Source organism: Schistocerca nitens, chromosome 5, assembly GCF_023898315.1.
Source record: "Schistocerca nitens isolate TAMUIC-IGC-003100 chromosome 5, iqSchNite1.1, whole genome shotgun sequence".
Classification (NCBI taxonomy): domain Eukaryota; kingdom Metazoa; phylum Arthropoda; class Insecta; order Orthoptera; family Acrididae; genus Schistocerca; species Schistocerca nitens.
The window spans coordinates 93,187,452-93,331,630 of NC_064618.1; the positions used below are offsets into that span (position 1 = coordinate 93,187,452).

The window sequence follows — 144,179 nt, forward strand, 5'->3', positions numbered from 1 at the left end:
TTCCAAGTCCTTTGCTGTCTCTGACAGAATTACAATGTCATCGGCGAACCTCAAAGTTTTTATTTCTTCTCCATGGATTTTAATACCTACTCCGAATTTTTCTTTTGTTTCCTTTACTGCTTGCTCAATATACAGATTGAATAACATCGGGGAGAGGCTACAACCCTGTCTTACTCCCTTCCCAACCACTGCTTCCCTTTCATGTCCCTCGACTCTTATAACTGCCATCTGGTTTCTGTACAAATTGTAAATAGCCTTTCGCTCCCTGTATTTTACCCCTGCCACCTTTAGAATTTGAAAGAGAGTATTCCAGTCCACACTGTCAAAAGCTTTCTCTAAATCTACAAATGCTAGAAACGTAGGTTTGCCTTTCCTTAATCTTTCTTCTAAGATAAGTCGTAAGGTCAGTATTGCCTCACGTGTTCCAGTGTTTCTACGGAATCCAAACTGATCTTCCCCGAGGTTGGCTTCTATTAGTTTTTCCATTCGTCTGTAAAGAATTCGTGTTAGTATTTTGCAGCTGTGACTTATTAAAGTGATGGTTCGGTAATTTTCACATCTGTCAACACCTGCTTTCTTTGGGATTGGAATTATAATATTCTTCTTGAAGTCTGAGGGTATTCCGCCTGTTTCATATGAACGATAAGAAATCAAATAATTATTCATCTCGAAATTTCTGTGATTATGATGAAATCGGCCGTGCCTCGTGGGTTATACTACTAGTGACACAAATGTGCCTCCTGGAGAGCTAGTGCTACTCGGACAGATGTATTTACCCGTCAAAAGGTGACGACTGCGGCCCGTTACATCAGAGCAGGACTGTGGGAGGTTTACGACCCTAATTCGCGCCGCTTCGCCACGGACAGAGAAAGCGTGGACGCGAAGCGGTACCCCTGCACAACCGGCGTGATGTGTCCACAGTAAAGACAGTGTAAACGGGAGGCCGGGCGCGGGCGCGGGCGCCCCGAGAGGCAGTGAGAGCAACAAGTGCGCCGCCGTAACGAGGCGCGTCGCCTTGGCGACGGCCTGAGGGAGCCGTCGTTACCCTGGCTGCTAACGAGGCGGTGGCCGCCCCCCACCCTCTGTCCAGGTGCGCTGCGCTGCCGCCGCGCTCACATCCCGCTGCCCCTGTCCGGGTGCACCTCATCCCTAGCGCTCGTACTGCACGATAAAAGGTAACGCACGCCCATAAAGATAAGACGTTATTACGGTCATTTAACTTCTCAGTAAAATATATACTGCACTTAAAGTCAGCGAGTCAGAAGGAAACATGTAATTTGACGGAAAAGAAAATGTAAGCTACTCACTCAGGGGATTATATACCGTGGTGGCAAAAGTCATGGGACACCTCCTAATATCGTGTCGGACCTCCTTTTGATCGGCATCGTTCAGCAGCTAAACGTGGCATGGACTCAACAAATCGTTGGAAGTCCCTTGGAGAAATATTGAGCCATGCAGCCGTCCATAATTGCGAAAGAGTTGGTGGTGGAGAATTTATGTCCCATAAATGTTGCCGGCCGCGGTGGCCGAGCGATTCTAGGCGCTTCAGTCCGGAACCGCGCGGCTGCTACGGTCGCAGGTTCAAACCTGCCTAGGGCACGGATGTGTGTGATGTCCTTATGTTAGTTAGGTTTAAGTAGTTCTAAGTTCTAGGGGACTGATGACCTCAGATGTTAAGTACCATAGTGCTCAGAACCATTATGTTCGATGAGATTCATAGTCGAGCGATCTGGGTGGCTCAATAATTCGCTCTAATTGTCCAGAATGTTCTCCAAATCTGTTGAAAACAATTGTGGCCCGGGGAAAAAAATGGTTCAAATGGCTCTGAGCACTATGGGACTCAACATCTTAGAAGTCCCCTAGAACTTAGAACTACTTAAACCTAACTAACCTAAGGACATCACACACACCCATGCCCGAGGCAGGATTCGAACCTGCGACCGTAGCAGTCCCGCGGCTCCGGACTGCAGCGCCAGAACCGATGGCCCGGGGACATGTCATCGTTATTTAGGAAGATGAAATCCATGAATGGCTACGAATAGTCTGCTTGTAGCGGAACACAACCATTTCCAGTCAATGATCGGGTCAGTTAGACCAGGGCACAGTCCATTCCATGTAAATACATCCCACACCCTTGTGGGACCACTACCAGCTTGCACAGTTGACAACTTGGATCCACGGCTTCGTGGGGCATCCAGACTAGAACCCTGCTATCAGCTCTTACCCAACGAAATCGGGATTCATCTGACCAGGCCACATTTTCCAGCCGTTTAGCGTCCAACCGACATGGTCACGAGCCCGGGAGACGCGCTGAAGGCGATGTTGTGCTGTTGGCACTCGCGTTGGTCGTCTGCTGGAATAGGACCATCAACGCCAAATTTCATCTCATTGCCTTAACGGATACGTTCACTATACTTCCCATACTGATTTCTGCGGTTGTTTCTCGCAGTGTTGCTTGTCTCTTAGCACTGACAACTCTACGCAAACGCCTCTGCTCTCGGTCGTTAAATGAAGGCAGCCAGCCACTGAGCTGTCCATGGTGAGAAATAAGGCCTGAAATTTGGTATTCTAGCCACACACCTGACACTTTGTATCTCAGAATATTGAATTCCGTAGCGATTTTCGAAATGGAATGTCCTATCTGTCTAGCTTCAATTACCATTCCGTGTTCAAAGTTTGTTAATTCCCGTCATACTGCCTTAATCACTTTGGAAACATTTGAACATGAATTACCTGAGTACAAACTAGAGCTCCGGCAATGCACTGCTCGTACATGATACAACTGGCATCTGTATGTTTGCATATGCTATCCCGCGACTTTTTTCATCTCTAACTAACAAACTCCGCCTTTGCACGGGTAGCCATAAGTTTTCTACGGCCAAACAACTTGTCCGGCATAACCGTAAGTTTGTTTACGGGTAGGTGTGTAGAATTACGATTAAAATTCAGAGGGTAGCCAAAGGTCCTAGGCGCCTTGCCACGGTTCGTGCGGCTCCCACCTTTCGCAGGTTCGAGAACCCTCTCGGGCATGGGTGTGTGTATTGTCCTTGGCGTTTAAGTTAAATTAAGTAGTGTGTAAGCCTAGGGAATGATGACCTCAGCAGTTTGGTCTCATAGGAACTTACCACAAATTTCGAGTTTTGCAAAGTTCAGAGAACAACGTTAAGTAACGGAACAGTAACTGCGTGTGCCAGTATAACTTAAATAATTCAAGCCAGCGCACACCAGGAAAGTTCTCAGGAGACGCGATATAATCGCCAAACATCATCATAGTTTAGTTAGTTTGCAGGAAATATTTATTTTAGTATACAAACAAATCGTCGTCGTGAATCGGTCTATATATTAGTGAAAACCGTATTAAAATCTCTACAGTAATTCCTGAGATTTGCTTTCAGATACAGACAGAAAGACGTAGCAAATCACTTTAATGTAGTAAGTAATATGTGTAAAAGTAATACCAGGGATGACGAGGAACAGAGGTTACAAGGTCCACATTTCTGGTGATTCGTCTGTTATAGAGAAATTTGTCGCGTGCGGTACATCTGATACATATAGTCGGCAAGTGTGCAGGGTTTCAGCTACCTAGCACCTACAGTACTAGTTGTACAAATGATCACTCGTTTGGAAAACTGAACTCGCAAAGAAATCCGCTCAGCTATACGATTTCTGTACACGTTTTACAACCACGATTTCTCTCCGAGGGCGTCATCTTCCGTCACGAAAACGCACGACCTTGTACTACCCAGAAGACGACCACACTAGTGAAGCTGTTTCGCTAGGACATCATCGACCACCCTCCCTGCAGACTGGACATCGTTCCAGCCTATTTTCACCTTTTTCCTCACCTGAAGGAGCACATAGGACGCCAACTATTCACTTCAGACGAGGAGGTGAGAAACTTCAGGACAACGTAGCTGAACAAGTAAAAACAAGATTTCTACCAGGAGCGTATATTCAAACTCGTTCCACGAAGCAACAAGTCACTAAATCGATATGGTGACTACGTCGAAAAATAACCTAACCTGTGTACTACGAACACAGCCACGTACTTTTTGTTTGAAATAAAATGTACAAGTTTCATTGCAGGATTTGCAACCTTAATTTGTGATCACAACTTGTAGTACAGAAAAGTGAAGATGAACTCCAGTTAACGCTACATTACCTTAACCAAATAAGTACAAAATACAATCTGAACATTTTTATCTGAAAATTTTGTTACATAAGACGAATGTTATGGTCTTTCAGTATAAATGACCAATACTGTCGAAAATAGTAATTAACAGCAAAGCAATTGAACAGGCATCACAGTGAAATATTTGGGCTACAATAATAGTAAATATTATCACAATGGTTGCAAAAGAAGAAATTTAACAAAAAATGACCATCCAAATGAGTTGAATTAACATGAGGAAGAAGCTGAATATAGAGATACATGAAAGCAACATGTGAATAGAATGAAAGACTGCCCAACAAAACCCTGAACTATAACCCGAAAGAAAGGAGATGTAAGTGGACAACAGAAAAAAGAAACTTTGTGAATGTGGAACTAGAAGATGGCTAACTCGTGCATGTAAGACAGCGAAGAACTCACACAGTTCATAGATTTTTGACTAAAGCGGTCATAAGGTACATCCCTTGGTTGAAACCTAAATCAATTTATTTAGTTTCACTAGTTACAGTAGCGTTCGAATTTTTCATCTTACGATGTATTGGAATCTCGGGTAAGTAATCAGAATCGGCGGCGTGGTATCGAAACTGGTCACACATCATAAATGTACATGGTATGATATCACTTACAATTATAACTTTCGCAGATAGGTTTAGAGCATTCTATAATATATGTGACACAACACATAGCACTCTCTTATGGTACTCTAGAACAACGATGCTTAAACTGATTAAAATAATCACCGTTATACGGAAGTGAGACATGGGGAGTGCGGGCTTTCCAAAAAATTAATAAATGATATGGTGTGATGTGTGGTGCGGCCCTCAGCTACTTACCCTCAGTGTTGAAGTATTAAAAGTTTTGGCTGGTTTCGTTGTCTGTGGGCTGGGATACGTAGTTGCCGCATTACAAGCCAAATAATGCTGAGTGTACATTACACAATATGAATACACACATGAATCGAATGGTCGAAGGTTCCTATCACTCGGCAGGTGCGAATTTTTAAACCAACATAGTAATTTTATAAATGACAGATCTTAAAGACATTAAATGATGAGTATGATAGTAGAAGTACTTTTGAGAATGCAGTATGTTTCTGCAAAAAACTTATTGGTGTCGATGGCCCTGCAATTAAATAATATGTACGTTGAATAACAGGGAAAAAATAGATTCCTACTGCACATAATTAGTTATGAACAACGACATAGCTCGCGAGATATTCACTTATAAACACATACTACGTCTTCACTGTAGAAGCCATGGAAATCTCACAACAACACAAGTCGGCACTCCGAAGTATTTCTATTCGCCGTGACCATGCACAAAGCGCTCCACACTCTCCAAGTCTCTCCTGCGGCCGTATGTCGCGCCTTCACACCAAGCACTCCCCAGGTCCTGTGCGACTGTCCTCTCTCCGAACGACGCTCCTCCCCCACTTTGGTAGTCGCCTCCCTTAGTAACGAGCACTGTCACTGGTGATAGTGCTCCCGTCATGTCTCCAAGCCAACACACACTCACAAACATTTTGAAACGTGAAACACTTTCGAAAAACTGGATTTACATTTAAATAACTTGAAATTAAATAAATATTCCTACAGATGGACCATAAACACACTCTGACACACATTATTAAATACATAAACAAGTTAAATAGATATATATCAAAGGAATAGCAAGCAAAAGTAGGCCATTAGCGTAATGTCTCCGTACTTTCTAAAACACAGTAAATATTTAACCAATTTCTTCATGAATAGTACATATCGGATATAAACAAAGATATAGATGAATAAATATATCTATAAGCATGCTGCTATCGTTTTTTCGTGTAACTGTGGAGTACTTATGGCCTGACGCGATCGATAGTAATTGGACACTTTGACCTCCAATAAGTCATCTACTATTCAAGTTACATGCCTGTAATTTATATCAATTTAGGGTTACACTAATAGCTTTATAAAGACATGTCTACCGAAAAAATCTGATGAACCGTTCATATTTTGGAAATTCGTTGCTGGGTGTTACTTGTACACAGTCAGATAGTAAACTTTAAACTAATAAAGATATTGAAAATCTGATTACACCATAAGAATAGTCATGCAAATAATGGTAAAGTACATGTTTCTTTTTGAGGTAACATAATTCATCTGGATATCATTAATGTCTATATGAACTGTGAAATGTCTGCCATTATGGTCTCACAAAGCCTGCCATCTCTGGCACTCCCGGAGTGTCTCCTTCATCGACACAGCGTCACCATGGAATTTCCAGCCACACGGCTGGACACCGGCTAACGTACGGCACCACGTGTCCGCCGACGAGCCGCAGCCCACAGCAGCCACACCAACACCGAACATAGAATATTTCCAGGGTGCCTCAACTCGCCCGTTACAAGCGTTACAACATATAAATAGACCCCTGACACAGGCGGAGTTAATGAGATTCCCACGTGCAGTTAAGAACAGTTTCAATACTCAAAATATCCACGGGTGTACTGCCGGTCTACAGTGTCCAACGGGCACAATATTTCGGCGATCATACATGTCGCCATCATCAGGTGAACTGACGGACTGAGCTCCTGTGAACGTGCCGGCACGGAGATCCGTACACTATGGCTGCTCAGGGGGAACTGGGTTCGGTCGCGGCGGCGGCCGATTTAAATACCCTCCGCCCGCGGCGCGCTCACTCCGCCGTCGGCGCCCCGCGCCACGGTCGCGCGGTGGAACAGATTGCGACGGCGTCTGAGATGACGTCGGTGTGATGGCACTGTCCGCCGTGGACGTCACAACTATACATTTGCTCGATTTACTCTTGATTAACCCAATCGCTGGTTCGCAAGCCTTGCTAAGATTATAGCCACAGTCACGGTTTATGAGGTCGTCATTGGTGCGAATTTCGATTGCCTCTCTAACAACGCTGTCCCAGTATCTCGACGTCTGTACCAGAATCCTCGTGCGCTCATACTCCATAGCGTGATTTTCCGACAAACAATGTTCAGCGACCGCCGACTTGCTCGGATACATCAGTCGAGTGTGCCTCTGGTGTTCACGGCATCGATCCTCGACGGTACGCATCGTCTGACCAATATACGACTTGCCACATTGACACGGAATGTGGTACACGCCGGCCTTCCTCAAACCGAGGTCATCTTCGGCGCTCCCCACCAGTGCACGAGTTTTATTCGGAGGACAAAACACAGTTCCGACCCGGTGTTTCTTCAAAATGCGGGCGATTTTCCCCGAGAGTGAGCCTGTATGTGGGATAAAAGCAGTGCCTACCTCCTCCCTCGTGATTTCATCCATCTCCACAGGTTGTGCTGTAGTGGGTGGGCGGAGAGCACGTTGAATCTGCCACTCTGAGTACCCATTTTTTTCGAAATACAGTTCTCAGATGTTCCAATTCCTGGGGTAGACTCTCTGCGTCAGAGATAGTGCGCGCCCTATGTACTAGAGTTTTAAGCACCCCATTCCTCTGTGAAGGGTGGTGGCAGCTGTCTGCGTACAAATACAGATCAGTGTGCGTTGTCTTCCGATACATCCCATGGCCTAGGGTGCCGTCCGGCCTTCTCTTGACCAAGACGTCAAGGAAAGGTAGTTTACCCTCCGTTTCAGTCTCCATAGTGAATTTGATGTTGGGGTGTATGGAGTTTAGATGTGTAAGGAAGTCAAGGATTTTATCCATACCATGTGGCCAGATGACGAACGTGTCGTCCACGTAACGAAAAAAGCAAGTAGGTTTCCATTCGGATGACGACAGGGCTTCCTCCTTGAAGTTCTCCATGTACAAATTCGCTACCACCGGTGAGAGTGGGCTACCCATGGCGACTCCCTCCGTTTGTTCGTAGTATTCTCCATTAAAAAGAAAATACGTGGAAGTCAAGACATGCCTAAAAAGTTCAGTGGTCTTCTCGTCAAACTTCTGACTAATCAATTCTAGTGACTCTCGCAGGGGTACCCTAGTGAACAAGGAAACGACGTCAAAACTCACCATGATATCTGACTCACCCAACGTGAAGCTATCAAGGCGTTTAACAAAATCCACGGAATTACGGATGTGATGAGGGCATTTACCCACATAAGAACTTAATATTCCCGTCAGGTATTTGGCCAACAAATATGTAGGTGCCCTGATGTTGCTGACAATGGGGCGTAATGGTACCCCCTCTTTGTGAACCTTCGGGAGTCCATATAGTCTAGGCGGTACCGGACCTTGGGGTAACAATTTCTTAGCGTCACCCTCCGGTAAATCTGCGTCCTTGAGAAGCGACCTCGTCTTGTTGTCCACCTTCTTTGTAGGGTCAACGCTGATCTTCCGGTAGGAATCGTCATTTAGCAGGCTGTGCATCTTATCAGTGTAGTCCTTATGCCTTTGTCAGCCGGTAAGAAACAATTTCAGAGCGCTCCCTCAGATCACGAATGGCCGCCCTCTCTTTACTAGTGATATTTGACTTCATCGGCTTGGATTTCGTCAACGCACGACAAGTTTCACGACGTATTTCCTCAGCTGATTCAGGCGGAAGTCGAGCTGCAACCTGTTCAACAGCACTAACAATTTCTGCGACCGGAGTGAACTTGGGGATGGGAGCGAAGTTGAGACCTTTCTGCAAAACCGAGACTGCATCATCACTTAACACCATGCCACTCAAATTGATGACAGTCTTGCCCGGAACCTACAGAGATGGTTTGTCAAGGAGACGTGAGAACTTAGCTGTTTGACGTCCCGTTGCCTTCTTATGGGCGGAATCAGCTGCAACTCAGGTGACACCATCAATCCAATCCCAGGAAAAAGAAGTGAAATTACTAGCCAGTTGCAAATGTAGTTTGAGTAATTCCTGTGAGATAAACTCAAGGCTCCGGCGGGTGAATTGCACTCTCTCACGTACCAATGCGAGGCTGGCTCGTTTCTTGATTCTCTTAGCTGCTGCAGAATCGATGTGATGCATAACCTTAGCAAAATTTGGAACAACATTCTCGGAACGACATCTCTTTGGAAAGGCCAGAGTACTTAGCAAACGACATCTACGGTGGCGCAACTTTTCAAATTTCTTCATGCTGCGGTACATCTCCTCCCCGTAAAGGTGTATGATGTGATTCTTGAGTTTCTCCCGGCGTATTTGATAATCAGAATATCCACAGGTGTACTGCCGGTCTACAGTGTCCAACGGGCACAATATTTCGGCGATCATACATGTCGCCATCATCAGGTGAACTGACGGACTGAGCTCCTGTGAACGTGCCGGCACGGAGATCCGTACACTATGGCTGCTCAGGGGGAACTGGGTTCGGTCGCGGCGGCGGCCGATTTAAATACCCTCCGCCCACGGCACGCTCACTCCGCCGTCGGCGCCCCGCACCACGGTCGCGCGGTGGAACAGATTGCGACGGCGTCTGAGATGACGTCGGTGTGATGGCTCTGTCCGCCGTGGACGTCACAACTATACATTTGCTCGATTTACTCTTGATTAACCCAATCGCTGGTTCCCAAGCCTTGCTAAGATGGTTCAAATGGCTCTGAGCACTATGGGACTTAACATCTATGGTCATCAGTCCCCTAGAACTTAGAACTACTTAAACCTAACTAACCTAAGGACATCACACAACACTCAGCCATCACGAGGCAGAGAACCTTGCTAAGATTATAGCCACAGTCACGGTTTATGAGGTCGTCATTGGTGCGAATTTCGATGGCCTCGAGTGTGCCTCTGGTGTTCACGGCATCGATTCTCAACGGTACGCATCGTCTGACCAATATACGACTTGCCACATTGACACGGAATCTGGTACACGCCGGCCTTCCTCAAACCGAAGTCATCTTTGGCGCTCCCCACCAGTGCACGAGTTTTATTCGGAGGACAAAACACAGTTCCGACCCGTTGTTAGAGAGGCCATCGAAATTCGCACCAATGACGACCTCATAAACCGTGACTGTGGCTATAATCTTAGCAAGGCTTGGGAACCAGCGATTAACTTCGTAGCAGCTGAGGAGCTCCGCCTACCAGCCTAAGGGAGCCACGGGTCTGATGATGGTTATGTAAAAATAACCGAAACCAGTTACCTATATCATTGAAACATAAATGGTGTGATCAAGACTGAACTTTAGTCAAAATATAATAATCCAGTAAGTATCTGTCGTCAGGGTATAGAGAGAGCTGTAGAAAAGTGAGAACACTGACGTCAATGGCCACATGACGTAGCAGGCGGAATTTCGGACCTCAAGCAACGACTACGTCATTAAGGGATGGTGGACCTGATTTGTGTGAATAACCATCAAACACTATTCCCCATTTGGTGGTCCCCTGTCCTTCTTGTTTGACGAACTGATGAGACAAATAAAATGTATTCTCAGATTCTTCTGTAGGAGAAACCTCTACCTGGTCGTTGTTAGTGCATTCTAACAGTACGTAGTCGTAAGCGCATCTTAGTTCATCATTTCTGCATAGTCTTTCATATAAGGCAGTATAACACCTCTCGGCATTGTGAAAGTTGTTGGGTAGGACAGCGGATTTTCGGTGGAGGCTAACTGCTTACCACTGGTTTGCAAGCACGTCCGTTGCGTGAAATTCTCCCCTGACTCTTTCTCTCCCGTTAATCTTTCTTGATCGGCGCTGATTCCGTTTGAGTCTCAGTCCCAATAGCTACGTATAGTGTCATCATTCGGTTCTTCAACAGCTAAATTAATGAGATTAGCGGTTGCGTGATTTTATCTCACAAGGGGAGGACACGACGTTGGGATCTCAGATTTACTTCAAATTCTGCACACCTTTAGTAGGCCATTAAAATAACACAATGTGCAAGTTGTAAGCTGCATTACTCTGGCAGTTCCGATAAAATCGCAAGAGAAGTTTTACACATCTATTATGTGCCTTATATATCTGTGAAACGGTGCCGGACGTTAGAGTTCATAGTGGTCACGTGATTAGCGTTCGAGTTTCGTAACGTGGAGGAGGCGGTGGTTCGACTCTCGCTCAAACTTTATCATTAATCTGTTTTCTCATCACGGGTGATATCATTTAATTTATTTGCCATTTGAGAGGTAATATAATGAAATACACCACTTGTATTTGTATGAAGTTTCAATTTGTTTCCCATGTCTGTATGACAAGTACCATCCTGCAACGTGTGATGGCAACAACACATTACTGTTGTGGTCCGGCACATCCTAACTTACGACATTACTGATTGTGAATAACGTCATGCGCTTCATTATTTATCGGGGTTTGACTTCGCTTTCCAAGCCTTTTCCTCGTCCTTGAAAATTTATTTACAAATAGTAAGTTGTCAAAGAACGTATGAAATTCACTAAGACTTCTTGACATCAGGTTTTTTTCACTGTATTACCTCTTAAATATAATATAAATTAAATAATGTGACCAGCGATTAAAAAAATAAAGATTGAAAAATTAGGGTCGCCTCGTCCACGACCCTCTTGCGAAGCGCGAACGCTATTTGACCACAATGACTTTCTACGTCCGGCAACTTCGCACAGACACATCAGTTACATACTACCCGGGTATAACTTCTCTTCCGATTTTCGCGGAATTGCCGGAGTTTGTGTATCTTAATACTTGCTCATTACGTTGTTTTAATGGCCTACTAAAGGTGTACAAACTTTGAAGTAAATCTGTGATCCTAGTGTCGTGGACACTCCTAGTAAAACACCTGGGAAATACCCACTGAGAATCCACTCGAGTTTGGAGGACAGTATTTCCAGAGTCGGAGAAATGTGTAATGGCGCAGAGTCGCCCACAAATTCACAGCACTGATCGTCTCCAATAAGTAATTATTTAGGAACATCACACCCTTCAGTGGGATCCCCCATATGAAAATGTTTGATTTTTGGTTTATCTTCAGTAGAAGAAGAGTGGGTAGCTATGAGGGATGAAGTAGTGAAGGCAGCAGAGGATCAAGTAGGTAAAAAGACGAGGGCTAATAGAAATCCTTGGGTAACAGAAGAAATATTGAATATAATTGATGAAAGGAGAAAATATAAAAATGCAGTAAATGAAGCAGGCAAGAGGGAATACAAACGTCTCAAAAATGAGATCGACAGAAAGTGCAAAATGGCTAAGCAGGGATGGCTAGAGGACAAATGTAAGGATGTAGAGGCTTGTCTCACTAGGGGTAAGATAGATACTGCCTACAGAAAAATTAAAGAGACCTTTGGAGAGAAGAGAACCACTTGTATGAATATCAAGAGCTCAGATGGAAACCCAGTTGTAAGCAAAGAAGGGAAGGCAGAAAGGTGGAAGGAGTATATAGAGGGTTTATACAAGGGCGATGTACTTGAGGACAGTATTATGGAAATGGAAGAGGATGTAGATGAAGATGAAATGGGAGATAAGATACTGCGTGAAGAGTTTGACAGAGCACTGAAAGACCTGAGTCGAAAGAAGGCCCCGGGAGTAGACAACATTCCATTAGAACTACTGATGGCCTTGGGAGAGCCAGTCATGACAAAACTCTACCATCTGGTGAGCAAGATGTATGAGACAGATGAAATACCCACAGACTTCAAGAAGAATATAATAATTCCAATACCAAAGAAAGCAGGTGTTGACAGATGTGAAAATTACCGAACTATCAGTGTAATAAGTCACAGCTGCAAAATACTAACGCGAATTCTTTACAGACGAATGGAAAAACTGGTAGAAGCGGACCTCGGGGAAGATCAGTTTGGATTCCGTAGAAATGTTGGAACACGTGAGGCAATACTAACCTGACGACTTATATTAGAAGAAAGATTAAGAAAAGGCAAACCTACGTTTCTAGCATTTGTAGACTTAGAGAAAGCTTTTGACAACGTTAACTGGAATACTCTCTTTCAAATTCTGAAGGTGGCAGGGGTAAAATACAGGGAGCGAAAGGCTATTTACAATTTGTACAGAAACCAGATGGCAGTTATAAGAGTCGAGGGGCATGAAAGGGAAGCAGTAGTTGGGAAAGGAGTGAGACAGGGTTGTAGCCTCTCCCCGATGTTATTCAATCTGTATATTGAGCAAGCAGTAAAGGAAACAAAAGAAAAATTCGGAGTAGGTATTAAAATTCATGGAGAAGAAGTAAAAACTTTGAGGTTCGCCGATGACATTGTAATTCTGTCAGAGACAGCAAAGGACTTGGAAGAGCAGTTGAACGGAATGGACAGTGTCTTGAAAGGAGGATATAAGATGAACATCAACAAAAGCAAAACGAGGATAATGGAATGTAGTCAAATTAAATCGGGTGATGCAGAGGGGATTAGATTAGGAAATGAGACACTTAAAGTAGTAAATAGTTTTGCTATTTAGGGAGTAAAATAACTGATGATGGTCGAAGTAGAGAGGATATAAAATGTAGACTGGCAATGGCAAGGAAAGCGTTTCTGAAGAAGAGAAATTTGTTAACATCGAGTATAGATTTATGTGTCAGGAAGTCGTTTCTGAAAGTATTTGTATGGAGTGTAGCCATGTATGGAAGTGAAACATGGACGATAACCAGTTTGGACAAGAAGAGAATAGAAGCTTTCGAAATGTGATGCTACAGAAGAATGCTGAAGATAAGGTGGGTAGATCACGTAACTAATGAGGAGGTACTGAATAGGATTGGGGAGAAGAGAAGTTTGTGGCACAACTTGACTAGAAGAAGAGATCGGTTGGTAGGACATGTTTTGAGGCATCAAGGGATCACAAATTTAGCACTGGAGGGCAGCGTGGAGGGTAAAAATCGTAGAGGGAGACCAATACACTAAGCAGATTCAGAAGGATGTAGGTTGCAGTAGGTACTGGGAGATGAAGAAGCTTGCACAGGATAGAGTAGCATGGAGAGCTGCATCAAACCAGTCTCAGGACTGAAGACCACAACAACAACATTGACATCTTTGGGGACAACCGGGTGTTTCGTGAAACTGTGTAAACTCTCGAAAGCACTGAGCCTAAGATCAGCTTTCTTGTACGCGTTGCTTAGCTTGGAACTAGCAAATCTGAGAGGCATAGACTTCAAAGAAAATTCGAATGTATCTACTGACAGAGGCCGAGTATCGATAGCTTGTATGTTTAGATTATCTATCACACTTCGGCAGATGAACACGGATTGGCTGTCTGCATCCAAAATACAACGTGTCTGTCTGCTTTCGCCTGTGGACCCTATTACAAACACACGTACCGTCTGTAGGTGTGCGACACTTGAGCGTCCCGTGACCATAATGCCCGCTGAACTATTAACGGGGAGGCATGGATGACCAGATTTTTTGCACGATGGCTTAGGTCGGTTCGAATCATCGAAAATTACCCTAGAATGACTCCCTTATCAATAAGAGCGGGTGGCTCTTCATTTCTTCGAACAGTCTTTCACAATGTGGCCTCGATTGAGAAAAAGACAACACTGATTTTTCGATCTTAGTACGTTAAGGCGACCTGGAATATCTTTTACTGTCTCGCTATGACCGAGTAAAATGCAGTAAGGCTTCACGGTGCGTGTGGTGTTGTCTCTCCAACGACGTTGCTTGGGGTTAACGTTGAGAGAGGCTGCGGCAGGATTTAATGAGCCGGAAGGACCATACGTGCTCAAGAATGGCGCGTCCTTTTGTGAAGTGAGAGCACCACCGACTTCTTCCCCTAAAACTTCCATTAATCGCAGTACGTCTTCTTCGGATAATTTCTCCCTCTTGACGCGGATTATCCAACGTCGGCAAATGTTTTCGGGGAAAGTGCGCAAAATTTTTGCGATGAGAACCTTGTTGTGTCACCGCAGACACCACACTTGCTAGGTGGTAGCTTAAATCGGCCGCGGTCCATTAGTACATGTCGGACCCGCGTGTCGCCACTGTCAGGATCGCAGACCGAGCGCCACCACACGGCAGGTCTCGAGAGACGGACTAGCACTCGCCCCGGTTGTACGACGACTTTGCTAGCGACTACACTGACGAAGCCTTTCTCTCATTTGCCGAGAGACAGAATAGCCTTCAGCTAAGTCCATGGCTACGACCTAGCAAGGCGCCATTTGTAACATTGCATGTATCTAAAGAGTCTCACTTGTATCGCCACAATCTCCAGATGTCTCATCAAGAACGATGTATACAAAGGATGGATTAAAGTTAAGTATTCAAGAAGCTACGTACGTTTCTTTATAACATTCATTACGTATCCTGTTTCAGACCTCACTCCATCCTTCGTGAGTTAGCGCGTGCATCTTGGCCGCCTCTTTCAATTAGTGTGTGTAGTGTTGGCAAGTCTGCCGACACTACACTTGTCATAGCCATTTATATCCTGACCCAAGGACTTCAGAACCCGGGTGCATTTATTATTGCATTCTGTGAGTGTTGCATTAACCGTTTCAGGAAGTTCAACTGGGATGGGTCGTAGTTCTTCAAACTAGTCTAAGTATTATGCGGTTGGTTGCGATCTCCGTACATTGCCTGAAGAATTCGCTTAGTGTCTTCGTAAGTAGTTGTTTGGGCTGACGTCAATATACTTCGTAGGAACATGTTTATTACTAGTGGACACCAAAGCATTTCTATCGATACAGCTTTCAGACTATTTCCAAAATCTGGGCTACAGAATGACTCGAGTTTAATTGACGGCAAGTTAACTGACGTGGGGATTTGAATCGCAGACGAAATAGTCACACACGGCGCCATGGTAGAAGTGACAGATTCTTCTCACCGAGCGAGGTGGCGCAGTGGTTAGCACACTGGACTCGCATTCGGGAGGAGGACGGTTCAATCCCGTCTCCAACCATCCTGATTTAGGTTTTCCGTGATTTCCCTAAATCGTTTTAGGCAAATGCCGGGATGGTTCCTTTGAAAGGGCACGGCCGATTTCCTTCCCAATCCTTCCCTAACCCGAGCTTGCGCTCCGTCTCTAATGACGTCGTTGTCGACGGGACGTTAAACACTAACCACCACCACCACAGTTTCTTCTCGATACCCCCTCGGGCCTTGAAAATTACGTGTTTCCTCTTGTCGAGATATTCGTCGCAAAGAACTGAGTCTGGATTCTCGTTCGAGAGGTGATCGTATAAAGTATCTTCAAACTGTGAGAAGTGACAACTCTTTTTCCAAGCCTTCTCTGCGATTTTTAATATCCTCTAACGGTGTGTCATCTGATAACTCTTCCATCGCGGATACTAGACTTGTGATAAGACTTCTCTGACGGGATAATTTTCAAACCTCATAACTCTTTCAGAGGTATTGTTGTTCTTAGCTTCCAAATAACTCGCTAAGCATGCTCTCAAAATATTCGCCTGTTTCGGGTGGGGTCCAAATGGCTCTGAGCACTATGGGACTTATTTTCTGAGGACATCAGTCCCCTAGAACTTATAATTACTTAAACCTAAGGACATCACACACATCCATGCCCGAGGCAGGAGTCAAACCTGCGACCGTAGCGGTCGCGCAGTTCCAGATTGTAGAGCCTAGAAGCGCTCGGCCACCCGGCCGGCTTTCAGATAAGAAAACATCCTAAACATACATTACTAGACTGGCAAATGCACACCCTTTACTCAAGCCTGACCTCGGTTGAGGTAAGGTCATGAAGTTTGTGTATGGTATATTACGATTTTCTGATACGAAACGACGTTGTGAGCTTCACGAGGTGGTCGAAACTAGTTCTGCAGCTGAGTTAATATATGCGTACTATCTGAGTTTAACACATACACTGAGGAATCGTGTTATACCAGCACTGGGCTACATCCGTTAACAGTAGGTTTAATAAACCTCTTAAAATATTCACAATTATTTAAACATTATTACACTATTTAAACGCTATTAAACACTGCCGGTATTTCATATAAGACAAACTGCAATGTAATTAGTTAGGCATACATAAAGTACAACAGCAAAAATACGTTTCTAGTTATGCTTGTGTTGAGACATGTTCCTTTCCTTGTATCTTCCGTCTGTTCTACGAAAAATTACAGAAAATACAAGGCATGTTTTGACTATCGTGTCAAAACTCTAAAGGTAAAGTACTTATATCACTTTCTCCTCATTTATTACGACTCTGTTATCAGTAAATAAACAGCTGATTACACGTCCGCTGCGCTCACCGCTATATTGCAATTCTAAAATGCTGACTTCAGGACACCAGTGATAATGTATACGTTATTTATAGTCGAGAAATGAATATCTGCGGCAAAGACTGACTATGTGAAGCAACTCGCTGCTGTCCAGAGATGTTGGCGCCTACGGCGTGCAACAATTGAGCAGTTTGAAATTAAATACGCACAACCATACGATTTTCTTTTTAACGACAGCACGCTCGCTAGTGTTCTTCTAACGTGAACAGCAGGTTCCGCGGGCCATTCCGTTTGCCCACTCCACAGCGCACAATCGCGTCGTACCCTTTTAATGTTGTAGCAGCTCCGTCCTCCGTCAGTGGCAAGACCGCGGCAGAGTATCGTCCAGTGACAGCCCATGGACTCCCAGTCCCCGGGTTTCCGCACCAGGAGATGTCGTCGACGAGTTCAGAAAATAAGAAAATAGAAGCCGATCGGTTAACAGAGTGTTCATTTACGTAACTTTAACAGCAATACAGCCAATGATATTACACAAACACAGGATAAAGTCACGAAGGTAAAGAAAGAACGGAAGCTGATTTCCGTCATCTTCAATACCCCAAAACTTTACGTTCACCGAATTCATACCCCCATCGTTCACCTCGGTGAAACTTCCCAGTGACGTCACTCTGACGTGCCTGTGTCCAGTTTTGATCGTGCTGGGTGCTTTGATTGTGTGGAGACGTAGTTGTTTCATCAAAAATACCAGCTTGTGTTGTTTACGGGTGTACTAATCGATCCGATCGTAATCTAAAGTTTAAAGGAATCACGTTTCACTCGTAAGTGGGACAATTCAAGCGATATTTTCTTTTGTATACATGAATTATGGTTGCACTGTTTACTTTTACTGTAATGTGTAAATAGTGATGGGTAGGAATTACTGTCTAACATCTGTCTTTAATTAAAAAAGATAAAAATCAATAAATCAACCGCGTCTGCATCTGGATGGATACTTTGCAAATCACACTTAAGTCCCTGACAAAGAGTTCATCAGCATGGAGGCATATTTCCCAAAAGCAAAAAAGAAAGTTGGCGTCAATAAATAATGACTCGTTCCATATCATTCCGATTTATCGTGCGAATGATAAATGGTTCAAATGGCTCTAAGAACTATGGGACTTAACATCTGAGGTCATCAGTCCCCTAGACTTAGAACTACTTAAACCTAATGTCATCACACACATCAACTGCCGAGGCAGGATTCCAAACTGCGACCGTAGCAGCCGCATGGTTCCGGACTTCAGCGCCTAGAACCGCTCGGTCACCGCGACCGGCTGCGAATGATATGTGGAACATGAAACTAAGTAACTAATCATTGGTATATCACAATGTATGGTATGGACGTACATACTCTGAAAACTTCAAAGTGAAATTCAAAAGTAAAATCAAGCAGATGATCAAAGTAGACGCACATTCCAATTGTACTATGTTTGGTTATTCCTGAAAAACTGACAGAGCTACTGGCAAGAAATATTCGGGGTAAAGAAGCAAAGAGGCTACTGTTGGAAAGATAGACCTACGTGTTACATAGGTTTGGCTATCGTTACCAAAAACTTATTGACATACACATTAAACCGAAATATCCATTTTAAGGGGTCTTAAGCGTTTGAGACCATTACCTTAATCACATTTATAGCACTCCACAATGTTGGAGAAGATGCTTAATTTTTTATTTACCCTGTAAGTTGCCGATATTGGGCACACACTGAATGACGCGTCATAGGTAAAATTTCAGAGTGAGAAGAAGGGTAAAATATAGAGAGACCAATGCACTGACAATCTAGTAAAACAAGAGAATTCTATTCTGCATGGAGGTATACTTCTATGCACTTCTGTTTCTTTGACATTCCAATAATCATTCACTTTGCTGACACGCGCAAGATACGATAGTATGCCTTGCTTCTTTCCTCATTGCACTTTCCTCACTGCACACGTTTATTGGCCAGGATAAAAAGCGTCGGTAAGTTGCCTGCAAACGCGAACACTAAAAACGTCGTGCATACGAGTTGAAAGCTGAAACTGTAACGAACAAGAAGCAGTACCGACAACAGTAAGCAAACGAGCATTGGTTTCTGTGTTCCAGTTTCATCTACTATCGATGCAAATGCAGTAGAAGTGGAATTAAATGGTTTGCGAAATCGTGCTTTTCACATCACTTCCTTCTATTTCTGCAGCAAAAAAACAAATTATGTTCACGACGCCAAATGTGTCGTATTACTAGTGCATATACACATTCAATAACAGAAAAACATTAGAAATTGTCTTCCTTACACTATGATATTCATGTAAGCTCTATAATTTTTAGTATTTAAAACAGCTGCTGTGCACACGCAACAGAGATAATGAACAAGAATAAATCGTAAACAGTAGTCTGCTAATGTTTCGTGCTTCTTAAAATGGTGGCAGGCCCCGCCCACTCTGGCTTCGAAACAACGTACAGCGTACGTCTGTGTAGTGCTGCCTCCCTTCTTTTTTTACCTCCATGGATAAAGTGCTCAGGACAACGATACACGACGTTGCTGTTCTTGCACATAATCTACCTCCGTACTCATTATGATTTCCACACCTGTTACGTAACTCATTACGTTATTCTAATTACCCAATAATAATCTGACCAGGACTCTCCTTACTCCGATCAAATCTAGTAAAAATCGTCTAATGTCTCATGCGTTTTACAACGTGATGATAGTGTATATGCTAGTCATCTATTTCTTAATAAGTAACTTTTAAGTTAATTTATTCGGTATAGAAAGGCCTACAAATTCACAGCAGGGGCCTCGTGAACTTTTCTCTCTTCATTTTATATTTGGCCTCTACATTAGCTTGTTTCATTTTCAAATCAAACTCTTCGTCAGTACATCATACTCAACTTCACTCACTTCTAGCAGACGTGCAGCAACTATCTCTTCAGAAAGCTGCCGCTAAACAAATTCCGGCGCGTCCATTTGACAGTTTGAGCAAACCCGTAGTAAGCATCACACTTCCCTACAGCCAAGTCGTCTCGCAAAAATTATGCAGTACTGAATCAGAAATTCCGCCCATTTATCCTCCAAACTTCATGCTACGTCTATCCTCCCTTCCCTACAAACCACTCAATTGATATCAGCGACAAGAGTGAATCGCTCGATAGCAGAACAACCCGGCTTGCACGGAAGTTCTGCGAGTTTTCTTTTAGTGAGGTATCGTCTGAGGATCGGCGAGGTTCTACGCTCCAGTCCAGATCACATTGACAGCAGTGAATTTTATAAGCACTCAGTTTGTATTGCTCTTTCTAAGCGTGTAGGCCGTAAACAGTCATCTCTCTAATGTGAAATGTGTCAATTGTTTATTCCCTTTGCAACATTCGAAATCAGCGAAGTTCTAGATCTTGCGGTTTAAATGCATTTATTGAAACGTTCATGCTTCATAAATCTATTTCGCAATCTCTTAATAAAATTACGTCTCACTAGTCTTTTAGAGGGTAGTCCAAACACTTAAGATGGTAGAGCCCTTCTCGTCAGTTCACCGAAGTTAAGCGCTGTCGAGCTGGGACAGCACTTGGATGGGTCACCATCCGGTCTGCCGATACTGTTTGATAGCGGGGTGCACTCAGCCCCTCTGAGGCAAACAGAGGAACTACTAGCCTAAGAAATAACGGCTCCGATCTCGTAAACTGACTTAACGCTGGGAGAGCGGTGTGCTGACCACATGCCTCTCCACGTATCCGCCTCCAGTAACGCCTTTGGGCTGAGGATGAGACGGCGGTCGGTCAGTACCGCTGGGCCATCTTGGCCTGTTCGGGTGGGGATCTAAGATGGTAGAGGATACTAAATTAAGCAACTTTAATCAACTAACTAATAGTCGGAGAGGTATATTTAATTTTTTATTGATGTAAACAACCAACGTACTAGTACACCATGTGGTGGACAAGGATCCGGATGTCTAGTAGAAGACATTAATATGGGGCGTGTCCACCCACAGCAATTTACGACGGCTTGAACTCTGTCGGAGACACTTCGAATGAGTTCTCTGACTGTCTGTCTCGTTTAGCTTGGTTCATCACTCCAAAATATCTCACATTTTCATCCACTGCCCAGTGGCGTCGGCGTCGCCCTTCACACCTCCTCAGGTATCAGCATTGACTGCAGAAATGTACGGCTTATGGGAAGCTGCCCGACCACTCTTCCCGTTATTTTTAACTCTCTACGCACAGCCATAGTGATAGACGGACTGCTGGTAGCACTTTGGAACTGATGAGAGATTCCTTCGGTGATTAGTTCGATTTTTTACAACCACCCTCCGCAACGCAAAATGTTCCCGCGTACATGAGGTCTGCCCGGTCTCTCTTTATCTGTGGTTTTTTCTCTGCATTACCACTGCAGAAGCAGATCAGAAACTCGGGCAATTTAAGAAGGGTTGAAATGTCCCTGATGGATTTGTTACTCAGGTGACATCCAGTGATTCGTCCACGTTCGGAGCCATTTCTAATGTTACTACTTATGTTCTGACAACACACTTCTCTCCGCTGTCTTTTGCAATTGCTAGTCACCTCTCGTTACATCCAGTGATCAATTTTGCATTGCGTGTGGGAGTTCGGATTTTTTTTTTTTTTTTTTTTTTTTTTTATGAGGTAGATGAAGATAACTTAGACTCATGTCCGCTGTTCACAGTGATTGCTTCCCGAGTCTGAGCATGCATTACCGCGGAACGTAAGTTTTCCCCCACTTTAGCAAGTATTCCTGACGTGTGCGGCACGATGAGACGCTCAACTGGAACACTATAAAGCTGTTCCTTTTTTTATTTCTTCATTTGTGTGGCCACATTGTCCGTAGTTGCTTTACAATTTTTGGGGGGTATTTTTGTTCATCTACATCTACATTTATACTCCGCAAGCCACCCTACGGTGTGTGGCGGAGGGCACTTTACGTGCCACTGTCATTACCTCCCTTTCCTGTTCCAGTCGCGTATGGTTCGCGGGAAGAACGACTGCCGGAAAGCCTCCGTGCGCGCTCGAATCTCTCTAATTTTACATTCGTGATCTCCTCGGGAGGTGTAAGTAGGGGGAAGCAATATATTCGATACCTCATCCAGTAACGCACCCTCTCGAAACCTGTCGAGCAAGCTACACCGCGATGCAGAGCGCCTCTCTTGCAGAGTCTGCCACTTGAGTTTGCTAAACATCTCCGTAACGCTATCACGCTTACCAAATAACCCTGTGACGAAACGCGCCGCTCTTCTTTGGATCTTCTCTATCTCTTCTGTCAACCCGACCTGGTATGGATCCCACACTGATGAGTGGTCGCTCGGTTCCAGACTGTAGCACCTAGAACCGCACGGCCACTCCGGCCGGCAATGAATCTCAACCTGGCACGCGCCTTACCAACAATTAATTTTATATGATCATTCTGTCGTTCAAACTAAAGAAATGAGTGTTTCTCTTTTCTCTCATCAGACACGTTTCACTTTATTGAAGTAAACCATGCGGAAATTTTCTTGGAAAGGGAGAAGATGTCTGTCTTTACCGATACTCATATATATTTTTCAATACTGCTTGGTCTATAGTGTTTTTGTTTTAGATGATCTGCAAATGTTGAATAATTTGTACCGTATTTAAATGCTCTAGTGTGTTCTTTATATCTTGTGTCGAATGTCCCTCTGGTCATTCCAATCACAATATCTGCAACTGAGCTGATAGGTACCAGATTGTTCGTATCCATCTGGCTTGGATTTCAGTTTTGGGATGTGCTTTTGTACTGAATTGTTTGTTTTGTAATCTAAGCCTTGTTTCTTTGAATACATTACCTACTTTATGTGTCAAGTCGTTGTGGTATGTCATTGTACGCCCTTTTTTGTAGTCGTGCAGGTTGTAGGTGTTTGTGTGGTTTGGTTAGTTTTTTCATTATTTGTCTCTTTACTTTTCTGTTTAGTTTGTCTACTCTACCATTGCCGGCCGGAGTGGCCATGCGGTTCTAGGCGCTGCAGTCTGGAACCGAGCGACCGCTCCGGTCGCAGGTTCGAATCCTGCATCAGGCATGGATGTGTGTGATATTCTTAGGTTAGTTAGGTTTAATTAGTTCCAAGTTCTAGGCGACTGATGACCTTAGAAGTTAAGTCGCGTAGTGCTCACAAGGGAACCTCCCCATCGCACCCCCCTCAGATTTAGTTATAAGTTGGCACAGTGGATAGGCCTTGAAAAACTGAACACAGATCAATCGAGAAAACAGGAATAAGTTGTGTGGAACTACGAAAAAATTAGTAAAATATACAAACTGAGTAGTCCATTCGAAGATAAGCAACGTCAAGGACAATGGGAGTCAAGGAGAGCCGTGGTCCCGTGGTTAGCGTGAGCAGCTACGGAACGAGAGGTCCTAGGTTCAAGTCTTCCCTCGAGTGAAAAGTTTAATTTTTTATTTTCAGTTTATGTGACGAACTCTTATGTTTTCATCACTTTTTTGGGAGTGATTATCACATCCACAAGAAAATCTAAATCGGGCAAGGTAGAAGAAGCTTTTTACCCATTCGCTAAGTGTACAAGTTAGGTGGGCCGACAACATATTCCTGTCATGTGCCGTCACCAGTGTCGTATAGAATATATCAGACGTGTTTTCCCGTGGAGGAATCGGTTGACCTATGACCTTGCGATCAAATGTTTTCGGTTCCCATTGGAGAGGCACGTCCTTTCGTCTACTAATCGCACGATTTTGCGGTGCGGTCGTAAAACTCAGACACTAAACTTATTACAGTGAATAGAGTCGTCAATGAACGAACGACAGATCATAACTTTGCGAAAATAAACACAGTAAAATTTACACTCGAGGGGAGATTTGAACCCAGGACCTCTCGTTCCGCAGTTGTCGCGCTAACCACGGGACGACGGTGTTCCTCAGTTCATAATATCCTTGATGTTACCTATCTTGCACATGGACTACTCAGTTCGTATACTTTGCTTATTTTTTTTCATAGTTCCACACAACTTTTTCCTGTTTTCTCGATTGATGCGTGTTCAGTTTTTCAAGGCCTATCCACTGTGCCAACTTATAACTAAATCTGATGGGGGTGCAATGGGGAGGTTCCCTTGTCAGAGCCATTTGAACCATTTGTCTACCATTGTTTCTTTGTGTCCATTTTTTAATGCTATCTGTTTTATAAAGGCTAGCTCTTTCTGGTAAACAAAAGTGTCTGTTTAACATGTATCTAATTGCTACCTGTTTGTGATTCTGCAGGAGGTTTGAGGTTCCATTTAAGATAGCGTCACTTCTTGTGTGTTTTCTGTGTACGTCAAGTGTCTATTTGTTATTGTCTTTTCGTGTGGTTATCTCTAGAAAGCCGAGTTAGTTTTCTAGTTCTTCTTCTATTGTGAACTTTTAAGTTTTTGTGTACAGTATTTATGTCTTTGTATTCCTTTTTTCGGGGTTCCCGGGTTCGATTCCCTACGGGGTCAGGGATTTTCTCTGCCTCGTGATGACTGGGTGTTGTGTGCTGTCCTTAGGTTAGTTAGGTTTAAGTAGTTCTAAATTCTAGGGGACTGATGACCATAGATGTTAAGTCCCATAGTGGTCAGAGCCATTTGAACCATTTTTTTATTCCTTTTTTCTGTTGTGAAGGCACCGTAAAACTGTATCACAAGTCAGTACTCAGAATATTCCGCATCCGTTGTTGAAATGTGTGATTCATTTACCACATTACTTTTCGAGTCTACATTATCACATTATCAATTCATTATATTAACTTTAAGAACCTGATAATGGGATGACGTAGTCCCGAAACATCTTGCGGTAATTCAATCACACATTTTGACAACGCGTGCTGTATATATTCTTAGTACTAGTTCCTGTTCAGTTTCCATCGCGTTTTGATGCAACCCCAGCAGATAGCCCTTATAATGATGAAATACAGCAACCAGCCACTTTTTTGTACAGTTGTATTTGTGACAGAACTTGTTTGCGACATTAGGTACCTACAATTGGCGCAATACTTCTCTATCTTCATTCATACAGCCTTTTTGTGCACTTCATTCTGAACGTTGAAGGTGCCTGTTGAAAGTAATATACCCCCAAATAAAGAATGTGATACGCCGGTCGGAGGTAGGGGAATATCCTAAAGTGTCTTGATATAAACAATGCTGTAGAAAAAGTGGCTGCCTGTTGCATTTCTTCAAGGAACTCTGTCCGAAGACAGGAAGCTCAAACACTTTAAAACTGGATTAATTAATGCCAGCAGGAAATACGAATGTCCACTGGAGTGCGGCCTGCTTTGCACTGGCGTTGGGTCAGGACGTACCCTAGCAGTCGAGCGATGACTCTGTTACGCACCACTGTTCCGTTACCTCAAAATACTCAGTTTAGGGTTCTCTGAGACTGTATACTTTGACCGTAAAAATTTTGGAGAACGGAGAAATTACAGAAGAGAAAAGTCTCATCCAATCCGCAAACCGAACACTGAAGTGATGGTAAATATGCAAAAAACACCAAACAAACAATTGTAAACAAACGTACCATACAAGGATGTCCTGTATGACGGGCACCATTTAACTTTCATACTGATGCCATCATCCAATGCGCATGACTTATAATAAAGAACTGCCAATGATAAACTTAAGATCTGCAGAAGATCAAGTAATTATAAAGAAATGAAAAAGTAATTTACAAAAGTCAGTCCACAAACTTAACTAGTAGCAAAAACTAATGATTTTGAGATTTCCGTAAAACAAACTGAGATACAAGCATTCTCTGCGACATAGTTGATAACAGCAAAAATCTTAGAAGGAGAGAAACCTACCTAAATCATTAATGTTTTTCAATACTCGTTTATAGTTTACGGAAAGACAAAATTAAGTTACTCTGTATTTTATGTGGCACAGTGAAAAGAAGTTTAGATGCAATGCCGGCTGTGAAGTTAAGATATATTTTACGAAACCTCAGTCTCCAAGGAAATAAGACTTAAATTTGGTGTAAAGAGTATACTGGAACAAAATGAAGTACATCAGGTAAAATGCATATATCATATTGAAGTAATGGGCAGTAGTAGATATCCCAAAATAAGATAAAATTACAAAGCTATAAGCAGTCTCACTAGGGGTAAGATAGATACTGCCTACAGGAAAATTAAAGAGACCTTTGGAGATAAGAGAACCACTTGTATGAACATCAAGAGCTCAGATGGAAACCCAGTTCTAAGCAAAGAAGGGAAAGCAGAAAGGTGGAAGGAGTATACAGAGGGTCTATACAAGGGCGATGTACTTGAGGACAATATTATGGAAATGGAAGAGGATGTAGATGAAGATGAAATGGGAGATACGATACTGCGTGAAGAGTTTGACAGAGCACTGAAAGACCTGAGTCGAAACAAGGCCCCCGGGAGTAGACAACATTCCATTGGAACTACTGACGGCCTTGGGAGAGCCAGTCCTGACAAAACTCTACCATCTGGTGAGCAAGATGTATGAAACAGGTGAAATACCCTCAGACTTCAAAAAGAATATAATAATTCCAATCCCAAAGAAAGCAGGTGTTGACAGATGTGAGAATTACCGAACAATCAGTTTAATAAGCCACAGCTGCAAAATACTAACACGAATTCTTTACAGACGAATGGAAAAACTAGTAGAAGCCGACCTCGGGGAAGATCAGTTTGGATTCCGTAGAAATACTGGAACACGTGAGGCAATACTGACCTTACGACTTATCTTAGAAGAAAGATTAAGGAAAGGCAAACCTACGTTTCTAGCATTTGTAGATTTAGAGAAAGCTTTTGACAATGTTGACTGGAATACTCTCTTTCAAATTCTAAAGGTGGCAGGGGTATAATACAGGGAGCGAAAGGCTATTTATAATCTGTACAGAAACCAGATGGCAGTTATAAGAGTCGAGGGACATGAAAGGGAAGCAGTGGTTGGGAAGGGAGTAAGACAGGGTTATAGCCTCTCCCCGATGTTATTCAATCTGTATATTGAGCAAGCAGTAAAGGAAACAAAAGAAAAATTCGGAATAGGTATTAAAATCCAGGGAGAAGAAATAAAAACCTTGAGGTTCGCCGATGACATTGTAATTCTGTCAGAGACAGCAAAGGACTTGGAAGAGCAGTTGAACGGAATGGATGGTGTCTTGAAGGGAGGATATAAGATGAACATCAACAAAAGCAAAACGAGGATAATGGAATGTAGTCGAATTAAGTCGGGTGATGTTGAGGGTATTAGATTAGGAAATGAGACACTTAAAGTAGTAAAGGAGTTTTGCTATTTGGGGAGCAAAATAACTGATGATGGTAGAAGTAGAGAGGCTATAAAATGTAGACTGGCAATGGCAAGGAAAGCGTGCGTTTCTGAAGAAGAGAAATTTGTTAACATCGAGTATAGATTTAAGTGTCAGGAAGTCGTTTCTGAAAGTATTTGTATGGACTGTAGCCATGTATGGAAGTGAAACATGGATGATAACCAGTTTGGACAAGAAGAGAATAGAAGCTTTCGAAATGTGGTGCTACAGAAGAATGCTGAAGATTAGATGGGTAGATCACATAACTAATGAGGAGGTAGTGAATAGGATTGGGGAGAGGAGTAGTTTGTGGCACAACTTGACCAGAAGAATGGATCGGTTGGTAGAACATGTTCTGAGGCATCAAGGGATCACCAATTTAGTATTGGAGGGCAGCGTGGAGGGTAAAAATCGTAGCGGGAGACCAAGAGATGAATACACTAAGCAGATTCAGAAGGATGTAGGTTGCAGTAGGTACTGGGAGATGAAGAAGCTTGCACGGGATAGAGTAGCATGGAGAGCTGCATCAAACCAGTCTCAGGACTGAAGACCACAACAACAACAACAAGCAGATAGGTTAGGAATTCTTCCAGACGGTATAGAGGTAGCGCAATACCGGATAAAAATACTGTACTGAAACAGACATCAGGAAAATCATGATTACCAATACCCTTCGAAGAAACAGATGTTGTGACAAACAACAAAACTAAACGATCAGAGTTAAACACGAAATATGGAAATGTCATAACGGCCTGTGACGACGCAGTTAACGCTTAGTGAGTTCTTGAGGAGCACGGTCTTTCCTGAAGCGACGTATAATAATCCTCATCTGAGAACACTTGTAAAAAAATTGGCCGCACTATACGTGTCAATAGGGTGCACAGATATGTTTAACTCTATCACACTGTTAAAGTAATTTAATTCACCTGGTCTAGCTAGTACAACAAAATTACAAAAAGTCCTTCAGTCAAAACATGTGTTCTGCACTTTCTCTTTGTGTACACGTTCTTGCTAAAATTGCCGTCCTAGTATACGGTTCCAGAAATAAACAAACGAAAATAAGTACAGGTTTTACTAATCTTTTCCCACTTACAGCTGTCTCTCTCTCTCTCTCTCTCTCTCTCTCTCTCTCTCTCTCTCTCTCTGATAGCCAGTTTTAAAGGTTTCAACTCAGTCTAAAAGATCAGCTTTTTCCATCATTTCATAAACAGTTTTTAAAAAGACACGGTACATAATAGCTTTTAATGCTCGTTCAGGTCCTATGCAGGTCATCACTTTGAAAGTTCGCTCTTATGACTGCTCAGCACTGCACATGGAATTTATACCCTTCAAAAGAGAGACTGTTTTCAATAAAAAATCAAAAGTTCCCTAGATGTCATCCATGAACGACCACAAACTTTTACCGATGAGACATCTTCTCCAACAAAAACTGTTACTACCCAGTCATAATGAGGCTGCGAAAACCTCGGTGCTACGCAACCTTCTGTAACAAGGGCAGCGCATCCCGACCCAAGCACAGAGTTCCTCTCCCAGTACCAAAACGTGGGAAATATCTCTCCCCTGACTGGGCGAAAACCACAGCAGATAATCGGCTTCATATTTCGTTTCGCATGACCCGATACTCTTTCTCTCTGAACCAATCCCTTTTCGGAAGTTATTTTAAATAAAGTCTCATAATAACCCATTCCAGAAAAGGAAAAAAATAATACTACGGTTAATCATCTTAAGGAAAATACCAAAAACAAATACTATTTTTTCCTATCTTTTTGGCTCACACAATGGCAGTACAATCAGATTCCCACAATGATACAGCCTTAGTATGTAATTCATAATCACAACGACTCCTACTTCCCATCCGTGTCGCCCCTTATTCGCTCAAAGAGGATGACAGACGAAAATAATAATATCAAACACTCTGAAAAGATAATGACTTTTTGGAAGTCATTACATTCGTAATTTACAGTGTTAAACAAAATATTGTTTAGTCAGCTATTTTGGTCACTAATTACTGGGTTTAAGTCATCATCTGATTTACTTACGAAAACATCTTAAAGTGCGTGTTGAATGTAATGAAAAGTTATAAATTTTGGCTCTTAGGTAATTTTTAATATTTCCAAAATTACTTCAAATTTGAAACAGACTCGTAATATAGTTAATATTGTCGTTTTGAAAGGGACGGTGAATGACTTCGTTAATTCCCAGGATGGTGTGTATTTTAGACGATGTGCAAAGCATATGAGCGAGGCTAGGAGCACATACAGCAGATGGCAGGCTCCCCAACGTGGGAAAACTTTCGGCAGAGCATCACAGTCACTGAGACAAATCCAGCCTAATAGAGAGGAAAAAGCAGCAGTTATAGCGAGATAACGAAAGCTGAACTTTTCGCTTAACAAAAGCTGTTTACTATAAAAAATCGTTTGCTGTACATGCAAACATTCATCACTACAAGGCAGGAATTCGGCCAGAATGTACGTATGCAACCGAAACAGTGATTCTATGATAAGTGAAAGAACGGGAAGAAATTAGGAAACAGGGAAGGGAGATTGTGAGGCAGTTATTAGGAAAAAGCAGACACATTTGAATTAAGAAGTAACACAGTAGCATACAGTCACGTAGAAAAAATTAGAGTTGGAGCTAGGAAAAAAATTAGTTTTGTATGTTCACATACAAAAAATGAGTACTAGCAGACGGACAAGAAACATTTTACAGCGCGTTTCAAAATTTAAATAGCAAAGCTGACTGGCTTTAGAAGGAGCATGAAGCCCCAGAACAAATTAACATAATTAAGCAAGAATTTGAACATAGCGCAAGATAGGGAAAGCAAATAAGGAGTTGGGAGAAAAGTTCCTAATAGACAAACAAGAAAATGCACAGCAAAAGAGAGAAAAAAACTGAGTAGATGAAGGAGTATTTGGAGAAAGCGTATAGCTAACCTGGTGACATGAACGTGACTCTTAGCTGGCCTTTACGAAAGAAGGAGAAGATAGCCACCGTGAAGCATGCTAGAACAAGACCACAGAAAAGATGGAAAAACCAATTCTGAGATGAAGGCGCAACAGCCTTAACTAGACAAATCGTTGATATTCATGTTGATGATGATGATGAAGCTCTTAGACGAAGAAGGAATACTCCGTGGCGAAAGGCAACAGTTGCCGAATATACCGATATCAGTTTTTTGTGGAGTTACAGTCTTTTCGTTAGCATGAAGTCAGAAGTTGCTTCCACGTGGTGGGAGACAGTTTGGACAGTAGTGAACGACTGACGGTATTACCCTGGAGACGAACCGCTCGCTGGAGTACGAGTTGGTCCTCCGCTGTGAACGCCGTTTGAGTGCGGGCGCCGCAGGGACGCAGGAAGTTGGCTCACTTTGCCGGCAAGCCGTCCCTGTCTGTCTGGAGCCGCGGCCCGTAATTAAGAAGACGGGGCGCGCTTTGAAGAAGCATTCCTTTGTGCGGCGTGCCCTCCCGTGGAACCTCCGACCTGCCGCAGCCCTCTGCTGTTTTCTGCAGAGTTGGCACAGAGCAGATGGCCAGTTTCACCTCCACTTCGTCACTTCCGTAATTACGCACGCTACGCTTCCTATTTAAAGCAGTGCACCGCCTGCAAAACTGGCAATACACGACGGAAGAAAGTCAACATTTGTTGATGAACTTCCGTTTGTCGTTACGTGGTGAGATACAATTACTTCGCAATGTTTTCCTGTGGCATTCAGGAGGTGCCACGGGCAAAATAAAACTGCCCTGCAAAATATTTCGTGCACTTTAATCCTTTGACTACCAACTTGTCGTACGTGTCCCACGATAGGCTTTCAACGAACCAATTGGAATTCTTCTCATTGCTGCGTTTCAGTGTCTGGTAAAGAGTACCCTACTAATTGTCTGCAGAATTATTACAGTTACAAATTGCATCTGTATGTTGTGCTGTCCTCATTCGTATTTAACCCTCGTCACCGTATCGTCACATCGAATTAGTTCGCACCTGCAAATAGGCAAACCAACTGCCAGATCCGCAAAGCATGCTGCCTTCGCACCTTCCCGAACACATCGCATGTGTGACTCGGGTCGACGAATTGACGCTGCCACATCACAAACGAAGCTCTTATTGAGCACCTGCAGTGTGAGTTGCAAACTTGAAGAGATGCTTTGTCCACTGATGTGTGTCTGTTTTCAGTATGTCTTGCAGTATCTGTGCAGTCGTCGTCTGACACACTGCAGATATTATCCCCAACCACTTTGGAAAACGAAACGACGGGGGGAAGTATTCTTTTCATATTGTTACTTCTGACATTAATTAAAATAACCATACATTAATGTTTTTGAAACAAAAATTGGTAGTCAAAGAGTTCTGGTAGGCAACAAGTCTTACACTATCCCCACCGCGGGCAGCTTACACTATCCGCACTGCGGGCAGATGATGTAAGTTAGGTTACCTATCTTAAGGTGCATGAAGTATTTTGCAGGGCAGTTTTCTTCTGTCCACCCTGCACTACCGTAGCGATAACTTCACATACGGAAGCAGTGTATATCGTAGCATAATAGAAATTATTCTGATTACGGAGACTCAGTCGTATTTATGTAGTTCTGCTGAGTATGCTCCAGTGAAACAAATTTACTCTGGGAACCAAACTAAAGTAAAGCAAACACGAGTCACAGGCTAGATCCTTGGCGTCGCTGCTGCCTATAAGACAGTACAAGGAGCGATGTGGAATCGTGGGACATTCGATGAGCATGTGACCAGTCTCTAGAGCAGATGACTGGTGACAATGCTGATGCTTTTTTATTCAAACAGCTGTTCATTTGGCTTCATAAGGGCTCAGTGGAACCCGTTCCAGAACCCAACCTTGAAAACTGCCAGGAACTACAGGGAGCTAGCGAGGCGGTGAAGTGGTCAGCACACTGGACTGGCATTCGGGAGGAAGGCGATTCAAACCCCCATCCGGCCATACTGATTTTGGTTTTCCGTGATTTCCATAAATCGCTTCCGGCAAATTCCGGGACTTTTCCTTTGATAGGGCACGGTCGACTTCCTTCCTCATCCTTCACTAATCCGATGGCAACGATGACCTCGCTGTTTGGTCCCCTCAGATCAACCAACCTATCCTGTCCTGTGCCAACCTCTTAATACCAGAGTAGAGAGAATACGTACCGGGAATTCAACCCTGGTCCATTTGTATCAAAGGCGGGGACGCTAAACACTCGGTTACATTTTTTTTATATATTTTCGAGTACTTTATTAATGATTCATATTTTCCAAATTCATAGCACTTAATCTTCTCCTTGATCTGATACTCCAAGAAACTGAACCAGTCTTCCTCAGCATCTTCCTCTTCAAAAAGTATGAATGACCACTTGCAAAGTGAGACTCCAGTGAGAAATCTGTGTCTTTCGGAGAGTCCATTCCAACAGTCAAGCTCAGAATATTGACAGCCTGCTTGCGAACACGTATATGTCACCGCTGATGAGAACTTTTGCGTGATGTATTGATTTAGCAACAACTAGTTCGAAAACCTGCATCCGTAAACTTCTCTCTAAGAAGTCTTCAACGCTCTAACCCAAAACATAAGCTTCATACGATCTTCATCCAGTACTCCAATTTGTAGCAACGTTCTCCAGCGTCAGAAATTCTCTAGCAGCCTTCCGAATTTGGCCAATGTGTACTTCATACACCTAACTTCGTAGGTCATATTCACCAACGATCTTTAATTCTTGGTCACGACGAGCCTATTCATATGTATGCCTCGCTATGACACAGGTCTTCCTAAAGACCAACGACATGCGCCCGTTAATTAAGCAGGCACTAGCCTACATCAGCTTCAGACATACAAACGATTACACCTTCGGACGATCACCTGTCTCCTCACTTGAACGCTACAGAGGCGGTCCACTAATATTCAGCAGTGAGCGTTGATTCGTTAACAGAGATCCAAATGTGACACATTTTCCTATCCCTTGATACTCCATTCGCATCAACATAATCATTACTCCTGGTATCATGTACAGTTTTTTTTCCACATTCTGCTCATGGACAGCCCCTATCATTTTTCGCCTCTACTACTCCTTCCTGAACTAAGTGAACTGTTCCTGGTACGATGTGTTAGAGTCTGCATCTTCATCTACATTCATACTCTCCAAGCCAGTCCGAAGAGCATGACGGAGTATTAGTTATTAGGGCTTCTTCCCTTTCCATTCTCATATGGTGCCTGGAAAGAATGATTGCTTAAACACCTCTGTGCGCTCTGTAGTAAGTCCAACCTTCTTATGAGAGCGATACGTAGACGCATGTAAATTCCAAAAACGTTGGTCCTTTAAATTTTCCAAGAGGCTGTTGACCGGATAGTTTGCGTTCAGTTTAGTTTGACATTTCATATTTAAATTAAAGTTCAGTCTTGATCACGTTATGTCTGTTTTAATGAGTAACCGGTTTCGGTTTTTTCTATAAAACCATCATCAGACCTGTGAATAAATTTTAAGAAATACTAGATACCAATCTTTAAATGAATGAAAAAGTCTAATGATGTCAAAATTTTTAACAAAATAAAATAAAATTAGTTATACCCATTGGCTCCCTTGGGTTGGTAGGTGGAGCTGTCCTTGCTGCTGTGCACTCAACTGATGGTTATGAGTGCTGAGCACGAGCTTAAATATGCAGAGGCTCCACCTACTTCCTGTCACACTACTTCATAACTGCCAATCAGCGTTCATAATATGATGCCATCGTCAAAGTATAAAAGTAGGAAATACACTAATAACATAAAATTGATTCATTTAAATATCTGATTAACAGATAGTAGTTGTGTCTACAACTTATTTATATTTTGGATAAAAACAGTGAATTACGATGTGTGATAGCTGTGCCGTCTATGGACAACCTTAATACTATTACAGTGCCAGTTACATCAAAGATGTAAAATCCTTGGCGTTGTGGTATATATCGATTATACCAAGTCGCCTACATCACAATTGCATCTTTGTTGGATGCTGCAGAATCGTCTTGTTTTAACTGTAGTTTTTATGGCAATGTTCTTTATAGCATTAAGTTAGCAGCCAATAGTACGTTACACATTATGTATATCTGAATAACTGATGAGACTGCTGATGCAGCATATTTTACATACATTGCTTTTGCCATGGGTATAACTAATATTATATTTTTATAAAACATCTTTGATGTAACTGGCACTGTAATAGTATTAAGGTTGTCCATAGAGGGCACAGCTATCACACATCGTAATTCACTGTTTTTATCCAAAATATAAATAAGTTGTAGACACAACTACTATCTGTTAATCAGATATTTAAATGAATCAATTTTATGTTATTAGTGTATTTCCTACTTTTATACTTTGACGATGGCGTCATATTATGAACGCTGATTGGCAGTTATGAAGTAGTGTGACAGGAAGTAGGTGGAGCCTCTGCATATTTAAGCTCGTGCTCAGCACTCATAACCATCAGTTGACTGCACAGCAGCAAGGAGAGCTCCACCTACCAACCCAAGGGAGCCAATGGGTATAACTAATTTTATTTTATTTTGTTAAAAATTTTGACATCATTAGACTTTTTCATTCATTTAAAGATTGGTATCTAGTATTTCTTAAAATTTATTCACAGGTCTGATGATGGTTTTATAGAAAAAACCGAAACCGGTTACTCATTAAAACAGACATAACGTGATCAAGACTGAACTTTAATTTAAATATAACAATTAATTGATCACTGTATTCCAAAAATGTTTACCAAAATTGTGCAAAGTTTGTCTAGTCAGGCAATTGGAAATTACAAAAGGTTTAGAAATATTAGAACCAAAATTATGAAACTTCGTATGAAAATTAAATTTAATAAAACTTGCCTCATGGAACATATCATACCAAAATATGCTAAAATCAATATTCAATCCAAATCTAGTAATGTAACATATGTACAACAAAAGAGTAGTATTTTATGGATTAAATTTGAAATTAGAGAAGCTTTTAAGATAAAAGATTTTTTAAATGTCGAAATGTATAGTCTGCATTTATTGCTAAGTAATGAACTCTCACCTTTGATTTTTTTCTATTTTACTAAGCAGCATTGATGAGAAAATAGACTTTTTACGGAAAGCGATTACCCAAAGACATCAGAGAAAAATTGATCTACTCATAGCTAAACAACAAAATAAGCTTTCAGAAAAGGTCAACCATACACATCAATTTTATCCAAGGACAATGAATCTTACAGATATTCAGTTCACAAAGTCCGAAATGTCACTACTTGACAAAGGCTTAAAATATAACTTAACTCCCCCACTAAATAATACCAACGTTAAACACATAATTGCTGATATTATAGCAACAAGCAAAATATCGAAAATAAATAAACCTGAAGCATGTAAGATAGCCCTAAAAACGAAGGACTTAATTTTAAAAGAGAAAAATAAACTACATAGAAAAACTGAAGATAAAACACTTAAAAATATCAATAATAAACTACTAGCAGAGAAAGCAATTGTGGTAAAGGCTGATAAAGGAAATACCCTTGTAATTATTAAAGAAGACGATTATATATTTAAAACACTCTCATTGTTTAATGAAAATGGGATCGTTGAAGTAACTAAAGACCCCACTCCAAAGTTCCAATTAAAGATTAAGAAACTAGTCGATGAAAATAATCACCTCTTGACCCCTGAGGAAAAAAATATGATGAAAAATATGAATCCCCAAATACCTAAATTAAGATCACAGATTAACTGCATAAAGATGAGAAATCTATACGACCTATTGTCAACTACAGAAGTAGTCCTTCATATAAACTAAATATGAAACTTAATAAAATTTAGAAAGCATTCTATACATATGACAGCAACTTCAGTATCAAAAACAGTTATGAACTAACACAACAAATCCACAATATAGACATTCCAACTAGTGCAAATTTCGCCTCATTAGATATTAAAAATTTATATACAAATATACCAATTATTGAGACGATTAATATAATTAGGGATAACTTAATACAATACAAAAATATGACTAAAGACGAAATAATCGAACTTATAGAACTACATGAATGCACTTTAGATTACAATTATTTCTCGTTTAATACTAAAATATATTGTCAGAAAGATGGCTTAGCAATGGGAAATTCTTTGGCTGGGACAGTAGCAGACATTTTCGTAAACCACATTGAGACGCAATTCCTGAAAAATAACCCTGATATCGCAAATAAAATCATATATTACAAGCGATATGTAGACGATACATTATTACTTTATAATAGTTCAAAAGACGAAATTGAGAAACTTGCTATAAAATTAAACTCTATGCATCCGAAGTTACAATTTACAGTTGAGCATGAAAATCGAAAATCTATTAACTACCTAGATCTCACTATAACTAATAACAACAGGAAACATTTATTCACCATATACAGGAAACCTACAACCACTGATGTTATTATTAATGCTACATCATGTCATCCTGACAAGTATAAAAAAACATTTTTTAAGTCTATGATACACCGAATACTAAAATTACCACTAGAAGCTAATGAGATCAAAAAGGAAATGACCATCTTAAAACAAATTGCAAAAACCAACTCTTTCGACACACGACAGGTAGATATCATTTTTAATAAAGTACAACAATCACAAAGTACTCCACTAATAAGTAATCCAAAATATATGAAGATGACATATATGGGAAACATATCAGATAGAATCACTAACTTATTCAAAAATTCTGGAATAACAATAGCATTTACAACTGACAATACTTTACAACAAAAATTAAGACATACCGTAGATAAAGATAGTGGAAAATCTACCAGATCAGGAGTGTACAAGATCCAATGTAGAGACTGTGAGAAAATATATATCGGCCAAACAGGTCGAAATTTTGCAGTAAGGTACAAAGAACATACGTCAGGTACCTCACGAACAAAGTCTGTTTTTGGTCATCATATAACATGCAATAATCATGCTGAGGGGACAGTACAACAGAATTTACAAGTTCTTCATTATGCAAATAAAGGCTTACTTATGAATATCCTAGAAGAAATCGAGATATATGCTAATTTGAAAACCAAATCATCAATGCTGCTCAATGAACAATTAGATTTTCGCGAAAAATATTATTACGACCTTTTTGACGAAATTTTATAATAAAAGCATCTACTCTTTTGTGTTTTAAAAATATAAGATTAGTTATACCCATGGCAAAAGCAATGTATGTAAAATATGCTGCATCAGCAGTCTCATCAGTTATTCAGATATACATAATGTGTAACGTACTATTGGCTGCTAACTTAATGCTATAAAGAACATTGCCATAAAAACTACAGTTAAAACAAGACGATTCTGCAGCATCCAACAAAGATGCAATTGTGATGTAGGCGACTTGGTATAATCGATATATACCACAACGCCAAGGATTTTACATCTTTGATGTAATTGGCACTGTAATAGTATTAAGGTTGTCCATAGACGGCACAGCTATCACACATCGTAATTCACTGTTTTTATCCAAAATATAAATAAGTTGTAGACACAACTACTATCTGTTAATCAGATATTTAAATGAATCAATTTTATGTTATTAGCGTATTTCCTACTTTTATACTTTGACGATGGCATCATATTATGAACGCTGATTGGCAGTTATGAAGTAGTGTGACAGGAAGTAGGTGGAGCCTCTGCATATTTAAGCTCGTGCTCAGCACTCATAACCATCAGTTGACTGCACAGCAGCAAGGAGAGCTCCACCTACCAACCCAAGGGAGCCAATGGGTATAACTAATTTTATTTTATTTTGTTAAAAATTTTGACATCATTAGACTTTTTCATTAATTTAAAGATTGGTATCTAGTATTTCTTAAAATTTATTCACAGGTCTGATGATGGTTTTATAGAAAAAACCGAAACCGGTTACTCATTAAAACAGACATAACGTGATCAAGACTGAACTTTAATTTAAATATAACAATTAATTGATCACTGTATTCCAAAAATGTTTACCAAAATTTGACATTTCAGTTTCTCCAGTATCTCCGTCACGCTCTCCCATGGATCCTGCTGTCCTCCTTCATACATGTTCAATATCTCCTTTCGTCCTGTGTGGTACAGGACGCACACGCTTCCACATTATTCTACGACGGGTCGCACAAGTACCCTTCTTTGTAAACCGACTGCTTTCTTCCGGTATCCTACCGATGAACCAAATTCTGCCACATGCTTTAGCTATGACGGAGCCTATCTGTTCGCCCATTTCCCATTCCTACAAACTGTTACATCCAGGCGCTTGTATGAGTTAACCGATTCCAGCTGTGAGTCATTGATACGTACCTCACCTAGGTATTAAAATGTTTACTTTTCCTTTCGTGCATTTGTTCGCGTTAGAAGGGAACCTCCATCTAGTACAGTAAAATAAATACAGTATTATATAACTAGTCCCATATTTCATGCTTTTATCCATCCCACGAATTCTCAACGAACAAACATCACCTTCATTCAAGAAAATACTGATTCTACTCGACAAATAGTTGACATTTACTGTGACACTTTGGGTCAGAACCGAAGATATTTTCTCTTCTAACGAACTTAACAGCGTGCATTGTAGCGTACCGAATTCTACCACTAGAACAACCTTCGATCTAATCAGACACTTAGAGGAATACTCCATATTGTTGTTTTTTATTGTTTAGGCGATGTTGTGGTACAATGTCGATTATCTTTCTGAAATCCAAGAACACAGACTTTCTCTACGCCCTTGCCTCTGAAGTTAGCCATACCGTGAGGAAAACAATGCAAGCTGAGTTTCACAAGAAAGTATTATCCTGAAAATATTTGTGTGGAGAACAGTTCTCTATGGAAGTATAATGTGCACGATAGAAAGTAGTGACAAGAAGAAAATACAAGCTTTTGAAATACGGTGCTGCAGGCGAATACTTTGAAGAATATCTGTAAGTAAAGCAACTTACGAAGAGATGATCAGTCGAATCGGAGAGAAAACAGCTTTATGGTACGACTTGACTAAATCAAGGGATACGTCGATAGACCATAGCCCGTAATGTCAAAGAGTAGTTAATTCTGTAACGTAAGGAAGGGTGGGGGAGCGAGAGTGTAGATAGTGATCAAGGTTTGAATACAGTAGGAAAGTTCAAATGCACATAGGTTACAATAGTTACGCAGAGATGAAGAAAACTACTCAGGCTGTACTTTTGTGTAGAGCTTATTCAGACTGCGGACCATCGCCACCACCACAACAACAACAGCAACAACATGTTAACATTTTTTTGTGACCGACTGTTCGGCGAGTTACTTGTAGGTTATTTGCTGAAGGTCTCCCATGAGTCAGTGGCCCACAATATTAACGGAATTCCTAAAAAACTGAGATACTCAAAATTTTCTAGAATCTTCAACATATCTATAGATGCATGAAATATATGCCATTGCTACGAAAATTCTGATTGTCGTCCTCATAGTAGATGCGCATATACTAATGTTAACAGACGGCAAAAATATTTTACTCTGATGCTTGAAACCTACAGGCTTTGACAATAACATTTTTTTCCCTCTACAATTAATATCGTTTTCCGGAACCAGTTAAAATTATTATATCATTCCGAATAATGATGAAAACAAAGACAAGTTATCCGTTTACGTTTTCGTAGAAAATACAATAGCTTTACTCGTAAGTAAGTAATGCCCCCAAATTTCTTACATGAAAGCTTTTTTAGCTAAACAAACTTTATTAACATTCTATATCTTTATTCTTCACGTCTACGTTTTTATTTCTCAGTTTAGTCACCCTCGCGACGAACACATTTGTCACAACAAGAGATCAGTTTGTTGATATCGTCGATGTCCAATGTTTGACGTTTTTGACGTAGCCACAAAAAAAAAACTACGTTCAAATGGCTCTGGGCACTATGGGACTTAACATCTGTGGTCATCAGTCCCCTAGAACTTAGAACTACTTAAACTTGTTAGTTAGGTTTAACTAACCTAAGGACATCACACACATCCATGCCCGAGGCAGGATTCGAACCTGCGACCGTAGCGGTCACGCGGTTCCAGGCTGAAGCGCCTAGAACCGCACGGCCACACCGGCAGGCCACGTAGGCACAACCCCACCTCTGCTTCGACAGTTTCATCAGGACCTAAGTAAAGTCCTCGATGGTGCTCTTTACGTTTTGGGCAGAGATGAAAATCGGTTGGAAGCAAGTCGGGACTGATGGAGGATGGTCGATGACAGGCGTCGAACTCTTACAAATGTCGCAGCGCTCGTGTGTGGTCTGGCATTCTGATGCTGAAAGAGACGGTGTTCAATGTGTGGTCAAGCTCTTCGAATTCGAAACTCGATGACAGGGTGCTGTTCTTCACGTTTTCACATAGTTAAGTTACAAACCACCATTTTACACTCAACAATTCGGAGCCATCTACCGGAAGAGGGGCCGGCCGGTGTGGCAGAGCGGTTCTAGGTGCTTCAGTCTGTAACTGCACGACCGCTACGGTCGCAGTTTCGAATCCTGCCTCGGGCATGGATGTGTGTGATGTCCTTAGGTTAGTTAGGTTTAAGTAGTTCTAAGTTGTAGGGGACTGATGACCTCAGATGTTAAGTCCCATAGTGCTCAGAGCCATTTGAACCATTTTTGAACCGGAAAAGGGTTGAAACTTTCATCAGCAGAGTGGGAAGGTCAGCCGAGTAATACGCATGACATTCGGAGGCATTAGTTTTGTGTACGTTCCCGTATTAAATTACATGTGAATATTTCATTGTATTTTATTTATTAATCTGCTTCTGTTGTAGACTCAGGTTGGCATAAATACAAAGTGAACCATAACTCTAACTAAAAGTATGGACAAAATGTCCTGTGTTGTTGACTGACTCTAATCTAGAATAATTTTAATTCACTTACACCCTGAATTCCTAATACAATAACATTCGCGGACATAAATTTTGATTTACAAGCTTCTGGATTGGTCAATGGCTTTATGGTACAGTGTTTTCTAATTTGTCAGTAGATGACCTTAGCAGCACCATGCCTAAGTCCCGCGGCGTGTCCTAATTTCCACACGCGTCAGCAGCTGCAGATATTCAGAATACCTGTGGCCTTAACTGCAAAAATTATTCTCCACAGTGAGTACCAGTGGTACATTAAAGCTGATGTAGTTTACGTAGATTCATGCAGTGATCTCATACGGGAAAATGTGTTAGAACAAATGACGTCAGGCACATGACACTCTTTTAGAACAAATGTCTCATCAGGACCGTACAGGGCCTTAATTCATGAGAATGGATGTTCTTACAATACATCACAGAACGTCTACTGACGTACAAGATTCGGGGTTGACAATGAAATCTGCGCCATCCATTCAGTGGAACTCACCAATGATATGATCTTTACTATGTTGCATCCGCACCGTGAGGTACTGCACAAAAATGGCGCTGCATTCCTCACTATACACGTTAAATTGGTTTCTACAAGAGTTGCGATTTGTTAATGTTAAAAGCACGGCCTAAAAATCAGATCGAAGGCTTTTTACTGGACAAAAGATCTTTCTGTTGCATAAAGGGAGACAATCACCCTGCTCAATTACGATCGTTGTCACTAAAATGTCTTCAGAAGCGTAAGAATTAGACACAAGTTTTTAACTGTCATCTCGACTAAACACAGCTACGTCACTAATTTATTGTTTATTTGCGGGCACATGTCTTCTTCAGTCTTGATGCGCATGTCGCTTCACCAAAGTGCCATAGTACGCTTCTACGGGAACCAAAAAATGGCAGAACTCAGTGTCAAAATGGGATGTCGTGCAGTAAGTTGTTTTCTGAAGCGGAGGAAAACAATTTATTTGTCCGTCTTTATCCCTTTTTTCTATTTTGAAACAATTGTTCTACATATAATCCATGGACAAGTCCATATAATAATTTACAAGATACAGTGTAGCGGAATTTTAAATGTGATGCTGAAGATGGTTGTGGTTTAAATGTGTTAAGAGGTGTAATCTTTTTAAAAAAATAATAATAGCAGTCAAGGAGGACACAATTATATCCATTAATGCCAGTGCTTACGGACGCTTAAAATAATTTTATGTAATTTATAGACAGCAGCGGAACCGTTTCAGCTGTGACAGACTAACCAGGACGGCTAAATAAGTCACCACGGTTGGCTGAAAAAAGCAGCAATATTTCCGCTGCCGGCGAAAATGAAGTACCGAGCTATACTCTGTTGTTATCAATGGACAGCGATTTTTTTTTTTTTCCTGGTCTGTTGGGGTGCTACGGTATTGTGGCGCCGCGATTTCGTCCTGTAACAGAGCTTACTTTTCTGGAGGTGATGATTGTAAACGTAAGGGGCATTCAAATAAAAACCAGACAGATTCAAAGGAAGTAAGTAAACTGTTCCCCCCTCCCCCCCCCCCCCCTTGGTTCCACTCGCGGATCGCGCGAGGGAAAAACGCCTCAGAACGAGCTCTAATTTCCCTTATACTTGAATGGTGATCATTACACGATTGGAAGGTTGGTGTTAATAATGTATGCTCTTATGCTCTACATCCTCGGCGAAGATCGGATTTAGGAATTTAGTGAGCAGCCCCTTCCGTTTAGCGCGACGTCTATCTGCAAGTGTGTCCCACTTCAAACTTTCTATGAGAGTTTGTAACGCTCTCGCGATGGCTACATGTACCAATCACGAACCTTGCCGCTCTCAATCTCATGAATCAGACCCAACTGGTAAGGATCCTTTACAGACGAACCATGATCGTACTGAAGCATGCACCTCTTCGTCCTGAGGGAATCAAAGACCACGGATACCCTTTTTCTGGATTCCAAAAGCATTTGGGCGAACCCACTAGTTGCCAAGGTTGTTCCGACGACCCTGCAAAAGTTCCGTTGGGAAGTCCTTTCACACACGCCATAGAGTCCCGACCTCTCCCCAAACGATATATATATTTTTTTTCACCTGTCTCGTTTTTATTTGACTGCCCCTTACATATGACTACTCCTCCTAGTTGAAAGTGATAAAATGTGTTGGATTTATACTTTTTCAGTTGATGAAGCTATCTTCATTTAAGTTTTCCACGATCTTCTCAAATTCTTCCAGGTGAATATTCGAAGCTTTCCTTCTGCGAGAGTTTGTCTGCCAGTTTCCCACATTCTCGACCATTATTAACAGCTGCAAAATTAATTCACATCTTGTGTTCTATGGGTATTACTATCACTAGTTGACCCGTGAAAATAATTCAAACTCTGTCCTGATCAGTCACCGACAGTGTTGTAGTAATGGAAAAATAATAGGGAAATGCAAGTAATAAAAGTTGTTATATTTTGGACAGAAGTTACACATAATAGTTTCACTGTGAAAACCAATATTAGGTACATTATGATCTAATGTTTTATGAATTTGATCAACTGTGGATAAGATTTGTGTGACCAGCATAAATTGGCGCAACTCCTGCAGGATGTTGCAGACTTCCTACACATGATACAGCCACCCATGTTTTTTTTAAAAAAAGACGGACTACTACCAGGAACATCAACCGAGTTAAACTTAACAGAAGCAAATGCCGAATGATTGTTAAATCGTCTAGTTAGTTCTTCGTGCAGCCATTATTCTGTTATGTGAGGTATTGAAGCTGTTCACCAACTCTTATCAAAGTTAACCTTTCGCTCGTGGCAACAAATGAGAACTGAATTTTCACTGAACTCCCCTGCAGACAACCTTGCACAGCAACATACGCATACGAGGTCCTTATTACCAATACTGTGTGTTTGCACTTCATTATCTTTAGGGAAGAGATAGAAAAATAATATGGTTTTTGAAGTTTATATAGTCTTCTTGCACTGATGTTTTGATGGAGGTGACATAGATGCGTTGTCTTCCACTGATTGTTCCCGTTGGCCATCGAATTGGTTTAGTCTGCGATTGCACTGAAGTCGAAATTGGTTTTATTCCTCACTTTGTCATTTCCCCTTCTGCGGTCTGTGAAACCTCCCAATGGTGTGGAACGCCCTCTAGTTAGAGGTCTCACTCTCGGTCTGTATGGGAAACTGAAGTACAGAAGAAATTAGCACTACACAAAGCTTTCTAAAAGAATGTAAACAACTCCAACCGCTGTTGTACAAAGTAATTAAATGTCATTGTCAATAGATGGCGCCTTCTGAATACTGTACATCGACACGTATGACAGTAATCGCGATAGATTACTCTTGGCATTACTAGTGAAAGAAATCTAGAAAATGAAGTCTCAATCATTAATTTTTGTTAAGCAATACGGGAGATATGCGTACCGACAAAAAAACACCCGTGATAAATACAATGTTATTGTAACTATTATTATTATTATTATTATTATAGTTCATCTCTTATTCTTTTTTTCTGTTGTGTGGTGTCATGTTATCGTTGATACATAGGTCCACGGAAATTCGGTATCAGGCTTTTCATTCCACATTAACATCTCTCTTCGAATTTCAGTTACTTGCTTGTTACAACTGCCGGTATGAGCTATAAACTCACTTGATGGTACCGGAACATACTGCGACCATCGTCTCTGGAAGAGATAACAATTAATTCCACTGCGGTTAGAGTCGCTGCATTCCTGTGGAGCGTCCGGCGTCCGATAGCAATCGGAGTGTTTGCTCAGCTGTCCGGGCCTACTTTAAAGGTCATCGTCAGTATTGATCTCTTGTCTGCGCAACATCAACGGCCTTCTTCGTAACGTGCTAACCACTCCAGCATAATTATTGAAATACACATTTCTTACTTAACCAAAGGCGAGTCGCTTTTTCAGTTTCAACTATCGACCCGAAACTATTAAATTACACCAATACTTCACTAGACAGTTACGGTAGCAGCTCACTGTGACGTCACATTTCAAGGAACTCCTAAGGCAGATGCTCAGATCCGCAACATATGGTGGCAGTATAAGTGGCAGGGGTTACAGTTCTCTTACTCGGAATGCATTGGTGTCCCTAGATCAACAGCCACATTGTTTTCTCATGGCGAACCTCATTTTTGACTTGTAGGAGAGCATATGTCAATTCAGTTTTAAGCTGCCTGTTTCTGAACTTAATCTGAGTTAACACAGCAATGCCTGCTGAAATTCGTCCTGATTAAAATCCCATTTTTAAATCTATGAATATTGACCCGTGAAAGTACTAGTGCAACACAACCTGATCATACTTTTGGCATAATTGAACACAGGCAAGCTTAATTCACTTTAATTATTAAATTTGCTAGCCAAACAATTACCATTTGACCTTGCAGAAGTTTAATATGTCCCATCTTGTAGGCAAAACATGCTCAGTGAACATAATTGGGCCATAAATATGATTCTAAACATCTTTCTGTGAGAACCTGAAAATACAGGACTTTCGAAGGACATTGTTTGGAATGCAGTACAGCATCTGCTGCTTCGAATCTGTCAGCGAAAACTTACCTTCTGGAACCTGTAAGGGTATTACTAAAAACACTGCAAGTAAGCTTACGCTGACTGAATGAATGCTCCACATGAAAGTAATTCGTATTGAGCTAATGATCACACTGAAGGCAAATGATCACCGAAGGAAGTCCTTTCACACACGCCATAGAGTCCCGACCTCTGCCCAAACGATATATATATATTTTTTTTCACCTGTCTCGATTTTATTTGACTGTCCCTTATATATGACTACGCCTCCTAGTTGAAAGTGATAAAAAGTGTTGGATTTATTTATTTAATTTATAAGATCATGGCCTCATTCGTTCTTGAAAAGAACTCGTATACAAAGAGGGTGAACCTCCACTGACAAGTTTTCAGAGGTGGTATTATGGACGATAATAAGAAAAACATGGGCTCTAAAACGCCTATCTTAACAGCTATGAGCACTTGTTCATCTTCACTTCTACATAAAGCTCTTGGTTTCTCACATATTGGGAGGCTGTATTTAGAACAAAACAAGAATTTCCAGTAACCATGGGCTCTAAACTGGATAGTTCAAGAACTATTTGTCTCCTCTTGCCTGCTCTCCCTATACACTTCCTCCTGTAGCCCCTCTCACTTAACATCTCTTCCTGCCCACCTCTCGCTGTCCATCTTCTCCTCACTCCTCTTTATACAGCTCTTCCTCCCCATCTCTCTTCCCTCCCCTCATTCTCCCCTCTCTCTGTCCAACCCTTCCCAGTCCCTCTCTCTGTCCATCCTGATACCATTCCCACAACATGTCTGCCATGCATGGCAACCTAAGTATCAATGGCTTAAAATTTAAAAAAAATTAAAAAATCGTTTTCTTCTTACGTTCAGGCAGCCATGCAAAGAAGGCATGTCCTGCATTACAGTCTACACGAGAGGACTGCTGCCGCGTAGCGAAGCCGCGTGAATAGCACTCGTCTACATCACTCGCTGTGCACGCACACACGGAAGTATGTGATTGGCAGTTCACTCACTCGGAATCAAATGGTTCAAATGGCTCTGAGCACTATGGGACTCAACTGCTGAGGTCATTAGTCCCCTAGAACTTAGAACTAGTTAAACCTAACTAACCTAAGGACATCACAAACATCCATGCCCGAGGCAGGATTCGAACCTGCGACCGTAGCGGTCTTGCGGTTCCAGACTGCAGTGCCTTTAACCGCACGGCCACTTCGGCCGGCTCACTCGGAATCACGTGGCACTTACTCGCAGAGTGATGGGCAACAGCTGCATGGCCTTGCCATGCGTGTAAGGAAACATACAAGGGATAGGAAAAATAATGTGGACACCTGCACTTACTTGGGAATTGTTTATTAATAACGGGCTGGACCCCCATTTGCCCGTAACACAGCTGCGATTCTTGTTGGAATACTGGCATATAATGACAGTGTATCTCCAGTGGAATGTTAGGCGACTCTTCGATCAGAACCTCTTCTAACTCCAGTAGTGACGAGAGAAGCGGAAATCTGCTCCGGAGTCTGTGCTCTAATACCACCCACAAGGGTTCGATAATGTTCAAGTTGTGGGACTGTTCTGGCCAGGGAAGACGCTGCAGTTCAGCTGCATGCTTCTCATACCACGATTGTACTGTCCTGGATGTGTGGATGGGTGCATTATCTTTCTGAAATATGGCATCACTGTTGGGCACAACATTTGAATCGTGAGGTGCACCTGATCACCTAAAATTTTCACATAATCATTGGCTGTAACACGGCCTTCGAGAGTAATGATGGGACCCGCAGAATACCATGATATGGCTGCCCACACAATCACACGTCCACATCCTTGTTTAACCGTTGGAATCAAGCAATCACTATTGTAGGCTTCGTTTGTCATTCTCCAGACGTAAACCTGGCCCTATGTTGGAAATAACGAAAACGTTGACTCATCGGACCATGTGTTTACACTGATCAGCAGTCCAGGATTTATCCTCCTGACACCATGTCTTGCGCTTCTTTGCGTTGGTACTCGTCACTGATGATTTCGGTACAGAAGGTCGTCCATGAACATTCGCTTTATGGAGCTGTCGGCGGACAGCGTCGATAGATACAGGTCTCGAAGTTGGCTATTGAGCTCTGCAGTCACTTTACCCGCCGTAGTTTTGTGCTGTTTTGACACAATTCGTGTTAGCGTACGACCTCTGTCATTTAGTTTTGATTTGCGCCCAATATTAAGTATAAATGATGATGTCGTTCCATGTTTTGCGTGGGCTGTCATGACTGTTGAAACAGTTGCTCTTGAAACATTCAATAAGTTGGCTGTCTTGGTTACTGATGCTCCAGCTAGTCGGACCTCCACAATCTGCCCTCTTTGGAATTATTTTAGGTCTTTTATTGCGCGTCACCCTCGGCCTCTGAATGTAAATACGAAGTGTGCACTATTCATAAACAACCTACACCGATTTCTAGACCATGCTGAGCATGCAGTCCAGCGCGACACGTGCATTTACCTGCCTTGTTGAGGGCAAAAACAAAAAAACAAAAAAAATGGTTCTAATGGCTCTGAGCCTTATGCGACTTAACATCTGTGGTCATCATCCCTTAGAACTTAGAACTACTTAAACCTAGCTAACCTAAGGACATCACACACATCAATGCCCGAGGCAGGATTCGAACCTGCGACCGCAGCGGTCACACGGTTCCAGACTGAAGCGCCTAGAACCGCACGGCCACACAAGCCGGCGAGTGTCAACCACATCCACCCCATTACTAACACAGTTCACATTATTTTGCCTATCGTCTGTAGATTCTGTCTATACAGCATAGACACAACGTACCGGCACTAATGGGTCCAGCGAGCATTCAAATGCACTTAAAACTAGAATTTTCTTTTAGCTGTCTGTTTTCCTTTAACAACGGAGAAACTGTGCGATGTACACCAGAGATTCACAAGTGCTACCACGGTGTAACAAAAATTAAAGTGATAAGCGAATGTAAAATGTTATTGATCATTATTTCAGTTGTGCAACTTTATATTTACGTGAAATAATGGCCGGTAGATTAATGCTAAAATCGCACTGGCATTTACATGTATTTTCAACAGAAAAAATTAAAAAGACTTACATTTAGAGTGTGACAACAGACTACATTTCTCTCCTTTGTTTGTAATTAACTAGAAAACATCAATACAGCTACATAGTAGGCTTTCAGGAGTAAATCAAACAAGTGAACCAATACGACTCGTACATTTGACAATATGAACAGAGAGAGAAAGGGAATATATGGTGTAATGGTGAAAGGACTGTCATTTGAATAGATCTCTGCCTGGATAATTACTCGAATAAGTAGGTTATTCAAACAAATTTATTTGCCAATGAATTATCTTTAAATTAAACAACGAATAACGTATAATTCCACTGTATTTTCTTTGTTTACGTCTTGTACAAAATACTAGTTCCCTTGTTTTGGCGCATTTCTGTTTCATAAATAACTTATTAATGATTTGTTCAGAAATGCTCCTTTGTGGTTCAGTTCCAGACTACAAAACGTAAGCTTAGGCTTCGATCCCCAGTTAGTCATACGATTTTCTCTGTTCTTATCGCTTCTTTCGCCTATAATAATGATAATACTTCGAAGTCAAGTTGCACCATATTTCGGAGTACGTGTTGAAATGTGGATCCCCTTCTAGATTGCTGTATCCCTCCAGAGGTGAGAGGAAAAGGGAATACCACCATGTCTAGTAAAGCACTGCAGTGCCGAAACCGTCCTTCAAGTTGAGCACAGCGTTTCTTGGTTTACAGCTTAACAAACGGAATATAAAAATGCTGGAAAGCGGACGTCCTCAGCAGTTTGTACTATAAAGTACTAGGCACATGCTTTGTTAAGTAGCCAATTTAGTCAGCCAGCTGACGGTCAGTAGGGCCGATCAGCCGAGCGAGAGTGACGTGGCATATGTGATGCCTTTTCTCTCAAAACTAACTTATTTAAGTACAATCATGACAATTATTTTTCTGAAGTATTACTTATCAGCAACTTTCCTTCTCTCTCGATGTATTTCAGAGTGGCCACATTCCTTCCTCAAAACCGCATCAATGTAGAGACAAGAAAGTAGGAGTATTTCCCAGAACTTTTCTTCGTTATCCAAAAACATGGGCTAAGCTTTTCTCAATGGTCGCTTTACATTATTATTTCCCGAGCCTCTGCACACATCAAACAGCTTCTTTAAAATGAACCGCCACTGCTGAGCTACGAATGGTCGCTCCACGGATGTGGACTACTGGGGGCAGATTATCGTAGAAAAACCTGCTCGCGAGTTCACAGATCAGTAAAACATGAGAAATTGCAAGCCGACAATTTTAACGGACAACTTTTAATTTTTACAATTATTTCTGGTTATACGAGTAATAAGAATTAGATTTTCTGTTGTGTAAGTGATTTTCTGAATTACGTGTCACGGTAAAAGGCCTCTTCGAGAAATGATGCCTGGTCCAGTTGCCCTTCAGGGCAGTTTAATGAACTACAGCGCAGTAAATGTCTCGGTTACTAATCTGTAATGCGCGTCGAGTCGAGTATCGCATGGGGCAGTTTTTCGCAAAACATTTACACTGCCAATCACGTGATTAATTCGGAGATTTGGTATAATGTTTAACGTTAAATACACGTCTTACGCCATTTTAACTTATTAAAAGAAATCGATACCTTGCTTGCAGAACATTACCATCGAATGCAGAATGGTGTAAGGGTACGTTCTGAGCAACCATTCCTATTTTATGTGAGATAGCAGACAAATTCCCCAGATAATAGCTGTTTGGAGAAACTCTAATTTCTCTGCGTTTTTAATGTAGAACAGATCACGGGGTTCTTATACATCCGCCGTTACGGAGGCTATCATAGCGGAAAAAACCTTCGTCGGTTGATAGCGTGGCCGCCTGCGCTTGAAGTCATCCTGTACGTTATTGTGCGAATTCTGTTTACGCGGTGGCACGGTCGTAAGTTCTGCTAAGCAGAAGAATAAAACAGAAGCACTACTTCAGTGTGTCGTTAAAGATCGACCCCTCGTCACTTATCCCGGATATTTCGTAAAACTGTGTGAGTTCCTATGGCAAAACTAGGGCAAATATTAGCATCGAATGTTGTAGGTGTTCGCAGATACTGTAAAAAGACACAGATAGATTAAAAGACCTGTGATAAGAAAACCTATCCAAAAGTTTTTAATGTAACAGTGGCATGAGCAGCGTAAACTTGATGCCAATATAAAGTGTAACGAGGCTGTAGGCAGTTCGGGAGCATTAGACAGAAACAACTTGTGCCCTACATTCAACACAGTTGGGACATTACTCGTGCGTGGAGACTGATGAGGAATGCTTCTGACGTCACAATATGGGAAGTCACGATATTTGTGCGTGAAGTCCTTGGGCAGAACAGATCATGACGCTACAGAATTCTTATATAAATGGTAGAAAAACGTTTCACATTTAACAAGCTGCGTCATCAACGGTGCACTAATTTATTGTCACCAGCCTGAAAAAGGCAGAAACGATTCATTGTTTACTGGGTGTTCGACGCATCTTAGTAAAGTTCTACCTATGAACATGTGTAGCAAAATGGTCCATTTCAATGTTGCAGAGAAAGTAATATCAACGATCACTGGTTAAAACTGTGGTAGTTTTGATTTTTATTAAATAGTTTCTCAGCATGGTGAGCTATCCATGACGAATACTTAAATTATACAATCCCGGACAAGTTAAATCGATGGAGATTTGATTAGACTATGAATTGTTTGTCTTCCCATCACCGATGAGAGGTAAATGAGCTTTATGTGAGAACTATAGTCTTAGTTTTTGTACACGCTGGGCAAAACAAAACTGACCCAGAAAATATTTTATGCGGAGTAAGAAAGGAAACCATATTTAGAATATCTGCTCAAGACGGGGATAATGTAAGTTTGGGTGCCTGTCTTACGGTGCATGAAATGTTTTATGAGCCAGTTCTATTTCGTACACTCTGTAGTATAACCCACAGAACACCTGTAGGAAATAAGGTGTCAAACACGATTGTGTTTCAGCACGGTTTGCTGTGCTAGTCTTGGACCTTGTGGTTGCATCATTCGGCCTATAGATTTTTCCTGGTACGGCAATCGTACCTGTTTTTTTTTCTTCATCAGTCATCAGTTTGATCTACTGAACCACAATATAATCTCTTATTCCATATCTTCATCTCAGAGAAACACGTACAACTCCGTCAATTACACAGTCTAATATCTGTTCTGCCGACAATTTATGTCTTATTAACTACAGTCGAAATTGTTCCTTGATGATGTCCCATCATTCTATCTCTTGTTACAGTTAGTGCTTTTCATACAGATTTTTCTTATCGCTTCTGCTGAGACCCTCAAAATTTTTTTGTTAATCTTATCACTTCGTCTCCTCTTTTTTCCGCTATCCCTAAGCTCAAAATTTACTTCCGACTAACGCTGCACTTCCGCAATTTCTTGTATTAAGACCTATAATTCATACTAGCAGACTCTCCTTTGGTGAGGAATGGTCTCTTTGCTTGCAGTCTATTAGTCTACTTCTCATTTATTTACTGCGTGTGCCATGCGTTAATTTGCTTGCCAGGTATCAGAATTTCTTTCATTCTTGTATGGTGCTACATTAGGAAACCATTCGGTCGGACGAGTATTATTGCACATTGTTTCAAACTTCTAGTCGACTGTACGTTCCACGAGTGAAAGCTAGAGGAGATTCGGTGACGATATGCACGATCATGAGGCGGTATTCCATGGGTCCCATGGCTACTCTACAAGGTGGCGTTACTGCCGACAGTTACGGACCATTTTGGATGCTCAGGTCCATTGCATGGTACAGTGATTTCAAAAAGACGAGAGGGCCCCTGTTCACACAGCAGTCCAACACTGGTTTTGTGGGCTCGAAAATGAATTGACGCGTTTCCCCTGGCCGCCACATTCAGCGGATGTCAACAACGTTATCGAGCTTTTAGTCCAGTCAACGAACGAAAATTAGGGGAAAATCATGTAGTCGCACGTTTTTCACAGTGCTTGGATGGACTGTCGTAGGATGGGAGCGTTGGGGAGGGGGCCGGTTTAAAGGTCAGTCTTTTAGGTTTTCTCTCGAATAACTCGAAAACCACGGTATCTAGCAAAAATGAAATCAATTCTCTTACAGAATTAAACTGCATTAAAGTTCCTACAAGAAAGATCGTAGTCATTTTTTCTCTAGGGGTAGTAGTTTCGGCGTTGCAGAGGATGGGAAAATCGCACATTATGAAAAATATTGTTCCACCACTATAAAATTAATGTTTATCTCTAAAAGGAGTGGATTAAAAACGAATACCAAATATGTGTAGTATATCGAAGTGCAGTAGAGCCGTATTATGGAATAAATAGTGTTCTGGGGGTGTAACAGTGTGGAGGGGGGAGATGTGTGAGGTACAAGGAGATCGTGTTCATGCCCTTACCTTCTAAATACACTACTGGCCATTAAAATCGCTACACCAAGAAGAAATGCAGATGATAAACGGGCATTCATTGGACAAATATATTATACTAGAACTGACATGTGATTACATTTTCACACAATTTGGCTGCATAGATCCTGAGAAATCAGTACCCAGAACAACCACCTCTGGCCGTAATAACGGCCTTGAGACGCCTGGGCATTGAGTCATACAGAGATTGGATGGTGTGTACAGGTACAGATGTCCTTCCAAACACGATACCACAGTTCATCAAGAGTAGTGACCGGCGTATTGTGACGAGCCAGTTGCTCGGCCACCATTGACCAGACGTTTTCAATTGGTGAGACTTCAGGAGAATGTGCTGGCCAGGGCAGCAGTCGAACATTTTCTGTATCCAGAATGGCCAGTGCAGGACCTGCAACATGCGGTCGTCCAATATCCTGCTGAAATGTAGAGTTTCGGAGGGATCGAATGAAGGGTAAAGCCACGGGTCGCAACACATCTGAAATGTAAGCCCAATGTTCAAAGTGCCGTCAATGCGAACAAGAGGTGACCGAGACGTGTAACCAATGGCACCCCATACCATCACACCGGGTGATACGCCAGTATGGCGATGACGAATAAACGCTTCCAATGTGCGTTCACCGCGATGTCGCCAAACATGGATGCGACCATCATGATGCTGTAAACAAAACCTGGATTCATCCGAAAAAATGACAGTTTGCCATTCGTGCACCCAAGTTCGTCGTTTACACCATCTCAGGCGCTCCTGTCTGTGATGCAGCGTCAAGGGTAACCGCAGCCATGGTCTCCGAGGTGATACTCCATGCTGCTGCAAACGTTACGACGTTCTACGAAACTATTCGTGCAGATGGTTGTTGTCTTACAAACTTCCCCATCTCTTGACTCAGGGATCGAGACGTGGCTGCACGATCCGTTACAGCCATGCGGATAACATGCCTGTCATCTCGACTGCTAGTGATATGAGGCCGTTGGGGTCGAGCACGGCGTTCCGTATTACCTTCCTGAACCCACAGATTCCCTATTCTGCTAACAGTCATTGGATCTCGACCAACGTAAGCAGCAATGTCGTGATACGATAAACCGCAATCGCGATAGGCTACAATCCAACCATTATCAAAGTCGGAAACGTGATGGTACGCATTTCTCCTCCTCACACGAGGCATCACAACAACGTTTCACCAGGCAACGCCGGTCAACTGCTGTTTGTGTATGAGAAATCGGTTGGAAACTTTCATCGTGTCAGCACGTTGTAGGTGTCGCCACCGGCGCCAACCTTGCGTGAATGCTCTGAAAAGCTTATCATTTACATATCACAGCATCTTCTTCCTGTCGGTTAAATTTCGCGTCTGTAGCACGTCATCTTCGTGGTGTAGCAATTTTAATGCCCAGTAGTGTAGGTCTGCTCACTGAATGTCGAGCAGACATTCCCCTCTTAATCTACACCACATCGTCAGAAGAAGCAGCTACAGGTAGGTCACAAAGTTACACGGGTCCTCCACAGTGCGCCTCTTGAATCACTGGTGACGCAGTGTGCAGACGTTCGTGGGAAAGGTTTAGTTCGCATAACATGAGTTAGCACTAAACGCAATGCAGATATGAGTTACTAATAACACTAACACAGATAATGCATACGGGCAGAATGTAAATTTCTGCACCCAGTGTTCTACGCTGCTAGAGGAAGAATTGAATCTCAGTCATCCTATACGCTAGTTGTAGTGTTCTTCCGGGAAAGGCAACTTCTCCCACCACGTACGCTGCTCGCTTTACAGTTTACAGTGCTTATACCGCGGAGCTATTTTCAGCGTACTGAATTTGCAGTTGTTAAGCGAGTTATTCCTCCCCCCATGAACCATGGACCTTGCCGTAAGTGGGGAGGCTTGCGTGCCTCAACGATACAGATAGCCGTACCGTAGGTGCAACCACAACGGAGGGGTATCTGTTGAGAGGCCAGACAAACGTGTGTTCCCTGAAGAGGGGCAGCAGCCTTTTCAGTAGTTGCAGGGGCAACAGTCTGGATAATTGACTGATCTGGCCTTGTAACATTAACCAAAACGGCCTTGCTGTTGTGGTACTGCGAACGGCTGAAAGCAAGAGGAAACTACAGCCGTAATTCTTCCCGAGGGCATGCAGCTTTACTGTATGGTTAAATGATGATGGCGTCCTCTTGGGTAAAATATTCCGTAGGTAAAATAGTCCCCTATTCGGATCTCCGGGCGGGGACTACTCAGGAGGACGTCGTTATCAGGAGAAAGAAACCTGGCATTCTACGGATCGGAGCGTAGAATGTCAGATCCCTTAATCGGGCAGGTAGGTTAGAAAATTTAAAAAGGGAAATGGATAGGTTAAAGTTAGATATAGTGGGAATTAGTGAAGTTCGGTGGCAGGAGGAACAAGACTTCTGGTCAGGTGAATACAGGGCTATAAATACAAAATCAAATAGGGGTAATGCAGGAGTAGGTTTAATAATGAATAAAGAAATAGGCGTGCGAGTAAGCTACTACAAACAGCGTAGTGAACGTATTATAGTGGCCAAGATACACACGAAGCCCATGCCTACTACAGTAGTACAAGTTTACATGCCAACTAGCTCTGCAGATGACGAAGAAACTGAAGAAATGTATGATGAGATAAAAGAAATTATTCAGGTAGTGAAGGGAGACGAAAATTTAATAGTCATGGGTGACTGGAATTCGACAGTAGGAAAAGGGAGAGAAGGAAACTTAGTAGGTGAATATAGATTGGGGCTAAGAAATGAAAGAGGAAGCCGTGTGGTAGAATTTTGCACAGAGCATAACTTAATCATAGCTAACACTTGGTTCAAGAATCATAAAAGAAGGTTGTATACATGGAAGAATCCCTGAGATACTAAAAGGTATCAGATAGATTTTATAATGGTAAGACAGAGATTTAGGAACCAGGTTTTAAATTGTAGGACATTTGCAGGGGCAGATGTGGACTCTGACCACAATCTATTGGTTATGAACTGTAGATTAAAACTGAAGAAATTGCAAAAAGGTGGGAATTTAAGGAGATGGGACCTGGATAAACTGACTAAACCAGAGGTTGTACATAGTTTCAGGGACAGCATAAGGGAACAATTGACAGGAATGGGGGAAAGAAATACAGTAGAAGAAGAATGGGTAGCTTTGAGGGATGAAGTAGTGAAGGCAGCAGAGGATCAAATAGGTAAAAAGACGAGGGCTAATAGAAATCCTTGGGTGACAGAAGAAATATTGAATTTAATTGACGAAAGGAGAAAATATAAAAATGCAGTAAATGAAGCAGGCAAAAAGGAATACAAACGTCTCAAAAATTAGATTTACAGAAAGTTCAAAACGGCTAAGCAGGCATGGCTAGAGGACAAATGTAAGGATGTAGAGGCTTATCTCACTAGGGGTAAGATAGATACAGCCTACAGGAAAATTAAAGTGACCTTTGGAGAAAAGACAGCCACTTATATGAATATCAAGAGCTCAGATGGAAACCCAGTTCTAAACAAAGAGGGGAAAGCAGAAATGTGGAAGGAGTATATAGAGGCTCTATACAAAGGCGATGTACTTGAGGACAATATTATGGAAATGGAAGAGGATGTAGATGAAGATGAAATGGGAGATACGATACTGCGTGAAGAGTTTGATAGAGCACTGAAAGACCTGAGTCGAAACAAGGCCCCGGGAGTAGACAACATTCCGTTAGAACTACAGACAGCCTTGGGAGAGCCAGTCCTGACAAAACTCTACCATCTGGTGAGCAAGATGTACGAGACAGGCGAAATACCCTCAGACTTCAAGAAGAATATAATAATTCCAATCCCAAAGAAAGCAGGTGTTGACAGATTTGAAACTTACCAAACTATCAGTTTAATAAGTCACAGCTGCAAAATACTAACGCGAATTATTTACAGACGAATGGAAAAACTGGTAGAAGCCGACCTCGGGGAAGATCAGTTTGGATTCCGTAGAAATGTTGGAAGACGTGAGGCAATACTGACCTTACGACATATCTTAGAAGAAAGATTAAGGACAGGCAAACCTACGTTTCTAGCATTTGTACACTTAGAGAAAGCTTTTGACAATGTTAACTGGAATACTCTCTTTCAAATTCTAAAGGTGGCAGGGGTAAAATACAGGGAGTGAAAGGCTATTTATAATCTGTACAAAAACCAGATGGCAGTTATAAGAGTCGAGGGGCATGAAAGGGAAGCAGTGGTTGGAAAGGGAGTGAGACAGGGTTGTAGCCTCTCCCCGATGTTATTCAATCTGTATATTGAGCAAGCAGTAAAGGAAAGAAGAGAAAAATTTGGACTAGGTATTAAAATCCAGGGAGCAGAATTAAAAACTTTAAGGTTCGCCGATGACATTATAATTCTGTCAGAGACAGCAAAGGACTTGGAAGAGCAGTTGAACGGAGTGGACAGTGTCTTGAAAGGAGGGTATAAGACGAACATCAACAAAAGCAAAACGAGGATAATGGAATGTAGTCGAATTAAGTCGGGTGATGCTGAGGGAATTAGATCAGGAAATGAGACACTTAAAGTAGTAAAGGAGTTTTGCTATTTGGGGAGCAAAATAACTGATGGTGGTCGAAATAGAGAGGATATAAAATGTAGACTGGCAATGGCAAGGAAAGCGTTTCTGAGGAAGAGAAATTTGTTAACATCGAGTATAGATTTAAGTGTCAGGAAGTCGTTTCTGAAAGTATTTGTATGGAGTGTAGCCATGTATGGAAGTGAAACATGGACAATAAATAGTTTGGACAAGAAGAGAATAGAAGCTTTCGAAATGTGGTGCTACAGAAGAATGTTGAAGATTAGGTGGGTAGATCACGTAACTAATGAGGAGGTATTGAATAGGATTGGGGAGAAGAGAAGTTTGTGGCACAACTTGACTAGAAGAAGGGATCGGTTGTCAGGACATGTCCTGAGGCATGAAGGTTCAAATGGTTCAAATGGCTCTGAGCACTATGGGACTTAACATCTGTGGTCATCAGTCCCCTAGAACATAGAGCTACTTAAACCTAACTAACCTAAGGACATCACAAACATCCATACCCTAGGCAGGATTCGAACCTGCGACCGTAGCAGTCGCGCTGTTCCTGACTGAGCGCCTAGAACCGCTAGACCACCGCGGCCGGCAGGCATCAAGGGATCACAAATTTAGCATTGAAGGGCAGCGTGGAAGGTGAAAATCGTAGAGGGAGACCAATAGATGAATACACGAAGCAGATTCAGAAGGATGTAGGTTGCAGTAGGTACTGGGAGATGAAGGAGCTTGCACAGGATAGATTAGCATGGAGAGCTGCATCAAACCAGTCTCAGGACTGAAGACCACAACAACAACAACAAGTGAGTTATTGTGTAAAAAATCTCAACTGCTGGAGCTGTCAACTGTGTACCACACCGACAGGCTTTTTCCAAGATGCTGTCAATATGTATTCGACGATGTCGGTTTCATTTTCTCCACGATCATTGTCTGGAATACCTATGACAGCATGGGGGGTATCAAGTCAATTACCCTACATGACCTCTCGCAAGATCCGAAGAAGCCCAGACGTCTGCCTATGCAATGGAAGTACGGCGCCTAGGTGTTATAGGACATCGGATATTTCAACGTGATTTTAAAAAATTCATTACAGCAGATTGCTGTTCTAGGCCGAACATGATCAGTCCCATTACATAAGACGTTTTCACACCCATCTCCAAAGATATATTGTAGATGTGTAGTGAGTGGTTGCACTCAGTGCAGACCAGCAATTCCCAAATGGAAAAGATTTGTGCAGTCTACCAGTAGCACAGGTAATAGTGAGAGAAGTGCAGTAAGTTTCAGGTCAAACATTAATTCGACAACAACTGACTTAAAAGCAATTACTTTGCCTTACAATATGGCGTGAACTGTAGACAGTAGCAAGGTGCCACATCCCTTTTCCACCAACACAACATAGGTCACTGACAGCGTCACACTTAGACAATAAGCATTTGCTGACCTCATGAGGTAAGGAGGAGGAATTTAGAAGTGCACAAGTGTTCCGTTGCAGGCGTCCTGTAGGTTCGTAATCAATCCTCCTATAGGTAGTCACTTAGCAGACGATACAGTTTATCATCGAACACATTACGAGGTAGCAAGACTTTTTGGGATCCGTGAAGGACGACCTTTTATTGCGGAAGACCAGAGTACCTTGTTAATGTGGTATGGCTTGCATAGGACAGGCCACACGCACTGTGAAAGAGTGCTGCACTGAAAATTAACATTGCACTCGCCTTTTGCAACCAAGCAAGTCCGAACACTATTTCCACTGGATATTCGATGAAGTATAATAGAACAATGATTCTGACCACAGTAACATCTCTTTGGGACTTCTTTATTATAGAATCCCTGGAAATACCTTTGCCGGAAAAGCTGAGCACCGTGATAGTGGCTACTTGTTGGACAGTGCATGGAACCCCATCATCTCCACGATTTGTTCTAATCGAAGACGACAGAGTGCGCCAACAGCCGCTTCGAGCGGTAGTGCAGGGGGCCGCTGAGTTCGCGGTTCTACCAGCGAGGGCGCTGTCGCCGGAAAGTGGGCTCTGTATGTCAACTTCATTTTGACGCACGCGTGGAATACCCGCAGCACGCTATACAAGGTGGAGAAAAACTGTGTCACGAAATTTTAGTCCTGGATATCTGATGCTAGTAGGAACCAAAGTCACTAAGAAAGAAATTTTAAGAAAAATTACTAATGTTGTGTAGGTCGAAAATGCACCATTTTTAAACTTCGGAAAACTGGCGCCACGCGCTTAGATTGGCATGGGATTGCCCTGTTGCCGTTCGTCGGTTGACGGGCAGCGCCATTGTTGCCGGTTCACCGAGCGTGCGAACCTCCTTGGATGCATCGTGATCCCCGGCAGGCGTTATCCAGACCATGTCTTCGTCAGTCTTCGATGGCTCACTGGAAGAAGACTTGCATTTTGGTCGTCAGTCTTCTGACTGGTTAGATGCGGCCGACCACGAATTGCTCCTGCGCTAACCTCTTCGTCTCAGAGTAGCACTTTCAATCTACGTCATCAATTATTTGCTGGATGTATTCCAATCTCTGTCTTCTTCTACAATTATTGGCCTCTACAGCTTCCTCTGGTACCATGGAAGTCATTCCCTTATGTCTTAACAGATGTCCTATCATCCTGTCCCTTCTCCTTATCAGTTTTTTCTACATGTTCCTTTCCTCTCCGATTCTGTGCAGAACTTCTTCATTCCGTACCTTATCAGTCCACCTAATTGTTACATATTCATCTGAAGCACCACATCTCAAATACTCCGATTCTCTTCTGTTCCGGTTTTCCCACTGAAATGCCTGGGCTAGGACAGAGAGGATTGGTAGTGGAAAGGGACCAAAATGAGTTCCTGTCAGTGGCACTCATCCTACAAACTTTATTTATCAACACACAATATTACAACAAGGATGCAAAACACTTAAAACTTTAGTCGACCTCCCTTGATTAACCTTAGATCGGCTGAAGGCTACACTCAAAATCCAAGACACAAGGCCTAAGCAAACAATTGAAACACAAGGTTCTTCTGGAGGTTTCATCCAAGAATATTTTCCAAATCTTCAATCTAAACAAGATGAAGGCCTTAGCAATTTAATTTGGTGGAACTTGGCTGGAAGACCTTATCTTAAAACATTTCATGCCAAAGAACATCTGTTTAAGAGAAATTAAAACTCGGCTAAAGGCCACACTTCAACACAATAATTTAACGGTTAACGCCTTTTTAAGGCCTGTCAATTCGGCTGAAAGCCCCATATAAGGAATAACAATCTTACGCTAAAGAGCAAGACAGGAACATTAATTCAGGATATATTAAAACTCGACTGAGACCACAGATCAACCAAATAACTAAAACTGAAACAGAATTTACTACGTAACAGACACGGAACGGCGCTCAGAAGTTTCCAAGGGTCGGACTGGAATTGTAACACTAACGCCCGTTTAGGCGAGACAGGCAGCCTGACCAGCAATCTCTTAATCGGAAAGCAACCCAACCGATAGACAGCCGGCGAACCAACCAACTACCTGATTTCGGTCACCAACGACACTACAACCAAAATGCCAGCGAGGCGAAGAGACGAGTAACACTCGTCTCCAAATATTGGTGTGTTAATAAGCTGAGGCATAATAACCACTGACATACATAAACATCGCAACGGCTGTGGAACTATACGCCGTGGCGGACAGCATCAACACTATAAGAGAACACTCACTCACTGCTCTTTCCCAACCGACCAACTGGCTACTGCAGTACGCAGACAGCATTACAGCATTTAAAGCATTGCTCAGTCGAACTGACACAGGGTACACAGTGATGCACGAAACGCTGCCACAAGAAACTCGAACACTCGTAAAACGAATCACTGATCAACAAATGACCGGCGGGCACACACACAAACCCGAAGGACGGTCGGTTACGAAACAACGTCGTCTGACCAGACGACCAACCAACAGCCAACCAAGGTCGTTGGCACCCAAACCATGAGCGTCCGCTGTCCGTCGGGAACTGGGAGACACGGCTATCCGGGTACACTGGCTCGGACCCAATCATGCCGAGGGAACTCTTGCCCATTGGCCACAACGTCTCCGCACAAGGAGGAACCGAGCCACGTCCAGCAAGATGATCCAGTGACGAGGCCCAGAAACGGTGAAAAGACCAAACACACGTCGCCCAAAGAGGCGACCAACTGAACGACCGACCAACGGTCGATCCCGCTGCCATCTCCGTCCGTCGGATAGTTCATCCTGTGTCGCGAGCGGTCGGCGAGTACTGGCTGTCCGCGCCTCCCTAGCGCCCCGTCCCCGACTGCTGCTACGTGACGACTGCACTTCTGCCGCGTTCCAACTCAGCGGCTCCAGGTCTGATCTCCAACTCACTGCCAGACACAGGACGACCCGGAAATACTGTCGGTCGCCCAGAGACAGTACGACAGTGCTCGTATCGATACGCCCTGCTGCTGCGGCTCACGGGCAGACAAGACAGGAATTCAGTGCCATCAGTCCATGCTTCACTACCATACAATGCTGTACTCCAGTCGTACATTCTCAGAAATTTCTTCCTCAAATTAAGGCCAATATTCGATATTAGTAGACTTCTCTTGGCCAGGAATGCCCTATTTGCCATTGCTAATCTGCTACTGATGTCCTCCTTGCAACGTACGTCATTAGTTATTTTACTGTCTAGGTAGCTGAATTCCTTAACTTCATGTACTTTGTGACCATCAATCCTGATGTTAAGTTTCTCGCTGTTCTCATTTCTACAACTTCTCATTACCTTCGTCTTTCTTCGACTTACTCTCAATCCATAGTCTGTACTCATTAGACTGTTCATTCCGTACAGCAGATCATTTAATTCTTCCTCACTTTCACCCAGAATATCAATGTCATCAGCGAATCGTATCACTGATATCCTTTCACCATGAATTTTAATTCCACTCATGAACCTTTATTTTATGTTCATCATTGCTTCCTCGATGTACAGATTGAACAATAGGGGCGAAAGGCTACATCCTTGTGTTACACTCTTTTCAATACGAGCGCTTCGTCGACTCTTATTACTCCCTCTTGGTTGTTGTACATATTGTATACGACTCGTCTCTCCCTATAGCTTACCCCTACTTTTTTTCAGAATTTGGAACATCTTGCACCATTTTACATTGCTGAACGCTTTTTCCAGGTCGACAAATCCTAGGAACGTGTCTTGATTTTTCTTTCGTCTTGCTTCCAGTATTAACAGCAACTTTATAATTTCTTCTCTTGTGCCTTTACCTTTCCTAAAGCCAAACTGATCGTCATCTAGCGAATCCTCCATTTTATTTTCCATTCTTCTGTACATGATTCTTGTAACAACTTGGATGCGATGCATCAGCTGTTAAGCTGATTGCACGATAATTCTTGAACTTGTCAGCTCTTGCCGTCTTCGCAATTGTGTGGATGATGCTTTTCCGAAAGTCAGATGGTATGTCGCCAGACTCATACATTCTACACACCAACGTGAATAGTCGTTTTGTTGCCACTTCCCCCAACGATTTTAGAAATTCTAATGGAATGTTATCTATCCTTCTGCCTTATTTGGTCTTAAGTACTCCGAAGCTCTTTTAAATTCTGATTCTAATACTCGCTCCCCTATCTCTTCAAAATCGACTCCTGTTTCTTCTTGTATCACATCAGACAAATCTTCTCATCCGCATATAACAGTGGAATTCCCGTTGCACTTCTAATGTTATCACCCTTGCATTTAATGTTACCAAAGGTTGTTTTGACTTTCCGTATGCTGAGTCTGTCCTTCCCACAATTATTTCTTTATCGATGTCTTCACATTTTTCTGGCAGCCATTTCGTCTTAGCTTCCCTGCACTTCCTATTTATTTCATTCCTCAGCGACTTGTATTTCTGAATTTCTGAGTTCCCCAGATCATTTTATTTTTTCCTTCTTTCATCGATAAATTGAAGTATTTCTTCTGTTATCCATTGTTTCTTCGCAGTTACCTTCTTTGTTCCTAAGTCTCACATGTTCAAAGTTCCGATAACCCGCATGGTAAGAAAGAGAAACTGTTAGGTTCTTTAACCTTGTTATTTAGATATCGGGATCATAGTATAATACAAAAATTTGCTAGGGTGGCGCATTTTATTAAGACTACCGCAGCCCGGAAGATTACTGACAAAGCTAGTCATGAAATTGACAAAGAGGGGATTTGCTGTACAAGACGAAGATTGGACGTAATTTCAAAAGAACTGTACCAGTTACATCTGAAGGTTGCAGCTCTCCGGTATCATAGGAGTGGTCTGAGGTACTGAATTTGACCACGTTCGATCGGATCCATAACGTTGCAAATTTTCGGTAGAAAAATTTGATCGTCTTTTGCCAAGGTAGCTGCCGTCACAAGAGGTAACTGCACGACGTTCCGTTTTCAGTTTCACGGAGAAAGATGTGGACGATGCAACGCTGTCTTTATTAACGAACTCAATTTTGCACTTACACCTAGAGGCTGCCTTTAATCAGTTTTTTGAGTTGTGTTGAAGAAGCCGTACGACGCCTTCGTTCGAATGCTGCAGAAGAAATAAAAAGGGAAATTTGCCGTACTCTTTTGAAAGCTTCGACTCAACCTAGTACTTTAGCATTCTACTAGATGACACTGAAGGCTGACAAACGCAATGCGACCGTTTTGTTATCTCGTACTGTGTACGATGATGAAATGTATGGTCTGCTAAGTAACTCCTATAGGAGCACTGATTACGACGCTACAGCACGTGTGTAACGGAAGGCTTCTGGAGTACTGAATTCCTCCTCCTTACGCCAAAAGATCATCAAGTGGTTAAGACCACTTGGTTATGTACTTCCAAGACTGTACGGCGCACCAAAAGTTAATAAGGAACGTGTTCCGTTACGTGCAATAATGGCCACCCCTATTGGAGCTCATTCATATAATTTACCCAAACTTGTCACTTCATTGCCGAGATCGTTGGTCGGAAAATACTCACACCACATTCGTAACTCAGCTGACTTTATCAATAGACTGGGGGTTCTCTGTCTAAACAGTTCTAACCGTTCGGTTCGCTCTGATGTGATATCACTTTTTACAAAGGTCCCTCTCTCAGATTCTTTGGCGCTAACTGACAGAAAGTTTCAGATGGACATCACTGCTCTGTTTCGGCATTCTCTATCCTCAGCCTATTTTATGTTCAACCAACACTATCTTAAACACACTGACAGAATCGCCATGGGCCTGTCTTCCTTGGTGGCCAATCTTTTTATGAAGGACTTGGAAGAGAAAATTCTCGAATCAGCTGCCCTTCAACCACCCGTCTGTAAAGGTATATGAACGATACTTTCATAGTGTGGCCTCAGGGAGGAGATAAATTGATGGAGTTTCTTCATCATCTTAACTGCATTCATAACAAAATCCGGTTCACTGCGGAAACGACGAACAGCTGCACATTAATATTCGTTTCAACTCACTTTTATCGTTAGAACAATATTTTTAATTGTCTGCCATTTTTCCATCCCCTACAACGCAGAAACTATTACTCCAAGAGAAAAAAATGAATAGGACCTCATGTGTAGAAAATTTTAATTTATTTTAATTCTCAACTTGCAAATATTTCGATAGAAGCAGTGGTTTTAGAGTTATTGGAGAAAAACATAAAAACATATAAAAGTGACTTTTAACCTCTCTCACCCATCCCAACGCCGAAGCCACACCGATCACTATTTTTAGTATGTTGTTCATGACACACACTCCTAACACTGTGCAAAAGTTTGCGACTACACGACTTTTTCCCCCACTCGACCATTTTCGGTCTTCGTTGACTGGGCTGTTCGTGGTCTCCTTTGAAGGGAGGGGTGTGTGTTCGGTATTCACCTCCACTACATTACCTAAACTTCCCTCTTTTTTGCGGGAACGCTGCTGCAAAATTCCCTTGAAAAGCACACAGGAACTGTACTTACCGATTCAGAGACGAATGGAAGCTGTTTTGAATGCCAACGGTCGTTCTAAGCCGTATTAGATTCACTCCAAGCTTTTGGAATTACCAAGAAAATAATTGCTCTCGTCAAGTGCACGTATGAAATCTATACGTGCCAGGTTCAACATAAAGGTCTCCTTTTAGATCCAATAGGAATGAAAACAGGAGTCAACAAAGGCTGCAAGCTCTCACCGCTACTGTTTAACATAGTACTGAAGCTTCTAATGACGCAAGCAGTGGATAAAGTGAGAAGGAAAAAAATGGAACTATGGAACACACCTACAAGACCTAGATTTTTCAGAATACCTTTGCCTTATATCCCACGCCTCAACGACATCAAAGAGAAACTAGAAGATCTGAAATCTGTGGCGAAGGTGGTGGTCATGTTTGGTTTGTGGGGCTCTCGATTGCGCGGTCATCAGCGCCCGTACAAAGTCCCAATTTTTACCCAGTCCAATGTAGCCACTGTCACGAATGGTGATGATGGTGATGATGCTGAAATGATGAGGACAACATTAACACCCAGTCCCGGCCGGGAATCGAACACGCGACCCCGTGACGCTGAGGCAGCAACGCTAGCCAGAAGACCACGAGCTGCGGACCTGTGGCGAAAGAAAGTCGAGTTGAAAATTAATGCCCAAAAAACAAAAGACATGCGGGCAAATTATAACAACACCGCATAGCTTAAGCTTGTGAGCCAGATAATCGAAAGGGTGGATGAATTTTGCTACCTTGGAACCACAATTACACCAGTGGACATTAACAGCAGCATCAACGAAGCCAAAGGCTCCTTTGGAACTCTCCGCTGTGCCTGGAGATCGAAGGAAATAACGCTGAGGACCAAATTGCGTATATTTGAAAGTAATGTGAAATCTTTGCTCCTATACGTATGTGAAACATGGGAAGTGGCATAGCAGCTATTCCATAAGCTGCAGACATTCAACAACAGATGTTTCAGGAATATCATGGGGATATGGTAGCTAAATGTCATCTCTTACGAAACACTCTAGGAAAGAACCAGCCAGAAGGCAATTAAGCTGCAAATGAGAAGCAGAAAGTGGAGATGGTTAGGACATGCAATTAGGAGACCAAATAAACACATTGCGAAGGAAGCACTTTATTGGATCCAGCAGGGACGACCGAGACGAGGGAGGCCCAGAATCTACATCTGCATCTACGTGATTACTCTGCTATTCACAATAAAGTGCCCGGCAGGGTGTTCAATGAACCACCTTCAAGCTGTCTCTCTACCGTTCCACTCTCGAACGGCACACGGAAAAACGAGCTCTTAAATTTTTCTATGCGAGCCCCGATTTCTCTTATTTTATCGCGATGATCATTTCTGCCTATGTAGGTGTGTGCCAACAGAATGTTTTCGTAATCGGAGGAGAAAACTGGTGATTGTAATTTCACGAGATGATTCCGTCGCAACGAAAAACGCCTTTGTTTTAATGATTGCCACTCCAATTCACGTATGATGTCTGTGCCACTATCTCCCCTATTTCGCGATAATACAAAACGAGCTTCACTTCTTTGTACTTTGCTCGATGTCATCCGTCAGTCCCACCTGATGCGCATGCCACACCGCACAGCAATACTCCAGAATAGGGTGGACAAGCGTGGTGTAAGCAGTCTCTTTAGTAGACCTGTTGCACATTCTATGTGTTCTTCCAATGAATTGCAGTCTTTGGTTTGCTCTACCCACAACATTATCTATGGGATCGTTCCAATTTAGGTTATTTGTAACTTTAATTCCTTAGGTATTTGGTTGAATTTACAGCCTTCGGATTTGTCTGACTTATCGCGTAATCCAAATTTAGCTTACTTCTTTTAGTTCTCATGTGAATAACTTCACACTTTTCATTATTCAGGGTCAACTGCCACTTTTCACACGATACAGATATCTTATCTAAATCATTTGGCAAGTCGTTTTAATCATCAGATGACTTTACAAGACGGTAAATGACAGCATCATCTGCAAACAATCTAAGACGGCAACTCAGATTGTCTCCTATCTCGTTAATATAGATCAGGAAGAAAAGAGGGCCTATAACACTTCCTTGGGGAACGCCGGATATTACTTCTGTTTTACTCGATGACTTTCCGCCTATTACTACTGACCTTTGTGACAGGAAATCACGAATCCAGTCGCACAACTAAGGCGATACTCCGTAGGCACGCAGTTTGGTTAGAAGACGCTTGTGAGGAACGGTGTCGAAAGCCTTCTGGAAATCTAAAAATATGGAATCAATTTGACATCCCCTGTCGATAGCACTTATTACTTCATGAGTATAAAGAGCTAGTTGTGTTTCACAAAAACGATATTTTCTGAAACCGTGATGACTATGTGTCAATAAATCGTTTTCTTCGAGGTACTTCAAAATGTTCAAACACAGTATATGTTCCAAAACCCTACTGCAAATCGACGATAGTGATATAGGCCTGTAATTCAGCAGATTAGTCCTACTTCCCTTTTTGGGTATTGGTGTGACTTGAGCTATTTTCCAGTCGTTAGGTACGGATCTTTCTGCGAGCGAGTGGTTGTATATAATTGTTAAATATGGACCTATTTTATCAGCCTACTCTGAGAGGAACCTGACTGGTATACAATCTGGACCGGAGGCCTTGCCTTTATTAAGTGATTTAAGCTGCTTAGTTACTCCGAGGATATCTACTTCTATGTTCCTCACCTTGCCAGTTGTTCTTGATTGGTATTCAGGAACATTTATTTCGTCTTCTTTGTGAAGGAGTTTCGGAAAACCGTGATTAATAACTCTGCTTTAGTGGCACTGTCATTAGTGACTTCACCGTTGTTATCGCACAGTGAAGGTATTGATTGCGTCTTGTCATTGGTGTGCTTTATGTATGACCAGAATCTCTTTGGGTTTTCTGCCAGACTTCGAGACAATATTTCAGTGTGGGAACTATTAAAAGCATCTCGTATAGAAGTACGCGCCATATTTCGAACTTCTGTAAAACTTTGCCAATCTTAGAGATTTTGTGTTCTTTTAAATTTGGCATGGAGACATGGAGACGATCAGTTGAAGCCGAAGGTCAACAGCAAGGAATAGAAGAGCGTAGCGTTCCAAAGGATTGGAAAAGGGCACAGGTCATCCTCGTTTTCAAGAAGGGAAGTCGAACAGATGCGCAGAACTATAGACCTATATCTGTAAGGTCGATCAGTTGTAGAATTCTGGAACACGTATTATGTTCGAGTATAATGACTTTTCTGGAGACTTGAAATCTACTCTGTAGGAATCAGCATGGGTTTCGAAAAAGACGATCGTGTGAAACCCAGCTCGCGAGACTCAGAGGGTCACAGACACGGGTTCCCAGGTAGATGCCGTGTGTCTTGACTTCCGCAAGGCGTTTGATACAGTTCCCAACAGTCGTTTAATAAACAAAGTAAGACCATATGGACTATCAGACCAATTGTGTGATTGGATTGAAGAGTTCCTAGATAAGAGAACGCAGTATGTCATTCTCAATGGAGAGAAGTCTTCCGACGTGATTTCAGGTGTGGCGCAGGGGAGTGTCGTAGGACCGTTGCTATTCACAATATACATAAATGACCTTGTGGATGACATCGGAAGTTCACTGAGGCTTTTGCGGATGATGCTGTGGTATATCGAGAGGTTGTAACAATGGAAAATTGTACTGAAATGCGGGAGGATCTGCAGCGAATTGACGCATGGTGCAGGGAATGGCAATTGAATCCCAATGTAGACAAGTGTCATGTGTTGCGAATACATTGAAAGAAAGATCATTTATCATTTAGCTACAATATAGCAGGACAGCAACTGGAAGCAGTTAATTCCATAAATTATCTGGGAGTAGGCATTAGCAGTGATTTAAAATGGAATGATCATATAAAGTTGATCGTCGGTAAAGCAGATGACAGACTGAGATTCATTGGAAGAATCCTAAGGAAATGCAATCCGAAAACAAAGGAATTAGGTTACAGTACGCTTGTTCGCCCAGTGCTTGAATACTGCTCACCAGTGTGGTATCCGTACCAGATAGGGTTGATAGAAGAGATAGAGAAGATCCAACGGAGAGCAGCGCGCTTCGTTACAGGATCATTTAGTAATCGAAACTCCAGTAGAAGACTCTGCAAGAGAGACGCTCTGTAGCTCGGTACGGGCTTTTGTTGAAGTTTCGGGAACATAGATTCACTGAGGAGTCAAGCAGTATATTGCTCCCTCCTACGTATATCTCACGAAGAGACCATGAGGATAAAATCAGAGAGATTAGAGCCCACACAGAAGCATACCGACAATCCTTCTTTCCACGAACAATACGAGACTGGAATAGAAGGAAGAACCGATAGAGGTACTCAGGGTACCCTCCGACACACACCGTCAGGTGGCTCGCGGAGTATGGACGTAGATGTAGATGTAGATGTAGGATGGGAAGAAATGAAAATACTACTAGAAGACGGAACAAGATGGCGATCCTTTGTTGCAGCCCTATGCTCCACATAAGGAGTTAAACGGATTTAAATAAATTAGGCGTGCTACAGTGTCGTGTTTTCGGCGTTTCCACCGCCTGTGTCTGGAGGATTCTCTCTGGCTGCCACGCCTTTCACAGATGTCAGTGTTCCACTGGCCGCTCGCCCGGTTAGAGCGGACCGGATGCGCGCGGGGGCTCACGTCGCAGGCAGTCCAGCGGCAGACCCTTGACGTAAACGGCTCAAACAGCGCCGTGCGACGCCAGAACAGCGCATCGGCGCAGTGGCGGTAGCGGTGCGCCGTTTTCATCCGCGGCCCGCGCACCGGTTATTTACACCTGCGGGCTCGGTAATTTGATTTGGTCAGGAGGCGCGCGCCAGTCGCACAACTCGATGGCACAAATTTAATTACCGCCGCCGTGGGAGGGGTTGGGGCTGCTGCAACAGCCGCATAATTACTCAGCAGGGCAGCGGGGCGGCGGCGGCCCGGCCGGCGACTGCACGGCACGCGGGACGCAGACGTCGACGTCGACGCGGACGTGCGTAATTACGCAAATGGGAAGCGCGCCGCGCTTTCCGCGTCACTTGGCTCGCCTTTGACACAATACGGTCGCCTCGCGGCTACAAAGCCACGTTTCTGTCGCTTCTGCAATGCAACACCGCAGAAATGAGGACGTGCGTCTCAAGCTGGCAAAGAAACACAATAAACGACATTTGTTCCCGTAGTGGTCTAGGGGTAGCGTCTTTGATTCATAATCAAAACGTCTTCGGTCCTGGGCTCGATCCCCGCCACTGCCTAAATTTTGATAAATAATCAGCATTGGCGGCCGAAGGCTTCCGGCATAAGAAGTCAGCCTCATTCTGCCAACGGCCTTGTCAAAGAGGGCGGAGGAGCGGATAGAGGTTCAGGGCACTCTCTTGTCCTAGGGGTGGGAAATTGCCCCTAAAGGCGGAAGAATCAGCAATGATCAACGACATGAGGATGCAGAAGGCAATGGAAACCACTGCATTAAAGACACGTAACGTGTATCCACAGGACATGTGGCCTGTAATTGATGAAGTGTCATGATGATCTCTCCATTGGCAAAAGATTCCGGAATAGTCCCCCATTCGGATCTCTGGGAAGGGACTGCCAAGGGAGAGGTTACCATGAGAAAAAGATTGAATAATCAACGAAAGGATAACGTTCTACGAGTCGGGGCGTGGAATGTCAGAAGCTTGAACGTGGTAGGGAAACTAGAAAATCTGAAAAGGGAAATGCAAAAGCTAAATCTAGATATAGTAGGGGTCAGTGAAGTGAAGTGGAAGGAAGACAAGGATTTCTGGTGAGATGAGTATCGGGTAATATCAACAGCAGCAGAAAAAGGTATAACAGGTGTAGGATTCGTTATGAATAGGAAGGTAGGGCAGAGGGTGTGTTACTGTGAACTGTTCAGTGACCGGGTTGTTCTAATCAGAATCGACAGCAGACCAATACCGACAACGATAGTTCAGGTATACATGCCGACGTCGCAAGCTGAAGATGAACAGATAGAGAAAGTGTATGAGGATATTGAAAGGGTAATGCAGTATGTAAAGGGGGACGAAAATCTAATAGCCATGGGCGACTGGAATGCAGTTGTAGGGGAAGGAGTAGAAGAAAAGGTTACAGGAGAATATGGGCTTGGGACAAGGAATGAAAGAGGAGAAAGACTAATTGAGTTCTGTAACAAGTTTCAGCTAGTAATAGCGAATTCACTGTTCAAGAATCACAAGAGGAAGAGGTATACTTGGAAAAGGCCGGGAGATACGGGAAGATTTCAATTAGATTACATCATGGTCAGACAGAGATTCCGAAATCAGATACTGGATTGTAAGGCGTACCCAGGAGCAGATATAGACTCAGATCACAATATAGTAGTGATGAAGAGTAGGCTGAAGTTCAAGACATTAGTCAGGAAGAATCAATACGCAAAGAAGGGGGTTACGGAAGTACTAAGGAATGACGAGATACGTTTGAAATTCTCTAACGCTATAGATACAGCAATAAGGAATAGCGCAGTAGGCAGTACAGTTGAAGAGGAATGGACATCTCTAAAAAGGGCCATCACAGAAGTTGGGAAGGAAAACATAGGGACAAAGAAGGTAGCTGCGAAGAAACCATGGATAACAGAAGAAATACTTGAGTTGATTGATGAAAGTTGGAAGTACAAACATGTTCCGGGAAAATCAGGAATACAGAAAAACATGTCGCTGAGGAATGAAATAAATAGGAAGTGCAGGGAAGCTAAGACGAAATGGCTGCAGGAAAAATGTGAAGACATCGAAAAAGATATGATTGTCGGAAGGACAGACTCAGCATACAGGAAAGTCAAAACAACCTTTGGTGACATTAAAAGCAACGGTGGTAACATTAAGAGTGCAACGGGAATTCCACTGTTAAATGCAGAGGAGAGAGCAGATAGGTGGAAAGAATACATTGAAAGCCTCTATGAGGGAGAAGATTTGTCTGATGTGATAGAAGAAGAAACAGGAGTCGATTTAGAAGAGATAGGGGATCCAGTATTAGAATCGGAATTTAAAAGAGCTTTGGAGGACTTACGGTCAAATAAGGCAGAAGGGATAGATAACATTCCATCAGAATTTCTAAAATCATTGGGGGAAGTGGCAACAAAACGATTATTCACGTTGGTGTGTAGAATATATGAGTCTGGCGACATACCATCTGACTTTCAGAAAAGCATCATCCACACAATTCCCAAGACGACAAGAACTGACAAGTGCGAGAATTATCGCACAATCAGCTTAACACTCATGAATCGAAGCTGCTTACAAGAATAATATACAGAAGAATGGAAAAGAAAATTGAGAATGCGCTAGGTGACGATCAGTTTGGCTTTAGGAAAAGTAAAGGGACGAGAGAGGCAATTCTGACGTTACGGCTAATAATAGAAGCAAGGCTAAAGAAAAATCAAGACACGTTCATAGGATTTGTCGACCTGGAAAAAGCGTTCGATAATATAAAATGGTGCAAGCTGTTCGAGATTCTGAAAAAAGTAGGGGTAAGCTGTAGGGAGAGACGGGTCATATACAATATGTACAACAACCAAGAGGGAATAATAAGAGTGGACGATCAAAAACGAAGTGCTCGTATTAAGAAGGGTGTAAGACAAGGCTGTAGCATTTCGCCCCTACTCTTCAATCTGTACATCGAGGAAGCAATGATGGATATAAAAGAAAGGTTCAGGAGTGGAATTAAAATACAAGGTGAAAGGATATCAATGATACGATTCGCTGATGACAATGCTATCCTGAGTGAAAGTGAAGAAGAATTAAATGATCTGCTGAACGGAATGAACAGTCTAATGAGTACACAGTATGGTTTGAGAGTAAAACGGAGAAAGACGAAGGTAATGACAAGTAGTAGAAATGAGAACAGCGAGAAACTTAACATCAGGATTGATGGTCACCAAGTCAATGAAGTTAAGGAATTCTGCTACCTAGGCAGTAAAATAACCAATGAGGGACAGAGCAAGGAGGACATCAAAAGCAGACTCGCTATGGCAAAAAAGGCATTTCTGGCCAAGAGAGGTCTACTAATATCAAATACCGGCCTTAATTTGAGGAAGAAATTTCTGAGGATGTACGTCTGGAGTACAGCATTGTATGGTAGTGAAACATGGACTGTGTGAAAACCGGAACAGAAGAGAATCGAAGCATTTGAGATGTGGTGCTATAGACGAATGTTGAAAATTAGGTGGACTGATAAGGTAAGGAATGAGGAGGTTCTATGCAGAATCGGAGAGGAAACAATATGTGGAAAACACTGATAAGGAGAAGGGACAGGATGATAGGACATCTGCTAAGACATGAGGGAATGACTTCCATGATACTAGAGGGAGCTGTAGAGGGCAAAAACTGTAGAGGAAGACAGAGATTGGAATACGTCAAGCAAATAATTGAGGACGTAGGTTGCAAGTGCTACTCTGAGATGAAGACGTTAGCACAGGAAAGGAATTCGTGGCGGGCCGCATCAAACCAGTCAGAAGATATCTTACAACCATTTCTTTGTCCTCGACACTGAAAGGCTTCATAGCCTAATCTGTAAATGATCAATACACTGAGGTGATAAAAGTCATGGAATACTTTCTAATATCGTGTTTGACCTCTTTTTCCCGGAGTGCTATGTGCTATGCTCCTGATATCGAGAATTATCGCTTAAATGGAATAATATTCTGTGAAACCACATGAAAATACAACTGTTCTTGAAATCCCGGTGATTGGTGTAGAAAACAAGCAAGCAAGCAGGTCGGGACCAACAGTGATGCCTATGTGCCATGGGAACCGACCCAGTCTGTGCAGTATATGTACGAGTGTCTCACAAACCTTGTGAAATTATGTATGTTCTTATAATCCCAGAGTCTGGAGATGGGTATAGAAAGCATGCAAGCAAGCAGGTTGTGGACAGAAACAGTACTGCCTTTGTGCCACGGGGAACCGACCCCATTCTGAGAGTGATTTCGGTCTGCTGAGGGTCCTCTGCTCAAGTGTCAGGAGTGGATGACTTGTGACTGTCGGCTGGAGTGGATGACTGCCCGACCTCACAGGAAATATCTAGTGCAGTGGTTCAAATGGTTCAAATGACTCTGAGCACTATGGGACTTAACATCTGAGGTCATCAGTCCCCTAGACTTATAACTACTTGAACCTATGTAACCTAAGGACATCAAACACATCCATGCCCGAGGCAGGATTCGAACCTGCTACCATAGCAGCAGTTCGGTTCCGGACTGAAGCGCCTAGAACCGCTCGGCCACAGCGGCCGGCGCTAGTTCAGTGAGGAGCATACTTACGGTGCATGTGCTTATGCTGTCTGTCTTTGTGGTATATGTACGAGTGTCTGCGGTCGATAGCTATATGCATGATGCATAAGGGGCGATTATGTGTGGCGCCGGATATGAAATGTATGTTTACTACATCGACATGGTACACTGTGATATATTGTTGGGTTGGAGATAGGTTTCACGCTCTAATATTCAATCTTCCGTTCTCAGTGGCAGAGCAGCGTAATTGAGCAAGTGTCTTTCCATATGTAGGCCACTTTTGCAGGCTTCAACTGTCAGTACAATATGGAAATCTCTACAAAATAGTTTTGCTATTGAAAGTCTCGCCTGCAGAAAGAAAGAAAAAGGTGGACAGTGCTTCACACTGGCAGCATCAGTAATTTGGCAGGTAAACTCAGTAAGAGCAGATCAGAATGCTCCATTCATTCGCAAGACAATATTTCTGTAGGAGACGTCCAACTAAGTCCACAGCTGGTGGTCCCGCAATAGCGTTCTCACTTCCCAAGCACAGGGTCAGAGATTTTCACCTGCCTCGAGATGACTGGGTGTTGTTGTGTCGTCTTCATCATCATCATTCACCCCCTTTATGGTCGGAGGAAGGCAATGGCAAACCACCTCCACCAGGACCTTGCCTAGTATGGTGGTGCAGGTCTTCTGCATTGTTCCCCTACGCTCTTCAAGGAGTATGGGACTTCATCATCATCATCATCATGTCCAACTATTTGTTGAGTCCACGGCATGTCCAGCTGCTGCATCTATAATCGGCAATAACTGCCAAACTACTGCTAGTGCAGGACTCTGTAATTGAACTGACTTCTCGATTACGTCCAATAAATGTTCAATATAATTGATGTCAGGAGATACGGTTGGCCAAATCATTTGCTCGCATTGTCTACTATCTCCTTCAAAATCAGTCGTCAATGACAGTGGCCCAGTAATATGACATTGTACGAGGGCGGTTCAGAAAGTAACCTCCGATTGGTCACAGTGCGGGTTGTGGGGGTGTAGCGACGCCATCTGTGCGTTCACACACTCAACAGGTCAGTCGGCATCAAGCCGTGGTCGAGTGAACGTCGTACCTGCGCTAGTTTAGCTTTGTGGCAGTTTGAAATGTGTTCTGCAATAGAAAACCCCGCCAAATGTGAAGTGCGTGCTGTCATAAGGTTTTTTACAGCCAAAGGATATTCTGCAGCAGCTATTCATCGTGAGCTTTGTGCCGTGTACGGACCAAGAGTTATGACTGAAGGAGTTGTCCGTGAATGGGTACGTTTATTTAAAAGTGGACGAGAAAACGTTCATGATGAAGAGAGGAGTGGTAGACCATCATTGGTGACTGACGAACTCGTTCAGACAGTTGATGCAAAAGTTCGTGAAAATCGACGTTTCTCAATGTCGGAGTTGTCTACTGGTTTTCCACAGATTTCTAAGACTCTCTTGTACGAGATAGTGACAGCAAGATTGGGTTACCGTAAGTTCTGTGCACGATGGGTGCCCAAAATTCTTACCGACCACCACAAAACTCAAAGAATGGCCTCTGCATTAGACTTTCTGTCACGTTATGAGGACGAAGGAGAACCATTGTTAAACAGAATCGTGACCGGTGACGAAACCTGGATTAAGTACGTGAACCCTGAGACAAAAGAACAATCAAAGATGTGGGCACATTCAAATTCGCCTACCAAACCAAGAAAAGCCTCGCAAGATTTTTCTGCCAGAAAACTGATGGCAACGGTGTTTTGGGATGCCAAAGGGGTGTTGTTGGTTGAATTCATGGAACGTGGTACGACCATTAATCAAGACGTGTACTGTGAAACAATAAAAAAGTTACGACGGGCTATACAGAACAAACGCCGTGGTATGCTGACTTCCGGTATCGTGTTTTTGCACGATAACGCCCGTCCTCACTCTGCTCGCAGAACAACGGCCCTTCTTGAGTCCTTCAAGTGGGACGTTATCAGCCATCCACCTTACAGCCCAGACCTGGCGCCAAGTGATTATCACCTCTTCATGCATTTGAAGAAATGGCTCGGGTCACAGCGGTTTGATGACGACGAAGAGCTCAAAGATGCGGTCACAGGCTGGCTCCAGGCACAAGCGGGTGATTTTTATGCAGAAGGAATTTCAAAGCTTGTGAAGAGATACGATAAGTGCCTCAATCGCTATGGAGACTATGTAGAAAAATAGTGCAAAGATGTAGTTGTAAGATGTATATATTAAAATATTTTTATCTAACTTGGTGTATTTTTTTAAATCAACCGGAGGTTACTTTCTGAACGGCCCTCGTAGTTTGGGAAAAAGTAGTCCATGAATGACTGCAAATTATCTCCAAGCCGCTGAACATAGCCATTTCCAGCCAATGATCGGTTCAGTTACGCCACAGGACCCAGTCCGTTTCATTCAAACATAGCCCTCACCATTACAAAGACACCAACAGCTTAGCTTGCACAATGCCTTCTCAACAATTTGGCTCCGTGGCTCCGTGGGGTCTGCGCCACACTCAGATCCTACTATCAGCTCTTACCAGATGAAATACTCGTCTGACAAGGCCTTGAGTTGTCTAGGTTCCAATCAATACGCTGACGAGCCTATAAGAGGCGCTGCAGGTGATGTCGTGCTGTTACTAAATGCACTCGCGTCGGTTTTTTGCTACCATAGTCTATTAACGCCAAATTTTGCCACGCTATCCTAATGGATACGTCTATCATACTCCCCACATTCTGCCGTTATACACCGAAGAGCCAAAGAAACTGGTACACCTGCTAACACGCAAGAAATACCACAACACGACGTGGCATGACTAATGTCTGATCTAGTGCTGGAGGGAGATGACACCACGAATCCTTCAGGGCTGTCCATAAATGCGTAAGAGTATGAGTCGGTGGAGACCTCTTCTGAACAGCACGTTGCAAGATATCCCAGATATGCTCCATAAAGTTCATGTCTGGGGAGTTTGGTGGCCAACGGAAGTATTTAAACTCAAAAGAGTGTTCCTGGAGCCGCTCTGTAGTAGTTTTGGACGTGTGGCGTGTCGCATTATTCTGCTGGAATTGCTCAAGTAAGTCGAAATGCACAATGGATATGAATGGACGCAGGTTATCAGACAGGTACGTGTCACCTGTCAGAGCCGTATCTAGAGGAATCAAGGGTCCCATACCACTCAAACTGCATACGTGCCACACCGTTGAACAGCCATCGACAGTCCCCTCCTGACATGCGAGGTCCATGGATTCATAAGATTGTCTCCATACCCCTAAACGTCCATCTGCTGGACAAAATTTGAAATGAGACTCGTCCGACGAGGCAACATGTTTCCAGTCATCAACAGTCCAATGTTGTTGTTGACGCGCCCAGGCGAGGCGTAAAGCTTTTGTGTTGTACCGTCATCAAGGATACTCGAGTTGGCCTCCTGCTCCTAAAGCCCAATTCGATGATGATTTGTTGAATGGTTCACACGCTGACGCTTTTCGATTACCCAGCATTGAAATCTGCAGCAATTTGCGGAAGGGTTGCACTTCTGTCACGTTGGACAATTCTTTTCATTTGTCGTTGGTCCCCTTCTTGCAGAATCTTTTCCCGGCCGCAGCGATGTCGCAGTTTTATGTTTTACCGGATTCCTGATAAATTGTTCAAATGGCTCTGAGCACTATGGAACTTAACATCTGAGGTCATCAGTCCCCTAGACTTATAGCTACTTAAACCTAAGTAACCTAAGGGCATAACACACATCCATGCTCGAGGCAGGATTCGAACCTGCGACCATAGCAGCAGTTCGGTTCTGGACTGAAGCGCCTAGAACCGCTCGGCCACAACGGCCGGCGATTCCTGATATTCACAGTACACTCGTGAAATGCTCTTACGGAAAAATCCCCACTTCATCGCTACCTCGGAGATGCTGTGACCCATCGGTTGTGCGCCGACTACAACACCAAGTTCAAACTCACTTCAGTCTTGATAACCTGCTATTGTAGCAGCAGTAACCGATCTAACAACTGCGCCAGACACTTGTTGTCTTATATAGGCGCTGCCGCCCGCAACGCAGTATTCTGTCTGTTTACGCATTTCTGTATTTGAATATGCATAGCTATACCAGTTTCTTTCGCGCTTCCGTGTACCACGGAGTGTTGCTTGTCTGTTAGTACTGACTACTCTATACAAACGCCGTTGCTCTCGGTCGTTACGTGAATGTCGGTGGCCACAGCATTGTCCGTGGTGACAGGTAGTGCCTTAAATCTGGCATTATTGGCAGACTCTTAAGACTTTGAATTTCGGAATACCGAATTCCCTAACGATTGCCGAAATGAAATGTCCCACACCCTCCAGGTACCACTCCACACTCAGAGTCTGTTAATTGTCATGCGGCTATGATGTCGTCGTAAACCTTTTCACATGAACCACCTGTGTACAAATGACAGCTCTGCCAGTGCACTGCCCTTTTAAGCCTTGTGTGCGCGATACTACCGTCGTCTGCATATCGCAATCCCATTTGTCATCTTAGTGTACATTGCTGCAAAATTCTCACGAGAGCATCATGAATGATCTCGAACAGTTACATCGAAATTTCTCTTCTTATAGAACTTAGCCCCTTTGGTGCCAACACCCTTTTTCAGTGACCCATCCCTGGAATTAAACTCTGAAGTCACCTACAGCTTTCGAATCCTCTCGTTTGAACTTAGTAGCTATCACAGGCTAAGCATAGTTGACGATATAGCACGCATCATAATCAGGTACGTATGGTAGCGTATGGAAATTAATTTTGTCTTACGTTCAGTTTCCTTGTATTTTGCTGTAACCAATTTCATTGTTTTTATCCACGTGATATGATAACGATTTGATAATAACTACTCGTCGTAATGATACCACTTGTTTGAATTGTGGCTAAAATATACAGGGTGATTCAAAAAGAATACCACAACTTTAAAAATGTGTATTTAATGACTGAAACATAATATAACCTTCTGTTATACATCATTACAAAGAGTATTTAAAAAGATTGTTTTTCACTCAAAAACAAGTTCAGAGATGTTCAATATGGCCCCCTCCACACTCGAGCAATATCAACCCGATACTCCAACTCGTTCCACACTCTCTGTAACATATCAGGCGTAACAGTTTGGATAGCTGCTGTTATTTCTCGTTTCAAATCATCAATGGTGGCTGGGAGAGGTGGCCGAAACACCATATCCTTAACGTACCCCCATAAGAAAAAATCGCAGGGTGTAAGATCAGGGTTTCTTGGAGGCCAGTGATGAAGTGCTCTGTCACGGGCTGCCTGGCGGCCGATCCATCGCCTCGGGTAGTTGACGTTCAGGTAGTTACGGACAGATAAGTGCCAATGTGGTGGCGCTCCATCCTGCTGAAATATGAATTGTTGTGCTTCTCGTTCGAGCTGAGGGAACAGCCAATTCTCTAACATCTCCAGATACTGTAGTCCAGTTACAGTAGCACCTTCGAAGAAAAAGGGACCAAAAACTTTATTGGCTGAAATGGCACAGAAAACGTTCACCTTAGGCGAGTCACGTTCATACTGAGTTGTTTCCCGCGGATTCTCAGTGCCCCATATACAGACATTGTGACGGTTGACTTTCCCGTTAGTGTGGAAAGTTGCTTCATCACTAAACACAATCTTTGAAACGAAAGATTCATCTGTTTCCATTTTAGCAAGTATAAAATCACAGAAATCGACTCTTTTAATCTTATCAGCTGCAGGCAGTGCTTGAACCAATTTCAGACGATAGGGTTTCATAACTATTTTTCGTAGGGCTCTCCATACAGTTGATTGTGGAATTTGCAGCTCTCTGCTAGCTCTGCGAGTCGATTTTCCTGGGCTGCGAACAAATGCTTGATGGATGCGTGCTACATTTTCATCACTCGTTCTCGGCCGTCCAGAACTTTTCCCTTTGCACAAACACCCATTCTCTGTAAACTGTTTATACCAACGTTTAATACACCACCTATCAGGAGGTTTAACACCATACTTCGTTCGAAATGCACGCTGAACAACTGTCGTCGATTCACTTCTGCCGTACTCAATAACACAAAAAGCTCTCTGTTGAGCGGTCGCCATCTTAGCATCAACTGACGCTGACGCCTAGTCAACAGCGCCTCAAGCGAACAAATGTACAACTAAATGAAACTTTAATGCTCCCTTAATTCGCCGGCAGATAGTGCTTAGCTCTGCCTTTTGTCGTTGCAGAGTTTTAAATTCCTAAAGTTGTGGTATTCTTTTTGAATCACCCTGTATAATAGTAAAAAATTAAGAAGTTATTCAGATCAGTATTCCTGTATATGGGTATCAAAGGATGCGTAATCTTCTGATTATCGTGGATATTCCAAACAGCTAGGCTGTGTGCATACAAAGTATCGTCTCGCTTGTGCAACTGGTTCCGTGATGTCCTGCAACAGAGGTCACTGCAGTTTCATCTGTCTGGAAGGTCCCGTGATCATACAAACGCCCAGACAGGACTCGAAATGTTGTGTTGTCTGTGAGGATACTTGTTTTAGTATAGTCGTGCTGCCTCTTGACCGTTTCCATCTTCTTGGCCGTTCACAGATACCATCTCGGCTTGTTCCCGACATGAATACTGAACCAGTTCACAGTAAGTCGTGGAAAGTGATCGACTAAAACTGAGGTGATATCTGGCGTTCCCCAAGATAGTGTTACAGTCCTTTGCAGTTCAGAATCCAAACAAAGGATTTAGAAGATAATCTGAGCAACCCTGTTAGATCTTGCAAGTGATGCTGTCGTTTACCATTTAGTAAAGTCCTCACACGATCAAAACCAATTGCAAAATAATTTAGGCAACATATCTCTATTATGCGAAAACCGCCAGTGTAGCACATTAGGACTAAAAGTAATCCGTTAAATATCAGTTACATTACAAATCACACAAATCTGAACGCTGTCAGTTTAACTAAATATCAAGCAATCACGTTACAAACAATTTAAATTAGAACGATCGCATGGAAGACATTGAGCAAAAGGCGAACCAAAGACCATGTTTAATTGCTTCAACACCAAGGATATTCAACTGATCTACAAAAGAGATAGCCCACACTATGCCTGTCTGTTCCTTTCTCGAGTACTGTAGTGCAGTATGGAGTCTTAGCAGATGGGTTGGTGGAAGACATCGAAAAAGTTCAACTAGTTTTATTTTATCGCAAAATAGGGAGGAGAGTGTCACAGATACAATGTATGAGTTGGGGTGGCAATCATTAAGGCATTTCTTCAATGGCGATATCTGTTCGCGAAATTTCAACCACCAACTTTCTACTCTGAAAGAGAAAATATTTTGTTATTTTATTCATGGTTGTAATTTTCAGCAACTGTAGGATTATTTTTTCAGGGTGAATTTCAGTCATCAGTTGAAAATAAATTTTGTTATGCTTTGCCAGTTTCGACAAATTAATTTGTCATCTTCAGAAGCTTTGTTTAGTGGATGTCAAAAATGAAGTCGGAATTGATATCTGCCAAACTAAGCTTCTGAATATAACACATTAACTTATCAAAGCCAGTAAAGCATAATAAAACTTATTTGCATTGGATGACTGAAATTTATCCTGAAAAAAATATTTTGGTGACTACCAGGAAAAATCATCACAACAAAATCAGGAAGTCAGAGCTCCCACAGAGAGGTTTAAGTGTTCATTTTTATACATACAGTTCGAGAGTAGATATATAGGAACCTTTATCATGAAGCTTGGAGCACAGTGGTGAGGGCCTGTCACGCATCCTGGCCACTAATGAGATGGAATTAGTGAGTTATATATTTATTAGCTTCTCTGCAGTAGTTGTGAAAGGGGCGACACATGCAGCTTGCAGGAATGGAATGTGCTGACGCGTCCAGCTCAGCAGTCTCTCGAGGCTGTCTGCAAGGTCACGGCATTTAACACAGCAAGAGCGGTGCCTTGCACGGTAGCCGGCGTTACTCGTCCAACGGTGTCGCCCAACAGCGCAATGACATTTTTTTTACCAGGGCATACTTGTGGACACCGATGGGAGTTTCCCAGTAAGTTTCCAGCAGCCCTCCACGGGACATTGATGATGGTGCAGAGTTACGTCATGGCCTCTCTATCAGAGGAAGGCTATAGATGCAAGTGTCCACTCACAACGTGAGGGAGCAGCAGCAGCTAGCACACCTCCCTGGTACAGCGACAGTCCATCAAGCATCATCTGTTTGTCCCCAGTGACCTGGTGGTAGAACACAACACCAAATCTTGACCTTAACAGAAGTCAGCAGCTCACTACATCTAGTTCCAGCAGACCCGGCTGGCTGGAGTCTTCAAGGTCGTAATCATCTGGCGAATGATTGTCAGTAGTCCTACATCACAGGTCCTGTCTGTAAGGTGGTCCACTGCTATTGGAATGGTGAAGGACTGAGTAGCCCAAGTATATACAGCTGTCTGTTCGAGGTAAGTCGTTATATCTTGGCGAGGATAGGAAAAAAATGGGCCCAGTTTTCTGGGCCGATACCAGTCTTCACAGCCCCTTACTAAGTTTGGTCTTCAGCTCTTCAGTTAGGCACTTTGAACAGTGTCAGCGGGCTGAATGGCATTCCTGCGTAACATTTATGTATTGTTACCCGGCAGTGGTGTCAGTGTCATATTCCCATACACTAAGACCATATTGCTAAACTGACGATTCAGATACCTCCCTTGATCAGCGTGAGGCTATGCCCTCGGTTCTGTGTCACAGCATTTGCACTATCAGTTTTCCAACCTGTTTCTCATCATGGTTGCAACACTGTGCTTGAGCCTGTCTTTGCTTCGCTCCGTGCTGGCTAGGGAAAACTTTAAAAATGTTTACATTCATCATGTATACGTTTCTGTTGTGCAACAGAACGATGGAGAAATAGTCTGAAGGTGGTTCTATGACTCCTCTTCCAAGCACTTAAGTGTGGACTGACGATTAGTAATGCAGATGTAGATGGTAAATGAAAGTCTTCAGTCTCCCCATTGCCAAAGTACAGTAATGAGCAGCTCCCCTCTTTTGCAATTTATGACTTATCACGCACATGTGCTTTCATTCGAGACTTGCCTCACATAATTTTACTGTTTTTAAGGTAGTCAGCATAGGAAATCGAAAAAAAAATACTACTGCCGAAACACTTCTGGTATATGAAAGGGACACCATACTCTCTGATACTCTGCTATTAGCTTCCACTCTTCATTTTATTGATTTCTTGTTTCTGGCATGAAATGGCAGACCCATGTTTTGCAGAAGCAAATTGCTGCACAAAAACAATTAGTCTGTTTATGATACAGTCCAGATTTTCTGGGAAGCCCTTTTTTGCATTTTCTTTCACTAAATACGGCACTCCTGTTACACAAAGCCTTCTCAAAGTTAACTCCATGAAATACCAATGACGTCAGGTATTTCATACAGTACAGGGTTGTGGTCTATGAGGTTTGCTCAAAGTGTTTGGTTAATGGCGTGCATTCCGATGCTCAAGTAAGTTATTAATTCCGTTTCTTTTTCATGGTATCTCTACGAGTGATCCAGTCATCATTGCCTGCATATCGATGCTTATATACCCGCAGTGGAGTCGGTCTGGGTTGCTTATATGCTGCAGCAACGCACTCTGATTTCCTTGGATAGTGGGAAAGGTGAGAGTATGTCACAATCCTAATAGCAAGGAAATGGACAAGTAACAAAATGTTGTTGCACTATGAAACAGCACTAAACAAAACAAAACATCTGGACGAGGGCAGCAAAAAAAATGGTGCAAATGGCTCTGAGCACTATGGGACTTAACATCTGAGGTCATCAGTCCCCTAGACTTAGAACTACTTAAACCTAACTAACCTAGGGATATCACACACAGCCATGCCCAAGGCAGGATTCGAACCTGCGACCGTAGCAGCAGGGCGGTTCCGGACTGAAACGCCTAGAACCACTCGGCCACAGAAGCTGGCACGAGGGCAGCCTTCGTTGACTTTACGCCATGATAAACGACACAGAGCGCATATATACAGCTAGGTACAGAGAAATATGACCAAGTCGGCAGCCGGAGAGGGAGTACAGGGCCGAGAGAGCAGGTCAGAATGAGAAATGGAGACATTGAGGTGAACCTTAAGCACCCTCTTAGACGGTCAATAATATTGCACAACAATATTATGAATATTATTGAAGTTCTCCCTAGACAGCTCAATAATATTATGGTTCGGAACGTCGGACGATAGAGACACTGCTGCCGTCGTAATTGCTGCAGCTTGTTGCAAGCAGAAAAAAAGATGGATGAAAACCTGGATCAAGGAGCGTAAAATATCACTTACAAAATCTTCCTGCGATATTTGGGGTTGGGAAAAAAATTAACTTCTTACGTGTTCATCATCCAACATTTGATATAATACTGATAAGGGTTGCCGTCATATACTGTACAGGAAGTTGCCTCCCAACCCACCAAACCCTCCTGCAGTCTGTGGAGGTTTTATTCGCTACAAAACTCTCATACACTTACAGTAGTAACTTTCCGTGATTCCGCTAAACCTCTCGTTTAGCCAAATGTGATATCACCTGGCTGATCAAATAAGTGGCTTAAGCGATTCCCGTATAGCTTTATCCGGTTTTTAAGTATCAAAGTAATCTACTGATAACAAATATTCAGTGGATAACGATCAGTTCTCTGAAGTATAAAAGAGTTTTTCGCGTATCCAATAAAATTTGTTCTTGTGGCAAAACACGTCTCGAAACTGACCAGATAAATTATAACAAAAGTGGTAATTTCGAAGTCTTGACAAGCCCGCATTGATAAATGTTCGGAAAACAAAATACTACAATGAGAGACGAAGTGCAATCAAGTGAGCGCTTATCCGTCACGCTACGATACATTGCTACTGGCCGTTCTTTCAAAAACTTCAAATTTAAAGTGCAGATTCATTAAAGTATTTGAGACGTAGTTATGGCAATGTGTCAAGTAATAACAAATTCACTAAAAGATTATATTGCGTAAGTAATGTATAGTGACACATAAATACTGCATATAGTTTTATTCATAACTTAGAATTACTTACTTTGTGTCACTTTTTCCTTCGTGGTTGTATTATCTGAGCGACATATCATCCGATAATTCTTAACATTGCTTTTCTTGCATTCATCTGTTTTGTGGCGGCCTTCGTAGCGACAACATTTCGCTGTAGAAACGGCCTACGAAGTCACCGCCACACTTTTAATAGCGGGCCGACCGGTCCGCTGGAACAGTGAACAGAAAGATGAAAACCCAAACACTCGGATTAAATGAAAGTCGGTACTTATCTTTATTAACGACGATACAGAACACAGTGGTGAACATGGTCTACAGAAATCTGTCTAGTTCGAGTCGGTGCGGCTAGGTCAGCGTTGGCTGACGACAAACAACAACTCTGCTGCGATGAACACACAACTGACTAGCAGGTACACAATTCGGTGGCGAGTATACAACTGAGCGGCGAATACAGAACTGTCCTAGCGCTCGCGACTCCAGCGCTTAAGAAGCCAGAAGCCAGCGGTGGCGCGCGCAGACTTGCGGCGATTTCCTGTATCGCTGGCGCTGCTTATGCGGACGGCGTCCGGACTTTGATGCTGCCAACCTTTTTGGCAGCGGGGTCGGTTGGCATTACTGGCTAGGATATAACAATCTGCCCTAAAATTCCAAAATGCTGATAACGATTTATACGTTTCGATGCCATGTAATAAGAAGATTCTTAAGTCTTATTTTGAACTCATTTTCAATACAACAACAACGAACAGCGGGTACAAAGATATCCAGAGACGATAGCACTCTACAGACTACTAAGGACATGGTCAATAAAGCACAACATTTCCGGGAAGCGCAATACATTTCAAAATTTTTGGTATGCTCAATATCATTGTACAGCACCTCAGGCTCAGCCCAACACATTCAGTATTCTTCTGCATCCGGGAATATTGCGCAACGGCATTGACAGCATTGGGACCGCTTTAGGCCGGTATTACACTTTAAATTTTTTTTGACGAAGTTCGTTTGTCAGATATACTATACGTAACAGGAATTTTTTTCAAATGTTGCCTTTCGCCAAATTTATTTGATCAAATCTAGCTCTTCGCCTTAGATTTGATCAAAGATAGCGATCATCTTCCGTTTACTGCAAGAGACTGGCATGTATAAACATACTGCGAAACGATTGCACATTATCTACTAGAGTGAGAGAAATACTCAAAATGCAGTGGAGGTCGTATTTGGGATTTTTATATGGAATTATAAATATAGAAAGGCTTTGTATAACCCAGGATGAAACAAAACTTTTTCCTTTTTGAGGCAGGGAGATGGAATCCACTCTTATTCTCCAAAGAGAATTAAAATAGTCTGCACTGACAGATTTGTATAAGAACTCGACACCAGAAGAGACGCGAGGGTTGCATTTTTACCACTGATGTTTAAATGGCCATTGAAAAGGGAATTAAAGAACTATTGTCTTTTTGTCAAGGACAGAAAATTAGCACTATAGCATTCGCTGATGATACAATAGTGGTAGGTGAAAATGAGTCGGAATTGAGTTTTGAGCTAAACGTAGTGGAATTTTTACTAGCTGTAGGTAAAGGTACGCATTTAAAGAAGAGAAATTCACATGTTAGAGAACTAAATGTTGCAGCTGGGAAAGAGAAAATAGGTACACGCAAGGCACAGAAGCAAGGACGAGGTTAAAATGTCTTTTGTAAGAATAAATAGCAGCTAATGCCTAAGAATATATAAATCGTGCCTAATTGTGAGACTACTACAACGAGTCTGGAAGTCGTAAACAAACCCGCGAAACGAAGTACCATCGTCATACAGCATCATATAACGCGTCGTGTTACGAACTCTCCCAGTAACGCCACATGCAGAGACGAGCGCTTGGGCAGCAGGAAACAGAAGATGGGTCGAAAAGTAATTTATGAATATGAACTCAGGTAACAGATTAGCGACCTGCTCTATCCATACTTGCACATCAGTTCGATTTCGAAGGATCTAAAGATTTAACGGCGAATTAAAGCACCTAAATAATTACAGAAACGAAAGAAATCACGTCATAACAATTCCCTATATACAATCTGGAAGGAGACCTTTTCCTGGGTCTACCTCTTCACCTTCTCCCGTCAGGTTCCCCATGAAAACTTTCTTGACACTCCGTTACACCGCCTTATCGTAGGCACCTTCAGTGCCGGAGTCCGCAGCTCGTGGTCGTGCGGTAGCGTTCTCGCTTCCCACGCCCGGGTTCCCGGGTTCGATTCCCGGCGGGGTCAGGGATTTTCTCTGCCTTGTGATGACTGGGTGTTGTGTGCTGTCCTTAGGTTAGTTAGGTTTAAGTAGTTCTAAGTTCTAGGGGACGAATGACCATAGATGTTAAGTCCCATAGTGCTCAGAGCCATTTGAACCTTTTTTTTTTTCAGTGCCGGGCGGAAGGAACGTTGCCGATGCCTTTGTGTATTGTGTATTAAACAGGGGACCTAGAAACAACGGACAGGCTTTGTCCCGCCCTCAGTGATTCACAACCCCCAAAACGGGCCACAGCAGCCCACCCACCTCACCGCCGCCCCACACCGATCCCAGGGGTATCGTGCGGTTCGGCCTCCCTACATTTTCGCTGTCCTCGCAACAAAACTTCAGCACTAGGCATGTCGTTTTAATTTATTACTTATTTACTACCAACTTCAATCGCACCATGCTTCGCAGGCAGTATCCACATATAACACTGAACGCATCTGCCTAATTAACTGATTGCGTGAGACTCAGTTCAGGAGAGATGACGTCATAAACATTGAGATTATAAAAAACTTCTGTTTCGTAGATGGGATTTCTTAAAGAAATAAAGCGACAGTGCGGAGCGTAGGCGGCAGGCCATGGCATTAACCTCATCCGCCAATATATGTCTTGTTAGAAATGTTTCCACGAGCTCACACCGCATATGCAACTTATAAGGAACTAAAAATTCCTCTCTTCTTGTATTATATGCTGTGTGTTTGCCCGGATGCTGGTATCCTGAAGTGCTTCTGACTCTATTATCTAGTTTGAACGCACCCTTAAAGTTACTTGAGTACATTTTGAATAACAGTAACAAGTTTCACCAACTTTGATTCAACGCCGAACCGTTGTGCACAGCATCTGTATGTTATAATTAGGAAGGACAGGAATACAGCCATCAGCCGCACTGTCACTGGATTTTTATATCCTTGCTTATCCATATTTCGGCTATAAATAGCCATATTCAGTATTAGAATACAAGGAAATTACAGAATCACTAATGACTGACACAACACAAGAAGTAAAGCGCTATGTTATCCAAGAAGTGGTCCATTTTAGTCAACATGCCATCTGATTGACCTACGATCCTGCTCCCAGCAGTAGATGTCACCATACGACTTTAATTACGTACAGGCAGAAGGAAAGTGAGGCTGTAGTTTACAGCAAGTACACCAGCCTCAATTTGTTACATGTAGTGTGAATAACGCCATCTACATTACAAAAATTAATCCGGATTCTTTCCGCTACAGTAGTTTAAAAACCATTTTTATCAAAATTCCATTGTTCAAATGTGTGTGAATTCTTAAGGGACCTGCCCGCATCTCGTGGTCGTGCGGTAGCGTTCTCGCTTCCCACGCGCGGGTTCCCGGGTTCGATTCCCGGCGGGGTCAGGGATTTTCTCTGCCTCGTGATGGCTGGGTGTTGTGTGCTGTCCTTAGGTTAGTTAGGTTTAAGTAGTTCTAAGTTCTAGGGGACTTATGACCACAGCAGTTGAGTCCCATAGTGCTCAGAGCCATTTTTTCTTAAGGGACCAAAGTGCTGAGGTCATCGGTCCCTAGACTTACACATTACTTTAACTTAAACTAACTTGTGCTACACTACTGGCCATAAAAATGTAGATGATAAACGGGTATTCATTGGACAAATATACTTTACTAGAACTGACATGTGATTACATTTTCACACAATTGGGGTGCATAGATCCTGGGAAATCAGGACCCAGAACAACCACCTCTGGCCGTAATAACGGCCTTGATACACCTGGGCTATGAGTCAAACAGAGCTTGGATGGCGTGTACAAGTACAGCTGCCCATGCAGCTTCAACACGACACCACAGTTCATCAAGAGTAGTGACTGGTGTATTGTGACGAGCCAGTTGCTCGGCCACCATTGACCAGACGTTTTCAATTGGTGAGAGATCTGGAGAATGTGCTGGCCAGGGCAGCAGTCGAACATTTTCTGTATCCAGAAAGGCCTGTACAGGACCTGCAACATGCGGTCGTGCATTGTCCTGCTGAAATGTAGGGTTTCACAGGGATCGAATGAAGGGTAGAACCACGCGTCGTAACACATCTGAAATGTAACGTACACTGTTCAAAGTGCCGTCAATGCCAACAAGAGGTGACCGAGACGTGTAACCAATGGCACCCCATACGATCACACCAGGTGATACGCCAGTATAGCGATGACGAATACAGGCTTTCAATGTGCGTTCACCGCGATGTCACCAAACACGGATTCCACTATCATGATGCTGTAAACACAACCTGGATTCATCCGAAAAAATTACGTTTTGCCATTCGTGCACCCAGGTTCGTCGTTGAGTGCACCATCGCAGGCGCTCCTGTCTGTGATGCAGTGTCAAGGATAACCGCAGCCATGGTCTCCGAGCTGATAGTTCATGCTGCTGCAAACGTCGTTGAACTGTTCGTGCAGATGGTTGTTGTCTTGCAAACGTTCCCATCTGTTGACTCAGAGTTCGAGACGTGGCTGCACGATCCATTACAGCCATGCGGTTAAGATGCCTGTCATCTCGACTGCCAGTGATACGAGGCCGTTGGGATCCAGCACGGCGTTCCGTATTACCCTCCTGAACCCACCGACTCCATATCCTGCTAACAGTCGTTGGATCTCGACCAACGCGAGCAGCAGTGTCGCGATACGATAAACCGCAATCGCGATAGGCTACAATCCGACCTTTATCAGTCGGAAACGTGATGGTACGCATTTCTCCTCTTTACACGAGGCATCACAACAACGTTTCACCAGGCAACGCCGGTCAACTGCTGTTTGTGTATGAGAAGTCGGTTGGAAACTTTCCTCATGTCAGCACGTTGTAGGTGTCTCCACCGGTGCCGACCTTGTGTGAATGCTCTGAAAAGCTAATCATTTGCATATCAAGCATCTTCTTCCTGTCGGTTAAATTTCGCCTCTGTAGCACGTCATCTTCGTGGTGTGGCAATTTAAATGGCCAGTAGTGTAAGAACAACACTCACACCCATGCCCGAGGGAGGACTCGAACCTCCAGCGGGAGGGACCGCGTTTTATTAAGTAATTATCAAATGATATGTACGTGTACGAGCAGAAATGTCACGATATGATAAACCGCAATCGCGATAGGCTACAATCCTACATTTATGAGTGGGAAACGTAATGGTACGCATTTCTCCTCCTTACATGAGGCATCATAACAACGTTTCACCAGGCAACGCCGGTCAACTGCTGTTTGTGTATGAGAAGTCGGTTGGAAACTTTCCTCATGTCAGGACGTTGTAGGTGTCGCCACCGGTGCCGACCTTGTGTGAATGCTCTGAAAAGCGAATCATTTGCATATCAAGCATCTTCTTCCTGTCGGTTAAATTTCGCGTCTGTAGCACGTCATATTCGTGGTGTAGCAATTTAAATGGCCAGTAGTGTAAGAACAACATTCACACCCATGCCCGAGGGAGGACTCGAACCTCCGGCGGGAGGGACCGCGTTTTATTAAGTAATTATCAAATGATATGTACGTGTACTTGCATAGGGTGACTGTGATGAACTGCAGACGTACTGTCAGAAACGATTACGTGGCACGGTGAGGCGACAGCGCCGGCAGTCTGGAACGAGGAAGCGGTTGCACGTCATTTGGGACGCGTCGGTATCCAGGCGATGTAAGAGTCTGTCTCTCACGAGAGCTGAGAGGCTTTTAGAGACCCCCCCCCCACTCTTGCCAGTTTGCATACCAGATGTCGCATCGAGGCGACGATCTGCATCTCCGTGGCTGCCTCCTGAGTGCCGTCGTAACTACACCCACCGCTAATCCGCCCAGGCGTAGCGGCAAAGCTATTAAGGTGCGCACTCTCTCTCTGGCTGAAACAACTGCAGCCTATTTGAGGCTTTATAGATGCCGCGGCGTTGTATTCCAGTTCTACATTTTCATGAGAACAGTACAGATTAGTTCAAATTGGTTCAAATAGCTCTGAACACTATGGGACTTAACTTCTGAGATCATCAGTCCCCTAGAGCTTAGAACTACTTAAACCTAACCAACCGAAGGACATCACACACATCCATGCCCGAGGCAGGATTCGAACCTGCGACCGTAGCGGTTCCAGGATGTAGCGCCTAGAACCGCTCGACCACCCCGGCCGGCCGTAATACAGATTAGTGTCAACCCTTGAAGTTTTGTAGTAAATGCTGTGGCCTTCTCCACCAGACATGACGGCGCCTAGAGTATCAGCAACCAAACTGACAGCCTGCAGCCGCGTGCTGCCCGCTTCGCAGGCACACCGAAGCACTACACAACCGACAGGCAATATTGATGAACGGCCACAATAACAACAACAGCAACACAGCAAAGACACCAGCGGCACGAGGGGCCACTACCGGCCCACATAAACATGGGGAAGAGGTCGCTGCAGATCCCGGAACTATTTTCACACATCGAACCACGTGATGGAAAATAGTTCCGAGGTACTCATCCGCCGAAGCGCTATAAAGGCCGGCGCTCAGCCGCACATCGCTCTCCTTCATCAGGGCAATTTCCAACGCCTCCCCCTCCCGGATGACGAACTTCGCCATGACATCTACCCTTCCTTCCAAATATAGCCTGGCCTTGTTCCCCCCCCCCCCTCACCAGGGCCCCCTTTTCCTCTTTCCTCCTTCTCCCAGAGCGGATTTTCCTCCATCCCCCCCTCCCCTGAAACCCTGCACCCCATACTTGCCTCTCTCCTTCCCACATCCCTCCCTACCTGGCCCTCTTCCGCGCGCCCCCCGCTCACCTCCCCCATCTCTTCCCCTCCCTCCCTTCTCAAGGTCTCCCTCATCTCCTAGCGCCTGGCAGATCCTCTGTGTTACTCTTCATCAGTGTGTCACATCAGTGTTGTTTAGTGCTGTCCCTCGTGTGCGTCAAGAGGTGTGTTTTAATTGTGTCCTGCCTTGAGGTTCGCCGCCAGTGTTACGTTATGTGCTATGCCGTCCATCGCTACCTTTATGCTCCAGTCTTACTGTGCCTTGTGTTCTTTTAACCGTCGCGGTGTGTGGCTTTTTATGTGTGCTACTTTTAAACAGTTTTTTCTCTCCGTTTTACAGTCACCCCGTTTTTTGTCTATTGCCTTCCATGATGTTCCCCTTTTTTATATCTATGTTCACCTTATTCTCTCCTTTGCTGTTTTTAAATGTCTTCTATTTTTTGTTCTATGTCTTTCGGCTGAAGAGCAGCGCCTATGCTGCTGCCAGCCCGCCCCGATGGGGAATTGAAATACAATAAAGGAAAAAAAAAAAAAAACGCACATCGGCAGTTCATCGACCGCCAGCAGATGTGGATAGCTGCCGCCCCGGCAGCGCGGCTTGGATCTTCTCAATGATCTCTCGATTAGGCTTGGTATATTGGAGAAGTCTCTGGCGGAGACTAGTCGGAAATTATTTCAGTTCTTTTCTATGTTATTCTTGCATGCAGTTGTGATTCGAAGACGGATCACTGTTTTGTGTTGGTGGTATACTTGGAGAATTTGTTTTGGCTAATTGAACAGTCAAAAAATTGTTTTCGGTCTTTATCATTAGTTTCTTCTACTTATGCAGACATATCAGTAAAAATTCAGGATACTGTATTCGAATAAAAATATTCGTTAACCAGCAATATTTTGGCTATATTAGCATCTGACAGCACGAAGGAATCCTCTTTGGCTGAATGTGTATGCTTCTTATGCCACAGAAGGAATTAGTATGCTTTTATGTCAATGGTCTTTCTGCAACTTCATTCCAACGAATCAGTTCCATCACCAATGCGCATTCTGGAATGCCTGCAAATTACCAGTCTATGGCCTGCATAAGCTCTCCTTTGGTCTCAATGTTGCAAAATCGCCTTCTTTAAATAAGGGAATAGGTGTAAGCCAGTTGTTACTGGTGACGTAAATGCTACTTGAAGGGCTGCACTTTCTCAGTTTCCTCATTGCAGATCCACCTTAATTGGTAGATTATTCGGTCTTACTTTCAACTATTTTTTTGTATTCCGGAAACGAGCTTTGTAGCTGCTAAGTATTTTTCTGTTTTACACAACCATGTTGGCCGCTCTTCAAAAATAATTATTTAATAATAAATGAAAAGCACCAGTTTCCTTTTGTTCTACAATATTACTTTTATTGCTAACCGGTTTTCGGCTTACAAGGCCATCTTCAGACATTTGCACGTAAATGTCTGAAGATGGCCTTGTAAGCCGAAAACCGGTTAGCGATAAAAGTAATATTGTAGAACAAAAGGAAACTGGTGCTTTTCATTTATTATTATAATGTTGTTCTACCAAGAACCGACGGAAGATTCTGTTAATATAATAATTATTGAAATCATAATTTTTAATGTAAACTAACAGATATGTTCAACAAGGACGTATACAAACATAAAATACACCAACAGTCAGATCGTAGATGAAGCACTGGGAAACATTCCTCATAAACCATTCACTGAACATCAGAACTCTTCATTAACATGCACGATGTCCAAGCATAAACGTCTCTTATCTTTAGAGCAATACAAATCTTAAAAAACAAGTTTGATAAATGTCACTGTCTTTAGAATCAATAAAATATTAACAATAAAATTTTACTCGAACCTCACTTTAATCTCTAATAACGTTCCAAGCTTTCCCTGTCACAGGAAGCATTAATACATTGCAGTTGGTCACGCCGTCGACGGATCGCGGCGCACGCCCGCAGGCGGCACAAGAGACTCAGACGTAGACCTCGGGCACCTGTCGCAGCTCCCAACGAGACAAGCAAAGTGGTGATGCAGCCACAACACACACAGCAAAGCTGTCTCACAGTATGCGAGGACATAACAATAACCTTTGAGCCACCACAAGGGTTCCACACACACACACACACACACACACACACACACACATACACACACACACACACACACACACGAGGACGCACTCACGCATACACAAAGTTTTCCACATAGTATTATCTAATGGTAGGCATAAGCATAACATGCCCAGGCGTAAATTTTCGATGTAAATACTGTACCTCATTAAGTTCTATATGGTTGCAGATGACAAAAATTGTGAAACAAAACAACTGCATTAAATAACATAAAAATCCAGGAAATTCATAGAATGTGGTAACAAAGAATATACGCAAAATTTTTGTGTTTATTCTTTGTTACCACATTCTCTCTTTTTCAGATACGTAAATACTGACTTAAAACTCAAATTTATATGTGTACAAGTAGTAAGGACTATTTTTCCTGTTTTATAGAAACATAACAAAAAACCCGCTGATGATGCTGTAATTCGAACGAAACATGCCTGAGAAAAAAAACGAAACGCAGACCCTCTCTAAAAAAATCTGTTTTTTTCCGGGTTGCAAGTTATGTGTGTCCCCAGTTTGGTAGAAATAGTATGAGATGTGCAAGTAATGTACGCACACTGCACTTCCGGCGGCTGTGACGTAATGTGCCCATCATAGCCATAGTGTAGGAACTCCAATTGGGGAGGTGGTGCTGTGCGTTGTGATTCTTTGTCACCCCATTTCCACTCCGTTCCGATCCCCACATCGTTGCTAGATGGTTCCTGCCCCACAGTATTGCTACGTTATCCAGTTATGAGCTACGGTTAAAATTTAAAGTCCTTAACGTATGGGGAAGTAAGTTTAAAATCAATTACAAAATTTGTACCGAAGAGACAGACAGACCGACACACAAGAAAGCGGCCTAATAGAAAAAAAAAGGAATGGAATGTACCTACATCATTTTGTGCACTACTAAGAGTGTGATGCATAATATATTGTGTGAGCTTCTACGTAAGCGGACAACAATGAATTTGTAAGCAATATCTAAAAGTTTATCATTTCTGCAGAGAAAGGTACATCAATAATTACCAGACTGCGGGTGTTCACATTATGAAACAAAGTTCGTACATAATAAACGTCATGCCTAAACAGTTTTTAATATACTTAAAACGCATTTGATAAAGGAAATTATTTCCAGAAATATACCAAGCAGAAGATAAATGTTAATAGTATCTAACAACAGCAAATATCATTTTATAATAAACAAAACTATTACGAATTATGTATTGCACCTCGTCCACCTACAAGACTGAAATCTTGTTTCATACCTATAAATCAGTAGCCGTGAAGACCTATTACGTAGCTGGCCCCCAGATCACATCTAGGAACAAAATGTGTATGTAAATTGATGATAAATAACATGTACTAAGTTTAAAGGGCAGCAAGCCAAGAACTCTGCAGCCCGGCCCACAGAGCATCCTCGCGTACACGAGAGAAGAAGAGCAAGGGACGCCCATGCTGCAGACCTTTTGCTGCATCCACTGGGTCACGTGCGGCCAATCGAATGCGAGTACACCTCCGCCATGTCAGGACTTACAAGGGGAAGGCCTCATATACGGCCAACTGATTCGGCTCAAATTTGGCAGGTCGCTTGTGTACAACCTAAAACGAAGGAATCTAAAATATTTTGGGTCAATACCACCGCGATTTTGAGAAAATCACCCCTAAAGGTTATGACGAGCAATCGACTCAAAATTGGCGGGGTCGATAGATAACTGTAAATAGAGCATTTTTCATCATCAGGTATGGGGTCCGAAAACGCATACTTTTCCAGAAGTCGAGATAAGAAACTTTTACAACTGCCCCTTCTGTACCCACATGGTAAACGCTTTTCGTCGACAGCACCGATAGCTGCACTTGATCCCCTTATCACTGGTCTTACGTCTAGACTGCAGGGTCTCACTTTACGTGACTGCACCTTTCACTGTAGAGCCTATGCGGACGACCTCGTCTTTCTCACCGCTCCTCCACGGAACTCCATCCAATTTATCCACCAGGATGGACGTCTTACTGGTAGCGTTCTTAATGTCCGTAAATCGACTATGATGCACACTGGGCCCGGCCTCCCGGCTATGGTGCCGACCCCACTCCCAGTCAGTACCACCCTTCGTTACTTGGGTATCGAATTTACGAGCTCCACACACCGCACAGTGGCCCTCGCTTACCGGCGGCTTTTGCAGTCGATTCGGCACCATGTCCGCGGTCATCTGCACCGTAACTTAAACCAACTCCAACGTGTGTCCTACGTCAACATATTTGTCACCCCTAAACTGGTACACGTCGCCCAGATCCTACAATGCCGTTACTCCTTGGCCGCCGCATCCAATCAGCCTTTGGATATTTCGTGTCAGCAGGGACACTTTTCAAAGTCCGCAACAACACTCTAACACTACCTCCTGCAAAAGGTGGCCTCCGACTCGTCAACGTGCGGGCACGATCGTCTGCACTCTTTGTCCATACTATGTTGCGGCACTGGCGGGGGCCGGTCCCGTCCATAACACGCAGTCTCTTAGATATCCTCCGACCAGCTTCTCTCGATCCACCGATCAATGTGGCACCTATTTCTCCATTACTGTACCACGTCACCAATTGTTTCATAGCACTCAGCTACGTTCGGGTCGATCTTCCAGTCACCCGTCCTCCCCGTACAAAAGGTTATTATCGTTTGTTTATACTGTCCAACCCTTGCAACCCCACGGTGCTACAGCACGCTGACATTAACTGGCGAACGGTTTGGGGGTGTGTGCATGCACTCTTTTTACCCTCGTTTGTGTCTGCACTCTGGTATATTTTAGTTGTAAGGTGTCAGGCATATCCAACACCTTCCATGAAAACCCTGACATGATAAGCAAATCCAGTAGTATGTCACATGGCTCCGAATAAATCGTGACATTAAATAACCAAAGTAATACGAGTAACGAGTGAGCAAATGGAATACCACAGACTAACACAAGAATGCCTAAATGCATGTCATACCTTCCCACCGTGAGACAGACGCAGTTCCGAGGGGAGAAACGAGAACAGAAGCCGAGAGCAGAACCTTGTTAAGCTGGAAGGCCCTACGATAAGGACGGACACCCACGTCGCCAGCTAACTGCTAGGACCACCCCCCAGCCCATGTTAAAACCTAGAGCCCTCCAAAAGAACAGTATAGATCTTACGATAACACGAAAAGGACCACACCAGCTGCAAGTTTTAGCGTGAGACCTTTTCGCGTCTCTGTTACGTTGCAAACTTTAAAAACATTGCCCCACCAAGGAAAGTATAACGTTTCTCATTGGATAGACAGAATTTTTGTAGGCGGAGCTGAAGGTTAACATTCAGACCCTGATTGGTCAGATGAAAACACAGCCAGATAGTTTTTTTAAACCAACTTCGGTAAATTGTAGTAAGGAGAAGGTAGGAGAGAGTTGCTTCTGAGACGGCGAGGTGAGCGGAGCTGTACTGTCCACCGCCCCCTGACGAACACCGACAAGGTAATGAACACACGCGATGCCGCATAACAGCGCATAATGCTTCACTCAGAACTGCAGAAGTCTCATCTGTTACACCCCCTTTTTGCGTAATACTAGTGTCGATAGTCAATTTAAGCTCATGGTGTTCACATTTGCCACTTGAAGTAAAAATCTGAAACGTGATGATTTTTCTGTTATACAATTATTGAGAAGCCACATCAGCCACTGTAATTTACGACAAGTTGGATAAGTAATTAATTGAGGGTCACTGTAGACCATTTTGATAGTTTTCTCTCTTGTGAAACTTAATTTAAACCTAGATTATAGATGTGATATGACACAGGTCATCCTTCGATCCATTGTAGAACTTGGAAACCCACTCAGGGAATATTCGTTCACATTTTTGTTGAACGCAGTTGGTTTTTATCATCCTGTATTAAAACATTTCGTTTTATCAATAGTGCAATTTATAAACAATGTTTTGTGAGTAGAATGAAATTTCCAATGGTAAACTTAACTGCTTTTTCGACGTTATTTTACCAGCTAACTAAAAGTAGGAAAGCCTTGAACCCCTTCCACTAAATTTAGTTAGTATTAAGATTCTTTTACAGGGAGTGCAGTGGAGCTGACGCAGAAATCATTAAGTATTTGGTTATATCATCGCTAGTCTCACTGAACCCTTCTGAATTCTACATGTCATGTGTGGTCTGGCGTCTCCTTACCAGCAACAGGTCCCAGGTTCAAACTAGTCAATTCCCTAAAAAACACGCTCAGAGCGTCGTTGCGCGAAAGTGGTAGGGAGACACGATATAGAACAGACAGATACCACGCAGAATGTTAGATAGTCTATGGCAAATTCGCGACTAATAGTCGACTTTGTCGCATAGGACTGCCCACCTCCCCACTCTGCCCTGACTGTCAGCTCGAAGACACCGATGAGCACCGTCTTACGTGCCCCTCAAACGAAACGTATGGCTCCTCATCCAACGAATCGTGGGTTTTTGCCTCCGTGCCCTGCCAACGACGCTAACCGGAGATTTCTTGTTGTTGCCCCAGACATTTCACTATACTCTTGCTAAGCACCATACACTAATCTGGTTTCGAGGACAGGCTTTAGAATACCTCTTTCAGAGTGGTCCGCATACAGTCCTTGACTTCTGGTACAAAGTTGTGACCGCGCATTGCACCCTCACCCGAAAACCATCTTACCGACAAACTTTTGCCGGTTATCTCCGCAGCGTCTTCCTTAAACCCCACAAAGTTGGGGTGTGCCATGCCTACCCGTGACATGTTGCAACACCCTTATCCACGCTCTCATGCATCGACAAAAAAAAAAAAAAAGAGGAAGACAGAATGTTATATTTTGTTGTATTTAATGTTATTCTAATATTTTTGTTTAACTAACAATCATTTGTGTATGTTTAAATGGTACCTTGAAGAACTGTTGCATTGTGCATATATATATGTACTTTTAGTTTGTTCAATAAAGATTATTGAAAAAAAAATAGCCCAACGACCAAAGTAACTGGCTGGGAATCGGAGAACCCGGGTTCGTATAACGAATAAGCCTAGTGGATGCTATTCTTTTCGTTTGTATTTTTCCTTATAGGGATAGGAGGTTTAATAAGGTAAGTAAATCAATAAGGAATCATAATAATAAGGTAGGTAAATAAATTTCTCAAACCTCTTGGGATACTAAACAACTAAAATGTTACTCCAGATCACTTTACATTGGCTCTTCCAGTCAGTATTACGTGTCCTCACATTTCTTCGAACACCTAGATGGATGGTACTTGTCATATAAAAATTCGAAACAAATATACTCACGGTACTAAGAACATCTAATTAATGCAATCTTTCGACAGCTACACTGTTCCTTCCGAATAGTCGGCGGAAAACAAACTTGGTTTAATTTAAAAATATGTCTTTTTCGGGAATTACTTTTGATGCGTACCATGCATACGATATCATCAGCTGAAAAATCGGTGCTGAAAGTTGGTTATGAATTATGCTGTGAATAGCTATTGCATCCGGCGGTTGTGCAATTCCCTCTGGGTTTACAGAAGCACATTGCTATTCTGAAGCCTGTAAATAAAGTTTTTAACCTGGCGCTAGAAATAAACATCACGCGGCTGGCATACAGGTGTGCAGTTTGGCGGTATTACTTTTACTGTGCTCGTCGGCTGATCCTCACCAGCTATAAACATTGTGTCGTATATTGTAGTATTAAGTTGTCCACTCCAGGAAACGAATATTAGACAAAACTTGTTATCAGAATCGTTTATTTTAAAACATTCTCAAGACATGTTCTGTAAATCGCATTCGTCAGTTTCCCGGATTTGGAGCAGGAAATATAAACATTTTTCAACGAGTCAGTTAAACGATTGACCTATACCCCGAGGACCAAATGTAACATTCGTTTCTTGTAAACGCAGGAAAACCTTAGGCAACACTTTTCCAGAGGCTGTGATGGCATATTGCGCCGTGCACGAATGTGTTAGTTTGTTTTTACTACCAACTGCGACAAGGGTTAGTTTTCCTCCCTTGTGCGATAACGTGATTCGAATGTTCACGCGGTACTCGCATCCTGTTTGATCGGTATTGATCACGTAATTACGATTAAAACGGTTCATAAGTGACGCCGTTTACGTGCTGAAAAGAGCCGCCACTTTCTGTATATCTTCTATATTTTGTACCTCCTTATGAGAGACGTATTTAGTGACGTGCCGTTGACGAATTTTATACTCCGATTTGAAATTTCTTGCCCAAGATAATGATGCAGCAAACGTAAAACCCTTGTTGGCCGTATATTGAAGCGCTGCACCTGTAGCCCACTCCTGAAGTATTCTCGTTGTTACATTCTCATTAAGACAACGAGATTCGACAAATCGGCCAAATGTCCACTTATTTATCGCCTGGTATTTGTCGTATCTTGTCCCTCCTTTAACAATATCTCTTTCCCACAATTTCAAGTCCTCCTTCCTTTTCAGGGCTGTATTGCTCCATTCTTTTGTAGTGTTTGTAAGTTCCAATTTGGATGATTCCTGGGTAGCGCTACCACCTTTACTTTTAATTCAAGCGGTATAGCGCCGTAGTTCAATCGTTTAGTAACCGATTCTCATCGGGAACAGATAAAGCACATATTCCCAGTGACGTGGAGATTTTGCGATTCACTAGTCGGGATATCTTCCACTGAATCACCTTGTGCTTCGTCTTCATGGTATAGTACTTCAGCATTAACAAAAGTCATTTCGTTCGTCAGCTCCAAAAATCGCTCGACGGTAGCCGTTCCTATCAGTCTAGAACGCCGAGAAACAGAACTGCCTGCTTCCGGTAGTGCACTGATAATTCATCTGTCTTGCAGCACACAGCGTCGGTAACTTCCCGCTTGCCATCGTCTGAGACAGGCTCCCAACTATATATTACAGCGCTAGTCGAAGGGTGTACATCCTCCATTATTCAGATTATGCACCTGAAAGATATGACACAACAAACAATAACTACTTACTACGGCACAAACAGACGAGCTGATAACCACAAACTACATACAGTACTCGTCATTTGTTACTTACGAAAGAACACTGCACTCATTCACAAAACGTATTTCATTCGGCGCATTAACGATCGAAAAATCACTAAATGTATCCGCGAGGTTCGCGGCAGCCTAATTACGGAAAACAACTCTTTCCGATTGACTTCTATAAGGCTCGTGTTGGACACCTTCACTCTTCCAGGTTCACAACTATGATATGACGAAGAGGCAACCGGGACGACATAACTCTCCCCGCGACTATTCTGTCCCGTGCCTAGCTATAAACAAGCGTCACTCGGTTGGCTATCTCTGATCCCTGGTGAGGAATTCGCAACACTCTTACTCGGAGTTGTTTTCATGTGACAAGGCTTAAAAGTTTAATACTTTACTAACTCACGGCGTTTGGGAAATTAGTTTGCCTACCTTATTATTATCATTCTTTATTGATTTACTTACCTTAGCAATTGAGATATGGAAAAATTGCAAACGAAAAGAATAACATCCGCTAGGTTTCTTCGAGATTCGAACCCGGGTTTTCCGATTCCCAGTTATATTGGCCGTTGCGCTATCGGTGTTGCCGGAGAATAGCGTTTACCATGTGGGTACAGAAGCGGCAGTTGTAAATGTTTCTTTCCTCGATTTCTGGAAAAGTTTGCGTTTGCGGACCCCATACCTGATGATGAAAAATACGAGGGCAGTTCAATAAGTAATGCAACACATTTTTTTCTGAAACAGGGGTTGTTTTATTCAGCATTGAAATACACCAGGTTATTCCCCAATCTTTTAGCTACACAACACTATTTTTCAACGTAATCTCCATTCAATGCTACGGCCTTACGCCACCTTGAAATGAGGGCCTGTATGCCTGCACCGTACCATTCCACTGGTCGATGTCGGAGCCAACGTCGTACTACATCAATAACTTCTTCATCATCCGCGTAGTGCGTCCCACGGATTGCGTCCTTCATTGGGCCAAACATATGGAAATCCGACGGTGCGAGATCGGGGCTGTAGGGTGCATGAGGAAGAACAGTCCACTGAAGTTTTGTGAGCTCCTCTCGGGTGCGAAGACTTGTGTGAGGTCTTGCGTTGTCATGAAGAAGGAGAAGTTCGTTCTGATTTTTGTGCCTACGAACACGCTGAAGTCGTTTCTTCAATTTCTGAAGAGTAGCACAATACACTTCAGAGTTGATCGTTTGACCATGAGGAAGGACATCGAACAGAATAACCCCTTCAGCGTCCCAGAAGACTGTAACCATGACTTTGCCGGCTGAGGGTATGGCTTTAAACTTTTTCTTGGTAGGGGAGTGGGTGTGGCGCCACTCCATTGATTGCCGTTTTGTTTCAGGTTCGAAGTGATGAACCCATGTTTCATCGCCTGTAACAATCTTTGACAAGAAATTGTCACCCTCAGCCACATGACGAGCAAGCAATTCCGCACAGATGGTTCTCCTTTGCTCTTTATGGTGTTCGGTTAGACAACGAGGGACCCAGCGGGAACAAACCTTTGAATATCCCAACTGGTGAACAATTGTGACAGCACTACCAACAGAGATGTCAAGTTGAGCACTGAGTTGTTTGATGGTGATCCGTCGATCATCTCGAACGAGTGTGTTCGCACGCTCCGCCATTGCAGGAGTCACAGCTGTGCACGGCCGGCCCGCACGCAGCGATGATGACACACGCTTTGCCCAACGACTCACCGTGCTTTTGTCCACTGCCAGATCACCGTAGACATTCTGCAAGCGCCTATGAATATCTGAGATGCCCTGGTTTTCCGCCAAAAGAAACTCGATCACTGCCCGTTGTTTGCAACGCACATCCATTACAGACGCCATTTTAACAGATCCGTACAGCGCTGCCACCTGTCGGAAGTCAATGAAACTTACGAGACGAAGCGGGAATGTTTGAAAATATTCCACAAGAAATTTCCGGTTTTTTCAACCAAAATTGGCCGAGAAAAAAAATGTGTTGCATTACTTATTGGACTGCCCTCGTACTCTATTTACAATTATCTATCGACCCCTCCAATTCTGAGTCGATTGCTGGTCATAACCTTTAGGGCTGATTTTCTCAAAAACGCGGGGGTGCTGACCCAAAATATCTTAGAGTCCTTCGTTTTTGGTTGTACACAAGCGACCTGCCAAATCTGAGCCGAATCGGTTGGCCGTGTCTGAGGCCTTGCCCTTGTTAGAACCACACTGGCCCCGACCTCAGCAGTTCAGTGGCGGTGACTCAGCTGATGCCTTCTGCTACGGCCCCAACACGCAGGTTTCGCCTCCACTGGACAGAACTAAGTTCGGCGATGTGCTCTCGTCAACTGCTGACATCACTCGTTAGTTTCAGAGTCATCCGGCGAGATTGAGGCGACTTTGAAATTATGCCGGTGTTGCCAGAGCCTCAAGTTTCATTGCATTCATACTTGAGCCTCCCAGTCGGAGCATGGAGTTCTCCGAGTGTTCGGAGGAGTGGCAGTGTTGTGTCAGATCATCTACATCTACTTCTACACGGGTTGGATTGTTTGGGGAAGGAGACCAGACAGCGAGGTCATCGGTCTCATCGGATTAGGGGAGGATGTGGAAGGAAGTCGGCCGTGCCCTTTCAGAGGAACCATCCCGGCATTTAAGGAAATCACGGAAAACCTAAATCAGGATGGCCGGACGTGGGATTGAACCGTCCTCCTCCCGAATGCGAGTCCAGTGTCTAACCACTGCGCCACGCCGGCCGCGGTGGTCTAGCGGTTCTAGGCGCTCAGTCAGGAACCGCGCGAATGCGACGGTCGCAGGTTCGAATCCTGCCTCGGGCATGGATGTGTGTATTGTCCTTAGGTTAGTTAGGTTTAAGTAGTTCTAAGTTCTAGGGGACTTATGACCACAGATGTTGAGTCCCATAGTGCTCAGAGCCATTCGAACCATTCACTGCGCCGCCTCGCTCGGTGATCTACACGGGTACTCCGCACATTGCACTTGGGAGTTCATCCAACCACTTTAACAATAATTCTCTATTATTCCAATATCGAACAGGACATAACAAACACCTATATTTTTCCGTGCGAGCACTGATTTCCCTTATTTTATTATGATGGTCGTTCTCCCAATAGAAGCTGGCGTCAACAAAAGATTTCGCATCTGGAGGATAAAGTTAGTGATTGAAATTTCATGAGTCCGTTGCAACGAAAAACGCATTTGTTTTAATGATGTCCACCCCAAATCCTCTATCATGTCCGTGACGCTCTCTCCCCTATATCACGATAATACAAAACGTGACGCTCTTCTTTCAACTTTGTCGATGTACTCCGTTAATCCTGTCTGGTAGGGGTCCCACACAGTGCAGCAGTATTGTAAAAGAGAACGGACCAGCGTACTGTAGGCAGTCTCCTTAGTGGATCTGTTACATTTTCTAAGTGTTCTGCCAGTACAACGCAGCCTATGGTTTGTCTTCCCCACAACATTTTCTATGTGTTCCTTCCAATTTAAGTTGTTCGTAATTGTAATTCATAGGTATTTATTTGAATTTACTGCCTTTAGATTTGACTGATTTATCGTGTAACCGACGTTTAACGGATTACTTTTAGTACTGATGTGAATGACCTCTCACTTTTCATTATTTAATGTCAATTGCCAATTTTCGGACCGTACACATACGAATACAGGCGCGCAATAGGGCGTGCTACAGGGTAGTAGAAGTACAGGTGTGTACTGCAGTCTGGACCACCACCTCGGAAGGTCTTGTTGAATGGTTGTACAACATGCAATGTGTGGTTTTCATGAGCAATAGGGCCAGAAATGTTGATTACAACTAAGTTTGTAGCACAAAATACTTTTCTCGTGGCACTCAAGCATACGAAAATGCACAATATATTACGACTCACGCACGAGTTTTAATAGAAGTAACATGAAAAAGCGCGTTTACTTTCTACGTGAAGCGCTCAAATCTAGATGTTAAAATGAATTTATTTCACACGTGATCCTACTTAAATACGAAGGAAATACTGGATGTCGGCCTATACACGTAAATATAAGTAAATAAACGTGCGAAAGGCATGGATTTTGGGCTTAACAGGTTTCGTGACACCTGCCACACATCGTCTGCTTGGGGCAGCCAAAACGCAGCATTACTTGTGTACCACCTTCTGCTTCCTCTTCCCCCACCCCTACACTAGCTTCCATTGCTACCAGTGCATTCAATTTAAATATACCTCAAATACCTGGTTTTCTTGTACCATTTTTCTTTGAACTAGTGTAAACTCTGTATTTTCTACGAAGGGACTTGAAAATTGTAAGACGTCGTGGTCTCCTGACCTTCATTGCTTACGTATTCCGTCCTCACAATCATATTCCGCACATCAAGACGCTTCATTCGAACCCAAACATGATAAGATAAAGTCAATGTTGTATGAATTCATGTAAACGATATGCAAATAACTAATAAATCGCAAGTGCGCACCGTGACTGAAATACTCAAGGCTGGCGTACACACATACATCCCAGCCACGATGGTCACAGGAGCTTAGAGTTTGAGAGAGGCAATCGCACGCCAGGAGGCCAGTCCCAACCCATCTACGTTGGTCAGTGACCGCCCGTGGAGCGGACAGCGTTCGCCCAAGGGAAAGGAGGAATCACCCCGTGATCGGCTTAAAAGCAAATTTCGCTACATTGTGTGGGAGCGGCCAGCCTAAGCATTCTTTACGTATAGCACGCAGTTTCGGAGGTTTTCACAGGGAGACAGCAAACGCCAAACGCTGATACTACAGGTTTCCGGATTGGTGGTCTTAATGAAACGTCATTCTCCCGTTTTAGAAGAGCAATGCTGATTGGCAGACGATATTTCTGACGCCCTGAGCTGAACGAGTAATGGAAGAGACCGAAAGATATACCCCTTCACGTCTGGTGTGGAGAGGCGCCGTTCCGTTGTCGCTCTTGGAGCGAGGAACAAGTCTCTCCTCAGTACTTCACTGGGAGAGCACCTCTTTCGAGACAGAATCGAAGGGCGACTCTCTATGTTGAGTCCTTATGATTAAGCATTGTTCACGGTGTTGGCTGACACACTTATTGTGCGGTGTGAACGGACAGAGTTATAGTTAAACACCTGCCAGCGAATTTTTGAGTGGCATCGCAGTGTACCACGCCAGTAGTTAGACTAGGGGCGAATAGGAATCCTTGACTTCATCAAGGCATAGGGAGAGTTCGATTGGTGAGGATCAATCCAGATAGAACGAGAGTTATCTTATTTGTCAGCAGTGAGCGGCGCAGGCAGCAGTCATTGCAGCTCACGGTATTGTGCGCTGCAGATATTGTGAGCCCCATATTTCCTCCACAACAAAAAAAATGGTTCAAATGGCTCTGAGCACTATAGGACTTAACTTCTGAGGTCATCAGCCCCATAGAACTTAGAACTACTTAAACCTAACTAACCTAAGGACATCACACACATCCATGCCCGAGGCAGGATTCGAACCTGTGACCGTAGCGGTTGCTCGGTTCCAGACTGTAGCGCCTAGAACCGCTCGGCCTCCTCCACAACAGTAGACTTAATTGCATTTCACACGCGACAGCCTTGACCGTACCTAGCAACATTCTAAAGTCATGAACTAGTATAAACTCCATATTTTCTACGAAGGGGCTTCAAAATGTAATTTACACATTATAATGGCAGTCCAAGTAACTTTTACTGGATGCTGCACTATACTTCGAAGAAACAGAGATACATAACGCTATTTTTCAACAAGCCTTTGTACAGAATGGCTATAACGTTCCACCAATCGCTGAGTTTCTCAGTAATATACACTGGTGTCCAAAATTAAAGCAACGATCCGAATTTTTGCAAGGTTGTGTTTATTTTGCCACAAAACAGTACAAGATGCATAACTGTAGACAAAAATTTTCTTCGTTTTTTTTCCAACTTAACGAATTTATACACACATCCAACAATTGGTTAAGGCGTGTGTGACAACCTCTGGCAGCAATACAGGCCTGACAAATGACGGGGCATGCTGTGAATGATGACATCAATCTAATGTTGAGGCAATAACGCCCATTCTTCTCGCCGCGCTGCTTCCAAGTCTTCGAGAGTGCTTGGTGGATGCTGACGTGGTGCAACCCGTGTCCCTAGTGCATCCCACTTGTGCTCCGTGGGATTCAAATCGGGAGAACGAGCAGGCCGCACCATGCATGGAATGTCTTCCGTTTCCAGGAAAACATCAACCAAGCGTGTTCTACGAGGTCGAGCATTATCATCCAGCAGTACGAAGTCTGGGCCCAAAGCACGTCGCAACAGCAGCACTTCTGGTCACAAGATCTCGTCAAGATACCTGACAGCAGGTAAACCTAGCCCATTTGACCGTACAGTTTCATGAAGAAGTGTCCATGCAGTCAACATAATCCCTGCCCACACCATTAGGGATGAGCCTCGATATGAGTCTTTTCCACAATGGTTGGGACCCGCAGTTGTGTTCCACGTTCCCTCCAGATGCCAATGGATGGACAGTCCAGAACAAATCGGGACTCCTCTGTTTAAAAGAACACTGATGTGGTGGTATGTTGAAGGCTCCACTGTAGACGTTCCCTTCTGTGAAGACGCGTCAGAGGTCAATAAAGGCCACTCTGCCGAAGCCTTCTGTACGCCGTTTGCATCGATACAACATGTCCACTGGATGCTGCGAGGTCAGACGCCAGTTGCTGTGCAGTTCTAAGGCGGTACCGTCGTGCCTTTACAGCCAAATAACGGTTCTCTCTTTCTGATACACGTGGTCGGCCCCTTCCTGGTCTTCGGCGACATCTGAAAAACAACAGAACGATTCACATTAAGCCATCGAACCACATCAGTTTGCGACTGTGCTGCTTCTATTCTTCCCATGGTCCTCCACCGCAGATAGCCTGGTACGTGTCTTCTTCTGTGACTGTGTACATAGCTACTGTGGATGTCGGACTACCCGGCAAACCCTATGAGCCGTAGTAAATTTAGCTTTGAAAAGCGCGCCGCAGCGCGTAGCGTGAAGCAGTCGCCCTCCGTTTACTGGCGGTGGCGCCGTTGTTGCAATTGAAGACTTCGGTGTCTCTCTCTAGCGGGAAAGGGGAAAAGAGGGTCGGTTCGCGAGGGTTTAAGAAGTGTCTGTATGGGCTCTCGTGGTGAGTTGGCAGTCGGGGCATCAACAAGCGACTTCTCTGCCGATGCTAGAGGGACAGCACGCAGACCGCGGCATCAGCGTAAGCGACGCGAGCAGCGGCTCCGTGGTATGGGGCGTTAACTGCTCGTCGCGAAAGGAATCTTCCTCAGCGTGGGTCCGCAAGGGGCCTAATCTGCAGTTCGGCCGTATGCTGTCGACCGGCGAGGAGCGGGCCGCTCGGCAGAGCATTTGGAGGTGCTGCGTTGGTTCAGTCTTGGGAGTCGTAACGTACCAGAAGTTGAGTATTGATTGTTAACAGATTTTATGAAGTTTAATTGAATTCCATTTACTTATTCTCGTTAATTATACCAGCCGTATTTTTTGGGGGCGTTTCCCGCCATTCATCCTCGTCTGCCCACCCGCGGGAAGGAGGTAATATTAGAAAGGGTGGCCCGTTTGTCCCCTTTTCAGGACGAAAGGCGGTGAGTGAGACTAAATCTGTGGTTCGGATTGCTTCTTTCCCCTCACAGCTTACCTCCGGGTTAATTCGACTGTTAGCCTCTGCCATGTCTGTGAAAGTCTAAGTACCCATGACTGCACTGTTTAAAATGGAAGTCACTAAGACCTGATCCATTCTCTCGCCTGCCATAACTACTATTACTAGACTCACGTGAAAACGTGCTCTATGAAAGAAGAAAAATTTTAAAAAAAATGTTTCAAATGGCTCTGAGCACTATGGGACTCAACTGCTGTGGTCATCAGTCCCCTAGAACTTAGAACTACTTAAACCTAACTAACCTAAGGACATCACACACATCCATGCCCGAGGCAGGATTCCAACCTGCGACCGTAGCAGTCGCACGGTTCCGGACTGCGCGCCTAGAACCGCGAGACCACCGCGGCCGGCAAGAAAAATTCCTTTTGCCTCGTGGTAACAACTAGACAATTGCATAACGAATTCCTGTTCATCCAGAAGCTGTAACTTACGTAAATTTCGTTTATGTATATTTGGCTATAATCGAGCAAGGTTAATGTACGCCGTAGTGAATTTTTTATATTTTTTGTAGTCAGCAAAAACTGTTGTGTGTTTTTCCAATTCAATATCTTTTAAGGCTTTTACTCAACGTGCTTGTGTGTTTCATACAGGTAATTGTTTATTAGTGTGTTTTCTTGCCATGCAAAAATTTGCCATTCCATTACGGGTAGAAATCGTTGCCTTGAAAAGAGAATGTTGTAAAAGTTCGCCAGTCCTACCTGGCGAGCGTGTGTGTTTGCCGTAAGTTACCTGGCAGAAATTTTAAAAAAAATTTTTTTATGTATTTTGTAAATGTTAATGTTATTAACTGTGAATGACCCCGTGTGCATGACTGATGCGTTTTGGTTTTTCTATTTTGAGGACTTAGGATTGTCTTTATATGTTGCAGACAAGTCAGATTCTGCGCCATTTAATGAATGGAGTGAAATTCGCCTGTAATTTAGCTGAGCTTGAAATATTATACAGCGTCGCGTAGTACACGTTAAATTGCTTGCCTGTACTTGCCTTTTACTGGAGTGAAATTTTTTATAATAATTTAATAATTTAAAAGTCCTTTCCTGTCGTAAATTGTGACTTATTTGTTAAATGATTGTTGTTTTTGTTTTTAAATATCGTGAAGTCTTGCACCAAATCTGAATAAAGTGCGTTCCTGAAAATTCCTTGGCACCTACTTCCACTCTACATTTTGTTTACTGATTGAGAGTAATAACCTTTGGTGAACCAGTAGTAATTTTACGGTTCACCCTATGCTTTACGTCATAGTTGCCGTGGTTGTCCGTTGAGCAGAATGCCATCTTCCGTGGGGAACACGACCATACGGATATTTGTCGACAGTTTGTATCGTGAACTAGACACAGGATGGGGAAACAGTGGGTTGTTGCTTTAATTTTGGACACCAGTGTTAATCAGCTTATTAATCATAGAGACATTATCAAACTGCTGTGAAAACGTCCTCATCGCTGGAAAATGTTTAGCCTTCAAATATCCTTTCAGGTTGCCGGGAAGATGGAAATCGCATTGCATAAGATGCTGGCTGTATGGCGGATTAGCGTCTCTCAAACCTATGCGGCGTTGGTCGAATTGTTGGCACCGTTTATGTGCCGTAGGTGTCCGGCTCTTCCAAAACCGCTCCAGGCGGAGCGCTTTGGCTTCGCGTCTAGTGTCTGCGATGGCGCTGTTTGGATCGCTACCGCCCTCTGGCGGGAGGTGGAGCAACTGTACGGTCGCGTGACGATCGGGGAGTACGTACTGGGCGGTGACCGAGAGAGGTGGTGGCGCGAGCGGGACCCTGCTGTTGGGGGTCGTCAACTGCTCGCCACGTGCTTTGTCCGACCTCTTGGCTGTCAGGGGCTGAGTCTGGCTTACCCGCATGTACGTGGCTTATGAAGCTTAGCAGCCGTGATGCAGGACATCAGTGCGTGGGACCGTGTGTCTTCTTATCGGCCGCTGAAACCGCTGGCAGCGGTTGGCTCTGACGAGCATAAGGAAGTGCGACGTGTTGCCGGCGCTGTGGTGGAGTGTGAGAAGTTGAGTACTGTTTTAACGTAGCAGAGTTAGTTATATATAAAAGGGGTTTTTCAAGTTCTAGTCAAGTGTGAGTGTCTTCGCCAGAGGTTCTGTTGAGGTCTTCCCACCACAGTTTTCGTTTGCCTGTCCGCGGGAATGTGGTAATTGCTTCTTGGTCGGGCCGATTCAATCACATTGGGTGATTTAGGGTCGGTGTCGTGTATCCCTGTGATTCAGAGTCTGTACAGGCACCGCCCTTGCTACATCTTCTGATTTTGGGTAACTCGGGGAGTTGGTGGCATGTAATGCAAGTTTTGGTGCTGATATGCTGTGGCCATGTAGACCACCAATAACTATTCCGACTATTGCGATCTGGGCCCCTTTATACGTGTCACTCCCTCACCGAGCTAAGGAAAATTTTTTTCGGGAACTGCCTTTAATGTGTAGGTCTGTGTGCTGGCTTATTCACATTTACCTTGTAACAACTGACAGGTGTAATATAAGTTATTTAATTGGTAAGAGATAACTATTTTAACTTTAGTACAAACTAGCCACCTAAAGGTTTTTTTAAGCAATTGTTCTCTTATATATATGATAAGTTTAAAATCTTATTATTGGGAATTTGTTAACGTCATACCTTGCAATCTCCTTTTCATAAAGAAAATTTGTCAGCTATAGCAAATTATTTTTGAAATAGTTTCTTTAAAAAATGACAGACTTAAAAATTTATTATTGAGAAAGTCTGTTAAAATAGAAAGGTATCTTTAGCAGTGTGTATTATTTCACCAGAATCTCCTGGCCCCTACTTCCACGATAACGTTTTGGAATAACAGGTGTACTACAGTTGTTGAATGTGAACCGCCCTAATTGATGGTTCAGTTTAACTGCGGCTGGACGCCCGTATACCGCCAGAAGTTCACAGTGGATCTGTCTGCAGTTCTGACATTTTGCCCACACTTCAACTTTGCAGCACTTTTCCTGTTGCCATACCATTGCAGTCGCATACTGTGATGCACCTAACGCTGTAGAACTGCGTCCGCAGCACAGCTTGCTCTGTCTTCTAACAGTGCGCCACACTTGTCGCACACTAGCCGACCTCCTATATGCCCTATCGCCGCGAGGAAATCATTTTAGATAGGTTCAGTGTTGGGCACAGCCTTTTAACCATCGTCATTTGTTAAGTGGTGATCCCCAACCACTTTTTTGAGCCCATTGTCATCAACCACTGAAGATTCGCCATACCCGACAGAACGCCTTTTTTTTAACCACATACCTTCTGATTTAGGTTTTCCGTTTGAGTTATCGGCCGTTTCAGCCAACGACGTGCGGGCTGTCGACCGCGTTTTACTTTTTATCCGTCGTGGGAAAATAGCGAAGGACATTTAACCATTTCAAGACCTAGGTTGTCTCTATGGTGTATTTTATGGCCCTTTGTCTAAGAGGAAGTCCTGATTTTTGGCTTGCTTTTTTCCGTTGATTGGGCTTAATGTGTTGCCGCTTTTAAGTCCTTTCTCGTTTTTGTGTTCAACAGTTCTGACATGAGCGCGTATGACCCTAGTTGTTTTTGCGCCCTAAAGCAAAACTTACGAAAAAACTTGTTGCGCAAGTGTCTCAGTGCGGCAGGAAATACACTGAAGAGACAAAGAAACTGGTGCACTTACCTAATATCGTGTAGCACCCCCGTGAACACGCAGAAGAGCCGCACCTCGACGTGGCATGGACTCGACTAATGTCTGAAGAATGCTGGAGGGAACTGACACCGTGAATCCTTCACGGTTATCCGTAAATCCATAAGAGTACGAAGGGGTGAACATCTCTTCTGAACAGCACGTTGCAAAGCATCCCAGATATGGTCAGTAATGTTCATGTCTGGGAACTTTGGTGACCAATGGGAGTGTTTAAACTTATGAGAGTGTTCCTGGATCCACTCCGTAGCAATTCTGGATATGTGGATTGTCACATTGTCCTGCTAGAATTGCCCAAGTCCGTCGAATGCACAGTGGTCATGAATGGATGCAGGTGATCAGACAGGATGCTTACGTACGTGTCACCTGTCAGAGTTGTATCTAGACGCATCAGGGGCCCATATCACACTGCACACCGCCCACACCAACTTCAACAGGCTCCTGCTGACATGCAGGGTCCATGGATACATGACGTTGTCTCCATACCCGCACACATCCATCCGCTCGATGCAATCTGAAACGACTCTTCCGACCAGGCAATATGTTTCCAGTCATCAATAGTCCAATGTCGGCGCTACGGGCCCAAGCAAGGGGTAGAGGTGTCGTGCAGTCATTAAGGTTACACGAGTGGGCCTTCGATTCCGAACGCCCATATCGATGATGTTTCGTTGAATGGTTCGCACGCTTACATTTATTGATGGCCCAGCATTGAAATCTGCAGCAGTTTACGGAAGAGTTGCACTTCTGTTACGTTGAACGATTCTCTTCAGTCGTCGTTGGTCCCGTCCCTGCAGGATCTTTTTCCGGCCGCAGCGATGTCGGAGATTTTATGTTTTACTGGATTCCTGATATTCACGGTACACTCGTGAAACGGTCGTACGGTAAGATCTCAACTTAATCTCTACCTCAGAGATGCTGTGTCCCGTCGCTCCTGCGCCGACTGTATCACCACGTTCAAACACACGTAAACCTTGATAAGCTGCCATTGTACCAGCAGTAGCCGATTTATCAACTGCTCCAGACAGCTGTTGTCTCATATAGGCGACGCCGACCGAAGCGCCGTACTCTATCTGTCTACATATCTCTGTAGTTAAATACGCATGCCTATACCAGTTTCTTTGGTGCTTTAGTGTATCTTTATAGTATCTGTGTCGTTAGATGAACGTAATGTAAAATATGTAGACTACCTTGTTAGACCGAAGGAACGGTCTCAAGGCCCAAAACTTACACGATAAATAAATCAATAGATAAAATAACATTAAATAAATACTAGCTAACAGCAAAGAGTAGGTTAGGAGTAGCCTCTTCGAATAGGAATCAAAGGCGTCTTAAATCTCGGGCGCGAACGTAGCCGCTGCTCGAATTTGCAATAAAAACTCTAAGCTGTGGCAGCCAAGTCTTCTGGTGTAAGTAGTTCAAAATGGTTCTGAGCACTATGGGACTTAACTTCTGAGGTCATCAGTCCCCTAGAACTGCTTAAACCTAAATAAGCTAAGGACATCACAAACATCGATGCCCGAGGCAGGATTCGAACCTGCGACCGGAGCGGTCGCGCGGTTCTAGACTGAAGCGCCTAGAACCGCTCGGCCATATCGGCCGGCCCGGTGTAAGTAGTCTTTGCGGTTCTTCAAACGGCCTCGTCAAAGAAGGCGAAGGAGAGGACATAGATTTGGAGCACCCTCTTGCCTCTGGGATGAAAACTGTCCGTAAAAGGCGCAAGAATCAGCAGAGATCAGCGACATGAAGATGCAGAAGGCATTTGCAACCATCCCCAGGACGTGTGGTCTGTAAGTGGAAAAGGGTAATGATGGTCTCTAATGACAAAAGATTCCAGACTAGTCCCGGATTCGGATTTCCAGGAGCGAAATACACGTCAGAGCATAGAATGTCAGAAGTCCCAATATTGAAGCTACGATAGAAAATCTGAAAAGCGAAATGCAAAGGCTCAGTCAAAGTATGGTGGGAGTTTAATGAAATGAAAAAGAGAGAAATATCCTTATTTCGTACCACGAATATAGGGTGAAATCAACAGAAACAGAAAATCGTGTAAACGGAGTATGATCCGTTATGAATAAGATGGAATAATTGAAGGCCCGGTAACGTTCCATAGCTCGGAGCGTGGAATGTCAGAAGTCTTAATATTTTAGGGAAGCTGCAAAATCTGGAAACTGGAATCCAAAGGGTTAAATGAAATGAAACAGAGAGAAAGATAAGCATATTGGGGAAGATGAATGTTTACAAGCATGAAAACTTTCCGGTCTTATGACTGTGGTGTAGCATTTTCGTTTTCTTCAAATGGTTCAAATGGCTCTGAGCACCATAGGACTGAACATCTGAGATCATCAGTCCCCTAGAACTTAGGACTACTTAAACCTAACTAACCTAAGGACATCACACACATCCATGCCCGAGGCAGGATTCGAACCTGCGACCGTAACGGTCGCGCGGTTCCAGACTGTAGCGCCTAGAACCACTCGGCCACCTAGGCCGGCTTTTCGTTTTCTGTCTGTTATTACTTCGTGCCTAATTCGAGCTAGAATAAGATTAACACTTTAAGGTGCACTGAATGCGGGAACTTAAAGTGGGATTCTTACAAAAATACGGCAATAACACTAACAACAGAGAGTTGTAAAATGGAGACTAGTGAGAAAATCTACCCAAACGTATAGAAATTATAGGAAGTAATAACAAAACGAAGGTTAATCTCTTTTGATACTTCTACCGAGTGAATCCGAACAGGCTACCATTGCAAATACTAGCACATTTCTGAATGAAAAGAAATCAAGAATTGTATGACTTCAAAAAATAACAAGACGGACCAAAGAGAAAGAAGATAATTGAATAGGGAATATAAGAATTAATCTTTTTTAACAAAACAATTTGTCCAGATCGCATATTATGTTTATTTTTCTGATAACCGGTTTCTCATAGAAACAACATTTTTAGACATGTAACTCTGAAATAAAGAAAGCAGAAATAGTACAGCTGTTCATGTTATACAGCATTAAACAAAATTCACAGTAAAAAAATTTAAATAAAACTTGTATATACTCACTACTGGCCCGTGAGTCGATGCACTGAGCCGTAGAACATGCTTAGAGGCATATATCAAGTGCTAGCTCTCTCAGGGATGTCGGGAGCTACAAAGAGCTTCCTTGATTTAGGCTGGTTGTTTTTGTTAAATTACAATAAAAGATGGCTGTTGTTCCAGTTATCACTTAAATAATTGTTAATCTATTCCATGAATGAAATACTAAGTCCAGAACGCTTTCAGCTAAAAAAAATGTAGATGGAATACATTAAGAAAATGTTTCAAGAAGAAGAGAAAACAGTGGGAAAATAGGAAACAACGAAGAAGAGAAATTGAATTGCAAAATCTTTAGACAAAATACTTGTATGGTGCGAAAAGTGGCAGTTGTCTCTGTGTGAGGAAAAATGTGAGGTCATCCACATGAGTATGGAAATCACAAAAAATTTAAAGGCTACTACGAACAATTTTAATTGGTACGATCACGTAGACAGGGGTTGGGTGGGGAGGCAAACCAGAGATTGCGTTTCATTCCCAGAACACTTGCAAGATGCAACACGTCTACAAAATAGAGTTCCTACACTACGCTTGTCCATCCCCTGCTAGATTATTACTGTGCGGTGTGGTAGCCTCACCTTGTAGGACTGACGGAGGCTATCGAAAAAGTCCAAACAAGAGAAGTTCGCTTTCTGTTATCACGAGTAGGAAAGAGATTGTCACCGATATAATAAGCAAGTTTGGGCGGCAGTCATTGAATCAAAGGCAGTTTTGGTTGTGGCGAGACCTTCTCCTCTAAACGTGAAATTTTATTTTACTGGCGCCAACCTACATGTGGAGAAATGATCATCATAATAACATAAGAGAAATCAGAGTTCGTACGAAAATATTTAAGTGTTCATTATTCCCATGCACTGTTAGTAAGTGGAAACGTAGAGAAATACTCTGAAGGCTGTTCGAAAAACTTTCTGCAAGGCACTTAAGCGTTAATATGCAGAGTAGTCATGCAAACGTAGATGTCACGTAAATGAAGTTGTTGCGTAATCCAGGCTGCCCAATTCTAAGATAAGAGGATGGATAGTGTAATTGCATATAGTTTTTTTTTACTTTATGAAACAGTGCAATATTCAAAAACTTGTATACCAACTTTAATGAAATTAAATTAAAAAATTTTTTGTTATTTTATCTTGCTTCTTTCTTTCAGTACGGACTTTGTTGTAGAACCTCTTATTTACGTGTGGTAATAAAAATTCATTTAGACAGAATTAAGTACATTTAAAATTACGTGAACTTAGTCAACCCTCTCATGCTGATAAATTCATATTAACTGATTAAGAATATTTAGTTGAGAATTAAATCCTTTACATAATTCGGCCTTGGCACACATTTTCTAAATGCAGCGGTTTTTTTTAAATACTTACTGAATTCTTTCCCGGCGTTAGCTATGGAACACAAGACTGTCTCTATTAGCAGAAAATGGTTAAATATTGCCAAGCCGACGTTTAATTATCATTGATAAAACACACTTCACTATACATTTAATTTATTTGAAAGAACCAACAAATTGTTAAATTTCAACGTTAACTATCCGCCTATGAATGCACAAATGTGAAACTAGTAATAAATTCCGTCAGTCTCAGGATCGCTGTAAAAGAAAAACATTTTCTTAATTCACTGCTAATTTTTATCTGCTCCCGATTTACGGGTTTCGTTAATTTTTCTTAGCGAAACAATTTTTTAAATGTGCCGCCGCTGCAAATCGTTCGGTCGCGGCACAGCCCAGCAACACCAGCGATCATTGCTAAAAATGCTGAAAATTCTTTAAAGAAATATTATAGATGACATGGGCAAGCTAATTTACATTAGTAATACACACTTTTGATAAATTATAATGTATTTAGACCACAACAATAATTCAACTTACATTAGTTTGTAATTTCTCCTCTAATGGCGGCTAAATCTAGATACAGACAAAAGAAGTCTACCCATTCATAAAATGCTACGTCACAGGTTCCTCTCCCTCTCAGCTCTCCAGGAAGACGACAAAGAATACACACTACGTGGTGCTTTTTATACTACTGCTGACTATTAACATCTGTTTGTAATCTTACAACATTATTTTCCTCTGTGGCTGAATTTTACATTTTTGCTATCGCAGATATTGACACATTTCGCAATTACATTATGAGTATAGAAATATTACAATCATAAATACATCGAGAATATTACTACATAAAATATTACAATAATAACGAATGTCCTTTACACAAAATTAAATAATATTTTTTGTTAAATAATTACAGTATATACAAATTGCTTCATAGCGGCGTATATAGTACAATTAAATTTTAGTTTATTAATAGTGTGAGTGTTGCCAGGGAACGTTTCACAACGGAAACGATAGTTTTTTGGTACCGAGGTGGAATAATAATCTGACTGCTTCAAAGCCCGGAATCTCAGCGTAACAATAGCCTTGTCAATGCCGAAGGAAATTACGAAAGAAAGAAGCTGTGCGATTCTACCGAGTTTCATTGTCTGAATTTTGCTTTGATTCTGAAATTCGCCGCGATCGCCCACAATGGACGGCCTAGAGTCCTGATCACCGGCGCCTGCAGAGGCCCTCAGCGCGCCCTCCTGGGCCCTGACGACGCGGCCGTCGCCGGGCCCTGTAATCTGGCGCCCCTCACAAAAGCGCTCCCACTGCCGACTTGTTATTAGGGGGCCGGTGGTGGCCATTGTTCTGGAGCAGCTCTCATTACGGCTATTCGCCACAATGAGGCATCAAGGCAGCGCCGCCGCACTGCATAAATAGTTGTCCGCGGTAGCGCAGATACGTGTCTACGCTCACGCCGGTTACTGGCGCTCAACTTTAATTGACACATCTCTGTCAGTAGTTGCTGCGAGTAGTTTCGTGTAGTGCAGGGGCGTAATCCGGGCCACCTGCTTTAATATCAGCACTCGGTCCGTACGTCTGCGCCACTGTGCACACAGCGTGATAAAGTTGACGGCGCACGTGCCCTCGTTCCAGTCTAACCGTCAGGAATAGAGGGTCGCCATTTCAAATAACGAATTCCTACATCTATGTCGATTGCCCTAGTCTCTGTTACAGCTTTCGTTTGTAACACGAGTCTAGTGAAATGGTGCGTCGCAGATTATATCTTCAGACGACTGAGAGCGTCCAGGCATCGTTTCACGGATCAAATATTACATTGTGTAAGGTCCTTGGCTGAGAGCCTTACGGTTGCATAGTGATGAGGCGTGAAGTATAGTGGTGAAAGCCAGCTGCCGCTGATGCCACAGCATTAGCAAGATGCACTACTGACCATTAAATTTGCTACACCAAGAAGAAATGTAGGTGATAAACGGGTATTCATTGGACTAATATATTATACTAGAACTGACATGTGATTACATTTTCACGCGATTTGGGTGCATAGATCCTGAGAAATCAGTACCCAGAACAACAACCTCTGGCCGTAATAACGACCTTGATACGCCTGGGCATTGACTCAGAGCTTGGATGGCGTGTACAGGTACAGCTCACCATGCAGCTTCAACACGATTCCGGAGTTCGTCAAGAGTAGTGACTGGCATCATAAAGTCCCGTACAGGACCTGCAACATGCGGTCGTGCATTATCCTGCTGACATGTAGGTTTTCGCAGGGGACGAATGAAGGGTAGAGCCATGGGTCGTAACACATCTGAAATGTAACGTCCACTGTTCAAAGTGCCGTCAGTGCGAACAAGAGCTGACGGAGACGTGTAACCAATGGCACCCCATACCATCACGTCGGGTCATACACCAGTATGGCGACGACGAATACACGCTTCCAATGTGTGTTCACCGCGATGCCGCCAAACACGGATGCGACCATCACGATGTTGTAAACAGAACCTGGATTCATCCGAAAAAATGACGTTTTGCCATTCGTGCACCCAGGTTCGTAGTTGAGTACAGCGTCGCAGGCGCTCCTCTCTGTGATGCAGCGTCAAGGGTAAGCTCAGCGGCGGTCTCCGAGCTGATAGAGCTGATAGTCCATGCTGCTGCAAACGTCGTCGAACTGTTGGTGCAGATGTCTTGCTAACGTCCCCATCTGTTCACTCAGGGATCGAGAGGTGGCTGCACGATCCGTTACAGCCATGCGGATAAGATGCCTGTCATCTAGACTGCTAGTGATACGAGGCCGTTGGGATCCATCAGGGCGTTCCGTATTACCCTCCTGAACCCACCGATTCCATATTCTGCTAACAGTCATTGAATCTCGACCAACGCGAGCAGCAATGTCGCGATACCATAAACCGCAATCCGCTACAATCCGACCTTTATCAAAGTCGGAAACGTGGTGGTATGCATTTCTCTTCCTTACACGAGGCATCACAACAACTTTTTACCAGGCAACCCGGGTCAACTGCTGTTTCTGTATGAAAAATCGGTTGGAAACTTCCTGCATGTCAGCACGTTGTAGGTGTCGCCACCGGCGCCAGCCTTGTGTGAATGCTCTGAAAAGCTAATCATTTGCATATCACAGCATCTTCCTCCTGTCTACATCTACATCTACATCTATACTCCGCGAGCCACCTTACGGTGTGTGGCGGAGGGTACTTATTGTACCACTATCTGATCCCCCCTTCCCTGTTCCATTCACGAATTGTGCGTGGGAAGAACGACTGCTTGTAAGTCTCCGTATTTGCTCTAATTTCTCGGATCTTTTCGTTGTGATCATTACGCGAGATATATGTGGGCGGTAGTAATATGTTGCCCATCTCTTCCCGGAATGTGCTCTCTCGTAATTTCGATAATAAACCTCTCCGTATTGCGTAACGCCTTTCTTGAAGTGTCCGCCACTGGAGCTTGTTCAGCATCTCCGTAACGCTCTCGCGCTGACTAAATGTCCCCATGACGAATCGCGCTGCTTTTCGCTGGATCATGTCTATCTCTTCTATTAATCCAACCTGGTAAGGGTCCCATACTGATGAGCAATACTCAAGAATCGGACGAACAAGCGTTTTGTAAGCTACTTCTTTCGTCGATGAGTCACATTTTCTTAGAATTCTTCCTATGAATCTCAACCTGGCGCCTGCTTTTCCCACTATTTGTTTTATGTGATCATTCCACTTCAGATCGCTCCGGATAGTAACTCCTAAGTATTTTACGGTCGTAACGCCTCCAATGATTTACCACCTATGGCATAATCGTACTGGAATGGATTTCTGCCCCTATGTATGCGCATTATATTACATTTATCTACGTTTAGGGAAAGCTGCCAGCTGTCGCACCATTCATTAATCCTCTGCAGGTCTTCCTGGAGTACGTACGAGTCTTCTGATGTTGCTACTTTCTTGTAGACAACCGTGTCATCTGCAAATAGCCTCACGGAGCTACCGATGTTGTGAACTAAGTCATTTATGTATATTGTAAACAATAAAGGTCCTATCACGCTTCCTTGCGGTACTCCCGAAATTACCTCTACATCTGCAGATTTTGAACCGTTAAGAATTACATGTTGTGTTCTTTCTTCTAGGAAATCCTGAATCCAATCACAAACCTGGTCCGATATTCCGTAAGCTCGTATTTTTTTCACTAAACGTAAGTGCGGAACCGTATCAAATGCCTTCCTGAAGTCCAGGAATACGGCGTCAATCTGCTCGCCATTGTCTACGGCACTGTGAATTTCTTGGACAAATAGGGCGAGCTGAGTTTCACATGATCTCTGTTTGCGGAATCCATGTTGGTTATGATGAAGGAGATTTGTATTATCTAAGAACGTCATAATACGAGAACATAAAACATGTTCCATTATTCTACAACAGATTGACGTAAGCGAAATAGGCCTATAATTATTCGCATTGATTTATGACCCTTCTTGAAAATGGGAACGACCTGCGCTTTCTTCCAGTCGCTAGGTACTTTACGTTCTTCCAGAGATCTACGATAAATTGCTGATAGAAAGGGGACAAGTTCTTTAGCATAATCACTGTAGAATCTTACGGGTATCTCGTCTGGTCCGGATGCTTTTCCGCTACTAAGTGATAGCAGTTGTTTTTCAATTCCGATATCGTTTATTTCAATATTTTCCATTTTGGCGTCCGTGCGACGGCTGAAGTCAGGGACCGTGTTACGATTTTTCGCAGTGAAACAGTTTCGGAACACTGAATTCAGTATTTCTGCCTTTCTTCGGTCGTCCTCTGTTTCGGTGCCATCGTGGTCAACGAGTGACTGAATAGGGGATTTAGATCCGCTTACCGATTTTACATATGACCAAAACTTTTTAGGGTTCTTGTTTAGATTGTTTGCCAATGTTTTATGTTCGAATTCGTTGAATGCTTCTCTCATTGCTCTCTTTACGCTCTTTTTCGCTTCGTTCAGCTTTTCCTTATCAGCTATGATTCGACTACTCTTAAACCTATGATGAAGCTTTCTTTGTTTCCGTAGTACCTTTCGTACATGATTGTTATACCACGGTGGATCTTTCCCCTCGCTTTGGACCTTAGTCGGTACGAACTTATCTAAGGCGTACTGGACGATGTTTCTGAATTTTTTCCATTTTTGTTCCACATCCTCTTCCTCAGAAATGAACGTTTGATGGTGGTCACTCAGATATTCTGCGATTTGTGCCCTATCACTCTTGTTAAGCAAATATATTTTCCTTCCTTTCTTGGCATTTCTTATTACACTTGTAGTCATTGATGCAACCACTGACTTATGATCACTGATACCCTCTTCTACATTCACGGAGTCGAAAAGTTCCGGTCTATTTGTTGCTATGATGTCGAAAACGTTAGCTTCACGAGTTGGTTCTCTAACTATCTGCTCGAAGTAATTCTCGGACAAGGCAGTCAGGATAATGTCACAAGAGTCTCTGTCCCTGGCTCCAGTTCTGATTGTGTGACTATCCCATTCTATACCTGGTAGATTGAAGTCTCCCCCTATTACAATAGTATGATCACGAAACTTCTTCACGACGTTCTGCAGGTTCTCTCTGAGGCGCTCAACTACTACGGTTGCTGATGCAGGTGGTCTATAGAAGCATCCGACTATCATATCTGACCCACCTTTGATACTTAACTTAACCCAGATTATTTCACATTCGCATTCGCTAATAACTTCACTGGATATTATTGAATTCTTTACTGCTATAAATACTCCTCCACCATTGGCGTTTATGCTATCCTTGCGGTATATATTCCATTCTGTGTCTAGGATTTCGTTACTGTTCACTTCCGGTTTTAACCAACTTTCCGTTCCTAATACTATATGCGCACTATTTCCTTCAATAAGCGATACTAATTCAGGAACCTTGCCCTGGATACTCCTGCAGTTTACCAATATTACGTTAACTTTTCCTGTTTTTGGTCTCTGAGGACGGACGTTCTTTATCAAAGATGCTGATGTTCTCTCTGGTAAGCCGTCAGGTATTTTATCGTTTCGCCCAAGGGGGGGTCCCTCTAACCTAAAAAACCCCCGTGTGCACGCCACACGTACTCTGCTACCCTAGTAGCTGCTTCCGGTGTGTAGTGCACGCCTGACCTGTCTAGGGGGGCCCTACAGTTCTCCACCCAATAACGGAGGTCGATGAATTTGCAACCATTATAGTCGCAGAGTCGTCTGAGCCTCTGGTTTAGACCCTCCACACGGCTCCAAACCAGAGGACCGCGATCGACTCTGGGCACTATGCTGCAGATATTAAGCTCAGCTTGCACTCCGCGTGCGATGCTGGTTGTCTTCACCAAATCAGCCAGCCGCCGGAAGGAACCAAGGATGGCCTCAGAACCCAAGCGGCAGGCGTCATTCGTTCCGACATGTGCTACTATCTGCAGCCGGTCACACCCAGTGCGTTCAATAGCTGCCGGAAGGGCCTCCTCCACATTACGGACGAGACCCCCCGGCAAGCACACCGAGTGCACACTGGCATTCTTCCCCGACCTACCCGCTATTTTCCTGAGGGGCTCCATAACCCGCCTAACGTTGGAGCTCCCTATAACTAATAGGCCCGCCGGTTAAATTTCGCGTCTGTAGCACATCATCTTCGTGGTGTAGCAATTTTAATGGCCAGTAGTGTATATAATTATTCGATTTCAGTGTAGCAATTGAATTATCTCCTCGAGGGCAGTGGACGCTGCACACAGGCTCGGAAGAAACTGACTCGTGCAACTCACCAGATTCTCGCGGCAGTTACCTCTGCCACTGCCGTTCAAGTAACAGCTTGTTGTCGTGCACGATAGTGGGCGGGAGGTGTAGTCGTACAGTGACGTCAATAACCAGATCGTCGACTTCTTGTTGCTAGGGCACTCTAGCAAGCTCCAGCAGCTCTGCACGGAATGTAGATGACAGTGCAGAATTAGAGCACAACCTCCACCAGAGAGCCCTAAACGCTGGTGTCTCCTCAGAGATGCAAGTCGGGAGCAACAACCTAGTGCATTGCTGGCTCCTCCCTTTTTTCCTTGAGGTCAGCCATCCACTTCCTATATTGTTTTAGCTCCCTCTACCACTTTCTTCGCCGGCCGAAGTGGCCGTGCGGTTAAAGGCGCTGCAGTCTGGAACCGCAATGCCGCTACGGTCGCAGGTTCGAATCCTGCCTCCGGCATGGATGTTTGTGATGTCCTTAGGTTAGTTAGGTTTAACTAGTTCTAAGTTCTAGGGGACTAATGACCTCAGCAGTTGAGTCCCATAGTGCTCAGAGCCATTTGAACCATTTTGAACCACTTTCTTCTTGTGTTGTCCATGTTTTACTACTGACGGCATGCTTCGTCCCACGTTTCGGTGTGGGTAGGCACATATTTTTCCAATCTTGTTACCTGTGTTTTACGTTCTGTTTTATCGTACTGTCTCAATCTGTTACTGAGCGGGCGCTGAAGACCTTGCCGTCGTCCGCCGATCATCATCATCTAGCACACCTCCTAGGTACCGCGAGAGGTTGACAGAGCACCAGACACTATTAGTTCGATTCTCAGCTAGCCGGAGGTAAAAGTAAACAAGACGTCACATCAGAGGACGAGACCTTGACCAGGTTCGGCAGACTAGGCAGGCAGCACGCTGAAAGGTAGAATTCATCAGACGAATGGTTGGCAGCACACCGCAGGTCCCAATCATACCTGGCTCACTGTAACTGGAAGCCCAGGTGTTACTGCTGTCCATCCGAGGCAGTGCTGTTGTCTTGCCGAGAATGGTAGTACGTGTTCTCGTTTTCTGGGCTCTCCAGAATTCTTCGCTGCACCTCGGTGTCACAGTGGTGGCTTTCAGTTCTTCAGCTTTGTGCTTTTACACTATGTCTGTGGGCTGAAAGGTGTTCTCGTGGAACGTCTGTCGTTCTTGTAGCATTCTGCTGTGCTGTACAGAATGACGACATGATCCCACCTCAGTGACGTCACGTTGCTAAATTAACGCTTCGGGCTTCTCTCTCGAGCAAGGTAAAACAACAGCTTCAGGTGTGTGCCACGTTATTTGGAGTATCGCTTCTCACGCTGACCCGGTTTGACTTGGCTTAGCCCTCGTTGGAGAAGACTTTAAGAAAATTTTCCATAGCCACTGATATCTTTCTCCGGCACAACAGTTGTCTGCACCTGCATCCGTACTCTTGCAAATGACAATACGTGGAGGCTACGTTGCAGCACACGACTATGAAGCAAGATATTATGTCCGCCGCTTAATAGCGTGTTGGTCGGCCTTTGGAATGAAACACATCAGCGAGCTTCGGTGGCATGCATTCGACAAGTTCTAAAATGGTTCAAATGCCTCTGAGCATTATGGGACTTAATTTCTGAGGTCATCAGTCCGCTAGAGCTTAGAACTACTTAAACCAAACTAACCTAAGGACCTCACACACATTCATGCCCGAGGCAGGATTCGAACCTGCGACCGTAGCGGTCGCGCGATTACGGACTGTAGCGCCTACAACCGCATTCGACAAGTCCTTGCTAGATTTCCGGAGGTATATGGCACCATATTTCTACGCACAGGTATGCATTTCCCGTGCATTACGGGTCGTTGGTTTGTGGGAGCTGAGTTGGCGCCTGAAAGCGCCAAAAGTATGCCCCACAGGGTTCAGATCAGGTGAATTTAATGCGCAGTACATGAACATGAGCTCACTATCATGCTCCTCCAACCATGTAGCATGATATTGACCTTTTGACGTAGCCAGTTATCCTGCAGGAAGATACCATTGCTTTTGGGGAAGACATCAAGCATGATGGGATGCCAGAGCTCCGTAATAACGTTTACGTAATCCTCAGCTGTCAAGGCACCTCCGAATAACACAGGTAAACAAATAATGACAATAATAATGGAAGAGGAAGAGAGAAGTGCTAGGATTACAAAGGGTGTGGTACGGCGCAGGAGTCCAGCTTTCTTCCCCACTGTTCAACCTGTACATCGAAGAAGCATTGACGTAAATAAAAGAAAGCGCAAAGATTGGGATTACAATTTTCATTAAAAGTGTGTCCACGATAAGATCAGCCGGTAACACATTTATCCTCAATGAGATTCAGTAACAGTTACAGAATCTCTTTGAAATTATTCTAATGAAAGCAGAATATAGAGGATAGACGAAAGGAGGAATAAAGCAGAGAGGGGTAGCAGAAGTAGGATTAGCTATAAACATAATACAGGGTGATTCAAAAAGAATACCACAACTTTAGGAATTTAAAACTCTGCAACGACAAAAGGCAGAGCTAAGCACTATCTGTCGGCGAATTAAGGGAGCTATAAAGTTTCATTTAGTTGTAAATTTGTTCGCTTGAGGCGCTGTTGACTAGGCGTCAGTGTCAGTTGATGCTAAGATGGCGACCGCTCAACGGAAAGCTTTTTGTGTTATTGAGTACGGCAGAAGTGAATCGACGACAGTTGTTCAGCGTGCATTTCGAACGAAGTATGGTGTTAAACCTCCTGATAGGTGGTGTATTAAACGTTGGTATAAACAGTTTACAGAGAATGGGTGTTTGTGCAAAGTGAAAAGTTCTGGATGGCCGAGAACGAGTGATGAAAATGTAGCACGCATCCAGCAAGCATTTGTTCGCAGCCCAGGAAAATCGACTCGCAGAGCTAGCAGAGAGCTGCAAATTCCACAATCAACTGTATGGAGAGTCCTACGAAAAAGGTTGGTTATGAAACCTTATCGTCTGAAATTGGTTCAACTACCCGAGGCGATGGATCGGCCGCCAGGCAGCCCGTGACAGAGCACTTCATCACTGGCCTCCAAGAAGCCCTGATCTTACACACTGCGATTTTCTCTTATGGGGGTATGTTAAGGATATGGTGTTTCGGCCACCTCTCCCAGCCACCATTGATGATTTGAAACGAGAAATAACAGCAGCTATCCAAACTGTTACGCCTGATATGCTACAGAGAGTGTGGAACGAGTTGGAGTATCGAGTTGATATTGCTCGTGTGTCTGGAGGGGGCCATATTGAACATCTCTGAACTTGTTTTCGAGTGAAAAAAAAACCTTTTTAAATACTCTTTGTAATGATGTATAACAGAAGGTTATATTATGTTTCTTTCATTAAATACACATTTTTAAAGTTGTGGTATTCTTTTTGAATCACCCTGTATAAAAACTGGAAAAACTGAAGGCTATTATGCTTACTTGAAAGCAAAATAACGCATCACGTAGACATAGCGACAAAGATATAATAAGCAGAATGGTATGGGGAAAGAGGACATGCACCGCTAAAAGACGTCTGCTAGAATCAAATATATAACCTAATTTGACGATCAGTGTTTTCGGAATGTAGCTCTGGAGCACAGCATTATATGGAAATGAATCATGGGTTGTGCAGATTATGAGACCACTGATACTAAAATGTAGACTTTCACGGCCGGAAATGTCATGTCCATTATAATTATCCGGGCTGTTATGCCGGGGTCGGTTGATGAATTCGGTGTCAATTGCCAACGTTTCGCCCCGTCTGCGGAGGACATCTTCAAGGGGGGTCTGTAGCTCGGTGGAAGGTCCAACACACCCACCGGTTCGCTACTGAATGACACTAAATTCCGTGCCCGCGCACTCCCGCGCCTATGCGTGACGTCACGTGTTTTGGAAACGTCAGTGCAATTGGCCGCTGTCCGCTGCCGTCGATCGGCGTTGCCATCACCCAGTGATTGACGGGTGGTACATATCATCTTCAACACCGGCATCCATATACCGTTTAATTTCAAGCCCTCCTCCTTCCGATTGAAATTAGTAGGGTGTTTGGCGATTTCGATTGCCTTCCTGTAGAGCCTTTCGTAATATCCGCTTGTGACCGCTACTACTTGCGTCTCCTCAAGACGAATATGGTGGTCACCTGGCTGGAAAGCATGTTCTGCAACAGCTGATCGTTCCGTTTCTCCTCTTCTACATTTTCCCTTGTGCTCTTCCAAACATTTTGAAACAGTTCTTTTCGTGGTACCCACATAAACATCTCCACAGCTGCATGGGATCCTATACACTCCAGCTTTTTCCAATGGTTTGCGAGCGTCCTTGGCAGGCTTAAAGTATTCATGTGTCTTCCTGGTGGGCTTGTAAATTACGATAATATTCCGCTTCGTCAAGGTCCTCCCTATTCTTTCCGTTACATTTTTAACGAACGGCAGGATAACCTTAGATTTTGCAGTATCCTGTACGTCACGGCCAATTGCACTGACGTTTTCAAAACACGTGACGTCACGCCTCGGCACGGGAGCGCGCGGACACGGAATTTAGCAGCAGTCAGTAGCGAGCCAGTGGGTGCGTTGGACCTTCAATCGAGCTACAGACCCCCTTGAAGATGTTCTCCGCAGACAGGGACGAAACGTTGGGAATTGACACAGAATTCATCAACCGACCACGGCATAACAGCCCGGATAATTGTAATGGACATGACATTTCCGGCCGTGAAAGTCTACATTTTAGTATCAGACGCCTCTACAGGGAGGAGATGTCAAGAGAAGTGCGACGCCTGGAAGGACTCCAGAAGAAGGGAGTGCAGTCAGTAGCGAGCCAGAGGGTGTGTTGGACCTTCCATCGAGCTACAGACCGTCTTCAGGATGTCCTCCACAGACGGGGACAAAACGTTGGGAATTGACACAGAATTTATCAACCGACCACGGCATAACCGCCCGAATAATTATAATGGACAAGATTATGAGACCGCCGGAGAAGAAGAAAATCCAAGCGTCTGATCTGCTGAGTTATGCTGAAATTTAAGTGGTAAAGAATCTAATTGAAAAGGAGTATTTAGGAGACTCTGACTAGAAGAAGAGGAAAAATGATAGCATATATGCCAAAATACCAGGGAGCTAGGGCAAGCTACAGGAAAAGGGAGAAAGTGGAATATATCCACGGAATTATCGAGGACTTTTGTTGGATGTGCCACTCTGAGATGAAGAGATTGACACAGGAGAGGAGGTTGTGCAGATCACTGAAAACCAGTCAGAACGCTGACGACAAATACAAAAAATGGTAGTAACTTTACGACTCCTTCCCAATACCTATGGGGACGAATTGTTCTGAATTTCAGAATAGTAGAAAAAGGCCTGGATACTTTGTAATTCAATTACAGTTCCTGCAACTTCAGTGCCGGCCGCTGGTGGCCGAGCGGTTCTGGCGCTACAGTCTGGAACCGCGCGACCGCTACGGTCGCAGGTTCGAATCCTGCCTCGGGCATGGATGTGTGTGTTGTCCTTAGGTTAGTTAGGTTTAAGTATTTCTAAGTTCTAGGGGACTTATGACCTCAGCAGTTGAGTCCCATAGTGCTCAGAGCCATTTGAACCATTTTGCAACTTCAGTCTCTGTTACTTACTTGGAAGAGTCCACTGATTCTTTGCAGAAACTGACTTGTAAACGTCAGCGTGTGACTACACTCATGGGGGAAGTAAAAAAGAAGGAAGACTAGGATTTAGCGTCCATCGGCAGTGAGGTCATTAGTGACCAAGCACAAGCTTCGCTTGGGGCAGGAAATCGGCTGTGCTCCATACTTTCCAAAAAAACTGATCGTCAAATTAGGTTATATGTTTGATTCTAGCAGACGTCTTTTAGCGGGGAATGTCCTCTTTCCCCATACTATTCTGCTTCTTATATCTTCGTCGCTATGTCTACGTGATGCCCCTATAAAAGAACCACTGCAGCATTGGGGTTCACCGATTTCAGAAGTTCACAGAAAAACGAAACTGAATGGCTGGATGGAAATTTGATCTGGCTTCCTTCCGACTGGAAGTCACTCTGTTAGCACTGCATGGCACCATTCAGAGCGAGAAAAATTCCTGACGCGACTGAGATATAACGGGTCTTATGCACGGATTTTTATGTGTTCTAATCGGAGAGTATTACCTTAAAACTAGCCTACCAAAACTGTGGGCTAGTATGCCGGTGTAAGGAACGCGTTATCCACATTTGTGTACATCTGGTTCGATTTTATTCATCTCAGAATAGCTTGTGAGAATCAACGATGATGACATCTCTGATCCCCGCTCGAATGGAACCTAGCACTCTCTTCGTCGCTAGCTCGTCTTCTCCGTCATTGTCGACGTTGTCTGTACGCCTCCCCAATAATCCTCTCTGTAGAATTCTGAGCTATAGATCTCAGCAAGTATTGATCACCTATTTTCACCGGTAAAAAATTCTTCCAAGAGACAACTTTGATCCAGTAGAATATCATCTAGCATGGATAGTAAATATGGACCACCTGAAAAGATACACAAATAGTAAAATGAGACGCCTTGGAGCGTAGGTAAGCACCTACCTTTGTGGCTGCCCCACGAATGGAGTATTTCTGGGTTTCTCAACACGTTCCCTTTCTTCCTTACCAACCGAAACTCGGCGGTGTAAAAGCAGCTGTTTCTGTTGTCTCTAATCTACCTGCATGAATACCGGGGAAATGGGTTCGCACGGTGAGTCGTACCGTACTTGGACGTATACCGGGAAAATGTCTCATGGTGGGTCGAACAGTACCCGCACAGAAACCAGGAAAACCGGCTGGTGGTGAGTTAGATCCTACCTGCAGGAATAAGCTGTAATGGGAAATTACTTCCCAAGTTGTAGAGAACAATCCGATTTTTCATGGTAAATATTATGCAAATAATAACTATCCTTTTCTATCCTAATCGAACATAGATATATCCCCAACACGGTCTAATCGAACACAATGGTATATATATATATATATATATATATATATATATATATATATATATATATATATATATATATATATATATTCGATTAGACCCTGTTGGATCACGCAAAGCTTTCTGATTCTTTTCCTTTTTTCCTCACTGCCCTCATTTCTTCTGCATGGGCTCTCTTCCTTTCCTCCGTCTAATTTGTTCCTGCTATCTTCAGAGCTTCCATCTGTCAGCTTCCTGTTTAAATACCTTTCTGTCCAAAATATCTCAATAATTTATCTGATCTTTTTTGTCGGTTCTTTTTGACCTCTTGTATCCAAGGTATAGTCTTAAGTCCTTCTATGCATTTAAGGATTTTGTGCTTAAGTCTTGTTTTGGGAATCCTATAAAATCCCATAAAATTTTAATCACCTTTTTCTAATGTCTGCTGTAAGGTTGGACAATTTCTCAGTTCTTTGACGCAATTGTAGTTTATAGCACCCTTCTGTTTCCTTTGCCCTAGTATCTTTTTGATAAGTTTACATTCTTCCTTTAATAAATTTTCTAGGTCCCCTTTTAAGTGCGATGTCAGGGTTTCACTGGCATACAGGGCTTCAGGTTTTAATACTGTATTATAGTGCCTAAATTTAGTGTTTGTGGACAATCTTTTTTATTGTACACCTTGTAGGTTCTTCCATAGGCTCTCTTTAGTTTTTGGAGGGGAATGTTTTGTGCTATTTTCTCTCGCCCCAAAAGCTCAAGGACTTCTAAGTATGTAAAATATGGGACTCTATTGATATGACCGTATTTTGTAGTCAAGTTTTGGGTGTCAGTTTTGTGGCGATGAACTCAGACTTTAGAAAAGATATTTGCAGACGAACTTTCTCTGCACGTTCCTTATAGGTTTCAACCTGTTCGATTGCTGTTATCTCATCATCTGCTAGTAAGGCTAAGTCGTCAGCAAAAGCTAAACATGAAATTCTTATGTCATCCTTGTCTCGCCCCATCTGTATAGGTTTCCAGAAGCTTTTATTCTTCAATTCCTTTTCCCTTCGCGGATGTCCTTGTCCAGCACAACGTTGAATAGGAGAGGAGACAGACCATCACCTTGTAGGACGCCAATTTTGATCATCAAGGGCTCGGATGCTTCACGCATCAATTTCTCCTTTGAGTTAATATCGGTCAGTGTTTCTTCGATGAGGTTACGGGTTTTCGGATCTAGCCCTTGTTCTTCAAGGATATCAAGAAATGCTTGTCGGTTAATCCAGTCATATGCCTTTTTAAAGTCAACAAACATGCAAATTATTGGGCTGTCTCTGACTACTTTGTATTTTAACTCAGTCTTTAGATTGAAAAATTGTTCAAGTAATTCAGTCCTCAGTTGCTGAACTCAGCAACCGTTAACATGAATGAATTAATGAAACTGGTGCTGTTGAATGTGTATCTGTTGAGAAGTGAGAGGACCAGATACCAGGTGTGCGGTGGAAGCAGAGGTAAGCTGCGGGGTGCTGAACGCCCCTCCCCCCTCGTCCCCCCCCCCCCCCCCCCCTCTGCTAGAGGACGCGTTGCCACCGCGGTTTTCCCGAGTGCCACGGCTGCAAGCGCCGCTCTGCGTCCTCCACCTGCATCGATCGCTGAGACGGGACACGAGGCCTCCGTGCGGGCGCGGAAGACGAGCGCCGCTACGCGACACCTGCTGTTCGCACAGCGCCGAACCGAAGTCGCCTTCCACCGTGCTTCTACGTCGCTCTCGCAGTGTTAAGCCTGTCGCACGTGAGGGATGTAAAACTTAAAAAGGCTCGCTCATTTGTCGGTCTGGAGCGTGTGTGGCTACGCTGAAGCAAGTCCTATACGCTAACGGTACAATATTAGTGGCACCTTCTCGAGACAGCCTTTAAAGATTTGTGGGTAGAGTTTGGTACTGCTTGCGAGCTCACCTCTATGTCTGCGAGTGTGAAGAAGACTGTGATTATTGCGCATGCACACACAGATTTGCCTACCATAAAATTCTATGTCTGCCTCTTGAAATGTACAGTGTCTGCTACCGCGCATTGCTACTGTCAGAAGATTCTCTGGATAATAAGAGGTGGTGCTGTTGGTGGTAAGTTCCTACGGGACCAAACTGCTGAGGTCATCGGTGCCTAGTCTTACATGCTACTCAATCTAACTTACGCTAAGGACAACACAAACACCCATGCCCGAGGAAGGGATCGAACCTCCGACGGGACGAGCCCCGCGAAACAAGTCAAGCCGCCCAAGACCACGTGGCTACCCTGCGCGGCAATTACACTACTGGCCATTAAAATTGCTATACCACGAAGATGACGTGCTACAGACGCGATATTTAACCGACAGGAAGATGATACTGTGACATGCAAATGATGAGCTTTTCAGAGCATTCAGACAAGGTTGGCGCCGGTGGCGACACCTACAACGTGCTGACATGGGAAAGTTTCCAACCGATTTCTCATACTCAAACAGCAGTTGACCGGCGTTGCCTGGTGAAACGTTGTTGTGATGCCTCGTGTAAGGAGAAGAAATGCGTACCATCACGTTTCCGACTTCGATAAAGGTCGGATTGTAGCCTATCGCGATTAGGGCTTTTCGTATCGCTACATTGCTGCTCGCGATGATCGAGATCCAATGACTGTTAGCAGAATATGGAATCGGTGGGTTCAGGAGGGTAATACGGAACGCCGTGCTGGATCCCAACGGCCTCGTATCACTAGCAGTCGAGATGACAGGCATCTTATTCGCATGGGTGTAACAGATCGTGCAGCCACGTCTCGATCCCTGAGTCAACAGATGGGAACGTTTGCAAGACAACAACCGTCTGCACGATCAATTCGACGACGTTTGCAGCAGCATGGACTATCAGCTCGGAGACCATGGCTGCGATTACCCTTGACGCTGCATCACAGGCAGGAGCGCCAGCGATGGTGTATTCAACGACGAATCTGGGTGCACGAACGGCAAACCGTCATTTTTTCGGATGAATCCAGGTTCTGTTTACAGCATCACGATGGTCGCACCCGAGTTTGGCGACATCGCGGTGAACGCACATTGGAAGCGTGTATTCGTCATTGCCATACTGGCGTATCACCCGGCCTGACGGTGTGCGGTGCCATTGATTACACGTCTCAGTCACCTCTTGTTCGCATTGACGGCACTTTGAACAGTGAACGTTACATTTCAGATGTGTTACGACCCGTGGCTCTACCCCTCATTCGATCCCTGCGAAACCCTACATTTCAGCAGGATACTGCACGACCGTATGTTGCAGGTCCTGTACGGGCCTTTCTGGATACAGAAAATGTTCGACTGCATCCCTGGCCAGCACGTTTTCCAGATCCCTCACCAACTGAAAACGTTTGGTCAATGGTGGCCGAGCAATTGGCTCGTCACAATACGCCAGTCACTACTCTTGATGAACTGTGGTATCGTGTTGAAGCTGCATGGGCAGCTGTTCCTATACACGCCATCCAAGCTCTGTTTGACTCAATGCCCAGGCGTATCAAGGCCGTTATTACGGCCAGAGGTGGGTGTTCTGGCTAATGATTTCTCAGGATGTATGCACCCAAATTGTCTGAAATTGTAATCACATGTCAGTTCTAGTATAATGTATTTGTCCAATGAATACCCTTTTATCATCTGCATTTCCTCTTTGAGTAGCAATTTTAATGGCGCTTACTTGTATGGACCACTCCAATGCTTCACGACGCACACTATTTAGTGAGAGTACCTTCCGAAATACCTGCGATGCACGGTATGAGCACAATTAATATTAACTGAGGCAAAGGGAGCACCTGGTCAAAGACTGCAGCACTTAGAGGCAAAAAGCTCCACTGTGGAGCTCCGCTCAACACCTTCTTTGTGAAACGACCACTTACATATCCCTCTTTCGGGGTGTTTTACACTTGCAGATATTTGATCAGCAAGTGGGGTGTCGCATCGGACTCATAAGTCACCAAGCAATTCGGCTACAGGATGCTGCTTGAATCCTTCATTAGGAAGCATTGGCCAATGATTCATCATCTGAGGCACTTAACATGCTTTTTTCAATTTGTAATAGATCTAAGTACTTTGAACAGATATTTTCTGCAGAAGAAGGGGTATACAACCCGAGCGGACTAAGGCGGAGGTTCGAGTCCTACCTCAGGCATGGCTGTGTGTCCTTAGGATAATTTATGTTAAGTAGTGGGTAAGCTTAGGGACTGATGACCTTAGCAGTTAAGTCCCATAAGATTTTACACACATTTGAACATTTTTTTTTTTTTGGGGGGGTATAGAACATGGTGGAAATAGAAGGGTGTTCAGTAAGTAATACTACACATATTTGTTTCTCGGTCAGTTTCGGTTGAAAAAATTCATAATTTGTTGTGCGATATTGTAGAATATTCGGATTTCTGCGCGTTATAGTTTCATAAATTTCCGATAGCTGACAGCGCTGTAAGTAGTCTTCAAATTGGCGTCTGCAACGAAGGTGCGATCCAAGCAGAGAGCTGTGACTGAGTTTCTTTTGGCGGAAAACCACAGCATCGCAGATATTCATAGGCCTCTGCTGAATGTCTATAGAGACCTGGCAGTGAACAAAGCACAGTGAGTCGTCGGGAAACGCGTCTGTCATCATCGCAAAAAGGTGGCACACAGCTGTGACTCTGAACGTGTGGACAGCCTCATTCCAGTGACTGACGGATTACTTTCAGACACCTCGCTGCACAACTGGACATCTCTCGTGGTAGTACTGACACACTCATCCACCATTTGCGGTACTCAGAGGTGTGTGGTATTCGGTAACACCCCATGGGAGTCATAGCAACAGAACTACATTTTTTTCGTTGGACGCTGACGGCGTCCACGTGGGACCTGGCGCACTCAGTGTTGCGTTCCCACTGGGCCACAACTCCATCGGCTCTGTACTTCGAGCGCCCTCTGCCGGCGCAATACAATGACTGGCCACCTCGTGCTCGCAGACACTTCTTCAAGTGACGCTATGCAGAAGGCGCCTACCCGCTGCTCCAACTGCATTGTTCGTGTTACAATAGCTGGACTCAGTTTTTGCTGATTATTTGTAATGAGAAATACAAGTAAATCTTCTGTTTACTGAGAGTCACTTGCTCTCACAAGGGGAGGCCGCCAATTGTGAAATTCAGATTAGATTCATACTGCGCATAATAAAAGCTCATGGCCAGAGGTGTAATGTGGCAAAGCACCAAGATGCACTTCTCAGCCGTTGTCGAGAAAATCTAGTTAAAAGAAACCGTTGCGGTGAAATACTCTCTACGATTAATAATTTTCTACAGCGTCGTGGCGGAGCGGTAAGCGCTCGGGTTCGTAACCCAAAGGTCACCAGATCGAATCTCGCGCCATGCAACCTTTTTTTTTAATAAAGTTCCCGGCAATCAGTTGCAACAATTACGCATATAATAAGTTGTTGAAAGTCGTTTGTCGTGGAAAAACTGGCGACTTCGAACATCATTATGTTTTCCTCAAACAAAGTTGTATTTCACAAATGTTATTAATTGTCTTCATAATGTTAACCATGTATAGTTAACGGAAGACGTAGAAACGATATTCCGAAACGAATACGTATAGCGTAAGTCAAACGTTCGAATTAGAATAGAGACCCCACGAACACAAATTTGCTGTGGTAGGTATGAAATATAAACTCCGTTACTCGCTCGTCACACTTGAAGGACAGATGTTGAATGGGCCGAAAGGAGCCGCCGCACAACAGCGTAGTTGCCTGCTGACTTCGAAAGAAGGTAGATGCGGTCCCTAGCGCAACTTATAACATCGTCGAAAATCAGTGCGGACGTGAGAGCTTTGGTACACCCTGTTAAACAAACGGAAAAATGGAGGCGGTACAATTGGAGAGCGATCCGCCTTCACCAACATGCATAAGCAATTCATTAATAGTATATATATATATATATATATATATATATATATATATATATATATATATATATATAAAAATTACAAAAACCTAATAATAAAAAAAAATTGTATGGCGCGAGATTCGATCCCGGGACCTTTGGATTACGAACCCGAGCGCTTACCGCTGCGCCACGACGCTGTAGAAAATCGTTAATCGTAGAGAGTATTTCGCAGCAACGGTTTCCTTTAACTGTCGATTTTCTCGACAACGGTTGAGAAGTGCATCTTGGTGCTTTGCCACATTACACCTCTGGCCATGAGCTTTTATTATGCGCAGTATGAATCGAATCTGAATTTCACAATTGGCGGCCTCCCCTTGTCAGTTATTTCTGCTCCTGTCCAGTTTTCCTGCGACGACAGTTGCAGCCCATCTCTCCTTACCACTGCGTACCAAGTCTGGGTTCCTCGCCGCCTAACAGAAGACCATAAAGAGCAGCGAAGGACAATCTATGCAGAATTGCATGTGCATAATGAGGCTGATCGCGACAATTTTTTGTCGTACGTCGTCACAGGCGGTGAAACATGGCTTCATCACTTCGAACTGAAAACAAAACAGCAGTCCATGGAGTGGCACCACACTACCTCTGAAGGATAAGTTCAAAGCCACACCCTATGTCCGTAAAGTTATGGCATTGGTCTCCTGGGACTCTGAAGGGTTATTCTGTTTGATGTCCTCCCTCGTGTATTGTGCTACCCTCAGTACAATGGAGAAACGATTTCAACGTGTTCGTCGCCACAAGAATATAAACGAACTTGTCCTTCCCCATCACAACACAGGCCCTATATGCACCTGAGAGGAGCTCTCGTTACTTCATTGAACTGTTCTCCCTCATCCGCACTACTGCCCAGAGTTCGCGCTTTCCGGTCACAATCTGTTTCGCTCAATGAAGGATGCAATCTGCGGGAAGCAGTACGTGGACACGTGGACGATGAGGAGGTTATTGGCGCAACAGGAAGCTCTATCGCACGTCGACCAGTAGAGTCGTACCATGAGAACATAGAGGCCCTTCGAGTATGGTGGCGTAAGGCCGCCGCATTGAACGACCGTAATGTTGAAAAATAGGGTCTTGTAGCTAAAGGAGGGAGGAATAATATGGTGTGTAGGAATCCTGAATAAAATTACCTGCTTTCAGAAAAAAAGTCTTGCATTACGTATTGGACGCCCCTCGCAGAATGGTGAATGATGAGTAAAATACGACACAACTTCGTGTTTTGGCTTCAAAAATCAGTTGAAAATGTAACGATTTCCTTCCTAAGTGTTTCATTATTCTGACGTGAAAATGTGAAAATTATTGTGTAATATCGGAATAACATATACAGGGTCAAACAAAATTCGTGCACTATGATGTGAATCCTTGCCTATTAACAGTGCAAAAACGTCTGTAACAAAATTTCGACCCGTTGTGTATTTCCGGTAGGAGAAAGAAGTTAAAAGGCTCTTGGGCAACATTATACTCACATGTACATGTGATTCAGTACCGTGTAACTTCGATATCCAGTCAGTGTAGTGTCTAAATTACAGGCAATTTGGCGTTAAAAATTCTTTTCTCTTTTCCCTTTTTAGGCTGCTTGATATGGTATCTGACTCCTTACTGTCCTACAGCAATGACAGCAGTTCTTCCACAAAACACGTGCATTTATTTAACGGCAGCACCGAAATTATAGCATAATTGTTTTTAAGGTTTCCTTTTGAAGGCATTTTTTGCAGTTAAAAGTTTACTCTGACCCCTCCCCCTAACCTGATATAGGATTCCACCCCCCCCCCCCCCCCCCCCCCGTGGCTGCTCTGCTTACTCATGTTAAGTAGTTCTCCTGCGACAATGCCACTCACATTCGACCTAATCTCCCGTACGCTCTCCTGCCAGTGGTTCTATCCCTTAGTAGCAACTACCATGCTTACCATTTTCTTGTCCATCATACTTCTTAGGACATAATGCCATCAATAGGTCTAGCAAGTCGAATAATACGTAGTTACCTAACTCTCTACTCTGCAGACGAATGTGAAAGAACTTGTAACGTTCTTCCATACTTTTCTTTTAACTGGGATGTAGCTATGCTGCAAATAGTGCAGAACAGTACGGTACTGCGAATCGCTAAATCTCTGGAGATGCAAGGAGGACTGTTTGAGTACCTACTCTGAAGGATATGCATGTTCTGCGAAAGACATGGTCTCACTGGTAGTGTATTTAAAATATTACAACTCCGCTCTTGCTCGGGACGTCAAATAGGAAAGTAGTGCAGTCTTCAGCTGATAGGAAGCAACCTCTAACAAGGTGCTTAGTTCCAGTATGACCTATGTGATGCCTCTATAGCTCCCTGTTTGTAATTATATTCCTCCTGACTATGAAGACCCTTTTGCCACCAGTTAAGTACAAAATATTACTTTTTTACCAACGACTTATAATTGTTTTAGTCGTTGTACACCCAGACCATGCAGCCAGCTCCTTATCGACTTCACTGACAAACCTGCTGTATGTGCAAAGAAGAGATTTGTATGTTTCTGTTTAGCATTGGCCACCAGTCATTCACAATGGCGGCGATTCGTTCGTCGTCTTCATGAAATTATCTAAACCAGCAGGCTGCGCCGTTGTATTCGACATGTCCTCAATACATGGCAAGTGTCAGTCGTTGTCGGAAGAGTGTTCTGTGTAGTTTTAACTGCATTACGAGTATGTCGGAGCTAAGTGAATTCTAAGTTCGGCAAGCAGGGATTGCAGGGCGAGAGAGCTGGAATTCTAAAAAGACTTAATAATTAAACGAGGTACTGGAGTCACAAAACCTGAACTGTGGTGCACTGGAAGAAACTCATTTGGCCGGACGAGACTTCTTTGACACTGTTTGTGACTTAGTGTCGAGTTTGGCCGGCAGGTGTGACCGAGCGGTTCTAGGCACCTTGTCTGGAACCGCGCGACGGCTACGGTCCCAGTTTCGAGTCCTGCCTCTCGCATGGATGTGTGTGATGTCGACAAACTGCCTATTGGCTTCTGTCTCGGGTTCTTCGGCCGACGTTCATTTAATGATTTTTCTGACGTTTCGCCAGCACGAGTGGCTGGCATTGTCAAAGCTTCACCCTCCATTGCCGGTGGTGAACTGGAGCCGAGCTCGCGGGCGCAGACTATATGTACCTGGCGCGCCAACGTCCGAGGGCTTCTCCGCGGTCATTTCCGGTGCGGTTCTCCTCTTGCTACCTGCGACGGTCGTTCGCTGCAGTACGGGAAGCCAGGATCCGTTGACCTTAAGGCTTTCCTCTTTCTTGTTCAAACTGTTCGCGTGTTTTCGTATTTCTACAGCTTCTCTGAACAAGCGCGTGTGATAATGCTTCTCTACAGCCAGAACTTCCGTGTCGGCGAATTTTACGTCAGAAAAATCATTAAATGAACGTCGGCCGAAGAACCCGAGACAGAAGCCAATAGGCAGTTTGTCAACAAGTGGCCACGAAAGCCTTAACAATTTTGTGTTATGTCCTTAGGTTTAAGTAGTTCTAAGCTTTAGCGGACTGATGACCTCATATCTTAAGTCCCATAGTGCTAGGAGCCATTTGAACCATTTTTACTGTCGAGTTTGCGTCCCAAGAGTGAAATATGACAGTGATCTGGCGATGATTTTGGTAGCCATGTTGTAGTAAGGCCCTGGCCCCATGGTTACTCTGGAGCGTCACATTGCTGACAAGAATTACGTGACCATTTTGGCTGATGAGGTCCATTGCATGGTACAATGTTCGTTCCCAAATGGTGACGTTGTGATCCAAGATGACAGGTTTCAGCTCACACAATTCGCATCGTCCAGGACTGGTTTTGTGAGCACGAGGATGTATTGTCCCGTCTCCCTTGCCGTCACAATATCAATTTTGGTGAGCCTTTGAAGGGAAGGCTGTGTAATCGCTACCCACTTTAAGCATTGTTACCTAAACTTGAAAATACTTTGCAGTGAGAATGGCATAAGATTCCTTTGAAAATCATACGGGACCTCTACTTATCCACTCCGAGACGACTGGAAGTTATTTTGAAGGCCAGCGGGTTTCCTATACCGTATGGGCACGGTAATGTATTTTTGGTGTAACCATATTTGTATCCACCGCCTGAAAGTGTACAACTCTTCGAAGTACACTACTCAAAAAGTTTTGCATCACCGTAACGACTTGCATAGTTCTTTTCTCCATGTTATTTTGTCCGCCCCTGGTGGCTGAGTGGTCAGCGCGACGGAATATCATACCTAACGGCCCGGGTTCGATTCCCGGCTGGGACGGAGATTTTCTCTGCTCAAGGACTGGGTGTTGTGTTCTTATCATAATCATTTCATCCCCATCGACACGCAAGTCGCCGAAGTGCCGTCAACTCGAAAGACTTGCACCAGGTGAACGGCCGGCCGTGGTAGCCGAGCGTTTCTAGGCGCTACAGTCTGGAACCCCGAGACCGCTACGGTCGCAGGTTCGAATCCTGCCTCGGGCATGGATGTGTGTGATGTCCTTAGGTTAGTTAGGTTTAAGTAGTTCTAAGTTCTAGGGGACTGATGACCTCAGAAGTTAAGTCCCATAGTGCTCAGAGCCATTTGAACCATTTTGAACCAGGTGAACGGTCTACCCGATGGCAGGACCTAGCCACACGGCATTATTCCATTTCTTTTGACTGCTTGAAATCGCCACGTACAGTCGTGTGTACTATGGAACTGTCTGTTCTCCGCAAGCTTCATTACGATGTGTAGCATAGGGTGCCTCTGCTACGACTCGCTTTCCTTCTTACCATTTCCATTCGAGGACGGTGCATTTGGAGGCCCACTGTCTATAAATTTCCTCGAGATTTCTAATTTCCCGGATTTCCTGTTCTCTGTCATTTCTCAAGACACATTTGGGAGGAAATAAATTGTCTTCGACTCTTCTGCGAACGTACGCTCTCAGAACTTTAACAGTGAAACGCCGGTCTTGTAACGTCTGCCGTTGGACTACGCTGAGTATCCCCATATCAGCGCTCGCGGTTACTGAAGGGGACCCGCTCGGGACGTGCCACCCTGCGTTCGATCGTCTCGTCTGGTAGACCTACCTGTTAAAGTCCCAAGACTGATGAGCAGTAATAAAAAATAGGTCGAATAAGTGTTTTCTGAGCCACTTCTTTCGTGTACGACTTTTGTAAAATTCAGAGGGACGACATCCAGATTTAGGATGTCATTTCGTTGTTTGGTTGGTTGATTTTGTGGGAGGGGACCAAACAGCGATACCATCGGATTAGGGAAGGATGGATAAGGAAGTCAGCCATACCCTTCCAAAGCACCATCCCGACATTTGCCTGAAGCAGTTCAGGAAAATGACGTAAAACGTAAATCAGGACGACCGGACGCGGGTTTGGACCGTCGTCCTCCCGAATGCAAGTCCACTGTGCTAGCCATTGCGCCACCTCGCTCGGCAGCATGTCAGTGATTTCCCTAAATCGCTTAAGGTGAATTCCGAGATGGGACCTTTGGAAAGCCACGGCATGTCTTCTCCCCCTCACCCCCCCCCTCACCCCTCACCGCCGCCGCGCGTTCCAACACGTCTTGTTATGGTCCGTGCGTCTCCCTCCGTCGGAGGTTCAAGTTCTCCCTCGGGTATGGGTGTGGGTGTTGTCCTTAGCGTAAATTAGTTTAAGTTAGATTAAGTAGTACGTAAGCTTAGCGATCGATGACCTCAGCAGTTTGGTCCCATGAGAGCTTGCCACAAAAATATTCCCCCACCGCCACCACCACCTTCCGTAATCCGCGCTTGTGCTCCGTCTCGTGTAGACTCCTTGTCGACGGAACCTCGGCCCGTGACTTCCTTATTGTTTCGTGACGAAGGTAAATGTAAACCTGTACTTTCAGGATAGTTCATTAGAGCGAACTGTGTCTCTTATCTGTGAACGGGACACCGTGGCTTGCGTACGCTGTTCACTTTGCAAACCACCACCAAGGGTCCTTTGGGCACACTGTCACTTTACGGCAAGAGTGATTCTTATCACAGCAAATTAATCCGCGTAGGAAGACGTCCGCTTACGTGCTTCAAACGTAACGTTACTCCTGCACTTCAGAGACGTTTCGAAAATTCCGAAAGATGATAGAGCAGTAGTGAACCATCAACTTGGCGTCTACACAAGAAATGGTTCAAATGGCTCTGAGCACTATGGGACTTAACTTCTAAGGTAATCAGTCCCCTAGAACTTAGAACTACTTAAACCTAACTAACCTAAGGACATCACACACATCCATGCCCGAGGCAGGATTCGAACCTGCGACCGCAGTAGTCGCGCGGCTCCATACTGTAGCGCCTAGAACCGCTCGGCCACTTCGGCCGGCGTCTGCACAAGACACACGTTACACGAGACGTGCTGCAACTGAATTCTTTGTTTCGGAAAAAAAACATCCATAAATGCTTGTTTGCAATGTATGTACTACATAAAAGCAAGTATTCTGGTCCAGACTGTATACCAGTTAGGTTTCAAAGTACAGCTCCATACTTAACAATCATCTACAACCGCCCGCTCGCCGAAAGATTCGTACTCAAAGACTGAAAAGTTGCACAGGTCACACCAGCATCCAAGAAAGGTAATAGGAGTAATCCGCTAATTTACAGGCCCATATCATTAACATCGATTTGCAGCAGGATTTTGGAACGTACGTTGTGTTCGAACATTGTGAACTACCTGGAAGAGAACGGTCTATTGACACACAGTTAACACGGATTTACAAAACATCGTTCTTGTGAAACACAATTAGCT

At 43.6% G+C, this 144,179-nt stretch overlaps 1 pseudogene; it reads right to left on the reverse strand.

The window, feature by feature from the left end:
* Positions 1-32,654: 32,654 nt before the first annotated feature.
* LOC126260293 (40S ribosomal protein S9-like) lies at positions 32,655-119,195 on the reverse strand (annotated as a pseudogene).
* Positions 119,196-144,179: the final 24,984 nt, after the last annotated feature.